The sequence below is a fragment of the Meles meles genome, chromosome 8, assembly GCF_922984935.1.
Source record: "Meles meles chromosome 8, mMelMel3.1 paternal haplotype, whole genome shotgun sequence".
Lineage (NCBI taxonomy): Eukaryota > Metazoa > Chordata > Mammalia > Carnivora > Mustelidae > Meles > Meles meles.
The window spans coordinates 99,240,218-99,379,148 of NC_060073.1; the positions used below are offsets into that span (position 1 = coordinate 99,240,218).

Consider the following 138,931-nt stretch of genomic DNA (forward strand, 5'->3'; position numbering starts at 1 on the left):
CCGAGAACGTTCCTCCACCGCTCAAAGCCCTGGTTTCAATTTCCTCCCAAGTCCCGGGGCTTAGCTGCGAAGTGCTGGAGGCTGGAGTGGTTTGGCGCGGGAGTCCGGGGCGGGTGGGGAATAACTGCACGGCGCGTCCACCCGTCACCCCGCTGTAGCCCGTTTTACAGCGGAGAGACATGGGACAGGGTCCTGTGTCTTGACCCGGAGTCCTGCTCCACACGCTCTAATCTAGCAGTACGCGCAGGAGACTCACCAAGGATAAAACTGGAGGGGGCAGGCCCAAGGGAACCCGGGCACTTAGCATCTATATGCATACCTCGGGCCATCCATTTGCATACTTTTACAGTACTGTGCTCTGACGTGGTTCATTAAATTGTTTTACCTTCTTGAGGAGACTGAAGGCAGATAGTCCAGGACAGACAAAGAGAGCAATATTTTCTGTAAAGGCAAGTGCAAGAGAAGAGAAGGGCCTGATGCAAAACTAGTGCAAAACCGTTCGAACCCGATACAGGTTGTCCTTTCAATGCGGAGCAGTGGGGAGAAACTCTCTTCTCCATCCAGCCTGCTTCTGAGTTTTCTGCAGTTCTTTTTACCTGAAAATTTCCTCGTCCCCACCACCCACCCACTCACTCGCTCACTTTCCTAGGTTGGAGATAGCGTTGGGGTGTCAGGGAGAGCGAGAGACCTGGGCCTATCTATCTGGGGCAAAGCCATGTTGATGGCTGAGTGGTGGGGTTCTAGCCCAGTCTTCAGGCTCTGGATGATGAGACCACCATCCTGGGGTGGCTGCTTCTGACCCCGGAGGGGCTGGTGAACAAGCCTAGATCCAGAGAGGTAGATGACACCGGGTCACAGAGCCCACAGTAAACACATTCCCGAGGTTCAAAGTATCAGGCAGGCAGTGCTCAAGTGAAGCAGACGCTTTGTCAAACAAAGGGCGGGAGGCTTGTCCCAGAACTCCACCCCCAATCCAAACGCACGGGCTCTGCGCTGAACTGAGTTCCCAAAGCCGGAAACAAACGTGCTAGGGGGCTGGGGGTGCACAGACGGTCCTGTGGGAGGCAGCGCCCTGGGAGCTGTTCTTTCAGCACCTCGTCTGCCTGTGCTGAACTTGGGGTCTGGTGCCCCACAAACGGCTTAAATCCGACCTGACCTTGAGGCTGAGATGAGTCGGTGTAGACAGGGGCTAGTAACACATTTTCTCTAATGCACCAGGGTCCTAAAATATGGGATTTGACCCTGTCCCTTGCTCCAGGGCCAGTAAGCATACAGTTAAGGGATAGGTGTCCCTCACCAGAAAATCAATCAGTTCAGGAATGATGTGCCCAGAAGGGCGTTCCAATCCCATATTTGCCAATTGGAAGACATCCCCTCTGTGGACTTCAATTTCCTCTTCTGATAAGGAGACATTGTACTGCCTTCTCTGCTCTGATGCTTCAGATTTCTGGTTCTGGGACCCTGTGTTTTGCCTCCTGCTGACAGGGGTCACCCAGCTTCCATCACACCAGAGGCTAAGCCTGGACAGAAATCCAGGGTCCTGGCACCTGGCCCTGCTGCAGGGCATGGAGAGCTGTGGCAGACAGGAAACTGCATCCCACCATGTGGCTCCTGCCCCATCTTAATCCCCTGATTTGCTCCCAATCGGCCTCTCAGCAAACACAGGGCCTGCCAGCGTCTAGGGGCTTGTCACCCTGTTAGCGGATTTGTTCCCAGAGACGGCGCAGTTAATTGGCCCTTTATGTGGGGATCAGGGCGTATTTGCTCAGGGTTCCCTGAGCGGAGGCTGCAATTCAGCCCACGGGCAAGGCTGCTTCCGAATCCCTCTCATCCTGGTTTGGAGGTCGGACAAATAGTGGGGCCACTCTCCTTCCCTGGACTCTCCTGGTCTGAATTTCTTGTTCCTCCTCTACACCTCTCCCCTTCTTGGCATGTTCTTTTTCCTATCCCTACCTTTCTTCTTGTTTCTCTCTGCTCTTTCCTTCTTTGTACTCCTCTGTTTCTCTGGAATACTCTCCCTTTAAACCTACTCAGACCAAATGCCAAAAGAGGGTGTGTACTCAATTGGGGGTACACTGGGAAATAAACATCTCCCAAGTTCCCTTCCCCTGCCCTAGTGTTCCTAGAGCCCTGGGACTAGGAGACGGCGGGACAGAGAGAAGACAGAGGGGTCACGCCTTCCAGTTCTTCCGCAGCCCTCTCTTTCCCTTCCTTTCTTAAGGTCAGATGGGCAGCCTGCAAGTTGGCCCTGTACCTTTTCAAGTCCAGCCTCTCTCTGGACTGTTTCCATAAACCGTTCTAGAAGGAGTCTGCCTCCTATTTGTCTCCTCACTACCTGTGCCTCCCCTCCCACAGAATAACAACTCTGGAGTCTCTCTCTTGCATAGACAGAGTAAGTAACTCCCTGCATCTACCTCTGCTTTCTTACCTGTAGACGGTAGGTGCTCCTGTAACACACACAACACTCTGAGTGTGCACTGAAATTGGGGAGCCCTTGTCGGGGGGTCCATTCAATTGATTTATAAGTTTCCACTTTGGGCTGAAGGAAGAATCAGAGTTGAGTTCAGGGCCCCACCCTTCTACTAGCTCAGGAGACCACTTCTTTTCCAGAGTCTCATCAATAGTACCGTCTGCGCTTTAAAAAGGGTAAGGAAGGGGCACCTGGGTGGCTCAGTGGGTTATGCCTCTGCCTTCAGCTTGGTCATGATCTCAGGGTCCTCAGCAGGGAGCCTGCTTCCCCCTCTCTCTGCCTGCCTCTCTGCCTACTTGTGATCTCTCTCTCTGTGTCAAATAAATAAAATCTTTTTAAAAAATAAAAAGGGCGGGGCTCCTGTGTGGCTCAGTGGGTTAACCCTCTGCCTTTGGCTCAGGTCATGATCCTAGGGTCCTGGGATCAAGCCCCTGCATTGGGCTCTCTGCTCAGCAGGGAGCCTGCTCCCCTCCCCACCTGCCTCTCTGCCTACTTGTGATCTCTCTCTGTCAGATAAATAAATAAAATCTTTTAAAAAATAAGAATAAAAAATAAATAAAAAGGGTAAGGAAGAGAAGAGGAGGTTGGGAAGTTGGCAGAAAGTAGCAGCAGGCAGGGAGGATGGGGATAGTTTGTTCTGAGAGGGTTATGGCATCTAGGGGGAAGAAGTCTGTGTGTGTGTGTGTGTGTGTTGAGGGAGAGAATAGTTACCCCAGGCCGACTTCCTTGGCCTAGTGCCAGCACACAGGCTGGAGAATGTGGTGGGGAGTTTTCAGGGACTAAGCTGGGGCTATATGGGAGGTCTTGGTGGTCCCGAGCCTGAGTGCCAGCTGGTGGATGAAGTTGCTGGCATGTAATTGCCCAGGAGGGCAGTCTGAGGACAAACCCCCCATCTCACACTGATTACTGCCACTGTCTGTCTCCCCAGTGTGCATGCATGAACACACATACCCCCCCACCCCACCCCCACACACCGTCCAGCCCATTTACATCCCCCTAGAGCCTGCAGCCTCCCATTACTCTCTCTGCCTGGACCCCTTCCCAGGGCAGTGGTACACATTGAGCATATGTGTGTGTTTTGGGGGTGGGGGGGGCAAGGAACTAACATCTGTCCCCCACCCCCACTAGGCTATGCCTGTGAATGGCCCAGCAGGGTTGCTGGCTTCAGAGTGATGATGCCAGGGGGCCAGTGACCCAGCCGGCAGGGGCCAGAGGGCCAAACGGGAGGGGGGATCTGAGAGCAAAGAGCAGACACCCGGCTGGAAGGCAGACAGCAGGAGCCTGCCCCCGGCAGGAGCCAGGGTTTGTTGGCGCAAGCCCTAGAGCTGCTGAGATAATAAGCCAGGCCCCTGCCCAAGAGTACCCCTTGCCCCACAGGGTTCCAGTGGAGGAACCTGCAGGGAGACACTTTGCAACACACTCCACCAAGTCTGGAAATCCGGAGGCAACTGGGCAGAAATATCCAGACCCCAGTACAGATGGAACAAGGGCTGGAAGAGAAAGAGCTTTCCTGGGTCCCTTTATGAATGGTACACAGCAAGCACTGCATAAAGATCAGACTTGTGAATACATCTGATGAACTAGACAGACCTCACAAGTGCCCCTGAGAGCCAACTAGCTTCTCTGCCTTCCCCTCTCCCCTCCTTCTTCTATTTGTTTCCTAGGGCTGCTATTACAAAGCACCACAAACTAGCTGGCCTCACACAGCAGAAATATATTCCCTCCCAGATCCGGAGGCTAGAAGTCTGAAGCCAGTGTGTCGGCAGGGCCCTGCGCTGTCGGAAGGCTTAGGGGAAATCCTTCTTTGCCTTTTCCAGCCTCTGGTGGGTGCTGGCCCTCCTTGACATTGCTTGGTTTCTCATGCAACACTCTAATCCCTGCTTCTGTCCTCAGGAGGCATTTTTCTCTGTGAGTGTGTGTGTGTGGGGGCGGGGTGGGTGGGTGGGTGGGTGGGTGTGGGTGTCTTATAAGGACAGAGGTCACTGGGTTAGGACTCGTACCAATATGGTGTGATCTCTTCTTAACTAATTCTCTCTCCAAAGATCCTATTTCCTTTTTTCTTTTTTTAATATTTTATTTATTCATTTGAGACACAGAGAGAGCACAAGCTGGGGAGGGACAATAGGAGAGGCAGAGAGAGAATCTCAAATCAGCTTTGCACCAAGCATGGAGCCTGACGCCAGATTCGATCCCACAATCCCGAGATCATGATCGGAGCCAAAATCCAGAGTAGGCTCCTCAATCAAAGCGTCCTCTGAAGCCACCCAGGTGTTCCAGAAGTCCCCACCATTAAGTCCTTCGTCCTATAGACCCATTTGCCTGGGGGTAGCTACTGAAGGTTTCCCGTGTATACTTCCAGACTGAAAAAGCATACATATCTCTATCCTTCTTTTTTTTTTTTAAGATTTTATTTGCTTATTTGACAGACAGAGATCACAAGTAGGCAGAGAAGCAGGCAGAGAGAGAGGGGAAAGCAGGATCCCTGCTGAGCAGAAAGCCCAATGAGAGGCTCGATCCCAGGACCCTGAGACCATGATCTGAGCCAAAGGCAGAGGCTTAACCCACTGAGCCACCCAGGCGCCCCGTATCTCTATCCTTTTAAAAACACAAATATGATCATACTATGTATACTGCTTTGAACCTTGTTTTTTTTTTAACTTATCAATATTTTCAGGGCATGGATTCATATCAGTATATATATCTCCATCTTTTTAACTTTAATGACTGCTTAATATTCCATATGTATGTATATATGTATGTATATATGTATGTATCATACACTTGTAATCAGTCCCCTATTTATGGAAATTTGGATTGTATCTTTTTTGAAAATAAACAGTGTTACAAATAAACATACAGGGGGGCGCCTGGGTGGCTAAGTGGGTTAAAGCCTCTGCCTTCGGCTCAGGTCATGATATCAGGGTCCTGGGATTGAGCCCCGCATCGGGCTCTCTGCTCAGCGGGGAACCTGCTTCCCTTCCTCTCTCTCTGCCTTCCTCTCTGCCTACGTGTGATCTCTGTCTGTCAAATAAATAAATAAAATCTTTTTAAAAAGACAAATAAACATACATATGTCTTTGTGCACATGCATACTGCAGGATGAGGTCTTAGAAGTGAAACTGTAGAGGCAAATAATAGCTGAGAACAGCTAATGTTTATTGAGAGGTTCTATTCATTCAACCAGTCAGCAGACGTTCATCAGGTACCAACTGTGCGCCAGACACAGTTCGGCAGGTAGGGGCTAACTGTCTGAGAAAGACAGACAAGGAATCTGGTGTGAGCACTCTGAAGATGTAATCTTGTGTACTTCCCACATGAGCCCTATGACGTAGTACTGCTATCTCCGTTTTTCAAATGAGAAAATTGGGCATAAGAAAGGATAGTAAGTGAAGTAATTTTACTTAAGTAAACTCCCCAAAATCACACAGCAAGACTTTTGAGCAGAGGAGTGACATAACATGACTTATTTTTATTTTTTTAAAGATTTTATTTATTTATTTGATGGACAGAGATCACAAGTAGGCAGAGAGGTAGGCAGAGAGAAAGGAGGAAGCAGGCTCCCTGCTGAGCCAGGACCTTGAGATCATGACCTGAGCCTAAGGCAGAGGCTTTAACCCACTGAACCACCGAGGTGCCCCCCGACTTATTTTTAATAGGATTTCTCTGGCTGCTGTGATGGGAACAGGCAGAAGATAAGGCAAGGGTAGAGAAGGGGAAACGGCTGGAAACTTTCTGCAATAACACAGGCAAGTGATGATGGTGATAGGACCAGGGAGGTACCAGTAGGAAGAGTGACAGCCAGATTCTGGATATACTTTGCAATTAGAGCTGACAAGATTTTACTGAGATGGGGAAGCTTAGATTCGATGAATAATATTAAGAAATTAGGTTTGGGGCATGTTAAGTTTGAGATGATTATTAGAAATCTTGGTGGTGTCATCACACGGACAGTTGGATGATCTAGTCTGAAGTTCGAAGGAACAGTCTAGGCTAAAGCTATAAATTTGAGAGTCCTCATCATATAAATGGTACATAAAGCCACAGAAGTCAATGAGATCATCAAGGAGATGGGATAAAATGGACAGACCCAAGGACTGGGCCTTTAGGTACTCTACATTTAGAATTGAGGAAGCTGAGGATGAAGCAAAAGAAAACTAAGAAGGGGCCAGAGAGATGAGAGGGAATCTGGGAGAGCGTGATGTCCTGGAACCCAATTTAAGAAAGGAAATACCAAGTGACAGAGGAGGGGGTCCACGATAAATGTAGTAAGATCAATTAGGATTAGGATGAAGACAAAGATTAACACTGGATTTAGCCATGTAGATGCCAGTGTGGGCCATGCGGAAAGCAGTTTTGGTGGACTGGCGGAGGCAAAATCTGATTGGAGAGGGTCCAAGAGTAAATGGAAGGAAAGGAATTAGCTTTGCCAAAATGGGAAGATTTGTAGGGACACAGTTAAAAACATATGTTAATATATATTTATAAACAAATGGGAGAAATATGTTTATGTGCTGTCTGAAATTATCTAATAGAAAAAGGAAATCCATGATTCAAAGAAGAGAGGGGGAGAGTGCTGGCGCAATGTCCTTACGGGAGAGACAGGATGCAGTCTGGCGCATAAGTGAACCGGTTCACTTAGAAACCCAGTAACAGCCACAGTGACAGACAAAGGGTAGGGTGTCTGGGCACATACAAGTAGGTGATAAGAGCCAGTGAGCATTCTCTTCTGATCGTTCCTCGATTTCCCATGAAATAGGAAGCAAAAAATATCAGCTAGAACGGAGATGGGGGAAGAGGTGTTGATAGTTTGAGGAGAGAGGAGAGTGTGTAACAGTCGTGTGGGACAGCAGAAGACGTAACACACAAGGAAACACAACGTAATTGCTAGGCAGCATTAGAGGACTGCTTGAGGTTAGCAGCCATGAATTAAAAGTGAGACAACTGGGGCACCAGGGTGGCTCAGTCGGCTCGGTTAAGTGTCCAACTCTTGATTTCAGCTCAGGTCATGATCTCAGGACCCTGAGATTGAACTCCCACTGTGGGCTCCATGCTGGGGGCGGAGCCTGCTTGAGATTCTCTCTCTCCCTCTGCCCTTCCCCCATTCGCTCTTTCTCTGTCAAAAAATAAAATACAAATAAAAGTGAGACAGTGGTGCATGGTTTTGCCTTTTTTTCCCATGTCCATTCAGCTGCTTGGGTGCAGGCACAGAAGAGGTAGAGAGTTGAATTTTCCCATTTTTGTGGGTTAGCCAGAAAAGCTTAAAGAAATGAGGGTCAGGTAGGGAAGTTGAGAATGTATGCCAGAAACTGATTCTGATGACTGAGTTAAAAGAGAAATAGAGCCATGAGTCGATAAATTGAAAAAAGTGACATTGAAAAGAAGCTGAGATCAATGGAAGGAATTGATCAAGGGATTGTCCTCATGGGATCTAAAGTTGGTGGGAATTAGAATATCAGAAGAGGTAATAAATAGGGGGAAAAAACAGGAGATGGTGGTTGGAAATGAGAATGCCTGAAATTAAGAGCAAGAAGTGGTTCGGTTATTGGTTATGACAAGGTCTGCAGGGTATGAGCACAGGAACAAAGAGCTAGGGTAGAGCGGACAAGATTGTGGTAAGAAAGGTAAATAAACTGAGTGTGAAGGATACTGGATGGACCATCTAAGTGGTCATTAAAACCACCAAGAATTAGAGCAGGGGAAGAGTGGGTGAGAGATGGCTACCCAGCAGCTAAAACCCTCCAGGAACAAGGTGACATGACCCAGGAGTAGCTAGTGGGTGGTCCTTAGATGGTGGTCAGTAGAGTCTTATGACAGACTGAAAGTTGGGGAGTATTTTTGGGAGGTGGCAGGGACTGTGGTTCAGATTCAACAATAAGGAGGAAGGTCCCCCTTTAGGACCAGTGGTACAGGTTTGTGGAGGAAAATCCAGCCTCATTTTTAGGTCCTCTAGTAATTTTAAAGTTTTCATCATGTAGATCACAAATGCTCCTTGTTTGTTGATTCCAATGTTTATTATCATCCTGTTAAAAATGTACACAGGGTCTTTCTTTTGGACCCCTCCCATCTCCATATCCCCCTTGAACTCTGAGCTGGGTGTGCCCCTCCTGTGAGTTTCTGAGAGGTCTAGCCTCAGCTCTGTACCTCCTGCCCCGCTGGCGCGCCACTACCTTACCATCTCTCATTCTGACAACGGCAAACTAATTCCTGCATCCAGTCTTGCACTGAGAATCCATTCTCCACACTGCTGCTCTGGGGCGTTGTCCTATGGTTGTTCAATCTCCATTTAATAAGCACCTACAAAGTACTGAGTTACATGCTCAGCTCTAATGTTCAAATCTGATCATGTCCCTCACTCACTTGCGGATTATAATGGCCCCTCAATTCCTACAGGATAGATCCCACACAAGTGGCACTGAGGTATGGCCATAGACTGGATGCTGTCTGCCTTTCCAAGATCTTCTCCATCACCCCAACACTTACCCCCTCCCTGCTGGCCATCCATATCCCACCACCAACTTACCTTACTTCTGTCAAGTGTTGTGTTTCCCATCGCCTATTCCTGAAAAGGCCTCTCCCCTCCATTCTCCACCTGCTGGGTTCCTTTCATCCCAGCCATCCAGCTTTAGTCACCAGATTAATGAGTCTTCTCGGCTCTCCCATATAGATTGCAGTGTCCTCCCAAACCACTTGGTTTATTCCCCTACTGTATCACTTAACCTACAATGTTTTAATTATTTGCTTATATTCCCACAAGGTCCAAGTTCCCCTTAGAGAGAAGAGACTCTGTCTTATTTATTTTTGTATCGCTGGTGTCTAACTTAATGGGCAGTGTGTAGTCAGTGCTCATCTAACGTTAAGGAAAACATGAATTACGGTAGATAGCATTTACTGTAAACTTACCATCGCCAGGGCTATTCTAAGTGCTTTACTCATGCAATTCTTCTAAAACTCTATGAACAGGTACTGTTGTTACCCTCATTTTACAGATGGGGAGACTTAGGCACCGAGTGATCAAATAACTTGCCTAAAGTTACTTGGTTAGTAGAGGACCCAGTATTCCAACTTGGGCCAAACGTATACTTGCCTGCTTAGTCCTTTACATTTCTACAAAAGACCTGCATCTGGGGTGCCTGGGTTAAAGCCTCTGCCTTCAGCTCAGGTCATGATCCCAAGGTCCTGGGATCGAGCCCTGCGTCGGGCTCTCTGCTGGGCAGGGAGCCTGCTTCCCCCCTCTCTGCCTGCCTCTCTGCCTGCTTGTGAGCTCTGTCTGTCAAATAAATAAAGTCTTAAAAAAAAAAAAAAGACCTGCCTCTGAGGACAGCAGAAGGAAGACTTCCCCTGTTCCTCCCCCAGAATTCTCCTCTTCTATATAACTCTAGTAACAGAATAACTTCTACAATCACGTTGTTGAGTATAACCCATTAAGACATCCAGGTCTTTTTCTCCCATTCTGTTTTTAGTTCCTAAATTCCGTAGTCCCTGGTACGTACCATGATCAAACCTACCACTCTTTATATTTGCTCACTTCTGTAATTCCTTTTTTAAAAAAATTATTTATTTGAGAGAGAGAAGGAGAGCACAGAGGGAGAGGGAGAAGCAGGCTCCCCGCTGAGCAGAGAGCCTGCCCTGGGGCTCAATCCCAGGACCCTGAGATCAAGACTGGAGCTGAAGGCTGACGCTGAACCACTTAACAGACTGAGCCACTCAGGAGTTCCTCATTTCTCTATTCCTGATACTTCTACAATTTCAGGGAAGTCAGAAATGGACTCTGTTCTTTCTCTTTCAATCTGTACATGAACATTAAATTCATAAAGGAAGAGACTAATTAAGGTCTTCAAATCCCTTACACCCAACAGAGGATGTTCCATTTTTCAATTAAAGAGGACTGTTCCCTTGCCTCTAATGATTTACCTTCGGAGGGAAATAGTTTTGCGTTAAATATATATGTGAACAGTTTTCCACCTTACTTTACCGAGTCTTTATTTTTCATGTTTCTTTGGTTGCCTGTGTGTATTCATAGACTTGTCTAAGTTTACCTTGAATACTAGATGCATCTCCTTCACTTGCAGGGATCCCTCTGCTCTGGAGTCCTTCCTTCCACAGTTCTATACTGATCCTTGGTTTTCCATACCATAAGGGGCGCCTTTTCATGACATATCCTGGAGCTCAATTCCTTGGAGGGGAATGACTCCAAGATCTCTTTGGGCTCCCACAGAAGGACAGTCTGACCTAGAAAAGTTCAGCCTCATCGTGACCTCATTCCCCATCTAGATGATGAGTAGAGATTTGACTAGATTTTAAGAAGCAGCAGAGAAGTCACTATTCTTTCTTTTTTTAAAAGATTTTATTTATTTATTTGACGGACAGAGATCATAAGTAGACAGAGAGGCAGGCAGAGAGAGAGAGAGGAGGAAGCAGGCTCTAGGCAGAGCAAAGAGCCCTATGCGGGGCTCTATCCCAGGACCCTGGGACCATGACCTGAGCCAAAGGCAGAGACTTTAACCCACTGAGCCACCCAGGTGCCCCGAGAAGTGACTATTCTGACCAGTAATGGGAACCGAGGCTGCCTTTCCTTCCTTCCTTTCATGTGGCCCTCTCCTTTTCCCATGTTTCTCTCCCCTTCCGTCCTCCCTACCCCCCTCCTACTGCCTGTTTATTTTTAAACCTTACCTCCTAGGTCCTGATTGCATGGCTCATAAATATTCAACATTTCTTAGAAGCAATCTCTGAATATTTCACTGCTCAGTGTTATTCCTTCATCTAATCAGAAATGGGGCTAGACTTTTCTCAGGGTCACTTGCCTCCACCCCTGAGCCCTGCACTTATCAGCATGGGGGGCCTTATTTTCCTCTCCACGATCTTAATCATAAAGGGATTACCCACTGTAACTTCGGAGCCCCTCATGTGCTCCAACCTTGATAGGCCATGAGACTCCTGCGTCTAAATGTGAGAATTCTCAGATATTCCATGATGAGAAGTTTTGCCTGTTCTAGGGCAATAGAAGAGGAGAACATATCTGGATTTATGACCAGGGTAGACAAATTAAAAGCACTGTGCTTGGCAAATATTTTCATTGTGTCGAATGATTTCCTATATGCATATAAAAGTGGAAAGAAAAATAAGCCAAAATATAAGGAATGTTTGGTTAGGTGTGAAGGGCATGTATATGATTTTTCCATCTTTTCTCCATTTAAAAATATTTTGTTCACTAACAGTGGAAAATATAAAATTATTATTTCAAAGGTGCTAAGTAGAGGAAGGAGGCAGGCAGATTATGGGTCCAGGACTGTCCTCAGGACAAAAACTCCCACTTCAGGAGCAGCCCAAGCCCAAGGCAGCAGCCAGTCTCAACTTTCCTCCACTGGTTTGGAAAAAGCATCAGCAAAGCCACCACCTTTTGCACTGGGGGGAAGGAGGGAACAGAGACAAGGGAATAGGAAATAAATGCAGAGAATCAAAGAATGGTAGGTCCTTTTGCAAATATCCTCCCCCAAACCTCCCTTTATGACATTTTAAACAGACCTCATCCAGTCCTGGCTTGAATCCTTCCAGAGACACAGGGCTCAAAACCTGGTGGGGAAGCTGAGTCCGAGTAGAAACAGCTCCAACAAAGAAAAGAGGTCTTGTCTGTGGGTATCTGCCACAGTTCTAGCTCCCAAAATAATTGGTTGGGAAGTGGTTCAGAAGACAAATAGGATGGAGAAACAGATGGAATCAACCCAAGAATCAAGGAAAAGAAATCTCTAGCTAAGGTTCTAATATTAGTTGAGACATTGGAGACTCAGGGCCAATCTCACCCTTTTTTTATTCCTCCAAAGATTTTATTTATCTATTCGACAGAGATCACAAGTAGGCAGAGAGAGGGGGAAGCAGGGTCCCTGCTGAGCAGAGACCCCAAAGTGGGGGCTCGATCCCAGGACCCCAAGATCATGACTGGAGCCGAAGGCAGAGTCTTAACACACTGAGCCACCCAGCCTCATCCAAGCCTACCTTTTAATGCTCTGCCCAAAACACACAAGAGGACCTATGTTGGCAGAGGTTGGGGCTAGCGCGGACAGCACTGGCTTGGCCCAGTGTCCAAAGAAGCAGCTTCAGGACCCCCACTTGGGTCCTATTTTGGCACAACTCAGGTTGGAGAAGGGAGTGGGAAATATTCTAGGGCTATTTCAAAAGGCTAGGGCTGCTGTCAGAGGAGAGCTGTAAAAAAAGTGTGTGTGTGTGTGAGGGGGGAGGGTCGGTGTGGGGACAGGGCCCATGTGTTTGGGGCTCTATTAACTAACTCCCTCCCATCCATCACAGCCTCCCCCCGGGGCCGTTGCAGCCCTGGCAGCTGGGTCACCCCGGGGAGGCTGGGCTGGGGGTCCCTAAAGGGAGCCAGGCTTCAGGCAGAGCAGCGGAGACACATGTGTGCCTGGCTGGGTTGGGGCTGGCGCCTCATTGAGAAGGGGGCTCTCCAAGCTGGGCTTCATTAGGGCAGTGGCACTAATAGGGGAGGGGGTGCAGGGGGCTGGGCTGACAGCCAATTACTTGCTCGTCTGCATTATGGATTAACCCATCTGGGCCTGGGAGATTGGCTCTGAAAGGGGCACAAAAGGGGGGGCGTGACCACAATCACACACTGAATTATCCCGTCTGAGCGCAATTGTCCACCAACAAACGGGGCCTCAGGATGGGTGACCCCCTTGGGTTCTCTCCATCCCCCATCCCTCACCCCACAGGAAGAGCCAGAGATAAACCGCTGCCTGGTTAAAAGGCAGGGTCTGGGACCAGGAGAAAAGGGATGCCATTCCAGAGAACCAGGGGATTTAGGGGAGGAGGCTGGGCTTGAGAGGAAGTCAGAGAAGCCAGGAGCCAAGCAAAAGTTCCCTCAACAGACTTTTCTACTTCACTCCTCTGCCTCAGAGGGAAAGCCTGACAGAAGAAACTCACCTATCTGAAATACTGAGCAGAATCAGAGGGCCTCAGCAGAGGCTAGAGGCCAGGGATGAAAGCAAGGACCCTCAGAATCAGGTGTCTTTTACTCACCCGTCACCCCTTCTAAGGCTAATTGATTCCAGACATAAGGGGCCCTCAAATGGGGTCTTGGAGGACCCCTGCCCTGCTCTGGCATCTCTGATGCTCTCCCAGTGGGAGTGCCCGCACCCTCCCTCACACCCCCTTTTTCCAGGAATAAGCATGCTTGCTGGGTGATGGAGAGAAGAATGGGAGGGGGCAGCAGGCAGGGGGGCTCTCTCTGGCTAATCCCCTCATTACCATCTCATAATCAGAATCACGCTTTCAATGTAAATGGGGATGTTAAATATTGGTTTCTCTAGACACAAGCTCCTTTGGAGAAAATTACTGATGCTCCCCCTTTTGCCAGTGCTGGCCCACTCCCACCGTGAGGGGGGTGGTGTGAAGTATGAGTGAGGGCTGGGGGCTTAAGAGTCCAGGGGTTGGTGGGGAAGGTGGAGGGGCCTGACAAGAGGGGACAGACTGGTTGTTTTTAGTTGGCCTGGCCAGCCTCCATTTTCCCAACTCTGCAGAAGAAACTCATCCAGAGGAAACCGCTTGTTTCAAACTCACCAAGACTTTGTTGGAGCTGACTGGCTTCTGGTCTCAAATCACCCTTGACTGGAGATCAGTATGGAGTTGTAGAGCCCAAAGTCAGATTACTGGGGCAAGGGAGGGGTATTCATTAGGGAGCTCAGGCGCTGTTGTCCGTTGCTGGAAACTCCTGGCAAACCCCTGGGAAGGGACCTGGAGTTTCCTTCCAACCATTTCCAGATACAGACCACATCAAGTTACAAGGGCTCTTCAAGGCAGAGCTTCGTGCCTGTCCTTTCCCATCAGCCCCATGAAATAGGTATGGCAGTTATCATTCCCAGTGGGCAGGCCTGGAGTCTTCGAGCAACCCAGCCAGGTCCACAGGCTGGTCAAGGGCAAATCCATGCTGGAATATGGTTCTTCTGAGTCCAACCCCTCCCTTTGCTCTGTGCTCTACCCTTGAAAACTGAGACTACTCCTCTATGCCACCCGTGGGGACACAGAACACTTGGGGTGGGGACACAGAGAACACTTCTGGTGACCACAGAAGGGTGTGCATGGAGGATAGGTTTGGGGGGTTCAGAGGTCATTTTCTGCTCTTCTCTATCGGCATATGTTAGGACACAAGGCCACAGACTGCTGGGGAGACCATCATACTGTCTGTTCTCTCTCTGTGTGTCAGGGGCTCCATCCCTCACTGCTTCCTCTCCACCCTGGGTTCAAAACTGGGAACGAAAAAATTCATATCAATCATAGTGGCTTCTTCTCAGTTTCGCTTAGCATTTTACAGTTTTCAAAGTCCTTCCCGGAGTCAGAGGATTAGATCCTTACAACCACCCTGTGAACTTGCACCATCACTTCGTGCTTCAGGACACGGGTTCCCGAGTCCCACCGTAGACTTACTTGCCAGCCCTACTGTTCAGTGTTGTATTTCCTGCCTTGCTGTCCTGATCTGTGCAACACAGATGATTATAACAGAGCCTACTTCCTAGAGTTGCTGGGAACCATAAACGGGATTAGACATGCCAAACGCTTAGACTAGGGTCTGGCATATACGAAGTTCTCAATCGAGGTTAGCCATTTGGGGGAGGGGGGTAAGGAACGTGACCCAATTTGACAGACAGAGCAACTGAGGCCCAAATGACTAGGAATTGGTTTACGGTCCCTCGGTTGGTAAGGGCAGAGCTGGCTCTTCCTGCCGGGTGGGAACGACGTCTGCAGGTGGTCTGGGACTTCTGCCCCTCGACGTTCCTCAAGGTGAAAAGAAAAGGTTGATCTTCCGAGGTCCTCTGTTGTGCTGTAGACGGCGAGGGCAGGCTCTCTTTCTGTTTAGCCAGGTTAGGCCCACGCAGAGGAAGGAGAAGCGAGCTCCCCACTGCGGCCAGCACTCGGCGGAGGCGGCGGCGACCCCTCCTCTCCCCGGGCCGGAGGCGCTGGCTGGAGTCAGGGGCACCATGTGGCTTGCGCTAAGCCTCTCCCGAAAAGAGAGGGCGGGAGATGCCTTCGGAGAGCCCCCTCCAGGGCCTCCGAGACGGCTTCCGCTGCTCCGCTCTCTCCGTTTAGCTTTCTCCTCATTAACTCCCCGGCCTCATTAATCAGCCCCGATGAAATGCGCCCCCGGGAACGCTGCCCGCCAGCTCCACCGTTTGGCGCTTTAATTATCCTCCCAGCGGGAGGAGGCGGGGTGGGCGACGTGCGCGCGGAAGCACGCGCGCTCTCGCACACACACTGCCCCGCGGTGTGCGCACACTCTCAAGTGGGCGCGCGCACACACACACACCAGCCCCAGGATGGCCAAGCCCAGGCAGGTCCTGGGTCGTGACCCAGCCAGGGCAGCAGACACCGGGCTCGGTGCCCAGGATGCTGCATCGGCCCCAGCTAGCGGCCAGCGTCTCCGCGGCATCTGTCCAGTGAGTCTACGACGGACCTATCATTTGCATGAAGTCCCCTCCCTACGAGGGAAGAGGGAACTTCTGTCCCCCAAACCCCACTAACCTTCATCTCTCTCTGAGCGCCCGCAGTGTGCTGTGGTTTGGGACGTTGGACAGATAGATGCACTGACTTCAGGGATTTCCCAAACCATCCAGGAGGGACAAAAGAAAAAAATCCAGTCCAACTTGAAAAAGCAACACCAAAAAGCCACCATGGCAAGGGGAGGTTCTTAAAGGGAGCACAGGACACCGCATTAGAGCAGAGCGGGACAATGGAATGCAGCTGTGGCCTGCCTGGAAAGGGTTTCCTAAGAGGATCAAAGCTTGAATCGGGACTTCAACTCTAAGTGGGAATTAGCTGGTGAAGGAGTGGTGCCTAAAGAAGCAAACAGCAAATACAGAGGACAAAAGCTAGACTGCACTGTGTGTGTGCAGAGCTCTGCGTTTGAGTAATTTGATCCGGCTGAAGGACAGGGTTCAGACCAGGGGACAGCAGGAGGAAAGGAGGCAGATGTGGTAAGACCCAGGTGAAGAGAGGCCTTGTATGCTATGGAGAGAAGGTAGATTTGTTCTAACCTAAAGGCAATGAGGAGTTACAGAAGCGTTTTAAAGCCAGACAGGGACATGGTTAGACTCCTGTTTTGGAAAACCTCTTTTCCAGTGAGGAAGATGATTTGGAGGGAGACAGGAATGGAGGCAGGAAGGCCAATTAGCAAGCAAGGTGACTGAGTGGGTGTGGGAGGAGAAATGGGGGGCGGTGTTTCAAATATTTCCCAAGTTCCTTCTGCAAAGGTTTTGGAAGGAAGATGATACTGAGGTATTCCAAGGTGTCTGACTCATTTCAGATTGGAGGGAAGTCGGAGTCCGGATACTTTTCCCCTCATGGGAAGCTTATCTGCTAGTCCCAGGTAAATAATTTACTTCACCAGTTCTCTCATCTGTAAGATGAAACATGGGTTTAATCAGGCTTACAAACTCATACCTACAGGGTCCAGGAAGATTAAAAAAAAAAAATCTAAGCAGACCAGGGCGAGAACAAATGCCCACTGAGGGCAGTCCCCTTCAACCACAGGCTACTCCAGCCAGGCTGGAAGGGGGCTCAGGCTGGACAGATCATCTACAGGATGGGTCTAGGCAATGATCATTGCTGGTTGTTAATATAACAACAACAGGGTGCCTGGGTGGCTCAGTGGGTTAAGCCACTGCCTTCGGCTCAGGTCATGATCTCAGGGTCCTGGGATCCAGTCCCGCATCAGGCTCTCTGCTCTGCAGGGAGCCTGCTTCCCTCTCACTCTCTCTGCCTGCCTCTCTGCCTACTTGTGATCTCTCTCTGTCGAATAAATAAATAAAAGCTTTAAAAAATATATAACAACAACACGACAGACAAGGAGCCATTTACTCTGGGGACAAACAGTATTACCTATGAAGAATTCGTGCAAAAAAAAAAATCAGACATTAATTGATTTAGCTTCTATATCTAGCAACCAATTTACAGAAAATATAGAGGCAGAAGAACATGTTAAATGGCACCATGGGGATACATTCAACAAAATCCAGACTGTGGAAAATTCTACAGAACAAATGACCCAGTTTTTCAACACACAAATTGCAAGGTGGAAAAAGAGATTAAGCAGAGAACATCAGGTTAAAAGAGTCATTGCCCTGGACAGATTCATTTGGATTCTAATCTGAAAAACAATACCAAGAAGACAAATAATTGAGACAATTGAGGAAGTTTGAACATTGATTATATATAATGATACATAGTTGGTTGATAATGGTATTGTCATTACATTATTAAATGAGTCCTTAATTTTTAGAACTATATTGAAATATTTACAGAAGAAATATGATTTCCAAGATTTGCTTCCAAATCCTGAGTGGAGAATGGGGGTATAAATGACAGGAGATTGCCTTTGAATGTTAAGTGCTCAGTCTGGGTGATGGATATACAGGACTTCATTCTATTACTCTCTCTAATTTTGGATGCATTTATTATCCACAATATACTCTTATCCACAATAGAATGTTACATATCTATAAAATAGACTATATATATGCATATATATATACATATACATACACACACACATACATGCATACATATACATACACACTGTTTTAAAAATACTTTCTAGGGGCGCCTGGGTGGCTCAGCGGGTTAAAGCCTCTGCCTTCAGCTCAGGTCATGATCCCAGGGTCCTGGGATCGAGCCCCGCATCGGGCTCTCTGCTTAGCGGGGAGCCTGCTTCCTCCTCTCTCTCTCTCTCTGCCTGCCTCTCTGCCTACTTGTGATCTCTATCTGTCAAATAAATAAATCTTAAAAAAAAAAATACTTTCTAGGCCAAAAGGTGTCTGTTGCCTCCCCTGGGTTCGTGGGCAGCCAGGTTGTGGTTCCATTCACCTGTAAATTGCCCACGATCCAAACCATCAGTGGTGAGAACCTTTATTACTAGACCTCATTTTCCCAACCTTTTTCTGGTCCCTTTTCAGCTCCTTTCCCAGAGGTGCCCATCTCCGGGAGAAGACGTGATGGTGTGTAGAGAGGAACATTAAAGAGAGCCATAAACGCTAGGACGAGTTCCCTGGGACGGAAGACACACGGGATGAGGGTGTGTGGAGCTGGAAATTAGGAGCTGTCACACCCTAGCAGGCTTCCTTAAAACCCCTGCCTGCGCCCTTCTATCCTCGCGGCTTCCCACTCTTTCACCTCAACCTTAAAGGTGCACACAACATCTGGCCGACCTCCCACCTTCTACCTCTGCGTTCCAGAACCCAGACAAAGGCATCCACTGCCCAGGAAAAAATAAAAATAAAAGGCGGGAGTCTCCCCGGAGCAGTTCGGGTTAGGGAAGAGGGCTGTCAATGCGGGGAATGAGGGAAAGACCCCTCATCCACCGACAAGCGTGAGGGCCAGTGTTGGACCCAGGCTGTGTGTGTGTGTGTGTGTGTGTGTGTGTGCGTGTGTGCAGTCTCTTCTGGCTGCAACCCCTCCTGCTTCCACCCCCACTTCTCCCTCCGCAGTGGACGACCCTCCCCCCGGCACGTGTGTGCGGCGCTAACTGCTCTTTTAGAGCCGAAGGGGCGGGCTGGGAGAATGAATTACGCAAGCCGGGAGCACAGGGAGGCTGCGGGATCCGGGACGCTGGGCGCCAGGCGGGGGCGGAGGGGAGACGGACAATAGGCAATCAGCGGACCCTTGCTCGGCGGGTTGGGGGTCGGGGGGAAGATGCCTACTGGGAGCGTGCTCCCTGGAAGAGTCCCGGCCTTCCCCAGCCCGCAGGCCTCTTTTTGTCTCTTGGCTCCTCCTCCCGCCCGGGGGGCCCAGCTTGGCACCCTCTGTAGGCGTTCCGCGAGGGTCGCTCCAGGCCGCGGCTGGACCAGCGTCCTCGGTGCAGACCTCGCCCCTCCGCCCTCGCGAGCGCGCAGGGGTCTGCGCGCAGTGGTCGGGCGGCCGTCCTCCCCCGCTCCCACCTCTTTCATCAGCCGCTCCCCGGCCGGTCCCGGTAATGAGCTCCTGGCCCCCGCGCCATTGTGTGCACTTTAGAGTGAGGTCGGGCCTCCGCGGTGCGGTGGAGGGTGACCGCGCGCGCGGCTGCGACCCCCGCTTCACACCTGCTCCCCGCCCCCAGCCCGGGGCCGGCGCGGGTGTGTCCTATCCCTCCCCGCGGGAGGGGTCTCAGCTGGGGCTGCACTTGGTAAAGAGGCCGTGGAGAGGACGGCGGCGGCCGGAGGAGCAGCTATAAATTTGGAGCAGATGTGGCCTGACAGTCACCCAGCCTGGGGAGGGGGGCGGGGCGGGGGGGGCTCCGTGCCCCTCCCAGGCCCCATCTTCCAGTGTGCATCTGAGTTACCAGCACCCGGCCCCAGGTGACCCGGGACTGCGGACATACGGAGCCTGTCCCCCGACTCAAAACGGCGCTTGGGCTCTTTGTGTGCCCACGTGTGGGGAGGAATGGAGGTCAGGGAGATGCCCGAATCAGCTTATTCCTTATTCCCTTTAAAAAAGTGTTTTTGGGGGCGCCTGGGTGGCTCAGTGGGTTAAGCCTCTGCCTTCGGCTCAGGTCATGATCTCAGGGTCCTGGGATCGAGCCCCACATCGGGCTCCTTGGCGGGGAGCCTGCTTCCTCCTCTCCTTCTCTCTCTGCCTGCCTCTCTGCCTACTTGTGATCTCTGTCAAATAAATAAAAATAAACCTTTAAAAAAATAAAAAAGTGTTTTTGTTTTGTTTTCAGAAGAGACAGGCAAAGTCTGCACCCCTGGCTCTGAGCTGCCACTTTTCTGCCAGCAGCTCCAGGAAAATGAGGAAAAATAGCAGAAGCAGGGTTCAGTTCTTTCTACTCTTTTTAATCAGGTGCCCATTTTGTGCAGGAAATGCCAGGTCGGGAGGCACAGGCAGACAGGATGGTGGGGCGGGGGGAGAGTGGGAAAGGATAGCAACACACACACACACACACACACACACACACACACACACACACACACAGTTAAAGACCAACGCCTGCCCCGAGTACTATATGTACAGCAATACTGTACCTTTAAATAGCACTTCCTTTAGTAGGTAGTATTCTCTCCATTCAACATAGGGATCAGCCTGCAGAGAGTCCCCAGGAGTGTGGCAGAGTTAGCATTCAATGCAGGGATCCCCACACTAGTGTGTCTGTGTGTTGGGGTGGGAGGAATTGCCGGAGAGGGCTTACCACTATACCACACTGCCACGGAGCTACCCAATGGGCCTTCCGTGGACCTGGAAGAGTGAAGAGAGTTGGAGCTGAGCCTGGGTAGGGTGGGCACAGCCTCGGGTCAGCCTACCTGGCCAGACACTGTTTGGGCTCCCTCTCTAAAGCAGCATGAATTGAAGGAGGAGTCCATGCAATTTCTAGCAGGAAGATCATGGTACCATAACCAATCTGACATAGAGTAAATTTGGGGGTTAGTGTCCACAACACAGACTCCAACCTGAGTTGGCAGAAACCTCTACAATGACTCTGTGGTCCCTCCTTGTGGCTGCCCCTCTGCCTCCTCTAACACTGTGGGGCTCACTCTGTGTGGCTTGTAGGATCCATTGCTCCTTCCCCTCCTTTCCACTCTCACTAGTCTCCCTGGTCCACACCCAGATGGTTTACTAGACAGGTGGTTCTCAGACTTTAACTTGCATCAGGATGCCCAGAGGGCTCGTTAAAACACTCCCAGCTTCTGATTCAGTGGGTCTGTGGTAGGGTATGAGAATCTGCATTTCTAGAAGTTTCCCAGGTGATTACTATGCTGATGCTTGGGGCCACACTAGACCAGACAAGAAGACGGGAAGCAAAAGTAGGGGCTGAATACTGAAGTATTGTACGTGTGGTACTGGAAATGGTTACTGGCAGTTCAAGCTTCCAAGGATACTGGGGTCTCCTCTCTCTGTAAGGGAGAGATAGGCTAAGTCCCCAAGGAATTGTGGGCATGGTTCAGAATTAGCCCAGTGCCTGTGACTTTCCTGGGGACTTAGCACTCCCCCTAATGGACTGGAACAATTCTGCGCTTTCTTCCACCTTAAAAGTGGAAGCAAGAATGACCCTAATTTATTTTCCCAACCTAGTTTGGTCATCTGGTCATGTCTTTGTCATTAGAGGAGCAGGGGTGCTGTCATATACATTTCTGTTCGCAAACTAATTAGCACAGGTTTTTGGTACTCAGTAGTGAATCAATGAATGTGTATGAATAAATCAATTATGCGTTTTTTTCTCTCTTTAGGAGAAACTTAACACTTATAAGTCCCTTCCTCTTCACTCTGCTCCTCCCAGCTGTTCTGAAACAATTTTTTAAAGATTTTATTTATTTATTTGACAGACAGAGATCACAAGCAGGCAGAGAGGCAGACAGAGGAGGTGGGGGAAGAAGGCTCCCTGCTGAGCAGAGAGCCCGATATGGGGCTCGATCCCAGGACCCTGAGATCACAACCTGAGCCGAAGGCAGAGGCTTTAACCCACTGAGCCACCCAGGTGCCCCTGTTCTGAAACAATTTAAAGGTGATTTAAGGTGGCCCAATTCCAGATATTTGCCCAAAAAATTCTCTTTGAGGTGTCAGTATCTTTATCATCGGTTAGAAACCTTTGGCACGTGGCAAGCTAGTAAGGCTTAAGCCAGAAACTGAGCATGGATTTACAAAAATTGAATTGACAGAGAAAGGGAGGGAAGGATGGACAGAGTGGGGGGAGGGAGGGAAACAGGGAGGGAAGAAGGGAGTGGAGAGGAAAGGGGAGAAGGAAAGAGGGAGGGAAGGAGGGAAGAGAGGGAGATTGGAGGAGTCGAGCAAGTGGCATTTCACTTCTTACCGCCAGGTGGCAGACCTTTCCTCAGGAATGTGAATAACCCTACATTTATTTGAAGCCTGGCCTAAACAATTTGTTTCAAATCAGAGCTAGGACAAAAAGGCTGTTTCTCTACTTAGAAGACTTGGGCATTGAGGCGGGAGAGCAGTTGCTTGTAAATACCTTTGTAACTGCTGCCAGGGTACTCGAGCGATTCCCTGAGCTTCCTTAACAGTCAGAAAGGGATCAATGAGACGGTCCAGTTTTTCCTTCTGGGAAGGATGTACACCCTGTTGCAGATGTAAGAAAATGGGTTACTTAACTAAGAAAAATACAAAGAAAGTATTTTTTTTTTTTAGAGGAAATGAGGTTTTTTAGAAGAATGACACCACTTTATAGGCACATTGTTTGGCTTCCTTCTCCTGGCCATTGTTGGGGAGGTACCCCTCTATTTCCTACCATCCGAGAGTGCTTTATTCTGTTGCTCATACTGAACGTGTTTCAAACAAACAAACAAGCAAAAAAAAAAAAAAAAAAGAAAAGTTTTATTCTAACCCTAGAATCTGCTCAGGGGCCTTCTTATGTAATTCCAGCTTGCAATCTAATGGACACTTGCATGGTCTCTCTTACACCCCAAGTGATCGTGAGCTTCAGATGATACTCAACAGTCAACAAAACCTAAATCCTACAATAACTAAAGCAGAGATACACACTTACAACAAGAATATATGTGTGTGGGGAGCCTGGGTGGTTCAGTGGATTAAATGTCTACCTTTGCCTCAGGTCATGAACCCAGGGTCTTGGGTTGGAGCCCCTCATAGGGCTCGCTGCTCAGTGGGGAGCCTGCTTCTCTCTCTCCCTCTGCCCCTCCCCCTGCTTGTGCTCTCTTTTGCTCTCTCAAATAAATAAATAAAATCTTTTAAAAAAAAAAAGGATATGTGTATGTATCTCTTACAGCAGAACCTAAAGAAAGTTTTGGGAGAAAGGAAGGTGAAGATTTCTGTTTTATACATCTCATCTCCGGTGCGGGAACAGCAGATACTGAGAATATAGTAGTATCCACCCCAATGCCAAGGTCAGAGCAGATCTACTCCTTACATAGAAAACAGGAAACTGTATATACCAGTATCAGGCTCTCTGACACAGGTGGGATATTATCCTGTTAGCCTGCAGGGGTCCTTAAGTCTCTCAGTTGATCAGCATGAGGCCTTCTCCCTCATTTGGGAGTGCTCAGATCCCAGGTGCACACTGAAGTGTCTCAAACTAAGCAAAGCTCTCCTGCCCAGAGTCCTTCACTAGTCAGTTCTCTGCCGCGGGGTCAGCTCCCTTGTTTGCCTTCAATATTTATGTATATGGGTGGTAAATACAGAGACTATGGAGAAAAAGTATTATTTAAATAGTACACATTTGTTGTGTGTGTGTGTGTGTGTGTGTGTGTGTGTGTGTGTGTGTGTTTTCTGTGTGGGTGAACAGAGCCACTCAAAACATATTTATGGAATGCCTTCGGGGCACATTGCATGGCACTTCACCCTTCATTGAAAATCCATTAAAACAATTACCAGGTCATGCTTGGAAACTTTTTTCCACAGAGGAATTTGCTTTAGTTGCTCAGTTAGCAGGAACTAATTTGAGATGCAAATTTAACAACCCTGTTTGCACTAGGAAGGCCTTACATAAACCATCACACAGTGAAATAATATATGTGAATTTATTCACACCTGTATCTGAGTATATGGACTTAAAAGCTACAAATCAGGGGCGCCTGGGTGGCTCAGTGGGTTAAGCTTTTGCCTTCGGCTCTGGTCATGATCTCAGGGTCCTGGGATTGAGCCCTGCATCGGGCTCTCTGCTCAGAAGGGAGCCTGCTTCCCCCACTCTCTTTGCCTGCTTCTCTGCCTACTTGTGATCTCTCTGTCAAATAAATAAATAAATAAATCTTTTTAAAAAAGTGCTACAAATCTAATAGGATAGTGTTCGTGTGAGGGAAGAATAACTTTAGAAGTTAGCAAAGCATCTTCTACTAATTCTCCAAAGTTAAATGTTTACCTGGAAGGTTATGCCCTGGTTATAGACCATCTAAGGCCACCAATAAACGGAAGTGGGTTCACATCTGTAACACTTATGGAATGTCCTATCTTCTTGACTCTCATACCAGGAAACTAGACTCAAAAAACAAAACAGACCAAACCCCCTAATTTTTACTGAGCTAGTGTTGATCAAGGTAGATATCTAGACTCATTCAAACCAACATTTGGTCTTTGAAATTAATTTATAATTGTTTTTTCCCATTGCTCCCTTTAACAACCTTTACTAGCATGTGTATGTACACCAACTTGGTTCTGTCTTCTTTCAATTACTCATTTAAAGGAATTTCCATTGCCTACATAAGGGACGAAAATGGAGCTTTCCCCCACATCTTGAAAAGCCCAAGTTATCTAGCAGAGAGATACAGTTTGAAGGAGTTGTGGGAACTTGTTAACGGTTCCCAGTTGCAGTAGGACCTCCTGCCATTCTACTCCTGTCCCTTGTTTCTTGTCCCAAATCTCTGCAACCAGTGCCTAATCCAGTGTCTAATCCACCTCCACTGGAGGTGGGCAGAGGGTCTTACTCTGCCTTGAAAAGATACATTTTCTAGCAAATGGCAGAACTGACATAAGGGAACTGAAATAAGGAAAACAGTATAGGCATAAACTGGCATCAGACGGTCTCCAGGCTAGGGTGGAGATCCACCACTTACCAGTGATAAGATCTGGGGCAAGGAACTTGTCTGAGCGTAGGCTAACTTCATTGTAAAGCCAGGCTGAAAAAAGATAATGCATAGGAAATGCTTCATATTCTGTCTACTAGAAAGCATCAGTGAATGAAAGCTCTTCGTATCTCCAGACCCGAAGCTCCATGACGATAGAAGCCTATCTAGTTCACTCTGTGGCTTCAGGTGGGTTCCGGCAAAGCTTCACCTGACAGAGTGCGAATGGACCAGCAAAACAGCAGAAAGCCCGCTGAACCATCAGTAAACCAGGGTCCTGCATCTAGGAACTTTCTATTCTGGAAAAAAGCTCTGTTTCGAGAAAGAGTCAAAGATGTTCTAAATTGTTGTTCCGTTAGGTGGGGTCCTTCCAGAGGTAGATACTGAGACAAAGATTAAGAGGGCAAGAAGCTAATTTCAGAGATAGAATTACCAGCAGGAAACCAGAAGTGTGGGAGAGAAAGGAAGGAAGTCAGTAAACGGTGGGCTGTGGGCAACGGGGTGTCATCGCGTCAGGGAGCTCTGGGAGATGGCACAGGACACATCTCAGAGTTATACCATGTGAGGAGCGAGGAAGCCAGGATATTTATTTACCAATTCTCTATCCAGCATTGGTTAAGATCTGCTTCTGGGAACATTAAAAAGAATGGACGTGCAGCAGAGCCCTTAAAGGTCTATATAGCAGATTTCCTAATGGAGCTTGCCAGACACTGTGGGCATGGACATGGGTGACCAACAGAACCAGCACCCTGGAACCTACGTCCTGTGACCCAAGCAGCAAGGCCACTTACACTGCAACCAGAACCTGTTGCAGCATCTACTCTTTTCTCTGGCTCCCCCTCAAAACTTGTTACTTTATAGACCGATGGGAGCAGTATTCCTCAATGTGTATCATGAAAGTCTGAAGAGGCCTACCCAGTACTGGATCTCTGAGTGGTAGAAAAAGCCAGGTACTTGTCCCCAAACGTGGTGTGGATGTCTTGGGATTCTTCAGACAACTGGTCTCCTAAAACCTTCACTGATATAGTAGACTTCCACGCCCCCCCCCCCCACCACAATCATTTAGGATTTATTTGTTCCCCTCTGGTATTCCAGTGATCCAATTAATATAATGCCATCAAAATAGGGGAGCTTCATGGTGTTCTGTGTTATATATATGGTCTTTTGGGCAACGATTTGAGGCTGCTGTGGGAAAATATCCTTAAGATCTCAAAAGCTCTACTTGAAACAGTCCTTTAGGCATTACCTTAAATCATTCAGGGATCTGAAAAAGGGTTCTTACAGCCATATCCCTGGTTTGATTTTTTGCTTCGAGAAGTTTTTACCAGATGGGAGAAGTGGGGCAAGAGTTATATTTCCCAAACCAGCAAATCCTTGGGCTTCTAGATGTCCTCTAGATTCTTCTTGTAAGTTTCATAGTTCCTTCTGTTGCTCATCTCTCTTTTCCTGTCCATTGTCATGCAGCTAGAAGAAGCCAAAATGGCACTTTTAACATTCTGTCTGGAAATCTCCTGAATCATATTTTAAAAAAGGCTATGAGGTACATTTTCTAGCTTTCAAGTTTTCACAGGTGACATTTTGCCAACAATTGCATCACTCCATAACATGAGTCGTCTCCCCCTTTGGCCTCTGATAATGATTTTCTCACTGCATTCCCAGCCTCCAGCAACTATTTGTCCACCATTCCTCCAGTCTTTGCTAACAGCCTTTTTGGGGTTTTTCCAGCCTCTAACCACCAACTGGTCCAAGGGCAGAATTCCAAGAGCATGAGAGTGGAAGTTACAAGCCTCTTGAGGTCAGGCTCTGGAACAGCATCACTTCTGCTACATTTTACTGCAGCCAGCCACAGGACCATCCCAGATGTGAGGAGTTCAGGAAAGACTCATCTTTTAATGGAAAGAGTTATGAAATATTGTGACAATGCTTTTCAGTCTACAGCAGACATCTTCACAGTTAACACGTGGATACATCTTTAGAATTCCTAAAAGTGAACTTGCTGAGTCAAATGCAAATACCTATTGGTGAAATATTGCCAAGTCACCCTTCGCAGAGGTGAAACAAATTTTTAATCTCACCAGCAGTGTATGATGCCAGATGAGGGTTCTCCAGATTGTACAACACAACGTATTTTCCAAATTATTTTTTCTGCCAACCTGACAGGTAAAAATGAAATCTTCTTGTAGTTTTAATTTGTATTTGGTGTATGATGAGTGAGATTGGACATATTTTCCTGAGAGCCAATTGTATTTTCTTGAAAGCAGCTAGTCATATGTTTGCCATTTGGTTTGTAGGCATGACTTATCATCTTTCAAAGCCTTTGAGAACTTGCATATGTTAGTAGTTGGAGACTTGGATGCCAGCTCTGGGACAGGTTCTCTTAAGTCTCTGAAATAAAAGATTCCTTACATACACAATTTGGGTCTTTCTGACGGTAACAAATTTTCTCTCTTGGGGAGGGCCATTAGTAGGAGCAAATCAATATGTCGTTGTCTAACTGGAGAAAACCCAGGTTTCTAGATATTTTCTCCTAAATCTCACTGTCCCCAAAGGAGAAGATCACATAGGTGGGAGAGAATCCTGAGTCCTAAGTCTGGAGGGACCCAGTTGCCTTCAGTTTCCTATAAGGTGTTAAAGGGGAACTGATCATAAAGATACCCCCCTGTGCAAGTGATGTAACCCACTTCTGCAGTTTGTGGGTCCTGGTGTGAAGAGCTCTGCAATGAAGCAGTAACACCCGTGTTTGAGCCTAATGACTTTGGGCGAGTATTTTCCCCTTCACTTTAGTTTCGTCACCTGTAAAAGGAGGGTGACACTACCTGTTTTGAAGCTCGAATATGAAAGCAATTTGCAAAGGTAAGATATAGAAATACATGGTGTTATGATGTTTACCTAGAGGTTCTAGATGCCATCCAGGATCTAACGCAGGATGTGGAAACTCAGTAAACTAAACCACGGTTGCCTGTAGGACACCACTATCTTTCTCAAGCCGAGATACTGATACTCCTGCCTAACCTCTTCTAACACCACCATGAGTAGCCAAACTTGAGGTTAAGGGTACAGTCCTCCAAGCTGCCAAGTGCGTCCAAGACTCCAGGTACTTGCTGCAAGTTTGGGGACCCCTAGGTCCACCTTTACTTCAGATCGGCTGGCTACAAATTAGGGGGCTCTCATGACCATCATCAGGTTCAATAATTTGCTAGAATGATTCCCAGAACTCAAGACTTATGATTGTAGTTTTATTATAATGAAAGGATACAAATTAGAGCCAGTCAGAGGAAGAGATGCATATGGCAGACTCTGGAAGTGAGAGGGTTCCAGATACAACCTTTAGTGTCTTCAAGAATGTGTTTCGCTCCTGGCATTAATGTGTGGTAATAGGCAAGCTACTGCCAACCCCAGACACTCACCCACATGCTTTGTATATTCTAGAAACAGCAAGGAAGCCAGTGTGACTGGAGTTGGAGGCTGCAAAAAGAGATGAAGTCAGAGAGGTAATGGAATGGAAGCAGGAAGACCACACAAACAGTTCTTGAAATCATCTAGGCAATAAATACTGTGGCTTGGAACAGTGGTGGAAGCTGCCAGAAGTCATATTTTGAATGATTTTGAAGGTAGACCTAATAAGACTGGCGGATAGCTTGGACACAGAGTGAGAAAGAGTCAATGACAGTACCATCCTTTTGAGGCTGAGGAACTGGGATGATGAGGAAGACTGGAAGGAACAGGTTTGGAGGAGAAGATCAGGAGCTGTTTTGTACACACAGTGTGAGAAGCCCATTAGGTGACCGCATGGAAATGCCAGGTAGGCAGCGTATTACATGAGTGTGCAGTTTGGAAGAGAGGCCTGGCCTGGAGATGCTGCTTTTGAGAGCCATCAGCCTATGGAGAATTACTGAAAACTGTGAGACTGAAGGAGCTCACGAAGGAAATGAGTGCAGCTAAGAAGGACAAGCAGTCCAAGGACTGGTTCTGAGACGCCAGCAAAGGAGACGGAGGAGGAACAGTGAAGGTGGTGGGAGGAAAACCGGGAAGCAGGAGAGTGTAGTGTTCTGAACGCAGTGATGAAAACATCCGAAGGTGGGAGATGGGATTGAGTGCTGGCAGGTCAGGTAGGATGAAAATGAGACTCCACCTACAGGATATAGCAACAAGGAGGGCAACCACTCTTGAAAAGAGTGGTTTCATTGAGTCCGTGGAGCATCAGAGCCTGCTTAGAGTTGGTTCAAGAAAGAGGCTGGCAGGGAGCAGGAGGAAGGAGACAGGAATTGAACAGGAAGTACTGACAACACTTTTGAGAAACTTTGTGTAAGAGGGAAGGAGAGAGAGGATGGCTTCTGGAATGGTAGTGTGAGGAGCTCTGGGGATCTTCTCTCCCACGAAATAGCCATAACCGGTGAAAATTTTTTCTTAAAAAAACCTGTCAGTTTCTGGAAATTGTCCTCAGGGCAAACAGCAAATGAAGAAATACTTATTCAAGAACAATTTATTAGATCTGTTTGAACAATAGAGTCTGTGGCACCTCAGCCACAACCCCCACCTCTCTTACCACTTTCCCATCTCAGCTTGACAGAAACTCAGCATGGCAGCAGTGGCCTTGAAGACAAGGCCCAAACCCCCCAAACCCCAGCTCCCCGTGACAGACTGTGTTATTTCCCTGTGCATGGAGGCCACCAGAAGCTTCCAGACCTCCCAACTCTGTGTTGCAGACATTAAAAGCCAGGGATATGTTGCCAAGAGGTTGGAATCTCTCTTCTTTCCCTAAGCCCCCATTCATAGGTCAGAGGCTTTACCCAGGCATGACAGGCCTAGAATACTGGGAGCCCAATCTCTCTCAGCTCAGTTCACTCATAGAACAGAGGCTCCACATGGCCAGAGGCAAGCCAAGAAGACCAGATGGTTATGACCCTGACCCTGTGCCCTGGAGAGGCAGGTCACTCTGAGACACTTGGACCACTGTCCCTACCACCAGCTCTAACGCATTAAGTGCAAAGATTTGGCCAGGGAGAGAGGCAAGCCACAAGAGTGCCAAGGCCTTTACCAAGTGAACTGACTTTATATGGAACAGAGTGCGGGAAGTTCAAGCCTAAAGGCACTCTTGAAAACAATGGAGGTTTAGGTGGGGAGCAATTAAAAAGTTGGTAGCTCCATGAGGACAAGAAGCGAAACTGTAGGCTGATAAGTTTACCAGAGAGAAGTGGGGAAAGAGTCAGCTAAGAATGGCACTCCTGGGGGGAGGACAAACCTCCAAAGCTTACCTCAGAAATACCCCTGCAGGGGTGCCCAGCTGTAGAGGCGCCTGGGTATAGAGATTACTCAATAAAATCTTAAAAAACAAAACAAACAAACAAAAACCATAAAAAACCAACTATGCCTGCAAAGAGGACCAGACTTAACTGGTTTCCACTGTGGGGCAATTTGGGCCTCACTTCATAATAGAAAACAGAGAGAAATCAGCTGGCGATCAGTGAAGCCTATCTGTCCAGTGTGAATATAGATGTAAAAATCCTAAAACAAACAAACAAACAAAAAAAACCCTTATAAACTGAATCCAACAACATATAGAAGGAACTACAACTCATAACTAAGGGATTTATTCCCCCAAAGGCAAAGTTGTTCAAACACCTGAAAGTCAATTAACATAATTCACTATATCATTAGAAAAAAGACAAAAATCACATACATGATCATCTCAATAGAGACTGAAAAAGTACTTTGACAATATTCAACACTCCAGCATTCTTTCATGATAAAAACACTCAACAAACTAGGAATAGTACAGAATGTCCTTAACTCGATAAAGGACATCTACCAAAAACTCAGAACTAACATCATTATTAATGGTGGAAGACTGAGTGCTTTCCTCCTTATGATCACAAATGAGACAAGGATAGCCACTCTTGCCCCTTCCACACTGTACTGGAGGTTCTAGCCAAAGTAATTTGGTGAGAAAATTAAGTAAAAGACATTCAGATTAGAAAGGAAAAAGTGAAAACATCTCTATTTTTTTAAGTGATTTTTAAGATTTTATTTATTTATTTGCCAGACAGAGATCACAGGTAGGCGGAGAGGCAGACAGAGAGAGAGAGAGGAGGAAGCAGGCTCCCCGCCCAGCAGAGAGCCCAATGCGCGGTTCAATCCCAGGACCCCAAGACCATGACCCGAGGCAAAGGCAAAGGCCTTAACCCACTGAGCCACCCAGGTGCCCTTTTAAAAGATTTTATTTATGTACTTGACAGAGTGACAGAGAGAGAGTCCAAGCAGGCAGAGTAGCAGGCAGAGAGAGAGGGAGAAGCAGGCTCTCCACTGAGCAGACAGCCTGATGTGGGGCTTGATTCAGGTTCCTGGGATCATGACCTGAGCTGAAGGCAGCTGCTTAACCGACTGAGCCACCCAGGCACCCCTAAATATTTTTTTAAAACAATCTCCACATCCAATGTGGGACTCGAACTCACAACCTAAAGATCAAGAGTTGCATGTTCCAGTGACTGAGCCAGCCGTGTACCGCCAAATATCTGTTTTTAGATGACATGATCTTGTTTGTGGAAAACATAAAGAATTCACTAAAAAACTATCAGACTAAACAAGTTCAACAAGGTTGCCAGCTACAAAATCAATCACATATATCAATAGAATTTCTAGACACTAGCAATGAACAATTTGAAAATGAAATTAAGAAAACAATCCTATTTGGAGTAGCATCAAAAAGAATAAACTACTAGGGTATATTTAACCCCAAAAGTGTATAAAACTTATACTCTGAAAACCACAAAAATTGTTGAAAGGAATTAAAGAAGACTTCGATAAATGGAAAGATATTCTTTATTCATTGATTGGAAGATTTAATATTGCTAAGATGGCAAACTGATGTACAGACCAATGCAATCCCTATCAAATCTTTGCTGGCTTTTGGGGGGGGGGGGCGGGGAGCACAAATTAACAAGCTGATGCTAAAATTCATATGGACACAAGGGTAACCCAGAGTAACCAAAACAATCTCAAATGAGACTAAAATTGGAAGACTCACTCTTCATAATTTCAAAACTTATTATAAAGCTACAATAATGAAGACAGAGTGCTTATGTCAAAGTGATTGATATGTAGATCAGTGGAGTAGAATTGAGAAACTAGAAATAAATCTCACATTTATAGTCAATTGAATTCAACAGGGGGTAGGCAAGATAATTCAATTGGGAGCAAATAGTAGTTCCCACAAAAAGAGCTGAGACAAATGGATATCCAGATGCAAAAAAAAAAAAAAAAAAAAAAAAGGGAGGGAATTGGATCCCTTCCTCACAAATATTTAATATGAGATAAAGACATTGAATAATGTAGTCATACAGGAGAGTGAGAGAATGAATGAGAGAAATGAAATGATTGCTCAAGCCTATCAAGGGGCCACTTGAGGTCAGCAATCAGCATTTGATTGAGAAGCAAACCAGTCAGCCTGATTAGTGCATTTCTCCAACCACCGGCAGTGGTTATGTTATATGGTGCAAGGTGCATAGGCAGATAGGTGGATTTAAACAGGATTGTGATTTTGACAATGCGTACTATAAAGACAGAAAGTAACAAGTGAATGGAAGGGAACAGCTCTCATTTAAAGGGCTGAAGTGGGAAGCTGTGGACAGCCAAGGTTGAGTTAGAGCAAGAAGGTATAAAGAAGGCTCAGAGAAGAAACCAAGGATATTAGGGAGTTTTTCTTACCACTGATCACAAACACAAGAGGACACAGGAGTTTGAAGGGGTGGGTAACAAAATCAGAGAAGAGAATTTATAGAATCCCAGTGTTATTAATTTCGAATGCATTTAAGATGCCCTTGTATTCCTGGGCTTCCCATGTGGAGTGACTTCAACAGGGAAAAGGGCATGAGGTTAGTCCTGATAGTCTCCAGTCAGATAGAAATGGCAAGGCTGTCCCTGCTGGTCTGGGTCAGGGCTGGGGACTGGGAGACCTTTCTTAGCAGCTATCTTTCATTAAGGAAACTTCATCATTATCTTACCTATGCTCCAGAATTTCCTAACAGCTAGGCCTTCTGTCCCCATTTGGAAACAAACTGACACAGTCCGCCTTCAGGGTCACAGTGTCCCACAAGTGCTATAGCAATGGGAGAGAGGGAAAATTGTTGCATTACTTCTTCAAATACTTCTTTTTAAAATAACTGGGTCTTAAAAGGAAGAAAGAACAAAGAACAGCTTGATCATTACCAGAGGGGAGGAGGGGTAGAAGGATGGGCAAAATGAGGGAAGGGAGTGGGGAATACAGGCTTCTAGGTACGGAATGCTAAGTTATGGGAATAAGAGACACAGCATAAGGAATATAGTCAATTGTATTGTAACAGTGTTGTTTGGCAACAGATGGTAGCTACACTTGTGGTGAGCAGAGCCTAATGCTTAAGCTTGCGGAATCCCTCCTTTGTACCTCTGAAACTAATGTAACATTGTGTGTCAACCACACTCAAATAAACAAATTCATTAAAAAATAACAAAGATAAAATAACTGAATTTTTTTTGTTTTCTCAAATATCACAAAACCATCATTTCTTTTTGAGAAGGCAAAGATCAACAACAAAATGAAAACCAGAATTAGATATTACCAGTATTAAAACCTGTTGCATATTATTTCAGCCCTTTTAAAAATTAATATATTGCAATGGAAGCTTATTTTTCAATAAATTACTAAGAAAACTTTTTTCTTAGAGCAGCTTTAGGTTCATAGAAAAATTGAACAGAAAGTATGGAGAGACCTTCCCACCCTGCAGCTGCTCCTATTACTAACATCTTATTTTCCTGTGGTATATTTGTTACAACCGAGGAACTGCTCTTGATACATTATTATATTATTGAAGATGTTATTTATTTACTTGAGAGAGAGAGAGAAAGTGAAAGCACAGAGGGAGAGTGAGAAGCATACTCCCCGCACCACAGCAGGAAATCTGCTGGGGGGGGAGGCGGCTCAATCCCAGGACCCTGAGATCATGACCTGAGCCGAAGGTAGACGCTTAATGGACTAAGTAAGCCACCCAGGCATCCTTGATACGTTATTATTAATTAAAGTCCATAGTTCACATTAGCATCTGCTCTTTTTGTTGTCAAGCTGTCGGGGTTTTGACAAATGAGTAAGGTCAGTATCTATCTACTGTATGTCAGTATCATACAGAGTATTTTCATGGCTCTAAAAATCTGTGCTCCACCTCTCTCTTCCTCCCTCCCTCCCTCCCTCCTTCCTGCCCAGCCCATGGCAACCACTGTTCTTTCTGTATGTCTCCATAGCTTTGCCTTTTCCAAAACATCATATAGTTGGAATCATGTAGCTTTTTAGACTGGCTTCTCTCACTTAGCAATACACATTCCTCTGTGTCTTTCCATGGCTTGATAGCTCATTTCCTTTATTCGCTGTGTGGATGTACTGCAGTTTGTTTTTCCATTCACCCGTTGAAGGACTTCTTGGTTGCTTCCTGATTTGGGCAATTATGACTAAAGCTGTCATAAGCATTCATATGATGATTTTTGTTAGATTTGTAAGTGGTTGGACCATTGTCTTGAAATCCATTATTTCATATATTTTGTCTAGCTTTCGAGTTATTTAAGATAGGAGGGTATTAGTCTCTGTTACTCCATCTTCACTGATGGTAAAAGCCTGCCTGGCACCATTCTATGTACTGGCTCTATTAGAAGCAAATAAATTGGACACTACTTGGATTCAAACAGCTTACATTTGGGGGCGGGACAGATGATAAATACATAAAAGAAAAACGTGCATACATAAATGATTTTGGAAAATGTGTATTGATAAAATAAAATGGTAATGTCATAGAGAGGCACTAATGGCTCCTCTGGGGAGGTGACATCTGAGGAGATGGATTATGAGAAGGAGGCTGTCACTTGAAGAGTTAAAATTGTTCTAAGACAAGGATCTATGATAACTCTAAAGGCCCCCAAACAGAAATAAGCTTGACTTGTTTGATAGCACACATACAAGGCCGGTGTGGCTGGAATGTGTCTGAGGTGGGAGATGAGGTTGGTGCAGAAGGTAGGCTGAGCTTCGAGTAAAAAGGGCCTTGGAGACCATTGTTCTCATTACCTATCACTGCTTAACAAAACACCCTAAAAATCAATGGCACAGACCAACAACAATCATGAATTTTGCCCATGAATCTGGGCATGCTGGGGCCAGCAAGGCAGCTCTGGCTAAGGTTCTCACATGTGCACAGTCAGATGGTGGCTGAGACGAGGATTATTTCAAAGCTTCTTCATTCACACATCTGGCTACTGGACAATCAACTGGAGGCTGGAACATTTCTGGCCCCTTGGCTCTCTATAGAAACATGGTCTCTACATGGGTGTAGGGTAGCCAATTTCTTACAAGGTGGCTACAGGTTTTCAGAGCAAGGATATCCAGAGAAACTGGCAGAAGCATCAGGGTATCTTGAAACCTTGAAAAGCCTTGAAAAATCATATTGTGTCACTTCCACCATGTCTGATTCATTGAGGGGGTCACAAAGATTCATCCAGGTCAAAGGGAGGGAACAGAGACTCAACTTCTTGTTGGACGATGTCAAAAAATGTGCGAATATGTTTTAAAGTCAACACGGTCGCTGCAATGAGTTTGGATTATATTTCTACAATAGGAAGCCATTGGTGAGTTTTTTAGCAAAGAAATGATGTGTAGTCATTTACAATTTTAAAAGATTGTTCCAGCAAGATTACTAGATACAAAATAAACAGGCAAGAATCAGTTGTATTTTTTTATACCAGCAAAAACAATTAGAAAATAAAATGTATGAGATGACACCATTTACAAGAGTGTTAAAAAAATACACCAACTACCTATGGGTAAGTGCAATAAAATGCGTAAGATCTTTTTGTAGAAGACTATAAAACCTTAAAGAGAAACTAAAGACTAACGAAGGGGTACCATCCCGAGGAAATATTCCAAGAGATACCATTTCCAAGGACTGTAAGACTTATAAAGATGTCAGTTTTTCTCATGGTGGCCCACAGATTCAGTGCAATACCAATCAAAATACCCACAGCTTTTTCTGTAGAACCTGACAAGCTAATTCTAAAATATATATGGAAATATTAAGGATCAAGAATAGCAAGTCACTCTTGAAAAAGGAGGAGGAGGAGGAAAAGGAAGAGGAGGAGGAAGGACTTTCTCTACTTGACATAAGACTTATTATAAAGCCAGGGTGACTCATTATTGTGCTGCAAGGAACACAGAAAAATAGACAAATGGACCAATGTAACTAAAGAGCCCAGAAACAGACCCATGCACATATGGACACTTGCTTTATGTCAAAGATAGCATTGCAAGAGAAGGAGGGAAAGGATGGTCTTTTCAGAAAATGGAGTTGGAATAATTGGGTATCCACATGGAAAGAAGGAAGACAAGAAGGGAAGGAGGGAGGGAGCTGGAGAGAGGGAGGAAGGCATATACTCTTGCACATATGCGCTGGGAGACATGTAGAAGAATGTTTGTAGCAGCATTATTCATAATATCCTAAATTAGAGACAGCCCAAAAATTCAACAGGAGGATGGATAAATAAAATGTGACATAGTCATAAAATAAGAGTATTTTACAACAACAAAGATGAATAAACTGTAGCTTCATATGGAATAGATGAATCTTAATTAAAAACATAATATTGAATGAAAGAAGGGAGATACAGACTACATGCGATTTCACTTACCAAAAAAAATCAAAACCAGGGAAAACTTTTAGGAAAGTATGATACTGTGATAACATGTGATAAAGAAAGACAGTAGAGTGGTTATCATTAAAAGGGAAATAGAGATTAACACAGGGCAGGGATTATGGGGCAGAGCTTCTGGAGTGTTTCTATTTCTCTGACCTGGAGGGTGACTATGTAGTATTTGCTTTCTAAATAAACCATATAATAATAAACCGTACAATAAATAAACCATATAGTAATTGTACATTATAATAAGCCATATAATAGTTGTACACATATGTCTCATGTATTCCTCTATATTCATGTTATATTTCATAAGCAAAAGGTTGTATAAAACCAAATTTACCTTGTCTACTGTGTCAGCAGGAAAGTATGCAAGCAGGAAGTCCAGTTGTCCGGTAAAGACACGATGGAGGCTTGGACTAGAGCTGAGAAAGAGTCAGATTTAGGAAATATTTCGGAGGTGGAGGTAACAGACCTTGATGTGGAACGTGAAGGGGAAAAAACGCTGAAGCAACAAACACACCGACAGTCATAAAAAACAGCAAGAGAGTGTACAACAGAATTAATGAAGCTTTGGAAACAGAACACATTAAAGTAGAGCGCTAAATTGTAGGAGTGGGTATTAGACAGAGGGCTTCTGTCCAGCTGGTTAAGAGACGCTTCCTAGAAAAGCTGGCAAGACAAGCACTGGACACAGAAGATATGCACAGTCTCTTCAACAAATGGTGCTGGGAAAACAGGACAGCCACATGCAAAAGACAGAAATGGGACCACTTTCTTTCACCATACACAAAAATAAACTCAAAATGGATGAAGGACCTAAATGTGAGACCATCAAACTCCTAGTATAGAACACAGGCAGTAATCTCTTTGACATCAGCTATAACACTTTTCTAGATATATCTCCAAAAGTAAGGGAAACAAAAGCAAAAATAAACTCCTGGGACTACACCAAAATAAAAAGCTTTTGCACAGTGAAGGAAACCATCAATAAAATCAAAAGGCAACCTACCCAGTGGGAGAAGATATTTGCAAATGATATATCCGATAGTTAATATCAAGACCATATAAAGAACTTCTACAACTCAACACCAAAAAAACAAAAATAACCCCATTAAAAAATGGGCAGAGGAAGGGCTCCTGGGTGGCTCAGTCAATTGAGTCTCTGACTCTTGATTTTGGCTCAGTCATGATCTCGGGGTTGTGAGATTGAACCCTGCTACAGGCTCTGTGTTCAGCAGGTGGTCTGCTTGGGATTCTCTCCCTTCTACTCCCTCTGCCCCACCCCCTGCTCTGGTATGCTCTCTCTCTCCCTCAAATAAATATATTTTTTTAATTGTGCAAAGAACCTGAACAGACATTTTCCCAAAGAAGACATACAGATGGCCAACAGACACATGAAAGGATGCTTAACATCACTCAGCATCAGGGAAATGGAAATCAAAACCATGATGAGATAATACCTTACACCTGCCTGGAGGGCTAAACCAAAAAAGACAAGAAGTAAGTGTTGGTGGATGTGGAGAAAAAGGAACCGTCATACACTATTGGTGGAACATAAATTGGAATAACCACTGTGAAAAACAGTGTGGAGTTTCCTTAAATAATTAAAAATAGAAATACCATATTATCTAGTAATTCTACATGGGATGTTTACCCAAAGAGAAAAGGAAACACTAATTCGAAGGATATACACCTCTGTGTTTATTGAAGCATTATTTACAATAGCCAAGATATATGGAAGCAACCTGAGTGACCATCAACAGATGAATGGATAAAGAAGAGGTGGTAAGTATATATAAAATGGACATTACTCAGACAAAAAAAAAAAAAAAAAAGAGAGAGAGAGATCTTGATCTTTGTGACAACATGGATGGACCTAGACAGTCTCATGCTAAGTGAAATAAGTCAGACAGAGAAAGACAAATGGCATATGATTTCATATGTATGTGGAATCCAAGAAACAAAGCAAACAAACAAACAAAAAGCAGAAACACACTTGTAAATACAGAAAACAAAGTGATGGTTGCCAGAGGGGAGGGAGGTGGGGAAATGGGCAAAACAGGTGAAGGTGGAGTGGAAGAGGCTTCCAGTTATGGGATGAATAATTCATGGGAATAAAAGATACAGCATGGGGAAGAAAATCAATGAAGGAAAAAAAGGAGAGAAAAGCTGAGAAATTCTGGGCACAGATTGTGGAGGAAGTGGAAAGGGAGGTACACAATTAAAGGGACTTGACAGTTTATAGGTCGATTACCATGTATTGCTCTGTATTCCTTTGCACATTATTTTGAGACATTGTGCACATTATCTCTCAAATAGGTTTTAATCTACTTATGCTATCATTTGAATCCACAAAAAAGGTACAGTACTTCAAACACATTCCATACATTCTGATTGAACTATGAAGCCTTGAACAAGCCCATCACACAGCCCCCAGAATCCAGGATCAGCCATGGTAAGCCAACGAGACAAGCACGTGATGCAGGTTGCCTATACAGCAATGTCTCCACACTGTGTAGTATGTATTAATAGCTTTTATGTTATTGAATTAATTTTAACCTCAGGATGTTACTGGAAATTTTATTTTTGATACTTTATCTCATTGGATAGACTGATGAGTGTGGGAATAAGGGGGGGTATAGAGAAATAATGTCTAGAAACAGAAGTTTGTGGGAAGGGAGACTTCCCAGTCAACCCACTTTATCTAGGAAAGTTTCCTGGATGAGTCAGAGTTGATTTGAGAATCATCCAGAATTAACAATAGGAGGAGGGAGGATCTTTTTCAGGCTTGTGGGAAAATGAGAGCAGGATAAGCAGAGATATTAAAACTCTTCAGAGTCTCTGATCTTATTTAAAAAAAAAACAACTTACGGTTGGGCTGAATGAGAGTGAATTGTGCTTTGACAGGTGTTTGAGATGCCACCAGAGCCCTTAAAAAAACTGACAGTGAAGACACTGGAAAGTAGTGATGGAAAGCGACAAAGGAAAGATTCTCTATTAAATAAAAGTGCAATAGTCCTCCTGATCCATAGGGAATTGTTCCAAGACCCCCGCAGATGCCTGAGAGTGCACACAGTCCCCAACTCTACATGTACTATGCTCTGCCCTATGCATACATAGATATGATAAAGTTTAATTTATAAATTAGGTGTGTTTAGAGATTAATGACAATAATAATAGACCACTTACAGCAATGTGTTGTAATGAAAGTTATGTGAATGTGGCTCCTCTGTACCAAAATATATTATTTTACTGTACTCACCCTTCTTGGGATGACATGGGATGATAAATTGCCTACATGATGAGATGATGAGAGCCGAATGACAGAGGCATGGTGAAGTAGACTCAGGCTACTGTTGACCTTCTGGACCGTAGATCAGAGAATTATTTGCTTTCGCGACTGTCTTTGGCACTGGTAATTGAAATTCTGAAAGTGAAACCGCACAGAAGATGGGACTACTGCATAGCCAAAATGAGGTAATAGCTCATACAGTGTTTACTATGAAACAGACACCATTCTAAGAGAATTAACTGTATTAACCCATTTACTCACAACAATGCTGTCAGGTCATCCTCATTTTATAAATGAAGAAACCAAGGCACTGAGAGATTGCTTAAGTAAATTGGCTGAGGTTGCTGATCTGGAATTTGAAGCCAGGCATTGACTCTGGAATCCATATATTTCTTTTTTTTTTCTTTTTAAGATTTTATTCATTTATTTGAGAGAGAGTGGAGAGCAGGAGAGGCAGGGAGGGGCAGAGGCTGAAGGAGAAGCAGACTCCTGCTGAGCAGGGAGCCAGATGTGGGACTTCATCCCAGGACTCCATCCAGGACTCTGAGGCCATTGAGCTGAGCTGAAGGCAGCTGAGTAACCCACTGAGCCACCCAGGCAACCCTAGAATCCATACTTTTAACTAAGGTGGGGACTGTATCTTTTTCTTAAAAAAAGAGGAAAAGATGGCATAAATTCTGGAACTTCTTTGATTCCTCGTACTGGTAATTTAAAACTATGGTGGCATTGTAATGTGAAATACAGACTCCCCTACTTCATCCCTATTGCTTATTCTTTTTGGCTTTCTAACCATCTCTCTCTCTCTCTCTCTCTCTCTCTCTCTCTCTCTCTCGGGTGACTCCGAGTTTAAATGTAGCTGACCTCAGGTCTATTAAAAAAAAAAACAACAAGCTAACGTATATTTGCTTTTTAAAAATCACATGGTTTATTCATATTTGAAAGAAGGTCCACTGAGGCTTTTAAGGATCCAAGATAAACAATTAGAGTTTTGGCTTTCAAGAGTATTGAAATACCTTTCAGCTATGTATTGGATTTGGCGTGCTAATGTTGATTGAATTGCAGTACTTGGAGTAGTATTCAGTAACGCTTAATAAATTACTAGAGGTCACAAGAGTTGCCATAGACAGTCTTTTTTTTTCAATCTCCTTACACTCCAGAGTGTGAAATACTGTAGGAAAATGATGCAACTTCCAAATTAGGAGGATGGGGAATGGTACCGGAAAGTAACTTTTCTGCCAGGCTCCAGAGTTTGTAACATATTTAAGCTACAAATTACAAACCCGATAATGACATCTCATTCTTCTACAGACCGTCAGAGTTACCCAGGCTAACTGGAAAACAGATCTTAACTGGAGTCAGAGTTGCTGTTCTTCAAATAATACGCATGGGTTTCTTGAAAAGCCACAGCTACCAACTCTAACCCCGGTCCACAACTGCTTTTTTAAAGCCTCCCCCAGAAATGCACTCCTTCAGCCTTGGCCCTTCCGGGATATACCCTCCGCAGCTTTCCCCAGTCTCCGCCCTGGACGCCAGTCTCTGCACCCCCAGGCCAGCTTGGAGGGAGGAGACGCAGAGAGGAGGGAGAGAGGATAGCGAGCGAGCGAGTGTAATGGTCAAGTCCTCCTTAACTCCGTGCCCCCTCGCGGGCCTCACCCCTCCTCCCGGGGGCTGAGATTGGAGAGGAAGTGGGAAGGCTCCAATCTGTTCCTCACACCAGCGCCCTCATGCCCCCACCCTTCTCCTCCGCTCGGGGCTTCGGCGCGCCTCACCCCCGCCCCTCGCCCCGGGAGAGGAGCGCGCGGCGCGGTAGGGCTCGCGGGGAGAGGCCTGGGGGAGCCGACAGCGCCCGCTCGACAGCAGGAGCCCGGAGCCGCCCGCCCACAGGCGAGCCAGGCCCGAGGGCAGCCCCGGAGACCGCGGCAGCCGGATGCGCGGACGCGTCACTTCCGGGCGGTGCAGCGGCGGCCGCTTGGAAGATGGCTGCGCCCTGTGGCTCGGAGCTGCCCGCCAACTCGCCGCTAAAAATCCCGAAGATGGAGGTGCTCTCCCCGGCTTCTCCTGGTGGCCTGAGCGACGGAAATCCATCGCTGTCCGACCCTTCCACGCCTCGGGGTGCCTCCCCGCTCGGGCCGGGCAGTGCAGCGGGCTCGGGGGCAGCGGCGTCCGGGGGTCTCGGGCTGGGGCTGGGGGGCCGCAGCGCCGCCTCGTCCTCGGTCTCCTTCTCCCCTGGTGGCGGCGGTGGCGGGGCTGCGGCAGCCGCCGCCGCCGCCTGCCGGGGCATGTCGTGGACGCCGGCCGAGACGAACGCGCTCATCGCAGTATGGGGCAACGAGCGGCTGGTGGAGGCGCGGTACCAGCAGCTGGAGGGAGCCGGCACGGTGTTCGGCAGCAAGGCCCCTGGGCCAGCCATGTACGAGCGCGTGTCCCGGGCCCTGGCCGAGCTGGGCTACGAGCGGACCCCGTCCCAGTGCCGGGAGCGCATCAAGGTAACCGGCCGCCCGGCCTGGGGCAGCGAACCAGAGGCAGAGAGAAGGCGGGGAAGCGGGCCTCGGGGGCGGGGACCGGTCTGAGCGCAGGGCTCCCCTCCGGGGCCCGGTGGGCGATTCGCATCTCCTCCGCCTTTTTCTTCTCTCCCTGGGAAGGGGGCTTTTTTCCAGATGGCCGCCAGCCCGTAGGTTTCCTGAGTTTGAAGTTGGGCGTGCCTGCCGCCGCCCCTCTTTCTTGCCAATTGAGGATGTTCCTGCGCTCTGAAGTTGGTAGTTTCTCATTGTGCGCTGTGCGGCAGTCCCCATGTCGCTGGCGCCTCTCGCCCCCACCGCCGGGGCCCCTCGCTTTGTTCCAGGCCGAGGGGCTCCCAGGCAGAGGCTTACCAGCCGGGGCGGGATTGAGGAAGGGTAGAAGAGGGGGGCCGGTGAGCCCCCAGTTTAGGAATTTTCAAATGAGTGACAGTGCAGAGCCATGCAAAAAGCGCCTTTGGACGACTGGCCTTTGTGTCAGTCGCCTTGCTTCTAACTTGAGCTTCGAAGGACGAATAAGACTTGAGATGCTTTGGAGAATTGGAAAGGCTTGATTGCAGCCAGATAGTGTATTGTTATCGTGGAGTTAGGGGCGCAATTAAAGTTAGCCTGGCTGAGAGTTGGTCTGGAATTTGTGGAGTGTCGATGCCTCCAGAGTTAGATTGGCTTGAGGCCCTGCTATGTTTCTGACTAAGCTCCTTCACGAAAGCCAGTTTTTCCCTGCTTTAGTTATTTTGCCGGATGTGGTGACAAGTACAGCTCTCATTGTGCATCTGGCTATCTTTGTGTATCTGAATGTTTAACTACAGAGGCTTAATTTGGGCTAGAAATTTCTATCACCAGCCAGGTTATCTTTTCGCTGTTTCTACTGACTTTTAATCTAGGTTTTCAGATTTGTATTATTGGCAGCTAGGGAGTGGTTTTATAGGTAAGCTAGTTCCCTCATCATAGTGTCTGCTAAAACATTCTGTTAGGATTCTTTCTCCCAGTTTTCACTGAACTACTTCTTGTTAAAAGTCAAAGTTATGTGTGTACTTCTTTTCTGACAGGGATGACACTTTTTCAGAGCTCTTTGGGGGTAAAAATCCAGTGAGAACAATCGCAATCATACTAAAATCAAAGATTGCTCCCAAGTTGAGGAGATCTTGGCTCAAGTAGTGTTCATCCTGGGGTAATGTTTCTTAGAAAATTTGGGTCAGAAACAGTTATTTCAAATGTACTGACTATTGTTCAAGGAATTTGGCACCCATTTCTCAATTACAAAATTGAATTGGTTTACTTGATAACATGTACCTTTAGGTCTTCTTTTGTCCCCTCTTCCCTGCCCCTCCTCCCCGCTTAATAAGATGTCATTAAAATAATTGTTTACAGACAGGACTAAAATAGTACCTAATAGTAGCCACTATTTTATTTTTCTATTAAAGAATAGTTATAAGTTCAATTTCAAGGTCATCAAGGTTAAATTTCTGGGAGAGTTATTGCACTGTTCTGGTTAGCATCCACCCATCAGCTTTTCTTGACTTTAGAAGTGTACTTAGGCATTTGTAACAGTTTCAGCTTGATCAATTTTGCTCATAGAAATTTCCCAAATGGAAAAAGTGTTGTGCTGTCAAAACCTCACTGAATAGAAATCCCTCCATAAAATTGTTTCTCAAGTAACCAGGAAATATCCAGTTGGGTTGCATCTTTGCCTCGTTATGAGAAGCATAACCTAAAGCAAGAACAGGAGATTAGGCTTCTCTGAAGAATTTTTAAAAGAGGTCAGTTGCCTGTTTTCAAACAGTAAGACCAAATTGACCTCAGCCTCTTAGAATATTTGGAAAATATGTTGATGATAATGGATTCTCTGATCAACAGTTGTAGTTGATGAAGGGGACAGATAACTGTGTGTGTGTGTGTGTTTTCTCTACTTGTTAAGTGATTTCAACCAAGGAACCAGATTACTTCATTATAAGAATGTTGGTCTTCCTGCCAGAATTATAAGCACCATAAGGCAAGTTCTGGTTTCTCTTATTCAGTAATGTATCTCCAGGGTCTAGCACATAATAGTCACTGGATACGTATTTTTTTTTTTTTTTTAAGATTTTATTTATTTATTTGACCAGAGAGAAATCACAAGAGAGGCAGGCAGAGAGAGAGGAAGGGAAGCAGGCTCTCCGCTGAGCAGAGAGCCCGATGTGGGACTCGATCCCAGGACCCTGAGATCATGACCTGAGCCGAAGGCAGCGGCTTAACCCACTGAGCCACCCAGGCGCCCCACTGGATACGTATTTATTAAATTTACCAAACAAAGTCCAAAAGGAGAATTTTGGAACGTATAGAAATCTAGATTAGTGTTACTCAAGCTTTAATCCAAAGGCATAGACTTTGAAACCCCGTTTGAAAAATTTTGCATTTAAAACTAAGCTCTGTCCCTCCAGAAGACTTAGGATGAATGTAATGTTAAGCACAGAAGCAAATGTTGTCACTGAAATCATAGCCTTACCCAGTTATGAGGTGGATGTCCAAGTAATCCAGAAGATGTTTATGAAAATAACACAACCTTAAAAATATCGTCAGGGAATCTCAAATCCCTGAAAACAAATCTTTAGATCCCAGTTTCAAAAATGCCATGTGTGGTTCAGAAATCTCTTCTTTAACTTTATTGTCTTGATGAGAGCTGCAAAAAGAAATTCAACCATCCTTTTTGCTTTAGATTTTGTAAAATAGAAAAGAAGTAGTACAGGAAGATACGGACCATAAGAAACTTACTCAACAGACTAATGTGCTCACTTAAATGTGAGCTCATGTCAAAGGTTCTCAGGGAAGGAATATCATTTGTGTCAATTAAATTTCTGGCTGAATGTATCTGGAATATTTATTAAAACTCAATTATGAAAACTCCATAAATGATTTCTTGTAAATTTGAAAGGAGGGAAGAGATATACAGTAACTTCGGTTTTTCCATGAAACTTTGCTTTAATCCTAGTTTCAGCGTGTTAATGTAGCAGCCTTCCATCTTATCACAAGAAGGCATCAGAAAGCTGAGTGGTAGCCCAGCCTCTTCCCTGGCCATCTTCCTGAATAAACTGAAAGCATATCACTTCCCTTTTCTGGACTGTGTTTTAGATTTCCTGTCTATTAAAATTGTAAATTTTGAAATTAAGAACTCTTGGATTTTGCTACCAGAGTACTATTTTTGAATACCATCCAAGTGAGAATGTGTATTTCTAAGTGCACAGGATTTTAGCTTAAAGTCATGTAGAAACATTGTTTATTGCTGTAAAGGGCTTCATTTTGAAGTCTGACGTGGCCAGTTACTGGTATTTGTTCAGTTCTTTAGATGAAATGGGTGTGTTTGAGACTGCCTTACTCCACAGACTGTTTGGTTCTGAAGTTTTGTTGCTTTTTTTGTTTGCCAGAGGGAAATTTGTCCGCTAACAATTCCATTGTCCACTCTAATTTTAGAGTCAGATAAACACATAATAAGGTGGTTTTCTTTCTGGTCCTTGCATGATTTTTCTCTTCCTCTAGAGTACTTTTCTCCCTCTCTCAATCCACAAATACTTGAGTGCTTTCTATGTGCAGGGCTGTATGCTAGATGTTAGGATAAATTTTTAAAAATTGTAATATACAGTCCAAGAGCTTCCAGTGCAGCTGAAGTCTGTGTACACGCAACAAAGAGTTAAAAAGCTCTACAACACAAGGGCTGGTATGTGATGCAGTATTTGATTAAGTGTCATATGACTAAAGCAGACAATAAATGTGATGACTTCAAAGGAGGGAGAGATCTCATCACAGTCCATACTGTAGTAGTTGAAAGATCTATCTAGACTTGGCATTCATGAAAGCATTCACTTCAGGGCCAGATGCTGTATTCACACTTCAGTCAGTTAATCTGATGCACTGCAAAACTCATTCTCAAGTCCCATATTTTTGGGTGTTCTCCAAAAATTTGCCTCTTGAGAGTTGGCTTTATGTCTTTGAAACAGATGTGTACTTCTAGCTCTGCCTCAAGATGAAATGCAAGGTGTTGTATGACCTAAAAAGCTTTTTTTTTGCTGGATCAGTATGGGTTGCTCATAAGACAAATTTAAAAGTGGTCGGGAGTCTTCTGCCTAGCCAACAAAATGATCAGTTTCTTTAGGGATATTTCTTAGATTTACTCATCAGTCATTGTCATAACCTTTAGAACAAATTTCGTACTTTAGCAGACAAATAACATATATTACATTTGGTCTTTCACTTTTGACTCTCAAGCCTTGTCATTATTTGTTTGCGAGAACCACTAGGGTAAAGTGACATGGAGCCAGAAGATATCTTTGTCCCTGTATAAGCATTTTAATAGCCTCCACCCATCTCTGAGGACTTTCCTCTCGTGTTTGCAGCCAAGATGGTACCTTTGTACTATCACTGAAGGATTTCCAAGAAATACAGAATATGGCTCAAATAGTTCGTAAGAAGGATTTAGTCAGATTTGTTTGCTTCCATTTTTTGACATATTCCTTTTTTGTTGTTCCCTTGCCACTGTCACCCAGAAGCTATGTGTTCCAGAATGCTTGTCTGCATGTGAATCTGATACAGGCTTGATGTGTATCTTTAGAGAATAGACCATCTTAGACTACCAACCGTACTCTTAACAGTCTTTCCGTTTAGGAGGTAAGCATCGAACAAGCACATGTTAAAACTTAGGAAGAAGAGGTTTCCAAGCTTATTTCTTGGCATTTTGGGAAATCTGGTGAAGACTGGAGTGAAATTATTATGGATCCTTCATTAAGAGGATGTGTAAAAGGAAAAAAGAACTTTGAAAGCACATGGTACAGTGCTGCTTAATAAAACTTTCCGTGATGATGGAAATGTTCTATGTCTAATGCAGTTCACTGTGATAGCCACCAGTCACTTGTGGCTCTTGAGACATTGGAATGTGGTTAGTGTGCCTGAGGAACCGAATTTAAAGTTATATTTTGTTTTAAATAATTTAATCTTTTAAAAAATATTTTATTCATTTTAGCGATCGAGCGAGTGGGGCAGGAACAGAAGGGGATGGACAAACAGGCTCCACGCTGAGTGCAGAGCTTGACATGGCCCTCGATCTCACGACCTTGAGATCACGACCTGAGCCGAAATTAAGAGTCAGACGCTTAACCTACTGAACCATCCAGGCACCCCTTAAATTGTTTTAATTTTAAATTATAAATGCCACATGTGGTTAGTGGCTACCATATTGAACAGTGTAGGTAAAAAGTTGTTATTTGGAGTCTAAAGAAGTCTATTTTATGAAACAGTTCTCTTAGCTACATACTCAGACTTTTAGGGGAAGCACAGAGTTCCTTTTTCTTGTCCTCCCTGTTACTTTACTTCTCAGTAGAAGTAAAGTAACTTCTATCAAGAAGTCAAGAAAAATGGTCCACTGTACTAGGAAGGAAAAGCTTTTAGTGCAAGGAATAATGTGTTTTAACCTCAGGTGGCTTAGGCAAAGTTTGTCCTATTCTTGGTTCTCTAGGATGATACCATCTGATACAACTTTCTGTGATATGAGTGTCTTATTGTTTGCACTGTCCATCAGTCACTATGCAGTAGCCACTACCCACAGCTGGTTATGGAATACTTGAAATGTGGCTACTGTGACTGAATTTTAAATTTTATTTAATTATTAATTAATTTAATTTTAATTAATTTAAATAGCCATATGTGTGTAGCCACTGGCTATTGTATTGGCCAGAACAGCTTTGGAACAATGGTATTTAAATTTTTTGTTTATGTACTCCCAAGAATTTTAAAGCTGACATTAAAATTTCTTCATTCTATATGAAAGTCTACAGAAGTTAATAGGATATAAGAAATAGGAAATCTAGTATGAGGTGAATAAGATGAAGATTTGCTATAAATTTACTCAGTAATGTACTCTGAATCAGAAAAATCCACACAAAATTCATATCTAGATTTTTATCAAATGCATCTTGAAAATGTTGATGATCAGACAATATTTCACTTACATTTAAAGATGTAAAGATAGAGTATCACTAACCTATTTTGCTTTGGTTATTCTAAATTAAGGGGCCAAGCTTTACACCTAAGAAATATGGACCTAGACTGGGAATGCCAGGAATCCCTAAGGTTTTAAGGGGCCTTCATTAATCATTTAAGAAAGAGTAGAAGATACCCCAGTGGGAGGCCATTGCTTTAGAACTCTGAGCATCCTTTTGATATCTTTCTTGGCAGATATAGTGGGACTGGGCCCTTGGAGTCCACTGCCCTTAGGAAATGGGAGAAACTTTTGGAGCTTAACTCTTGGCTAGAATGCAAGAATCCATGGGAAGATTTGGAGATCTTGCCCATTCCCTTTCATCAGACTCAACTGACAGATCACAGGGTTTCTTCAAATACTAAAGTCTGAACTAGGCATTAACTTTTTTTTTTATTATTCACTCACAAATATTTGAGTACCTTGCATGGAAGGTTCTAGACGTGCAGCAGGGTACTATCCATCATCAAGTGTCACCTTTCAGGAGTCAGACGACGAAAGCACCAGTGACGGTGTTGTAAGGTCTATGCAGCACATTGGCATTGTGTTCACGGTGCTGTGGACGCACACAGGAAAGGCATGTCATCACAGACTCTTAGGAGGTGGCTCTTGGAGGTAAAGTGGGACCAGACTGAGCAGAAGAAAGTAGAGAGAGAGATGAGCGGTTGGGGTAAAAGGCCAGAAACAACAGAACCTAGGACAGTGCAAACTGCAAATACAGTAAAATATATTTTGTTCATGAATCCTAAGCTGGAAACATCTAAATACTGTAGTTCCAAAAACTTTTTAAGTGACAAGTTGTTAAGAAAAAATACATGGCTTTCAGGTGCCTCGTTAGCGCAGTGGATGGTGCGTCAGTCTCAGAAAAAGTCATGCCGTTCAGTTGAGGAACAGTTTGCCATAGGGCATGGTATTGGTGAAGGTAGGAGTTAGAATGTACAAATGACTAGTTGGTGGTATCCTAAAGAACCAAGAAAAGTGCAGAGCAGGTAGTTTTGGAATAACAGTAGTTTGCACATACCAATTCTAGACAATTTTATGTGTTGATAAGTAACCTTTTTATAGTGTTGGATTATAGTTGTGCAAACATCCGTTATATATCTCATTCTTTTTTTTTTTTAAGATTTTATTTATTTATTTGACTGAGAGAGATCACAAGTAGGCAGAGAGGCAGGCAGAGGGGGAGGGGGAAGCAGGCTCCCTGTGGAGCAGAGAGCCCTATGCGGGGCTCGATCCCAGGACCCTGCGATCATGACCTGAGCCGAAGGCAGAGGCTTTAACCCACTGAGCCACCCAGGCGCTCCCAAAGCAGTACATCTTCTGAACATACAATAAGAAGGCAAATATTTTACCCTGTGGCTTAATATTCCCATGATACATATGTGTAACTGAAACACTTTCACAAAATTATAATGATTATAGCTAAGATTTGTCTAACATTTGCCACGTGCTATTCACTGTTGAAAGTGTTTCACATTCCTTTATTTAATCCACAAAATGACTCTCTAGTTAACCATGTACAGTACACTCTGGTACGTTCTGTTAAATGTGAGCACAAGTAACCTAGCTCCGAAACCACTAGGCCTTATGTCTTCTTGAGTGTCACAAGTATTCAGTATCTGAAAGCACCCAACACGTTGTGGTCTGGTAGGCTCCCTTTCTGCAGTCCACTCCCTGCATTGTCCTCCTCCTCCTCTACCACCACGCCTTTGCAGCACGGCCTCCCTTTTCACCCCAGTCCCTCTGGTGCCTCTCATCTTTCCCTCCCCCAGCCACAGTCTCAAGTTCCCTTACCTAAAACTGGAGCAGAGAAAACCTGGGCGGATGGGGGTGCCTGCTCCTACTGGTTCTGGGCAGCTGGCTTACTCCTCGGGGACTGGCAGTTCAGGGTCACATTGGTCCCCACATGGGGCACACCCAGGAGACCACAGGATGGAGGAGCTGGAGGAACTGAAGCAGGGAGACAGGTTAAAAGCTCAACGCCAGGGGACAAACAGATCCCTCCCACCCCCCCTAATCCCCCCACCCCCACCCCACCTTCTCTCACTCTGCCCTCCTCTAATGTTTACACTCAGCCTTTTGGGAGACAGACCTGCCTGGGCTACCATGGGGCTGGGGAAGGTGTTGCCGTGTGTGCTTCTCACTCACCCAGCACACTGAGTTCTAAAGTTTTGCTGCTGTGACTCCTTTTGATGCCTTGGTGGTCTTTTTTTTTTTTTTTTTAAAGATTGATTGATTGATTTGACAGACAGATCACAAGTAGGCAGAGAAGCAGGCAGAGAGAGGAAGGGAAGCAGGCTCCCTGCTGAGCAGAGAGTCTGATGCGGGGCTCAATCCTAGGACCCTGGGATCATGACCTGAGCCGAAGGCAGAGGCTTTAACCCACTGAGCCACCCAGGCACCCTGATGCCTTGGTGGTCTTGCCCGTTCAGAGAGCAGCGGTAGGACCCAGAGTCTTTCTCCTGGAGGTCCTGTAGCTGCAGTGACACGTTCTGGGAAGGCATGGAGTAGACCAGGGATACCCCACTTTTGCTTGACGTGGCCCCACTGATGTATGCCAGCACCTGGTGTGGGACACAATGCCTCCCCGTTATTCTACGTGTGCCCTGTGCTCACAGGTTCATCTAATCCCCCCTCCCCCAAACTGGCAATCTTCAAGTGCTCCTCCCCTGCAGTCACCCCCTCTGACCTGTCTCTCTCCCTCCCTCTCCCTGTCCCTGGGTTCTCTTCCCCAGGACAGTTCTTGATCCCCTGTGCTTTGTCTCTTCATTTCCCACTTGGGGTGTTTAGAAAGGTGATCACAACCTACAGAAATTCGATTTCCCAATCCAGCCCACTAATGGGCTATAACCTGCAGTTAGATAAAAGATGAGAAGATACTGAGATGAGATCAAGGTATTTCCAGTCATTGTGCTCTTAGATTAAAGGTATCAGAACTTCAGAAACATCATAACTTGGAACAGGTCACATCCCAGATATTCTGGTGAAATGTTTTATGCTGTATAGTTCTAGATAGCTGGAGCCTAGGGTTGTTGGAAAGAGGGTGGAAGGAGATGGGCAGTGATAAGAAATGAGAATAGAGACATAAACCAGAAGCACAGATCATTCAGAGGCTTTTTGCAGTAAGCTGGACAAGAAGTGCAATAAAACAGTGGTTATGAAAACAGAGAAGACAGTACATTTCAGATACACCCAAGTCAGCAGGGCTTGTTTGGGAAATCTGAAAATTCTAATCTCTAGGGTTTGATAGATCTTAACCCCACACACAGCTTCTACCAGCTTACACGGGATCTTTGTCGTAGCCTCAGAGATCATCACAGTGCCTCAGAGTTGGTTCTAGAACCAATGAGATCCAACTAAAATACCATTTTAGCATAGCTCTATGTTACCTTGAGGATATATTCTAGACTCTTTTGGATTCTCATCTCCCTGAGCTTCAGAACTGATGATCCTGCCCCCTTTTTCCCCCTCCTTTTTCTAACATTGCCAGAGGGCAACAACTAAAAGTCCCATCTCCAATTTCAGATGTTAATTGTCATACAGGCCCTCTGAAGTATGCTCATATCAGGTAGAATAGCAGCCCCCCCTCCTTTTCGAAGGTTATATCTCTCTAATGTTTAAAAAGGTTTAAATATGGGAGGAAAAATGTCTTGACTTTGAAAAACAAAGACCAGTACCACAAAGCTGTAGATTTGAAACAATTGATTGTTAGGATTGCTATGATTATTATGGTGGGTTCATGCAGTTTGGTCGTCTTCCTGCTAATGACCATTGCAAAAACTTCATTCAGTGTTCTGGAATGAATGCAGATCTGTGCCTCGTATGCATATGTTACAAATTATCTGGAGTTTGTAATCTATGCGGAATCTTGCCCCTGCTGTTCTGAATCACTGGAAAATGGGTATTGGAATAAGGCATGTATTTAAATGTTTTAATTCTTACCTGTTGTGGCTGAGAGAGTCCTTGGGAGCCAATGGAAATCCTTTTTTTTTTTTTCTTGGCACTAAACAAGCGAGTGTTATCTTGTCACTTAGTGGGATGTATTGTTATTCCTTAGTAAAATACAAATCTGTGTTTATTCTCAGATATTTTAGGAATAACAGCCATTATTTTATTTTTATATATGTGTTCTTGGCTGTATTCATAAATTACATATTTTGAGCTACCAAGTAATACTTCATTCAATATGAATTGATACAATAGAATGGAAGTTATTTACTTAGATTTGTTTTCTAGTTGCATTTTCTCAGCCTATGTAAGACTATTTTGTTGTAATAGCCTGAATTTTTGAAACTCACAATATTGTTTCTCTAATATCTACCTTCAGATTTCATTTATTCGAATAAGTCAATTATGTTTGTAATCGATATTAATAAAATCAGAATAAAGTTCATATCTATCAAAAACTGCTTTTATTATTATTATTTTAAATTTACAGATACTTTCTCTAAATGGAGAGAGCTGGTTTATGATTTAGAAAGAAGAGTGTGTGATAGGTCAAAGAGAACCTCACCTTATATTTGATCTCTCAGTCACCATATCACATCTTAAGGAAGTTTTGTTCATTCATTCATTCATTCATTCAGCAAAAAATCTGAGGTGCTTCCGCATGCCAGGCATTGATTTAGGTGCTGGAAATGTATCAGTGGACAAAATTGAAGAAAACCCCTTTCAAAGACTTACATTCTGATAGAAACCAATACGATATTTAAAATAATGCAATTCAAAACAATTAGTACAATAGAAAGAAGGCCGATCAAATATATTACTAGATATCAAGCTTATTGACCTTACAATGTTTGGGCTTTTTTTCTTTTTCTTTCTTTCTTTTTTTTTAAGTAGGCTCCATGCCTGACTGGGGCTTGAACTCCCTGAGATCTAGAGTCGCATGCTCTGTTGACTGAGCCAGCCAGGTGCCTTGGAATGTTTGACTCTTATCTTTCATTGTATGTTAGTCATAGAGATTCAGTTTGCCTTTTCTGTATTAAGAATGAGTATATGGTTTTATATTAGACCTTTTTATTGTGATATGTCCAGTTGTCACTGAAGTTTGCCCCATGAAGCAGCAAACTACAACATTGTTCATATTCATTCAGTCATTAGATAATGAACACCCTTACTCAGTCTTTTGCATAACCAGGTAATGTCCCTTCTCTCTTTTGCAAATTAGGAGACATGGGTAATAGTTGGACTTTGAGGGATCAGAGTTGTGCCTGTTTTTGAACAGTATAAAAGAGTATTTCTCCTTTATATGGTAATATACAACCACAGTATAAAATTAAGAAAAAATCAGTGGAGATACTTTAACTTCATGGTAGCATAATTATGTATCTGTGAAATGTTATTTTGCAAAAAGTGGTGAATCTAATTAAAAAAAAAAGATTCACTTATTTGAGAGGCGGGGGTGGGGGGTGGGCGGGGAAGGCACAGAGGGAGAGAATATCCAAGCAGACTCCCACTGAGCACAGACCCTGAAGCCTGAAGCAGGGCTCAATCTCACAAGCCATGAGATCAAGACCTAGCCAAATCTAAGAGTCGGATGCTTAACCGACTTGAGCCACCCAGGTGCTCCGTGATTTTAATTCCAGTAAGTTTTCATGCACCAAAAAAGGAATGAGAGATCCACATGCTTTTTGTTCTGTTAAACTCCAAGAAAATATATGGGTCATTCATACTTATTTGATTCATGCTGTTCTGCCTACTGCTTCTTGTAAGCAGGTTGCTCGATGAGTAAGGCCTATTCCTGTAGTTAGTTAGGGTTCTTTTTCTCCCCTTTATATGTCCGTGTTAGTCACCATATTCTTGCCAAGACTACAGACCTTTTAAAATAGTTAGATGATTGGTTTATATATATAAAGAGGAAAGACGAGCAAAAAGTTAAAGAAGCTATGCTAGTATAGCCTGGTGTTTCTGAAACTTGAATAAAGCGTGTTTGTGCAACAATGTTACTTAATATGTAACAAACCTAAATCTAGGTATAACACTTGCAGATCTCACATGTTATCAAACAAAAATAACTTTAAAATACTTCTACATAAAACTAAGCATCAGAAAATCAAGCTAGCATTCCTTTAACCTTAGGTGATGTGGTTTAGCTGAAACTTGCTTTCCAGACAAGATTCTGATACAGATGGCTACAGTTTGTTATTCTTGCCATGTGCTTTGTGATAGAACTTTGGAGCTGTCTTTTTCTATTTGAACTAACCTTTATTTATAAGTGGTCTCCATGTGGTGTGACTATCATTTTTGTTAGAATGGCTAACATTTATTGAGGACAAACTATTCAGTAGATACTATTTTAAGTGCTCTGTATTTTTTCATTGAACACTCACAACAAATCTGTGATAGAGGTACTATTATTAGCCCCACCTAACAGATGGAGAAATTGAGGCACAGTGAGATGAATTCACCTAAAGTCACAAAGCTAGCAGGTGGTGAAGTTAGACTGAGCGGTCTGTATCCATGCTCTTAACCACTCATTTATGTTAACCCCTTTATGAATTATCAGCCCACCTTTTAAAAAATGTTGACAGTTGCACTAAGTTTCTGGCAACAGTGTGATCATAAACAAATGCAATAGCAAAGACACATAGCAACACGGATATTATTATGTTCATATATGTTACTTAACATGGAAGGAAAACACACATTTTAAAAATTCTTGCAGGTAATTCATGGTGTCCTAAGATTATAAGCACAGTGAAAAATATTTGACTTGGAAGACCCAAGGAAGAGTTTACAACAGGTGTTGAAACAGAAATAGTCTTGTTGTCAAAGACTCAGTTCACTCAAATCTTTATATAAATGATGGTATTTATTGAACTACCAACTCCTTTTAAAGGAAGTTAAGTTTGAACTGCAGAAGGAATTTACAAAGTAGAATTACTTTTTGGCAGTGAAAGCAGGTAAGGATGTGGGTTACCAAAAGGAGGCCATGGAGTGTTCATTACCTAAGCCTGCCGTCATTCACCTAATGTGTAAATGGTTTAGGTACTCTTCTTAGAGATGATGAGGATGAGATGGGCTGTTTGTAATATATAATGTAAATGGGTCAAAGAAAGTAAATATGCAAAGAAGAAAGTTAAAAATAGAAAATAAGAAATCAGTGCAGGGAGTATCCCAAGTAAATACGGTCACTTCCGCTAAATATTAAAATGAGCTCTGTTATAAACTTCTGGCAACTATGGCAGAAAGGTAAATACAGTGATTTTCTCTACTTTTCAATGTCTGCTGAAGAGAGGAATACCGGGTCCTAGTTTTGACTCCTAAATCTGCGTGAACAAGGCTCTGATAGAGACCTTGGATAAGCTCTTACCTTGCCCTTAGTTCTCTATTCAGTTAAATAGGGATGTATCACGTGTCTTTCATATACTTGTGATATACTCCCCAGACCCTCCTCCAGGAGTGAGACACTAGTCACTCTACCCATTCCCCCACCCCCCCACAGGCTGCTTAGAGCAATGACTGGCCATGGCTTCCTGGTGAATTCCTGGAAGGAAGTTCTCTTTGCCCAAGGGAGCTGTCTCTCCCAAGATTAGGCTCCCTCTCCAGGGGCAGCCTGAATCCAGTGGCAGGCCAGTGCTGAAATACAAAGTTACAGCCTCCTTGCCCCAGTTCAGGACAACTCTGAAGGCTCATCCCAGTTCCTTCACCTCACTTTAGGTTAGCTGAGGCCTCTGTTACAACCTCTTTGTCTCCCCAACCCTGTTCGGTCAGTCTCTCACAGACATTCTCAAGAGCTCTCCTCCATAAGACTGCTGTCCTGCCTGGCTCCTCAGACTGTTTCCTGGGACCTTCTCTTTTAGCATTAAAGTAAACATTAAGAATAATAAATATAAACTGCTTAGCCCAAATCTCAGCATACAGTAGGCACTGAGAAAAATAGTAGTTAGTGGTTTTTACCTTCATTGCAAGGGACATTGAGCCACATATGGAAAATGTTTGATTTTTGTAGACTACATTTTTCATATGGCTATTGCTTTTTGCAAGCCTCATAAAGGTAACAGTAAAATATAAAAATGCTACCAAATGAGCTATAGAAAGTGTTAGGATTGCTTGAATGTCTTTCTAACAACTTCCTAAATAAGTTCAGGTTGCCAAAGGACAAATGCATAAGCTTAAAACATGCTTATTTTCAGGGCTTTCATTGAAAAGGTATTTGTCAGCTTATGAAGATGTGTTCTGTGCATGTGTTTATGATCTGTAGTTTATGCCATGGAAATGCAAAAGAAAAACCCCACTTTTTGAAGTACAGTTGACCCCTGAACAACATGGGGCTAGAGACACCAACCCCTTGTGCAGTCAGAAGTCTGGGTGTAACTTTTGACTCCCCAAAAACCCAACTACTAATAACTTACTGTTGACCAGAAGACTTGCTGATAATATGAAGAGTCGACTGACATATTTTGTGTATGTATTATGTACTGTATTCTTACAATAAAATAAGCTAAAGAAAAATACTAAGACAATCATAAGAAAGAAAAAATACATTTACAGTCATGTATTTGTCAAAAAAAATTCATGTATAAGTGAACCCTTGTAGTTCAAATCCGTGTTACTCAAAGGTCAACTTTAATTCAATATTTACCCTTTTAAAAACAATTGAATCTTGTTCCAGATTCAGTCAAGACTAACACTTGTACCCAGATACCATGATGGAGGATTTCTAATAACCTTGCTTTTTAGATGATTTTGTCTAGATGTCACAACCAAATATGCCAAATTTACTAAGGGAAAGAATATGTAGTATAGATTATCTTTGCATAATAGATGGTAGTTTTTGGTAAGAAAATATGTACAAAACTTCCATGGTTCACATGAAAGGAGTAAGGTGGCCTACTGTATTTTTGGTGGGGGGAGAATTGCTCTGCACCATTTTCCTTTTAAACACTGGTCTCATTACTAGCAGAAAGTACCCTGTGTTTGGGAAGCAGTACAACATTGTAATGGTAAAGCTGTGTGAGGTGTTTTTGTAATGTGTGTGTGTATGTGTATGTGTGTGTAGTTCTTAATTATGGACAAATTAGTGTGCAATGAAGGATGTTTGTGTGGGAGGCCTTTACAGATGAATGCTATCCTAGAAATATTTTAGATAACTCTCTTGAATATGTTTTTTGGTTTTGTTTTGGTTTTTTGTTTTTTTTTTTAGTTCTCACATATTCACAAAAGTTAACATGTTAAATATCATCCGACTATTCCTTTGAGGTTCTGCCCCAGGGTGTGAAGTACTGAGAAAAAGATTTAACAGAGATGCTTATACAGCAGCTTCAGAAGTGATGGAGGAGGGCAGGTGATAATAACCTAATCCAGGTGAATTCTTTACCAAACAACTGATTTTCCCCATTAAGATGGGGAGGAAGTTCTAGACAAAGAGTGGTATGTCTTTGATGACTGTAACTCTCTGTGGCTGCTTATGTCCGAAAGAGTTCAGTAGTTCAGGAAGCCCTAATTTTTTGACCTGTCTTGTTCTCAATAGAGCAGCACTTGAGGATTTCATGCCTAGAAGGATTCTCGTATCCCAAAGAAGCCCTTAAACATGACCACACTTCCTAGGTCCTCTTGTACGGTGCTGCTGCCAAGACGAGATACTGTATGAACACCCACATGACTTACCTACAGTATAGGATTGAAAATGGATAGTCCTGTGAACATAGTTCCTTGAGCAATGGAAGATGTGTTTTCAGCAGTTACTATTGCCCTCCTTGAGGGTTTTTCTTCTTCATAACCTGAATGGACAAGACCCTCACCTGCTAGCACGGAGAAACCTAGAAAATGTAGGGGAGCTGATGCTCACTGAGGATTAAAATCTCCTGAAGAGTCTCTCCTTCCTGAAGCCAGGACTGACCAGTTATAGACACAAAAGTGAGTCACTCGTAGCCAGAGTTGGAATGTGGCGCAAGCTGAAAAAAAATCCAATCCTGGCCAGTTCCCCACAAAGACTGGGGCTCCAGAGAGGTAAGATCTCTTGGTTTCTGGTGGTCCTTCTTCTGTCTGGCCCTATCAGAATCCAGGAAACAATTGAGTCTTTTTTCCTTTTCTATCTTTGACAGAACTGTACTTTATATCCTTGAATATTTTATTTAATGTGTAAGGCATAAGAAATAATCAAATTTGGACAGAGCGACAGAGTCCTATTTGGTGGGTGACCCTTCCCCCACCCAAAGGAAACCGTAATAGCAAGCACGGTAGATATTGTTAAAATAGCCCTTGCCCTCTGCAGCTATTCCCTTTGTTACGAAGGGAATTTGCTTTGCTAATTATAGCTGTATGTGTCATACCCTTTTCTGCTCCCACTTTTTTCAAGGTGGAGCCTTAGCTACCTTGGATTTATTGATTCTACACATATAATACAAAACCGTGGTTATACAATGAGTTTCCTGATTTTCTCTGCTAAGAAAAAAAATTGCTCTTCTTGCAAGTGATTTACAATGTGAAAATTACCTTAATTCATTTACTTAATAAATATATTTATTGAACCTTATGTGATAGGCACTATTCTGTGCTCACGGAAACCGTGAACTAGGCAGACATAATTTCTACCTCCCAGAGTTTATGATCTAAGGGAATAGTTCTCTTAGGGAACATTCGTATTTGCATTTGGTATCTCCCCCCCCCCCCCCCCAAATCCCTTTTGAAGGAATACTTACTTGTCTTGGGTCCTTGTCTCCTCATTTGGTAAGTGAGGAAGGTGGACTACATGATTTCCGAGGTTCTTTTCCATTCAAAACATCCATAATATTTTGGAAGATGGAACCTGGTTTGCTCTTAGAGCCTTGGGCAGTTCCCCCCACCTGCTGTCAATCAGTGTATTATAGAAGGTTTTACCAAAGAGATTATCTGGCAAGGATAGTGATATAGACAGGTGATACAAAGTTATCATGTGTTCAGATGACTTAAGGACAAAGTTTGAGGGTCATTCTTCTTAGTAATTAAGACACTGCCAACCATGATATGAACAATTCCAGCAGAATAATAGATCAGACTTAGTCCCATCAGGTTAAGGACTAATTAGTGTAGACATTGCCAATTTCTTTGAGACCCTTTGGTCTTTAGGCAGTATTAAAATGGGAGGATGCTAGAGCTTAGCCATTGTGACTACCAAGGAAAGTAGTCAAGACTTACTACACTTGTTTCTAGATCTGTGAACTTCCCTGTTGTAAGTTGTTACCTTAGGTAATTTATCTAGCATCTGTATTGATAAGTGAATCAGATAATGAATAATCACATATTATGTGATTCAATTAATAATCAGTATAATTTATGAATCATTTACTATTGCCTAATTACCACCTTGGAAAAAGATTTCTTCTCTAGCAGGTGGGAGAAAAGTCCTATGTTTTTTGATATGCTTGTATGTTTTTACTGCTAGGAATTGCTTCTTTCAAAAAGCAGGGGAATTTGGCTAATTTATCTCTTAAAGGAAATATTAATGCTACTTTATCTAAAGGAGCAGGATATGGAGCAAATTGGTTAAATTGTACTTTAACTGGTTGTCCCAATCTTTTCTTGTAAACCTAATACACAAATTAAGCCTAGTTTAGAGCTTCTGACTAATACCTCTTCTATTCTTTGATGGAAGAAACAACACTGTGGTATAGAGCAGCTTTTTACCCAAGATTCTTGTATGGGCTTTCAGAGTCCATGTTCCCCTTGAAATTATATGGAACAGTTTCATATGTGCGTTTTTCTGGGGAGGGGATCCATGACCCAAAAAGTTAAGAACCTCTGTTCTGGAGAGGAAAAGGAAAAGAGAAATTTAAGAATAGAAAGATCTTTCACTTGCCAAAACCTCCTCTGTAGCACTAAGAAGTGGGAGAGTGTGAAAGTGTTGTATTTTTGGTCTTGGTTTTGATCTGTTGGGGTTTGGGGTTGATTTTAAAGGGTTTGGGTGATTGGCAAATGCACTTGCCAGATTTTGATGGAAAACCTAAGAAAATCTAAGGCCCCCAGATGGATTTCACCTTGAGTGACTTCCTAATCATTAGTTACAGTTCTGTGTAATAGACATGCATTTGTAGTAAGATATGCTATACTTATAATATCTCTCTTATTGTATGCAGAAATGTGTTTATTTGCTTGTGTCTCCTGTTTTGGGTATGTTTTTGTTTTTTTTTTCCCTGCCACCTTTTGTGCTCCCAGTAAACAACTAAAACAAATTAAAGAAATTTTGAGTTTCTCTAAAAGATACTGGAAGAAACTCAGTGGTTTTGTTGTTGCCTCATTAACTAAGAGCAGCTTGCTGTAACAGTTACACCACAGCAATAACTTTTTAAAAAAGATTTTATTTATTTGAGAGAGAGAGTGAGCACAAGGGGGGCGGGGGTGGGGAGGAGGCGCAAGGGACAAGCAGACTCCCCGCTGAGCAGGGAGCCCAATGTGGGGCTCGATCCCAGGACCCCCTCAGGTCATGACTTGAGCCAAAGGCAGACACTTAACCCACTGAGCCACCCAGGTGCCCTAAAGCAGTAATTAAAGGAAGAAGATAGATGTATTTCACTAAGACCTTTTTGCTTCAAACTCATGTGTGCTTAGGCTGAGATATGGTTTTTAACACTTTTATAAACGATTAGTTTGGCGATTTGCCCCCAGGATGATTTCCCCTATCTTTTGTGGAATAGAACATGCGATTTTTAAGACTCTGACTGCAAATAAATATGTTCTTTATGTAACCATTTGGGTTTAAAATATCTCAAATTTATCCTATTTAGTTGCCAGAGGGTTAAGATCAACTATGTAATCCATTTCTAGTGTTCCCAGTTCCACAACTACATTTGAAAATCTGTTTCACTGCTTGTGTTTTCTTATAACATTGTTTCCTGCTATTTCAACTAAGCTGTCCTGCCTCGCAGTTTGACTTTGTTTTTCATCCGACATCTTAGATGGATCATGCCAGTGTTTCCTAAACAACACATTTATGTGGCTGTTATGCCTTATTTCCATTCCTCCTTATTACAGACCCTGTCCTACCTGTAGTCAGTTTGGTTAGAACAGTAGTTTTGTCATGGTGATTATTTTATGATTGTATGAAATGGGACAAATTTTGAGACAATGATTGAGCCAGTAGCAGAATTGGTTGGCATATGTCCATATGATTATTTAGTTTGCTTCCTGCTTTGCCATAGCAGGGAAGAATTCAATTCCCCCGCTTCCTGAAAGTCAAAGGAGGAATTGGAGGACACAGAAGTGAAAGACACCTTATTTTTTACCCCCAAAGTAGCTCATGTGATGTCAGGAAGGGCTTTGATGAAACCACTGGCCCTACTTATAGATCTTATTTTCCAAGCCTTTCATTATTTTATTTGCCCTTTTCTGAACTCTACAATTTCCCTCTCTTGTAGCTGGTTCGATGCCCAGAACTGAATGCTGTGCTCCAGCTGTGGCCTCACCGGTGCTGAATAGAGAGGAAGAGCCACCTTCATAGCTTACATGTGATTCCTCTGCTTATACAACCCAATACTGGATTTACTTACTTTGGCAAGATAGCTGCATTGTGCACTGTATTTAATGTTACGTGTACTGTAACCCTGGGTCTTTCTCTGCATTGCTGCCGTTAAACCCCCAATCCTGCCAATCTAGAACTCCTGCCTTTGTTTACCCGCACCCCCTCCCCCCGTAGACCCTTCTTACATTCATCCACAATGAATGTCATCTTTATTCTCTCATTTCCTTTCACTCCAGTCTTAAACTTTGGCGAAACTTTCCCTCTGTCTATAAATTATCAGTTGTCAGCCATCTTACTTTCCTCCCTGCTTTGGTAATGGGACAATCTTTCAAGCCTTTTCTCTGGCTCTTTTCCTTTTGGAGTCATTAACCACTTGGCGTTTCTTCCAAACCGAATACCTCCAGACTCTTCTGATTTGAGCACCTGATCAAGTTGTTACCTCTCCTTTAGTTCTTCTTTCCAGATTTTCTTGACTCCTCCTGACCTCTATCCCTCTGACTTCGTTCAACATACAGTATTATCTCACTCCTCTTCCCCAGAGGGGAGATTGTATATTGATTTACCAGGAAATTTCTAGTAATAAGGAAAGTGTTACTCTTTTCCATTGTGAATAGACTGGTCTTTAATAATTTTAAGTAAATTCTTTCCCTGCCCCCACCCCCTCCCCCAGATCATAATTTAAAAAAAAAATGTTAGAGGTTAATTTCCCATACATTTCTAAGACTAGTGAGCTAAAGAAAGAAGGTAGGGCATTGAGGTGGGTATTTGTGTTGGGTAGGAAATGGCCTTCCAAGAAAGCTAAACTGAGATTCTTGTTGGCATGGCTGTCTGAAATGGGAGGTGAGATTTTGTTTTTCCTAGATTCTGGAGCATTCTCTTAATCTCAGATTTAGAGTAGGTTTTTAAGTTGGCTTATTTAGGACTGTTGACACAGACACACAGTTATTTAATTGCCTGCTTTGGTTCATCATTTAGAGTGTGGGAAGTGTAACTTTTTCTGATTGGAAGGTCTCCATATGCTCCTTTTATCCATTTCTAAAGTCCCTGCAGTTCCACTGAATTCCAGTGTCTCCTGTAGTGGTGGTCAAGTTCATGTTTGAGTTCTCACCTTTTTTTTTTTCTATCTTAGTTGATGTGTCCCTATTCAAACAGCCTCTCCTTGGATCTGTGGATCTTTTAACTGAACTCAGAAGGTACCTCTTGTGTGTACTTATGTCTTGAGAGTTAAAGTCAATCTGGAAATCTTTTTAACATTATTTCAACGTATCAAATTCCTATCGTATGGATTTAGGAATTACCAAACATTTTCCCTGCAGGCCCCTGATAGATATTTTACATATCAGCGCATTACACTATTAAAGTGTATTACAGAAGTACAATATGAAGAAAGAGGTGGCAAGCTCTCTTAGCCTTTTTTGATGAAATATAGAATGTATCCTGACCATTCTTCGGTCTCTAAAATCATTAGATATTACTAGTTTCCTTATTCACAGTTACATAAGCCAAGTAAAATTGTAAGCTCAATTTGGTGGTTTCAGAGAAAGCCAATCTTTTCTGTGGTTTCCCGTCATGTATATAGTCAATGATTGGTGGCTTTGCTTTATGCCCGTATCACATCCTGAGAAGGCTAGAACCTTTCTTCAAAGGAACATCAGTTTTATTCCTTGACTTCTGAAATAACCCTCCATGACAGATCCTACTGGGCTCATCTGTGTGCTGAAAGCTTTTCTCTAGGCAGCCAGTAAGGAGTGAGTGGTGGCATCTCCATTTATGGCCTTGGAAGGGTGAAAGGGACATGGCCGGGACTCTCCATGTACGGTCCTTGGAGGAGTTGAAAAGAGTGGTTGGGGTGTTCTTGGAGGCAGAAACTAGACATTGTGAGATAAAAATAAATTGGCAGGAGATGTTTGCAATTCAAATTCCAATCCCTGCAAGGAGGGCAGAGGCCACTGGGAAAGGGGAGTATATAGAAAGTCAAATGAGATCTGCTGCAGGCATTTGTCTCCTTCCATTGGAAGGGTTGCCCTGTGACACATTTCCCAAGTTCCTGCCTGATTTTTTTCTAGAAAGTTCTGTGTTATGTAGTTGTGACTATCTTTTACAAAGAGAAAGAGAGGGAACACTTTTTTAAGGAGTGTATCAATCAGAAACCTCAGTTCTTTAAGGCATCGTTGGAGGGCACCAGAAGAGATCTCTAGAAAGAGGCGGGGAGAGGCAGGTGCTTATGCAGGGGGTAGGCTGGCTGGTTTTCTGATGGGGAGACTGCTCACTGCTCTGTTTATGTCTGAGGAAGATCATCCTGTGTGTCCTGCTTTGATTATTCCTTTTGCCCATCTGGATTTCTGGTCTCAAAGGACAGATCTGCAAAGCATTTGACGGTGTCTTGTAGTTTGTCAGCTGTGATTTAAAGATGCAGAACTTTCATGGAGGTTTTGTAAAGATTATTAAGAGTTGTTTCAGTTTGGTGAGAATATGTGATATATTGGCTTATGGAAAGTAATCTCACATTTAGAAGAAACCTACAGTCTGGCTAACATGTATACATTAAGCCTGAGGTGAACGGGTTTTGTAGAGTTGAGTTAGAAAGTATTTGAGAGCCATCAGGGAAAAAGGGTCTTGTCTCTCTCAAGAAAATTCCGAGTGAAATCCAGTCAAGGAGAAGGGAGGTTCGAAGGAACAAAAGCAGATAGACACTAGATAGCACTGAACTAAATGTGGATGCTGGGACTAAGTCCTTGATTTATCCTTTAAAACATCGTGTAAGACAGAGTTACGGAAGCAGGGCTAATGATTGGAAGTATGCATTGGAGGACCATGAAGAAAATGGAAGTATTGTGCAAGATAATAAAATCGTCCAGGTTTTCTCTGTGGACTCAACGTAGTGATTTTTATTTGCTGTGTGGCACAAGGCAGAGAACGAAGTAAAATGATACCCTGTCCACCTCATTTTCCCCCCCCGCCCCCCCAAAAGAAAATTATTGGCCTCCTTTGTTGGTTTTAGCTGACAGTTTGTGTTGGTTGAATTGATGTGTACTGGCTAATCTTTCAATGTAGGAATAAGTGTATTGTTTCTGGATGGCTGGTGTTTGAGACTGGGGATCTGTAGCATAATCAGTTTGACCTCTTTCAAATTTTAGCAACCTCCCCAAAGATAGAGTAAGTTAGTTAAGGACTATGGACTTCGTAAGTAATATGTTTTACTAGCTGATTCATTTAGACAATTGTTTTGACCCTGTTTTCCTTCTTAGGAGTAAGGAAGGTTATACTCTTTGCTTTGGGAAATTCTTCTTTCTGTCCTCCCTTCCCTCACTTTTTCCAAATTCTGGGCACAATAGCAGCTCTTTTCTCTTCTGTGGCAGGTGTGCATCCTATTGGCTGGCTGGTATTTCTTGTTTTCTTTTTTTTTTTTTTCATATTCTTTTTAAAGGGGGGGTGGGGGTATAAAAATATATGTATGGGGTACATGCAATAATGTTGTAATGTTTCTTGTTGTTTAATGGATGATTAATTGCAAAATAATTGTTTGAATTATAACATGTTTGAGTAAATGCTAAATTAGTTTTTTTTTCTAATATAATAATGAATTTGAAATCTAGCATTCCTGTAACAATGTGTCTATGTTTGTCTGTCTGTGTCTGTCTAATAGTAATTAATATCTGTGGTCCGTACCTGGAAGAGGAAGTACAGCTTTAAAGGAATAACAAAAGACTTTGTGTCTTAGACCCTTCGCAGGTGTTACAGTCGGGTGAAAGAACATGGTGTTGGGAAAAGAAAGAGCAGTTACACATTTGAACAGTTGGAACAGGTGTTTGGTCAGGGAGGATGGGATGCTCAGCCCTGCCAGCCTGTACTTATTAACAGTAGTGGCTTGTACCAGGAGCTGGAGTCAGATGGCAGCACTATGGAGGAGTATTCACAGGAGGACTGGGGAAACCACAGTCAGGATCTCCATGGCTATCCAACAGATCAGGAATTGGGTAAGAAAGCCAATACATATGATATTTAATGTGTGTGCGTGCGCGTGCGTGTCTGTGTGTGTGTGTGTGTGTGTGTGTGTGTATGTACCCCTTCATATGTGCACCCACTCTTAGTCGCTGTCCTAGCCTCTGGTGCTGCTCCCACTGTCCACACGAGGCACACGGCCAGCCTCCTTGGGGCAACGCGGGCATCGTTGTTTTGGCCCTACATTGCCAGCTAGAGCTTGGTGTGAGTCATTTGGATGCGGCTACGAACAAAATTCCTAAAGATGCAGAATTCCTAATCAGGGACAAGTGAAATCCTATGCAATTTCAAATATCCTGCACCTCCTGAGTTCTAAGACAGCTGCCGGGAGTGTTAACTCTTGGTGCAACTTCTCTGGACGTGACTATCTTTTCCTTGCTTTATCCCCAATACTTTTCTGTTTATGAATTGGAAAAGGTCCCCAGCCAGTCTTTAGTCTGAGCAACAACAACAGAAAAAGAAGTCTCAGTTTACATTGAAAAGAGCTGATGTTGAATTTTATCAGTGATCATACTCCTTCAAAACTCATTAAGGATCCCATCCGAGCAGTAGCTGGAATGATTTAGATTAGCATTAAAAATGGAAAGCAAAACTCTTGGCCATCGATTTCAAACTGGGATGGCCTAATTCAAAAAGAGGTCTATGTAGTTGTTTTTGTTTGTTTTTGCAACAATTGCTCCAGTTTGGGGCTTTCATAATTTGGAAGTCCGAACCCAGTTTCTGGTGCAGGCAGTGTGCTTCAGTAACAAGTTATGTGATGAGTGTTCACTTCTAAGTAAATGTTCTGACTCCCCAGTGAGCTGCTCAGGCAGCCTCCAAGGAAGCATAAGTAGGATTGGCACTGTAAATGTGCTTCCTTAGCTCACAATAAAAGTCCACAGGCCCAGTGTTACAGAATTCCTGATGATAGAGAAGTGCTAATTTCAAAAGAAAAAGGATGAAATGCTAATATCTCTTACAAATGCTATTTTTTTAAATATCTCAAATATTGGAAGGGAAAAGGAGAGAAGAAAGAGGCTATAAAACTATAAGATTAACACAATGTGAGAAGCTTAAAGATTGGGAGACTAAAAAGGGCCGATGCCAAGTGATCGCTACCCTTTAATTTCTAAACGGTAATAAGGTCTAAATGGCTTTGGCATCCCATTACTCGGGTTTTGCCCTAGAGAGTTAAGTTCCTCCCAAACCTTTGGGAAAAAATAACATGCAGAGTATATTGATCATGATATCGGGGGAATAATTGCTCTGTAAAACCTACATAGAAAATCTGAGTAGGAGAGAATCATTTTTCATTCTCGTTCCTTTAAAAATCATGTTTGCCGTGAAATTAAGCTTTAAGCTCCTAGCTGGAAATCCACTGGTGACCTTGAAGAATTTTATACTTGTAGAGCTGGTTTCTGATCTTGCATATAAATGTATGCATCTCATTATATAAGAGTTATATTTATAAATCTGGCATTGGACAGTGTTTGACACTAGAATTACAGCCTTGCATTCAAAGTACGAAATGAACAGTAAACACAGTTGCTTCTCTACCTAAATGTATGCTACTTAGAAAAATATAATTTGTTTCAAAAACCTTGCTTTTCAGATGAAATACCTGTCACAAAGAGAACATTAAAAATAAAACAAGAGTCTTCTGAAGAGGCACAGTAAGTAGATGCTTCTTTCTACAAAGTCTATTAACCTAAATTTAGTGATCCTTGGGAAGACAGAAAAAAGTCACTGCTGTCATTAGACACGTATGGAAAATACAGCCATACCATTGATGGAGCAGTTGTATTCACAGTGTCTCATCTGTTTAGCTTATGTCTGCCAGTAGTTAATCTACATTGAGAATTTTGTATACGACATTAAGAAATAAATGTGTTAACACAAAAACAAGTGTGTTGATGGTGTTTGCCTGTACTCAAATGTGGCTATGTAGGGGTTTCGTTACGGTACAGGGATGACTCGAAGGGCCCTGAGTTAATCTGGGGTTGGCTGCGATGCCAGAAAGGCCAGAGGAACACTTGCATGCCTTATGATATTACACTGTGGGGATCAAGAAGCAAGCTCCTAGGTGGCCTTTTTATCCATTTGGAAAAGAAAGACATTGACAGACGAAAGATGGAATCCCGGGCTGGGATCCTTCTGCTGGCTACGTCACCTGAGTTCAGTTCTCTCTTCTGTAAGGAGACCACAGGACTCTGAGTTTCAGTGATGCTATGTTTGTAGTTCTTTTACTTATTTATTTTTAAAGATTTTATTTATTTATTTGGCAGAGAGAGAGAGACAGCAAGAAAGGGAACACAAGCAGGGGGAGTGGGAGAGGGAGAAGCAGGCTCCCTGCTGAGCAAGCAGCCCGATGTGGGGCTCGATCCCAGGACCCTGAGATCATGACTGAGCCGAAGGCAGCGGCTTAATCCACTGAGCCACCCAGGCGCCCGTCTGTGGCTCTTTTAATTAACTTTAAGGAAGTCCCTCACTAAGTCTATGAAATAAATATATTAAAAGATCAATTTAGGGGGAAAGTAGAGGAATGGCATTTTTTTTTTTCGCAATCTGGTCATCCGAAAGCCCTGATAGCACCCATTTTTTTCCTTCTGTACTTCACTGTGCGCATGCGAGCTTGATGTTTGAGGGGATGGTGGACAAAGGGGGAACAGGTGAGATGAAAGAGCTGTGATAAGCAACAAGCAATATAAAAAGGAACCTTGTTTTCCCTGAGCCAGCCACCACTACCACCACCCACTTTGCAAATGCTCCTGTCTTTTTCAGAGTATCTGTAGAACAAAACAGTTCCCAGTATCAGCTGCTCCCGTCTCTGGGAGAGGGTGAAAGTTTAGGGATCAAGAATTATTTCTCAAAATTATAACCACTCCCCATGCCTCAACAAAGAAATTTATGACGCAAGTCAGTAAGCTTGAGGCTGTTTCTTGTTGGGAAGTGGGGTCTGTTTTCCAATTGAGACATCAGAATGTCCCAAAGGAAGGGAAACTCTGATGATGAATATTTTAAAAAAATGCATTATTACTGGTCCATCCCTTCAGGCCCCAAGTCTCCAAAAAGGCCATTGTCTCTCCTTTACTAAAATGTCCCGTCTCTCCCTTTCAACTGCTTGGGACCTTGAGGAGATGCCCAGGTGACCTAACTGGAGATGAACTCAGACTTCACAGAATGGGTGTCCCTACCATCTGTACTTTTCCCGTGGTTGGAATTTCAGAAATCAGGAACTAAAATAGACCCTTCTCTGGAGCCATTTAAATAACTGGGTCTCATTTTTACTGTGCTCCGTAGTTTTGAAAACGTGATGAGTCTTAGGCCCAGGGATCTCCAGGCTGACACCAGATCAGCAGGTTTCATAGAAACGGACCACTTTGCTGCCTCTTCTCCAAGTTTTAGCTCACACAGTGAGAAGCTTTAAAGTGGCTCCTAATAGGCCATTTATTTTCCACTGCAAGTTTCCTCAGAACTATTCCTTATGGATGATTTAAGGCTAAGACAATGCTGAATAAAATAACTTCATCTGGGCATTGGATATGTTTTTCTCCCTCTAAGTATAAGTGGATGAGCCTAAGATAGCGGACATAGAGTGTAGTTAAAACGTACCAACCTTCGGGGCGCCTGGGTGGCTCAATTGGTTAAGCAACTACCTTCGGCTCAGGTCATGATCCTGGGTTCCTGGGCTTGAGCCCCATGTCAGGCTCCCTGATCCTTGGGGAGCCTACTTCTCCCTCTCCCTGTGCCTGCTGCTCCCCTTGCTTGGGCTTTTTCTCTCTTTCTCTCTCTGTGTCAAATAAATAAATAAATAATCTTTGAAAAAAAAAAAAAAACAACCGAGCTCTCTTAAAATAAATAAATATATATATATATACACACACCATCCTTCATCCAAAGTAGAGTCACCTAACCTGCTCATTTAGTTGACAGTTACTTGCCAAGTGCCTACTTCATGTCAGGCACTGGGGTGTTGATCAGTGAGCAGAATCGATGAAAATGTCTGCCCTCCACCATCCCAATTCCTTGGCCTGGTCCTTGAGATCATTGTAGCATTTCAAAAGAGGACAAGGAAGGATGGTGGCTGTATAAGAGAGCTTTTCTTTCAGCATTCATGTAGAAACACGGTCCTATATCTCTACCTCCTGAGCACCAAGCTGAATATGAATGATCACTGAGTGCCTTTGTGTACTCTGAGAAGGAACAGTTCTCTAGCAATGTAGTGATTTTATCGAGATGGCCACTCCAATACTTGAGAATTTCCGTGACTAACTAAAGAGTGGAAGATCAGTCTAGGGCAGTCTCTGGCTTCGAGAAGCAGCAGGTGACCAAATCTTAGCATTTTGTCATCTTGCAGAGAAAGCCAAAGAGAGTAAGAGGACAGACTGAGAATGAGTACGTGGGAGGTTCCCCAGTTTGTTCCCCAAACTCTTCCCCTAGAAGATACAAGGATTTAATAGGAAACTTTCAAGCATTGTCTCCTCCCAAGAAGCTGTACACCCTCTTCTCTTTGCCTGCGTTTGACCGTACATAAGGGTGGTCATTGAGTATTTTTGTAGCTTAAACCTATGACCGATGTAGGGGCGCCTGGGTGGCTCAGTGGGTTAAAGCCTCTGCCTTCGACTCAGGTCATGATCCCAGAGTCCTGGGATCGAGCCCCACATTGGGCTCTCTGCTCAGCAGGGAGCCTGCTTCCTCCTCCTCTGTCTCTGCCTCCCTCTCTACCTACTTGTGATCTTTGTCTGTCAAATAAATAAATAAAACCTTTAAAAAACAAAACAAAACAAACCTATGACCAATGTGGACTGTAATAGGTTGTTGCTAAGTTAACATTTAACAAACTTCCATCTTTCAATGTCAAAGTCTTTGCCATACCTGAGAAACAAACTTGTAATTACATATGCTCATATATAGTGCATGAATTGTCGTAAAGTATCAGTTACAGTTTTAGGAGTTAAGCAGCATTTGAAACAAAAACTTCCCAGCACGTTCAGCCTTACTCTGTTAACTCTCCAAATCCAAATTGAAATAATTTCTATACTTTTGCTCCCCTTTAGAAAATGTTTTCTAAAATAGTCCCCATTCATTCATTTTTCCCTTCAAGCTTGATGTAGACTTTTTCCATCTGAATTCTCAGATCTTAATTCTGTGCTTAACTGACAATTCTTCAACATTTGGGAGTAGTATGAGTTTCAGACAACTGGAAGAAAATATCATTTTGTTTCTGCATCAGGCCATTAGACATAATTGGTTGTGCATTTCCTACAGCAACCACGTATGGGCCAAAATTACTGAACTCTAAGAACTTCCAGGTTAGAAATTAAGCTCTTCATTATTTTAAGTGGTGCAGGATGCCATTTTGAATAGAGCACCCTTCACCTGCCTTTGGTACTTAGATTGGAAAGCCATTCTGTGCATTATAATAGCCACTTTATAAACCAGCCAGAGAAAGACAGATACCATATGATTTCACTCATTTGTGGAATTTAAGAATCAAAACAAGCAAAGGGAAAAGAGAGAGACAAAGCAAGAAACAGACTCTTTAACTATAGAGAACAAACTGATGATTCCCAGAGGGGGAAATGGGAGCCAGGGATGACGGAGTGCACCTGTCGTGAGGAGCACTAGGTATTGTGTGGAGGTGTTGAGTCCCAGGATTGTACGTCTGAAACCAATATAACACTGTGTGTTCCCTATACTGGAATTAATTAATAAATTTTAAAATTTTAAATTCTTGATTTGGGTTTCTGAAACCCCAGAGGCTTACATATCAATAGTTACTAAGTTTAATATAGCCAGACTATAGAAGTAATGGAAAGCACTTTATCATTAATTGCTAGAAGTTTCCTAGGAAAGCGTGTTTCTCAGATTTTAATACTATGTTCATCTTGGCCTGCACTGTCCAGTATGGTAGCCACTAGTCACATGTGGCTATTTATTTATTTATTTTTAAGATTTTATTTATTTATTTGACAGAGAAAGAGACCGCCATAGAGGGAGCACCAGAAGGGGGAGTGGGCAGGGAGAGAAGCAGGTTTCCTGCTGAGCAGGGAGCCCAATACGGGGCTCGATCCCAGAACTCTGGGATCATGACCTGAGCCGAAGGCAGATGCTTAATGCCTGAGCCACCCAGGCACCCCAACGTGGCTATTTAAACATAATTTCAAATTATGACTAAAAATTTCGTATGTCACTCATACTGATCACATCTTAGGTACTAATGGCCACCATACTGGGCAGCACAGATTAGAACATTGGCATCATTGCAGAAAGTGCTGGTGCACCGTGCTGAGCTAGACACCTGAAGAATTTGACTTTGTATTTCCCTTTCTAGGAAGAGAGACATCATGCAAAATATCGTACAGATTTTGGAATCAGTACAATTGAAATGGGAACTGTTTCAGAGCTGGACGGACTTTTCAAGGCTTCATCTTTCTAACAAACTGGCCATTTTTGGAATTGGTTATAACACTCGTTGGAAAGAGGATATTCGTTACCATTATGCTGAGATCAGCTCCCAGGTGCCCCTTGGCAAGCGACTGCGGGAATACTTCAACTCGGAGAAGCCGGAGGGACGGATCATTATGACCCGTGTGCAGAAAATGAACTGGAAAAATGTTTACTACAAGTTTTTAGAGATCACCATTAGTGAAGCCCGGTGCCTGGAGCTACACATGGAAATTGACTGGATACCCATTGCCCACTCCAAACCAACTGGGGGGAACGTGGTTCAGTATTTATTACCGGGAGGCATTCCCAAAAGTCCAGGCCTTTATGCCATTGGCTACGAAGAATGTATGGAGAGGCCCCCCTCGCCACACCTGGAGCGACATTCTCTGGACCCAGGAAAGGAGGGCCGGGTTGACTTGGAGACCCTCTCGGCACAAGCCTCATTACAGGTGGAAATCGAACCCACCCGAATAATCTATTGCTACCTCGGGATTGCTGAGGTCAGGACTCTCCAGCAATGCTTATTTTTACATTTCCAAGCAAATACCAAAACCTTCAGCAAAGATTGGGTTGGTATTAATGGGTTTTTGTCCCAGAACTGTATTGTGGATCCTGGAGTCTCCCCCAAATCTATCTATATCAAATTCGTAGAAGTAGAGAGGGATTTTCTTTCCGCCGGCTCTTTAGTTGAGTGCCTGGAAAAAGCCATTGGATACCCCTTAAAATTTAACAACTGAACATCATCCTTCATAAGGATTTGGGCTCTTACCTCCCTTCTCTACTCACTGCATTCCCGAGACTGCCCCCTTATCCAGATGCTGCCATCAGACTCCTCACGGAAACTCTTTCCACAGTCAGGCCAGTACAACTTCAACCGAATTATACCAGACTTTGGGCAGAAAAAACAGACCTCACCTGAAAATGCTCATTTTGAGCAAACAAGATACACAGTGAACTTGCATGGTGGGTCAGCTGTTCTTTTTTTAAAAACAAAAAGACAATTTTTAAATGGATTTTAGAGCCCTAATATAAACAAATGTAGGTACATTCCATATTGGACAAAACTTATACTTTGAGTTTCATATGAAATTGAAAAATTGTATTTTTTTCACAATGTTTCATTTTTACACATCTCTATGTCTCTATATAAGTATTATTTACAACCCTGAATAAATAAGCAATAGATAATGGCAAGTTAAATCGCGAGTCACAGTAAATAAGACTGTTTTTCAATATTACCCTTAGCTACTATTGTATATAATTTAGAGTTTCATTTTTTTCACCAGCCAAGTGTTTTGCTATTCCCAATCAGTGTTGCCTGCAAAGACCTTTGTTTCTGTGATGTACCAACTTTATGGTTGTGTTGCCATTTAAACTTTTTAAAAAAAAATTATTAAAGTAATTCTTGGCCTCTTGGAGCACTGTTTGAGCTTTTTTTGTAGCAGGGCATAGGCACACCGGTGGTATGACCTATGCAGACTTCGCTGCTCACAACGTACAGAACAAAGGGAGTAGGATATCTTCACTGTCTGCACCCCGCTGACCAATGTCATTATTTGTCATAGCACCAAATCACTGGATGTTGCATTTTGTATTTCTTTTTGAAAAATGGGATATTCCTTCTGACCCTACGTACGTGAATTTGCAAGAGATTCTCCTTCTTCATGTTAATGCTCACTCGGCAGGGGCCACTCTCTCAAAGAGTGTAAGTGGGGAATTACTGTCATCATGCTCTTTATAAAACAGAAAATATAACAGAAACATCCAAAAACTTTTTTTTTAAGTGATCCACAATAAAGCTTCCTATCTGTCCCTTAGGAAGGCAGCTATTCCATTTAGACTTTTCAGGGATTTCTTGGCATCAACTAATGAACACTCCACTTAGAGGTTAGCGCTTTTGGCTAACAACTAGTTTACTGGAAGGGCAGGCAAAGATCACTTTGGTCTCATGGCTGGGACTTGTTAGCTTGATGGTGTATCTTCAATGAGTCCCCCAACACGTCTCAGGTGCTCTCCTTTAGATGGACTGCAAATCCAGGTAAGAGCTATAATTTCCCCCACTTTTTTTATACTATTGAAGATAAAATTGCATATTGATTTAAAAAAAAAAAGTAGTCTTCTTCCTACAATCTGAATGGCCTCAAATCAGTGATTTTCTCATCTTGATACCTCTTGGTTGATTGATGCTTATTTTTCGATGGCTAGAGAGCTCATAATCAATGGGATGACTTTTATTCATGTCTTATTTAATGTATTTTAGTCTAAGTTTAAGGAGTTGGCTGTTTTCTGATATGAGCTGCTAAAAATGGATGCTAGTCGGGGCCCCTGGCTGGATCAGTTGGTAGAGCATATGACTCTCGATCTCAGGGTTGTGAGTTCATGCTCCACGCTGGGTGTAGAGCTTACTCAATCAAACAAACAAAATAAGTGGATGCTAGTTCAGGGAGGGTGTAAATATTCTTGGAATTTAAGTGTAGCACCTCTTCTCTCTGGGCACAGTTGACAGGTATGGGCCTTAGGAAATTCTCATGACTTTGCTCCTCTTTCGAACTTGGAATTACAGACCTAAAGGCGGAGGCTCCATTGACCATCTTTTAGCAGTCATTTCCTAACATTCAGTGCTATGTGCTGCAGGAAAAAGCATTACCAGGAGTAGCATATAGCACCCCCAAACTTTGCCGCCAACCAATCCCAAAACCAACATGCTTCATGCATTTTTTTTCTATCCCGCTTTCTGTTGCTGTTGAGTTACTTAAGCTGGGGGACAATTTATTGAGGGTATTTCAGATCTACCCAACATTACTGAGAAGGGGGCCTTACTAGAGCACCGTGGGCAGCATGGAGAAGAGGACCAAGGCTGGCTAGATCCAAGAACCTGTGTGTTTTTACCACTCAGCTTGGGATGAGTGAGCGATGGGGGCAAGAGACAAAATAGCACTGGGAAATGGACGCTTGGAAAGGAAAGAAAGCAGCTTGCTGATAACTGAATATCCAGTTTCTCTGGCCAGAACAATCTTGAAGAGAGGGTAGCAGGGTATCATGTAACTCATTTGAGCATTATTAAAGATAAAACATGGACCTTAATGAAGCCTTAGAACGGAGTCAAGGGGGATGGAGACACTATGTTCATGCTTTGAGAAATGAGATGAAGTACGATTGGAAGAAACACTAGTGACCTGCATGTCTCCTAACATAGGAAACCATGAACTTAGCTCTCTCATTCAACCCGTTTATGGAAGCAGTCTCCAGGCCACTCACAGGTTATCTGCGAACATTCTCATTTTACACAAGAGTAGACAGCAGTGTTCATCCTAAAAGGCATCCTGGCAAAAACTCAGAAAGGAACGGAGACGCTCTGCTAATTTCTGTCACTGACTGACCCGGGGTCAGTGGAAAGAAGTGGTTGGAATAGGAGTTAGAATGGGAGAACTTTTGGTTGGGGCGAGGGCAGTGAAAGAGTCCTAATGGGATGGCCCCTGTGTTACATGGAGAAGATATTATTTGGGATCTACATTCCAAAGAAGTTAGCTACAGAGAGTGAGAAAATGTGTGTGTGTGTGCGCGCGCACGCACGTGTACAGAGAGTGAATATATAGCACTTGGTAGGAGTGAGCACAGCCCGTGTAATTAGATGCTTCGGCTTTCCTGGGATACAACCAAGAGACTTTGTACTACCTTTCTTGGAAGGAGTTACCAATTTGGGGTAACTTAACCCTAGTCTGGAAATGAAGGAGGGATGTTTACAGGAGGTGGTTTGCAGCATAAACTAAAGGAAAATTTGAGTGTGACAGAATAGAAAAACTAAACCAACAGCACTAAACCAAGTACACACACACACACACCCTCTCTCTCTCCTTGACAATCTAAGTTTGCAGGTCCTTGCATAAGGGTATGAGATTAGCAGTTATCTGTTTCTGTTGCCTTTGCTGCCTCTCAGCTGCCCAGTATTGGATTCCAGGGTTGCATGAGCGGTCTAGTGTTTGCATAGGCATTTCTCAATGCCACTGCATGGCAGGTATTTGAAGAGCAGTCAGGCAAGTCACACTAGGCAGAGGCATCCGAAGGGGTGTGTGTAGAAAAAGACGTTCCACGCAGGCACCCAGCCCACACTCGGTGTTAAAACAGAGCAGGACTGTGTGGAATAAATGGAATCGGAGGCCTGTCTGCCTTTCTTCCCAGTCGCTGCCTTTTTTCCCAGTCAACTGCCACCCAGAGCAGGCAGCGCCAAGAATTTGTTGTTATGCTTTCTGCCTCCGGTGACCTTTGCTCGGTGGTTAAGCTGTGCCCCAGTGCTTGAAGCATCTGTATTTGGGCCGTTGGACTGAGAAGCAGGAACAGGTGCGAGCCCGGCTGTGGGGGAGCTGCGGCCGCCAGAGGGCGCAGAGGTGCCTTTGGACCAACTGGAAGTGGTGAGGGGGTGGGGAGGGGGACGGTTAAATTAAATTCACAGCGAACGAGAGCTGGTCCCGGGAATTAAAGGATCAGAGCCGGCCTGACGAAGGATGGGGTGGGGGGAGGGAGGCAGCGAAGATGGGGGAATAAAGAAACGGGGGGGCTTTGTCGGGTCTTCCTTCCCACAGCCGCCCCCACCTCCCCAGTCAGCATAAGGCCCATAAGCCATTCTTTTCGCTGGGAGCCGGGCTCCTGTTGCCTCAGTTTCCTGCTTAGCTCCTGGGGCTTCCTTGAGCCGGTCCCCTCCCTGTTCGGGAGCTGAGGCATAGGACCCAGTGACCTGGGGCCTGGGTTTTAGGGAGTTTCCGAGGACGTGCTGAGAGCCCTTCTCCGCCGCCCGCAGGTGCAGACGGTCCCCGCACGCCCCCGCCGGCGCGGCTCTGGGCCTTCCCCGGAGCAGACAGTGGGGGCCCCTGCGGGGCTGGGCGGAGGCGGGCCGGGCCGCATCTCTTCCCCGTCCGGTTCCGGAGAACCGGGCCCCCTCCCGCCGCTCCGCCCCACAGCCCGCGGAAGCCTAGGGGCTCCGGGACAACGCAGCCCCCCTTTTCCTCCATCAGGAAGGCCGCCCCGCTTAGGCGGAGGGCGCGGTACCCAAGCTCGGAGCGGAGGCCAGAGTCTCGGCCGGCTCAGGTGTCAGGGGTGCGGGCGGCTCCTGGACGTCGGAGAGTCCCCCAAACGACACTCAGTTCTCCGTCTTCCCCCGACCCCGGCGGCGGAGGGGGAAGGGTTTGGCCCCAGTGTGGGAGTTCAGGTCCCTTCCCTTTTCCCCTGGCACCCCGGCCGGCTGTGGGGGCACCGAGACTTACCCCACCCCACCCTGCGTCCTGCCAGGGTGGAGGCCGCGAGATCCGGCCGTCGGAGCGCGGGAGCCGCCCCGCCCCCCCCCCCCCCCCCCCCCCCGCTCAACGGTGGCGGGTCACCCGCACGCCCCGCCCGGGAAGACCGCGACCTCTCCGCCCCCCTCGAACGCCCCGCCCCCCCCGTCCCCGTCGGTCCCCACCCCGCCGGCGGGACACACGCGCACAGATTCTGGCTAGAGCCGCCCTCGGTGTCAGTGGCCCGGCTCCTGCGTCCGCCCCAGCTGCCTACCCGCCTCAGCACCTGTCGCTCGGTGTGTCCCGGAGCCGGCGCCCCTTACTCCGTCGGGGCCAGGGAGTGCCATGGTTTCCCTGCCCAGGCCTCCTGCGACCAGCTTGCTGCGGTTTTTGGTCCTGGGGCTGAGTACCCTCGGTGAGTGAAACGTGCCCCGGGAGGGAACTTGAGACGGGTAATGGGATGACTCCGACCCCGAGGGAGGTGGTCTTGGGCACTGATGAAGGAACTGGGTGGATGGGGCCACCCCCCTCTGACTCTTGCCCTCCTGCCCCCACTTTCCCTCCCCGCTCTACCCTCCCAGGGCATCCCTGGCTGGGATTGACTTCTATCTTTGCTCTGTCGGGACAGCTACTGCCTGGTTGGAGAGAGGGTCAGGGCATCTGTGTGCGTAGACCACTCTGTGAGTTGTGCGAACCATTCCTCACCAGCACTCCCCACCTCCACCCAGCAGGGCCAGATGAGCTGAGCGGCTAGATGAGACACAGGCTAAAGAGCTTAAGGACTTAACTCCAGCCCCCTCATGTCCCCCACCCCACACAGGAGCTGATATGTAAGAACCCCAGGAATCCCCTGGATCCCAGCCTTGGCAAATGCACTTCACATCAATTCCCCAGCCCAGATCCTCCCTCTACCCCCCTCCAGCTTCCTGCCCTGGGAATAAAGGGAGGTGCCCCAAAAGTTTGACCGTGAGGTCACTTGGGACACAGGAAATGGGGGAGGGGTTTGAATGCCTAAAGGAGCAGAATTGTGACCCCCCCCCATGAGGTCCACCACCCCCATTGGTTCCCAGAGCCAAACGGACAAAGGAAATAGAAGTTTCCTCAAAGAGTCAGAGAAGGGTGCTTCCTTGGAGCAAGTGCTCAAGGAGTGTTGAAGGCTTCCAGGAGCTCTCAGGAGCTGGGGATTGTCCATTGTGATATCTGGAGAGTAAAGGCCCAGCAAGAACTAAACCCATTATAAGCATCTTCCTCTGGGGCTGTCTTGCCATCTCTTTCAAGGATCTCCAGAAGGGTGAAGGGTGAGTTTGTCAAGGTCAAATTTAACTTATTTCACTCAGGTTGGAAATCACAGATACAGAGAGACAGAGTGAAATTCATCCACAGTGATGGGGACAGAGACTGGGACCAACTAACTCTTGCCCATGCCCCCTTTAGCCTGATTTGTGTTGCAAGGGTGTTGGGACATAAAGTGATCAGGGTCCCTAGACAAAGAGGACTCTGAGCAGCCCACCTGACACACCAAAGCCTGGACAGATTTCTGTCCCTGTAGGCTTGGTGGGCCTGCTCAGGATCCCTTCACTTCTAGGCGGTCTTCTCCCAACGGCAACCTCAGCACCCCTTTCCCTTCTGCAGTCTATCCCCAACTCCGCCATCTCTCTGCTGGGGCTTTTGTCAAGCAAGGGAGAAAAGTCCCGGTTCCTTGCTTGGGCAGCGTCTGCACCTCTCCTGCAACGTCTCCTTTTCCTATCCTAACTCTGGCCTTCGGTTTTCACAAGGACAGCCCAGGCTCAACCTCCCTACCAGGCGGCCCAGGGGGTTGCTGACCTCCACCAGCCACTCAAGAGTTAACTGGCACTGGGGCCCAGGGTGCTGGGGACAGGCACCAGCTCTGCTGGACTCCGCTCCTCCGTGGCTCTGCGCTGCTGCCCCTGGGGCGTGAGAAGCCCGCGGGGGGAGTTTCTCAGAGAAAAGGAGACTAAAAATAGTAGCCTGGGGAGCAGGCCTATTTTTCCTGCTCCTTTGGGTCTTGCCGGCTCCATCACTCTGGTCTCGGAGTGGGCCAGAAGGGTCCCTTTCTTGGGCTGTTCCTGTGTCCTTCACTCGGATCCAACCACTCGGTTGTCCTCTGCCTGTGGTATCACCGACCCTGCCAGCGAAAAGGAGCTTCTGCCCCCGCAGACACCCAGGCTTGAGAGTGTCCCAGTTTCAGCTCTTAGTTTCCCACTGGGGCGGAGGACAGGAAGCATTTGCCCAGACCCCAGCGTGTCCATCACTAGCTCTTTTACCGCCGCCACCTTTCGCAGTGAAAAAGGTCAATGCAGGACCTGGGGAAGGTCACCGGGGGCACCTGCGGCGAAGGAAGCTCGCGCGTCTCCCGGGCCCCAGGCAGGTTTCCCGACGGGAACTGTTTGCGGCCTCTTGGGAGTGCGCGGCAGAAAGGCCGGGGGAGATCCGGCACCGCCCGCAGGCCTCCTGCCGTCCCGGCCTCCCGAGACCCGCGTGCGGGCCAGGTCCGCCCCGGTCCCCAGGGGGAGTCGGGCTCCTTGAGGCAGATTTTGTTTTCTCCTGTAGAGCCTCCGGTCCAGCGGCGCCCCGGTCATTGTCTTCTGGCTTATCACCGGGCACAAGTTTCCTGCCCGGCCCGCAGGGACCTGCCAGGAAATGGATAGGGGGGTGCCGCGAAGGCCAAGGAATAGGGGTGGGGGTTCTGGAAAGACACGCAGGCGGAAAGCCGTGGGGGTGGCTCGCATCCTGGCCGGATCCGCGCTGGGGCCCTTAGGGGCCTGCAGCCCGGCTCCAGGAGGGCGGAAAGCCCGGCCTGCGTGCGGCGTCTGTCCGCGCCTTGGCCGCCTGGTCATCACGCGGAGATGGCGTCTCAGACTCAGAGTGCGGAGGCCAGGGGCTACGGTGGCTGGCCTCCCGGGGCCTGGCCGGTCCAAGCCCAAGGTTATTCCTCCCAAGGACTTAGGATTCCGCTGCTGGGTTGCCTCTCTGAAGGGCAAAAAGTGAATGTTTCTGGACGTCATCAGCAAGCACTGGTTCCACTGTCCTCTCCTTGAAACCGACACCCCAGTCCACCTCCTGAACGCCAAACTCACGCGGATTTGTACTTGATTGTCAGGGGGCCTTCGTTCGTGTTCCAGTTCTGCCCGTGATTTCCTGCGACCTCATAGGACCCTCCCAGATCGCCTGGAGCCCCCAAAGGGCCTCCACTCTCCGCTTTCCCAGAGCTGGCCCTGGGTCGGGACGGAGCGGGAGGCGGGGGAGCGCGGCCGTCAGTCGGTCAGCTGGAGCCCCCGGCGGCTCCGGTCTCTCGCTCAGAGCTGGTAGTTCAGAAGGAGCCGCGGGTTAATCGCTAATCCGGCGGCCTCCGAACCCCCTCCGCCCGTCGGGTTGAGAAGCAGGAGCGGGGAACGCTGGCGATCCTGACCAGCGTCGCTAAGCCCTCTTGGCCCCCTCCGGGGAAACTGGGGGAGCAAGTGGGCTACGTAGAGTGCAGATTAAAAGTATTCAACACGCCCTTACTCTTAGAGATCTTCCTCTCCCCTCGCCCTGGAAATCAGCCCCCTCTTCTTGGTGCTCTGAAATCTGCTCGTCTGGATACAAATAAATGCACAGAAATGGGTCCCTACCCCTGTTAGGAACCCACGGGCAGGCCGAGATTACGGAGAATACGTTCTGATGAAAGCAGGACACTAGGTCAGCAGTCCCTTGGGCAATGCTCGAGACCTACAGAGGTGGGACCCTGCCGGGGTCGTCCTCACCTCCCGCCTCCCGCTGGGCTGGGCAAGATCCGCAAGCGGAGGAGCCCGGAGCCTGTCCTCCGAGCTCATGCCTCCTTGCTCTTGTCCTCAGCGTCCCCCTCACAGGCCCAGGTGGAGCTCCACGTGCCCTCTGGCCTCACCAGGTTGAAGGCAGTGGAAGGATCAGAAGTGGTGCTCCCAGCGTGGTACACCGTGCAAGGACAGGTACCTTCGTCCCAGCGGTGGGAGTTGCTCACGGTGATGTGGTTCTTGGAGCAAGAAGGGAAGGATCTGAACCAGGTGAGGGAGGGCAGCATCTCAGCCGGAGGCTACACGCTGTGGCTGAGCGTGGGGAAGAGGTGGCGGGAGTGGGAGGGTTGGCTGGGGGTGGGGAATGGGGAAGGAATATTCAGGAAAAAGTAAGGTCCTCCTCACCAGCTCAATTTTTGTTTTGACCTTGGAGGCCCCCAAAGAATTTTCTTTTCCCCAACTTACCCTAGAAATCCAGGACACAAAACAAAGGAAAGTGGAAAAGCATTTTGCTTTGCTTTGGGGGAGGGGCAGCGAGGATTGGCCTTTGAGGGCCAGGGAAGGGTTAAGGCCAAGTTTCTCACAACTTGAAAAAGCTGAGCATCTTCCTGTTTTCACCTTCTTTGTGCTTTTGGGCGCTGTCACAGGCCACTTCTCTTCCGAATCCATCCCACTGCCCCTTTACACAGGGGCAGTCTCCTTTCCCAACCTCACATCTACCCTCCTTCCTGATATCAGACTTCTCAGAGGCTATTTACCCGGAAGCCGATGAAACTTCATTTTCAGAGCCCCTTATTTGCTTGGGCTCCTCCCAAGGCTCTGGAAAGTATTTTCTAGAGGTCATTTGATAAATAGGAGTACATATGAGAGAAACCTAAATTGCAGGGGTACATCCAGAGTTTCACAGAGTCTGAATTTATACATGGGGAAGGGGGGACATCTTCAAGAAAAAGATTATAAAAAGATTTAAAAAAAAATCTTTGACCTACCTCCAGTAATCTAAGTTTCTTTCATAAATACCTTCTGTTTACATTATCCCTCACGCCTCATACCACCTTTCTAAACACCCCAAGAGGGAGATGAAGAGACAAAGCATATGGGATCAAGAACTGTCCTGGGGAAGAGGACCCAGGGGCAGGGAGAGAGAGGGGAGGGAGACGGCGGAATGGGGAGCTGGGACAGGTCAGAGGGGGTGACTGCAGGAGAGAACCATTTGAAGACTGCCAGTTTGGGGGAGGGGGAATTAGCTGAATCTATGGGCACTGGGCACACATGGAATAACGGGGAAGCATTGTGTCCCACACCAGGTGCTGGCATACATCAGTGGGGCCACGTCAAGCAAAAGTGGGGTATCCCTGGTCTACTCCATGCCTTCCCAGAATGTGTCACTGCGGCTGCAGGACCTCCAGGAGAAAGACTCTGGGTGCTACCGCTGCTCTGTGAACGTGCAAGACCACCAAGGCATCAAAAGGAGCCACAGCAGCAAAACTTTAGAACTCAGTGTGCTGGGTGAGTGAGAAGCACACACGGCAACACCTTCCCCAGCCCCACAGGAGCCCAGGCAGGTCTGTCTCCCAAAGGGCTGAGTGTAAACATTAGAGGAGGGCAGACAGAGTGGCAGAAGGTTGGGGGGGGGGTTGGGGGGGGATCTGTTTGTCCCCTGGGGTTGAGCTTTTAACCTGTCTCCCTGCTTCAGTTCCTCCAGCTCCTCCATCCTGTGGTCTCCTGGGCGTGCCCCGTGTGGGGACCAATGTGACCCTGAGCTGCCAGTCCCCGAGGAGTAAGCCAGCTGCCCAGTACCAGTGGGAGCGGGCACCCCCATCCGCCCAGGTTTTCTTTGCACCAGTTTTAGGTGAGGGAACTTGAGACTGTGGCTGGGGGAGGGAAAGATAAGAGGCACCAGAGGGACTGGTGTGAAAGGGGAGGTCATGCTGCAAAATTCTGGGGTGAAGGAGGGAGTGGGGAGAAGGGATGGAAAAAGAGGGCCCAGCAGGTGCAAGCTCTGTGTTGGGGGCTTTCACGTGCTGTGTACTTATGTTACTGAAGAGGCTCTTGAGCTAGATAATCTGCATTCAAATTCCAGCTCTGTCGTGTACTAGCTGTACTTGGCTCTGTGCTTCCATTTGTAAAACGGGATGTCATAGCCCTGATTTGAACCCACTAATTATAAAAAATGTTTTGGGACAACTGGGACATTTTCAATATGGATAATTAGATAATTATTATTAGGTATTAGATAATTCTGTTAGAGGATTATTAACTTAGCAGATGTGGCCGTGGTATTATAGTTATGTAGTCGATGCCCTTATTTTTTGGAGACTCATGGTGAGCATTTATTTTTAAGTGTCTCACAAAAAGAGGAAAATGAAGTATAGCAAAATGTTAGCAAACTACATGAGTATGTGGATTTTCATTTTGTCCCTCTTTCTACCTTTCATTTGACCATTTTTTAAAAAAGATTTTATTTATTTATTTGACAGACAGAAATCACAGGTAGACAGAGGGGCAGGCAGAGAGAGAGGGAGAAGCAGACTCCCTGCTAAGCAGGGAGCCCCATGCGGGACTAGATCCCAGGCCCTTGGGATCATGGCCTGAGCCAAAGGCAGCTGCTTGACCGACTGAGCCACCCAGGCGCCACAAAAATCATCTGTATTTTTTTTTTAAGATTTTATTTATTTATTTGACAGAGAGAGATCACAAGTAGGCAGAGAGGCAGGCAGAGAGAGAGAGAGGGAGGGAAGCAGGCTCCCTGCTGAGTAGAGAGCCCGATGCGGGACTTGATCCCAGGACCCCGAGATCATGACCTGAGCCGAAGGCAGCGGCCTAACCCACTGAGCCACCCAGGCGCCCCCCATCTGTATTTTTTAAATAGTGCTCAAGCTCATAGGTTTGTTGTGAAATTTTCGCAAGTTAGTTCAGGTAAGGAACTTAGTCTCTGGCATAGAGTAAGCGGCCAATAAACTTTAACTATAATAATGATTATTTCATATAATCCTTTCAACGCCATCAAGAAGGTCATATTACCCCTTTTACAGATCAAAAAGTTGGGGCCCAGGGATAGCAAGTAACCTGTTTAAAGTCACATGTCCTATTCTGGACGTCAGGTTTTCTGATTCCTAGCCTACTGTGTTCTTTCTCACCAAACCAACAATCGGAAATAAAAGCAAACATGGTGCTTGGGTTTTTTTGGGGAACCAGTTCCTCTTGGAATCTTTTTAGATCTCAATCAGGGACACTGACCTGTGGAAATGGGGAGGGTCATCGAGTTAGCATCATGGTGGCTGTCACAACTTTTACCACTGTGAGGGAACAGACAGATGAGTCTCCTAGAGAGTCAAAGTTCCAGAAGGGACAGAATTTTTTTCAGTGGGGAAAAGGGTCCCTGGACTGATGTCCCAATTGTGTCCGCAGATGCCATCCATGGATCCTTAAGCCTCACAAACCTTTCCAGTCCCATGTCTGGAGTCTATATCTGCAGGGCCCACAACGAGGTGGGCAGTGCCCAGTGCAATGTGACCTTGGAAGTGAGCACAGGTCAGTCAGGGGTAAGTGTGGTAAAGGAGAAGTTTGGACACTGGTTGGGGGGGGGGGATGTTGCAAGAGGAGACAAGGCCTGCTGCTGCGGCCTCTCACTGCTAACAGGACAAAGAGCTTGTTCCAGTCAATGTTCCTACAAATGTCTGGTCACTGCATTTTCTGCTTGACAGGAAGAAGAAAAAAATGTTGATGGTGGCAGTGGGGTAGAGGGATTGGAGATGGTGGGAATCAGTGTCTCCCCTGGATGTCTGCCCCTGACACCAAGGCTTTTCCAGGGCCAGGGCCAACGGTCGTTGCTGGAGCTGTTGTGGGCACTCTGGTTGGACTAGGGCTGCTGGCTGGGCTGGTCCTCTTGTACCAACGCCGAAGCAAGGCCCTAGAGGAGCCGGCCAATGATATCAAGTAAGTGTGTCTGGTCTCTGCCCCAGTGGGGTTCTTCTAGCTTCCCTTGGCTGGGAGTCCAGGCTGCCGTCATCTCAGGGAAAGGTGGGCAGTGACTGAAACATCATTCCACCGGGGGGGGGGGGGGGGATTTTAAAGGAGGGGAGAGTGATACGGTGTCTGAGCAGGGAATAAGACAAAGGGCGCAGAAATCCTCCCTTCTTCCCTCTCCAGCTTCTGACCTCTTATCACTTCTTTGATCACTAGGGAGGACGCCACTGCTCCCCGGACCCTGCCTTGGCCCAAGGGCTCAGACACAATCTCCAAGAACGGGACCCTTTCTTCTGTCACCTCAGCACGAGCCCTCCGGCACCCCCAAGGTCCTCCCAGGCCTGGTGCACTGACCCCCACGCTCAGCCTCTCCAGTCAGGTCCTGCCTTCACCCAGGTTGCACAGGACAGATGGGGCCCGACCTCAGCCAATATCCCCCAGCCCTGGTGGAGTGTCTTCCTCCACTCTGAACCGCATGGGTGCTGTCCCTGTGATGGTGCCCGCCCAGAGTCAGGCCGGCTCTCTGGTGTGAGGGTCCAGCCACTTATTAAGCAAGCCATCTGGTTTCTCTCCTTCCTATAAGGGCCAACCCTAGCTCAGAGGCCTGAGTCTTGGGGAACCACCTTCCAGACCTCCAGTCCTCCACCCACATCTTTCTCTTCTATGGGAAAACTGAGTCTCAGTTAAGATCCAAACATTCAGGAGGCAGAAGAAGAGGAAGTGGACCTCAGATTAGGAAGAGCGCGCACCCCCTTCCCCAGTCCTCCCTATGACTGCAGGGAGTGCTGGTCTGGGTGAGGACTGCTGGTCAGTGAGTCCTCCAGGCCCCTTGATCTGTACTTCCTTATCTAACAGCACCGTCACTCCCACTTCAGCTCCCTGCATTCATATGACCTGTCCTGCTGTCTTGGTTGGGTTTTGTTGGGACCAGGGATAGGGAAGGTATTTTTTAAACTAACTTGAAATGTGTGTTTTTGTTTTTATTTTGCAAATTTCAATAAAGATGCATTGTGTTTGTATGGAAAGTACGAGTCATATTGCCTTTTCAAACCCTGGAGGGCTTTCCACACAGTTTCCTGGAACAGCTCTTCTAGAGTCATTAAAAGGGTCATTTGTGGGGGCGCCTGGGTGGTGCCGCTGGTTGAGGCTCAGATCCTGATCTCAGGGTCCTGAGATCGAGCTCCAGAGTCTGCTAGGGATTTTCTCTTCCTCTCTCTCTGCCCCTCCTGCTCGTTCTCTCTCTTTTTCTAAAATAAATTAATCTTTTTTTTTAAACTTTTTTTTTTTAAGATTTTATTTATTTATTTGACAGAGAGAGATCACAAGTAGACAGAGAGGCAGGCAGAGAGAGAGAGAGGGAAGCAGGCTCCTGCTGAGCAGAGAGCCCGATGCGGGACTCGATCCCAGGACCCTGAGATCATGACCTGAGCCGAAGGCAGCGGCTTAACCCACTGAGCCACCCAGGCGCCCCTAAAATAAATTAATCTTAAAAATAAATAAAAATGTCATTAGCTCTCAGGTATCATGGCGAGGACACAAAAAGTCTGAGGCCGGGAAGACCCTGACCCACTCGGAGTGGGAAAGGGTTGAAACCTGGTGCCCTTTCTGCTAAGGGTGCTCACAGACTTGGGGTGTGGGTCTCAATCGCCAGCTTCCTCTTAAGGGCAGGAGGGAGAAACCTGACTTGTTCCTCCCTCTCCCAGACCACTGAGTCCTTAACAAACACATCTTCTTGCCCTCCAGTGCAGTGAGGGAAAGCTGGACATAGGGCAGGGTGCAGGCCTGTACTCCAATTCTGCCACCCCTGTCCTATCAAGGTGGGGTCTCCTCCAAGACTCAGTTTCTCTGCTGAGACAAGGAGTGGCTCCGGGAGTGGGGAGGTGGCTGTGGTTTCCATGGAGACTCCTACCTCAGCAAGCCTGATACAGGTGCCCAAGAAGGGATCTCAGACAAAAGAAGGGCTAGGAAGGATAAGAATCTCTGAAGGGGTCAGAAAGGGTCTTCTGCCTGGGCTCACAAAAGTTTTGGACCCCAAAATAGTGATGTCCATTTGCCAACTCAGGTTATTAAAATGCCTCCCTCTTCTTCTGGAGCCACTCTTTGTTTACAGATCACTCCAGATCTGATCCCTTCCCGTGAGGTGCCCGCCCAAGCCCTGCTCTTTTCCCCAGGTGGGACCTGACAGTTTCAGAAACTGGGGGGAAGAGGAAGGAAGAAGGGAGTGAGGCTAGGATGATTCCAGTATTGGGGCTGGAGGAGGGAGGAGCATTTCCTTACCTGAGGGCAGTGGCCTCTCCCCTTGTTTGCTCTGAGATAGCCAGTCTCGCTGCTACCCTGCACAAGGAGGCTACCCTTTGGGCGCTGCCTTCCCTCGCCCAGACCCAGACACCCAGACGGACCTCCAGACAGCTGGACTCGGTCATGGCCCGGCTTCAGGGGCCCATCCTCTGCGGGGCCCTGCTGGGCTTCGTTTGCCTAGGAGGTGAGGAGGTTGGGCTGAACTGGGGGCAGAGGCCTGGCCTCCCGGCTGTGGGGGGCCGGCTCAGTCCCGTGGGGCGGGCTGGGGGTGCTGCCGGCGGGGATGGGGAGAGGGCATCGAAGGCGGCGGAAGGCCTGGCAGATGAAGGACACAGTCACGCAAGCCGGGCGGGCAAATCCGGCCTCCCCGGGAGGGTTTAACCACCACCGGACTATTGTTTTCCTTTCCCTGACAAACACACCCTCATACCTGGCCCAGTCTCCGTCCTTTAACCCACAAAAACCCAGCCGAGATGTGTGCTCCTCCCTCCGGAAACCTCAGGTTTCGAGAGGGGAGTGATTGAGGACCAGGAGCTGAGCTCCGGAGGAGGGAGGGAGGCCCCCAACCAAACCCCGGGCCTTGGGAGCCGCGTGTTGGGCCGGACCCCCACACCCCCCACCGGGATTTGGGGCCGGGCCTCCACTCCACCCCAGCCCGGGGCCTGGAGCCATGCGAGCGCTTCTTCCACCAGCCTCCCCTCCCTCTTCGTCCTGCAGGCCCCGGGCTAGCTGTGGAGGTGAAGGTCCCCGCGGAACCCCTGAGCACCCCCGCGGGCAAGACCGCAGAGCTGACCTGCAGCTACAGCACGTCAGTGGGAGACAACTTCGCCCTGGAGTGGAGCTTTGTGCAGCCTGGGAAGCCCATGTCTGAGTCCCATCCCGTGAGCTGAGAGCTGTTGGCTGGAGTGGGGTTGGCTGGGAGAGGCTGAAACAGAGGGCCCACCCAGGATGAGGGTGCTGGTCAGGGAGGCTGGGTTTGGGGATCAGCACACCCAGGATGCTTGGATGAAAAAATGAGTGGTCTCTTTCTAGATGTTCTTAGGACCACAGTCTGCATGACTCCGAATCCCATATATGGCTCTGTATATCCAACCTCTCTCCCTCTCTCCCCTAACTCCTATAAGCAACTCTCCTATCCCTGTTTCAGTTAATAAGCCAAATGACGCTCAGCTTTGGTGATTGTTAGTAAGATCAAATGATGTCCCTTCCAGGAATATTTGCATTAATCCGCTCCCCCACCCCACCCCAATCCCTGCAAATTTGGAGCCATACTTAGCTGAAAGCAGTAAAACTAGTTCATTTAGCACTTGGGAAGGGATGGTATTTGGGGACAGAGAGACCTTGCTTGTTCTGGCTTCAGAGCATTAGCTTCCCTGTCTGGTATAAAGGAGGAGCCTCTAATACCTTCTTATACCTGCTTTCGAAGGACTGTACAGTTGACACCAGGCAGAAAAAGACACGTATGTGTGTCTTCTGCTTCTCCCCAGATTCTGTACTTCACCAATGGCCATCTCTATCCAACTGGTTCTAAGGCAAAGAGGGCCAGCCTGCTTCAGAACCCCCCCACAGGAGGGGTGGCCACCCTGAAACTGACTGATGTCGACCCCACAGACACCGGAACCTACATCTGCCAAGTTAACAACCCTCCAGATTTCTACACCAATGGGGTGGGGCTAATCAACCTTACTGTGCTTGGTAAGGCAGGCTGGGGACCCAGCAGCCACCCGTGTACCCTGAAAGATTGCACTGACCTGGCTAAGTCCTCCCTGCCCCCCAGACCCCTGATTTCTACCCCAAGCACACACTGCACTGGGGACCCCAAGGGGGAAATACCTCCTTCCCAAAGTCCTCCATTCCTCCACAAAGATAGAGGGAGAGGTCTCCTCCCTCAGTCCCTAGTCACAAAAGATTCAAGAGAGAGAAAGCCTTTCCCATATACAGATCTGAGTTATGCCCCCCCAACAACCCTATCTTTGAGGGGACATCCCATTTGCAGCTCAGATTCTGTCTCTCCTCAGGTCAGTGGCAGAGAAAGGGAGTGTGCATGAAAGGAACAAGGGCCCCTGTTACTAGGCACCAACCTTCTGTGCAGTTTCCAGCTCACTCCAACCCAGAACCTGCTCAGAGATGAGCAGACAGGAACTATTAAAGAGACTGGGGATGTCTAGATGGAAAAGTGAGGACTTAGGAGGTGTGTTACAACTGCTTTCAAATATCTGAAGGCTTGTCCTGTGGAGGAGAGATTTTTCATTTCTCTTTGTGAGCAGAAATCGGGACCAAATGGGTAGATATTATATTAACACAGATTCTGGCTCAACATGAGGAAGACTTTTCTAACAATCAGAATTTCCAGTAGTGGCGATCATTTCCTGGGGATGCAGTGGAATGTGGACAGAAGTGGGCTACCGTTTGGTGGGAATGCCAGAGCAGGAAATCTAGCACTTAATGGGGAGGTGGGGTGGAGCTAAAAGATGGCTGAGGTACTTTCTTTGATTTTTGCAGTGCCCCCTAGTAGTCCCTTGTGCAGTAAGAGTGGTCAGACCTCTGTGGGGGGCTCTGCTGCACTGAAATGCAGCTCTTCCCAGGGAGCCCCCCGGCCAGTGTACAACTGGGTACGCCTTGGATCTTCCTCTACACCTTCTCCTGGCGGTATGGTGCAAGGTAAGGGCCCAGGGCACTGGGGAAGACTGGACTGAGGACGTGGGCAAATCTGATCTCTAAACTCCAAGTCCCCTCACTTCTCAGTTCTGTGCCTGTGGGTCTGAGACAGGGGGCTGTACCTTTCCCTCTTCTTTCCTGGTGCCTGTATTGTTCCCTCCTATCTGTCTTCCTGCCATCTGTAGCTCTGTGCTCCTGGAAGCATTTCTCAAGTTACATGGACTCCTGGGATCTTGGAAGACAATGGAAGGTGGGGGGTCTTTTATGATTCCCACTTTTGAGGATTTCTTAAGGGTCGTGGATCACTTCCAAGCTTCCCAGAGAGGAAGCTGAGGCAGAGTAGCAAGGACTGGCCTGAAGCATTTAGTCAGTGTCTTGGATAAATGGGTAAAAGCCTTGGCTTCTCAGCCTTCTCATGCTTGTTCCAGTGCTCTGTCCCTTACCCCAGCCCTAGCACACCCTTTATCAATACAGAGAGCCCCCCAGATCATCTGGTGTGGGTTCTGCCTTCTAAAGGGAGGGTAAGAAGCTTAGTGAAACATTTGGGGGAGCTTTGGGCCACCCCAGAAGATACTGTTTCTAGCAATCAAGCCTTCCCTCCATCCCAGTCAGGAACCTGCCATCAGCCAGTAAGCATATCATTCCAATTCCATGAGTGTGCCCTCTCCCCCTCGCCTTTCAGGCGGCTTTGCAGGGTGGAAAGAGCACAGAAGTGGCAGTGGCTTTGGCACTTCCTTTCGGGGTCGCCTCAAATGATTACTTTCCTTCTCGGAGCCACCGTCCCCCCTAATAAAGGAGATTAGTCCCTTCCTGACAGGATTGTGGTAAGGATGTAATGAAATATGCTTTCATCATAGTAGGCGCTCCCTGTGAGTTGAATGAATGATGGAACCCTTCCTCTTTACCCTCTAGATGAGGTGTCTGGCCAGCTCATTCTCACCAATCTCTCCCTGACCAATTCTGGAACCTACCGCTGTGTGGCCACCAACCAGATGGGCAGTGCGTCCTGTGAGCTGACCCTCTCTGTGACTGGTAGGGGATGCTGGGTAGAGGTCTAGCTGGCAGGCCCAGGCTGGGAAGGCTGCATGAGACATCTGAGCAGGGGCAAGCAAGATCTGCTCCTCTGAGTTCCTTGTGTCCCCTTTAGACCCATCCAAAGGCCGAATGGCTGGGGCTGTGATTGGGGTGCTCCTGGGTGTGCTGTTCCTGTCAGTCGCTGTGTTCTGCCTGATAAAGTTCCAGAAAGAGAGGAGGAAGAAGCCCAAGGAGACATATGGGGGTAGTGACATTCGGTGAGCAGGAGGGTTGGGCGGGGGAGGGGTGTCACAGAAAAGGGGAAAAGGAGAAAAGGGCTTGGGTTATGAGTAGGTGACTTCAGCCCTCAAACTCTGACATCTTTCAGGTTGTTTGGGGGTAAGGAGTGCTGCTCAGCTCTGGGATTTGGTGGTGGGGGTGGCAGGTACAGCAAGTGCACTTGCCTGTGAGCAAGACATAGGGCGGAGGACTTGGTTCACGGCTTCCCTCACCCTCCTCATACTTAAAAGAATTTTCAGCTTTTAAGGCCTTTTCATATACATATACAAGAGTTGCATTTGTCCTGAGACTTCAACCAAGTTTAGTTCTGTGTGGGAAAAGCTGCCTTGGTCACCCACGTGAGCGGTCAGTCATGGGGTCCAGAAGAGGGCTCAGAGCAATATTTCACCACGTGTGGTCTTCAGATTATCTGGACAAAAAAAACCCAGGAGCTTCTTAAACATTCAGATTCTGGCTCCTTCCTATCCCTCCTGAAGCTCTGTGTGTGTGTGTGTGTGTGTGTGTGTGTGTGTGTTTATGGGGCATGGAATCTTCATTTCAGCCCAAATTCCACAGATGATTTTTCATGCAAGGTAAAAATTTCAAGTCTTTAGTTTAGAGAATTGGTGGGGGGTCCCTTGAGGGATACCCCCAGCCTTCACTATAAAATTTTCTTCTATCAGGGAGGATGCCACTGCACCTGGGATTTCTGAGCAAACATCCGTGAGAGTTGATTCTAGCAAAGGGCTCCTGGAGAGGCCGCCCTCTGCCAACAGTGTGACGACCACCAAGTCCAAGCTCCCTATGGTTGTCTGATTCCCCCGCCCCATCCTTGCGGGGGAGTATCAAGAATTAAAGCCTTTGGGCACTATATTGTCTCGCTCTTCTTTCAGCCGGCATAGCAAATTCCTCGAGGCGGCACAAAGAGTATCACCAGTAGAAGAAGGAATGGATTTGGAGTCCTAGAGGAGGTGCTGTAGGTGGGAAGTTTGGTTGGCTCCATGAAAGTAGGTTTTAACAAGGTCCTCTTCCCCTATTCCCCCCTCCTCGCCTCTACTTCTTGGTTTGATCAAGTGAAATTTGCTCAAGCTTCAGGCGATGGCCTTGTGCACCCAAACTCCCTTCCCTCCGGCACCCTCTTAATACTTGGACATTCCTCTTTATTGTTCACATTCCAACCCAGCACGGTCACATGCACACACGGAGATAAAAATCCTTCGGGCCACAGCCCCAGGAGCCCGGCGGGGGGCGGGGCTAGCAGGGCGGGGGCGGGGCCGCGGCAGACTCCTCCTACCGAGCCTCCCAGGCGGTCGGCGTTTGCATAAACAACAGGAGAGCTGGAGAGGGGAAGCAGATTACAGGCAGGCGTGGGCTGGGGTGCGAAATAGGTACTTGGTACTTTCCCTCACGATCGAAGCAGGAGGTATTCAACACCATAAAAACCCTCTTTCCCTCTCTCCTCACCCCAGAGCCAAAGTTCTGGGGCTAGGCTGGGGCGCGAACAGCACGGACACGCAGAGCGCCCCCTTTATCTGAGTACAGAACGAAAGGACTTTTCTTTCTTTCTTTCTTTTTTAAGTGAGTGTACTTGGGCGACGCTTAGGGCGCCCTCCGCAGTGCGCGCAGGGAAGTGCACGGAGGCTGCGGAGGCAGAGCTGCATGCGGGGTGCGGTCAGAGGTGGGCGAGAAGCAAAAGAAGGAAGATGTGAGAGCGCGGGGTTTGGGGTTAGGGTGGGAAGGACGGGCGAATGGGGACCATATTAGACTGGAGGGCTAACTAAAAGGGCACGGACTCAGCGACTCCTCGACGGAGCCTGCCTGGGAGAGGGGGTCTCTGGGGACGCAGGGAGGGCTCCTGAAGCTGGCAGGCTGGTGGGAAGGAGAGGATCACAAACACTGCAGGGAAGTCTCGTCACTGCGAAGGGGACGCGGCATCCATCTCTCCTCGGCAACTGAGGACAGAGAAGGTCTGAGCACCTGCCCTCCCCGGTACTTCCTCTCCCCCTTCCTTCTCCCTTCCTGAACCAGGACACTGGGGCGGGGAGCGCCAGGAGGCCCTGGTCACCCAGAACCCCCACGCGAGCCACTGGGCCGAAACAAGCCCGCGGCCAGCGCGTGTGTGCGCCGCACTGTGTTTATAGCCTCGGGCCGGGTTTGTGCAGCCAAACGCGGGTGGCTGCGTTTCTGTGTTGGTCCAGGTGTGTCCCTGTCGCAGCCTCGGGCGTCCTGATGTATCAGAAAACCCGCAGGCTGGGAGGGGGTGAGGGCGGACAGAGGGAAGGGTGGGGGATTTGGTCCTTTCCTCTCCCCCCCAACCTCAGGCCTCCCACCCGCTTCCGAGTCGTATTCATTACCTTTGAAAATGCTCAGTTCTTCGTCCAGGGCGGGGCAGAAGGAAGGGAGGAGAGAGAGGAACAGGTGAGCTCTGGGGACCCGAAGCGCCCTCAGCCTCCTCCTGGCCACCCACTCCAGGTCTCGGACGTGAGTCCCCCACCCTCAGCTCCCTCTCCACCCCGCAGCCCGCCCGGAGTCTTCGGGCTCCTTCGTGGGGGGAGCGGGGCCGCTCTGAGCAGGCCCCAGGTTTGGGAAGGGGGGAACCTGCCGCCCACCGCGCCCCGCCCGCCTCACCTGGTCTAGTCTCCGCTGGGGCCGCCGCCCGCGCCTCCCCGGGCGCCCCCAGCTCCGCCCGTTCCCCCGTGGCCCGGGCCCTTCCGGCCGCGCTCTCCACTCTTTATCTTCTTCCGCGCCATGTGGCCCCGGAAACTCGCCTGGATTTTGGCAGCGGCTGCGTTGGCGCCAGGATCGTCCAGCGGGATGTCTAGGATGTCGTCGTCCGGCTTGGAGCACGCGCTCTCCTGGGGGCGGGGCAGGGGGTACTCGTGGGGTGACTGGGCTGAGACCCCGCGAGGGTGGGGTAGGAGTAGAGCCGTGGGGGGCCGGGGATGAGGGCGACGCGCGAGTGGGAAGCGCAGAGAGGGGAGCTGCGGGCGTGGAGAAATAGCTGAGCAAGGGCTGTGCACGCTGCTGTGTGTGTGTGTGTGTGTGTGTGTGTGTGTGTGTCCCTTCTGGAGAGAGGTAAGCAAAAAGTTAGGGTCAGGGTCAGCTGAGCAGCTGGGTTTCCAACTCAGGAAAGAGTCGTGCACGGTGGAATGGGGATACAAGGCAGCCAAATAGCCCTAAGTGAGGGAAGGGTCCATCACCATCCGCTAAGCTGGAGAGCTGCAGAGCTGATGGAGGGTGGGCTGGGAGGAGCAAAGTAAACAGCGGCAGGGACTCCTGGACGTGGCTGCTCCTCCCACGTCCTCAGAGGGTGCCTCCAGCTCAGAAGGGCCCCTTCTGAGTCCAGGATTCCCTGGGACAGGGTGTAGAAGGATCAGGCCAGTCCCTTCCGTAGGCAAGATCACATCAGGGCTCAAAGCTGGAATTAGGGTGTAGGTGGGCTAACCATGAGTCAGCCTCCCTCCACCTAGGGCTAGAGGCCCAGAGACTGCTTTGCCAGTGATTCTTCCTTTTCCAGTGTTCCCCTGGAGGTACTCAAACACAGCAGAGAGGAGGTGGTCTGGAAGAAGCTACAGAGAAAAGGCTTCACTCCAAAAAAGGACAAAGGAAAGATAAGGAGGAGCAAGAAGCCCTTGGTGTTGTGTGCTCTAAAAGAAAGGCGTTATGACAATAGCTACCCATTAAGTACTTCTCTTGTTCCAGGCACAGTAACACAATGTTTTACAGACATTATTTTATTTAGTCCCGGCAAAGCTATGACGCACCTTTTATTGTCATCCTAGCTTACCTCTAATAAAACTGATGATTCAAGTGTTTATAAACCTGCATGAAGTCGTACAGATAGTTACTGGTGGACCTAAGATTCAGACCCTTGCATGTCAGTTCAGAGTATATCTTCAACCCCTATGCCGTAGGATAAGCAAAGGCAGTCAAGAAAATGAGCCAAGCTCTTCCTCTCGTTACCTAATGCTTTCTTGTCTCAGCTCCTTCACCTGCAATCCAAATCATCGTATCTACTCTGTGGGTTGTGAGAAAGAATAAACAGCATGATATACATCCACTCTCTGGCACAATCTAGTTGCTCAATAAATGGTAGCGATTATGATGATTCTTTTAATTAATAAGTTGATATGAAATAGTTGTTTCTGTTGGCCAAAAAACCCCCAAAATTCAATTTCTTATGGTTCAGCCTATAATAATCACATCCACCCCCAGGCTTCAGGTTTCTGTCTCCCACAGCCTACCCTAGCTGAGACAAGCAAAGGTTAGGGACTTGATGGTATTGATTTTAGCAGTAAGGCTCTGGAATGGAGAGGGCCTCAGTCTCTGAGCCCCTTTCTTGCTTAAAATTATGCACAGCACTGAGGCGAACCATGAGAGACTATGGACTCTGAGAAACAACCTGGGGGTTTTGAAGGGGCAGGGGTGGGAGGTTGGGGGAACCAGGTGGTGGGTAATAGGGAGGGCACGTGTTGCATGGAGCACTGGGTGTTGTGCAAAAACAATGAATACTGTTACGCTGAAAAATAAATAAATAAATAAATAAATAGAAAAAAATTATGCACAGCACTAATGTGGGTTGCGATGCAGAGGGTTACTATGGAGTTAAAAAGGCATTTCTCTTTTGATCTGACCCTCTGGCTTCTGGGCATTGTCTTTATGCCCCCCACCCCCACCCAAGGACTTCTACTGCTTTAAAAATCATACTTCACAATGCTGAACTTCACAGTCCTGCCATTTGTGCTCAAGATGCACACAACTGATTTAAATGCAGTTGAACAGAATTATTAAGAGCCAATATGGTTGTGGACGGGATTGGCATTCTTTTTGTCTTCTGCAGGTCTAGCACTCTCTCTCTCTGACCTCTTATTCTCCACCTGTAATCAGAAACAACTCTTTCAGGTTCCTTGATTCTCAAAGCTCACTCCTCTCTTGGGATATCCTTAGGGAACAGTGATTTAAAACAAACCAACCAACCCATCCCTGACCCACCTATCCTTGGCCAGCAACTATGGAGGAAGGGGTCTCTTTCCCAGCCACGCTGTGGCTGACCTGCTGTCTCTACCCACCTCAGCCAGATCCAGAATGGAAACCTGGAACAACAGGCAGAGCTACCCAACACACTGCTCCTCCCCCAGGACAGCTCCTTCTCCCTCCAGCTGAATTCTCAGGGCAGAGCTGCTAAATGGTCTGTCCACAGGCAGAACCAGAGAGAGAATAAATGGAATCCAGGAAGGGTCACGGCTTTGGGTTGGTGCCTTCCAAAGCCTGAGAGCTCCGTATGAAACAGAGGTGAAAACGTGCTCTAGAGGGTCAAACAGGAACCATGACTTCTGGTCCCAAGTGGGCATACCACTTCACCTGGGGCGGGGGGGGGGGGGGGGTCTTAGTTTCTTCAGCTGCAATGGAACTTGGCCTAGAGGGATAAATCCTTTAGGTCCCCAATCCTAAAGGCCTGGGCGCCTGGGTGGCTCGGTCAGTTAAGCATCTGCCTTTGGCTTAGGTCATGATCCTGGAGTCCCAGGACTGAGTCCTGCACAGGGCTCATTGCTCAGTGGGGAGTCTGCTTCTCCCTCTGCTCCTCACCCCATTCTTGCATTATCTCTCTCTCAAATAAATAAATAAATAAAATTTTTTATGAAAATTATCCCTGCCTATTGCTTACTATATGCTAGGCCTCGTGCTTTGCACACATTACCTCACTTAATCCCCACTTTAGAGATCAAAAACAGCCTCAGAGACATTTTGTAACTTAACCAAGGCCACAGAGCTAACAAATTGGGATGGGATTCAGAAGCCTCAGGGCAGGTAATTATTTCTATGAGTTCAGCCTAGACCAAGTCAACCAGACTAAGTAAAAGAAAGGAGTGGGATCCAAAAAAATGTCTCTTTGCTCTTCATATTAAGTGAATGGAGGGAAGTCATATATATGTGACTGTGTAAATCAGCAACTGGTACATTTGAATCAGCAGCTCTGTGTCTTAAAAAAAAACAAAACAAAAACTGTTTTCTTCTCATTTTTGTTTGAGCTTCCTTACCAAGGGGCAAGAAGGATAAGGTAGGAGTAAGTGTTTAGCATACACCAGGTCAGATGGTCAGCAAGGAGAGCCCCAGAAAGAAAGATAAAGAGGGCTCTGCCTTGGGGTAACTGGCTGGCTCATGCAAGAGGGGGTTGACATCGAGGGGGTTGGGCATAGAGCTTTCTTAAAAAAAAAAAAAAAAGACAGTCCTGCCTCTAGACCCCAGATGCACTCTGTTCTCTGCGTGTCCCAGGTCCCTTCCAGCTCTGTCCACCTCCACAGAATGGGGATGGGGTAGGAAGATGCTCAGTCCCAGCCTTGTACCAGCTCTCTGCCCCAGCCATCAGCCCCTGTCACCTCTTCTCTTTTTTCTTATCTCCCCCGCCCCACACAATCTGACCATGGTGCTGTCTCTCGCTTAGTCTTTTAGCCCTGCAGATCTGGGACAGAGCCTCACAGGGTTGTTTTGATGATTAAATATAAAGTCAGACACATGGTAAACAATCACAAATTGACCAATATTATTGATGTTAATGAATCCAAATCATAATAACAACCACAATGGTTTACCTCTAAGTTCTTTCTGCCTCTTGGTACCCAGACATAGGGAAGTTTCACCTCTTATAAACTGGGTTATTCTTTCCTTCCAAAACCTCACTTTTTTTTTCTTTTGTAAGCCATAAGGTGGAGGGTAGGGAGCAGGTAAAGTCATTATACCTCGTATCATTAGCTGGGCTGACTGAATGACAAAGAATGCACGGACTTTGGAATAGCCTTTCTCCATATATAGGGGCTAAAAATAAATAGCAATTAAAAATTAAAAATAAACACATTTGATATATGTATGATCACTGTACTCCTCTAGTGTGCAAAGAGCCAGGTCCTGGGCCAGGCGCTCTCATACCCAAGTCACCTTAACAGCAACCTACTTTGGCATCAGGCACTCGCAGCATCCAGGTCTCCGTGTGGGCGCTGACAAATTGCAGACACTTCCTTGCCTCGCCAGCAGGGCTCTCTCGCGGTCACTTCACCCAGCCCCCTCCGGGGCTAGAAGGCTTTGGGGGACGGGCCAACCCCTCCCCAGAACCACACTGACTAGGCTCTCTGCTGCCCATCATCAGTCCTAAGCTAACCAATATGAACTGACTGTCCCCCCTACCCCCCGCCTTGCGCTGTACAGTGCGCGAGGGTCACGGAGATCATCCTGTCTGCCCACCCACGGCGGCGGCAGTGGGATGGGGAATAGGGTGAAGGCGAAAGCTAGGGGAAAGGAGACCGAAAGGAGTCGCCGCAGCTTCGCTACAGTTTACAGCGTCTCTCTGGGGGAAGTTCCTCTTCTCGTCTAACCTGCAGCTTCGCTGCTGCGGAGCCCTGCAGAGTCCCGGGTCCAACCTGGACTGCCTGGCGGACACGCGTCCAGACGCCCCCGCGAGTTAGGGAGCATTTTTCCTAGGGCTTCCAAGTCAGGCGGGTACCTTCCACCACCCACCACCCACGTCTCAGCAGGCACCTCTTATTGCTTCTGGGTCTTCTGCACCCTCAAATGCACTTCCATCCCTTACTCTCCCTCCGGGGGTTCTTGGGAGCCCCTTGCCCCAGATCAAGCTGAGCGCCGGTCCCCCCGGCCCTCTAACTTACGGTGCAGCAGTCCATGCTGGTGTTGGGGGTCCTTGGCTGGGGTACAGGCTGGCGCAGGGCGGGGGTGGGGTCTGTGTGGTGCAGGGTGGGGACTCTGGGGCCTTGGGGTGCCCGCTGACCAGCGCCGAAGCAGCCGCTCTGCTCTCGGGTCCTCTCTCCCGCGCTCCGCTCCGCTCGCGAATGTAACCTGAGCCCTTCGGTGGAGAAGCCAATCAGGAGAAGCCTCGGGCAGGGCGGGCGGGGATTTTGCAGGGAGGACCACGCCCCCTCCCTGCTCCCTCCGCCTCGCTCCCGCTCCTGCCCCAACCCCTCCGCCTACACACTTCCATCCATTCCTCCTACACACCCCAGCCTCCCAAATTCAACCCCCTTGTTTGCTGAGGCGGCAGACTGCCAGGCAGATGTACGCCGCCGCAGGCAGAAGGAGGCCCCGACATCCCGGGCACAAACACACTCACATCTGGGCACAACACCCCTCCCACCCGTATGTGGAAAAACCACGCACCCCTCACCCACCTCCCCACACTTCCACAACTTAGAGTCCCAAATATGGCTCCCTCTAACTCCTCCCCCCCTCACCAGTCCTCAAAGAAAAGCCCCCTAAGACGTGCGTTTAAGAAGTCCCATCCTCGCTCTGCTAGGGAACCAAGAAAGCTGTCAGTACAGAACCTGAGGGTGAGCACACATTAAACACAAAAGCTCACAAGCCCCACATGGGCATAGGTGGCCTGCCCGGCTGGCTAAACCGCGCACTGCTACATGCAGACTCTACAGACACAACCTGAAAAAAATAACTATACAGACCTTGTACACACGCTGTGCAGATAAATGCAGACAGTGCGCCGCCTACACAGGTGGGTAATGACCCTACCGGCGATGTCCCCATTACCTATTATCTATCTATCTATCTATCTATCTACCGTCTATCTAATGTATGTATTTATGCATAGATACTTAGGAGAGATACCCTTCCCTCCCACTCCGCAGACCATAATCTCCCTAATGTCTTTTAAAAAATTAATTTATTTTAGAAATAGAGAGAGATGGGGGCGGGGGGGGGGAGAGAGAGCAAGGGTGGGGAGGAGCAGAGGGAGAGGGACAAGCCTACTCCTTGCTAAGGGGGGGTGGGGCCCGGATGTGGGGCTGATCCCACCACCCGGAGTTCGGAGTTCGTGACCTGAGCCAAAACCAAGAGTCCCTTGCTCTATCTGCTGAGCCACCCAGGCAACCCTCCCTAACCTTGACCCATTGCTTCAAAATAAAACATAAAACTGGCCACTCTCACCTTGTCCCTGGGAAGAAGAAAAATACCCGAAGCCCTAGTATTGGGAAATACAAAAAAATCATTGTCTTTTGGGGTCCATGGTGGAGGAAGGATGTGGGCTTTGTGAGAGGCTGGAAAAGGGAGATAAGGGAGGGGCACCGTGGAGCAGCAGCATCTGTGGCGACCAGGGCCCCCCAGCCTGTGAGGGTGTGAGAGCTGGCTGCATGGTGTGTTAAGTGGATAGAGTAGGCCACGTCTGAGGAAAATAGAGAGTCTCTCAGCTAAGGTCTCAGAGGAGGGAAGGGGGCTCAGGCAGGCTGAGCAAGGAGGAACAGAGCAGAAACAGAGCAAGGAGGGGACAGTGTCCTGTGGCTCTGCTTGGGACAGGGAATCCTGAAAGAGCACTGCAGTGAAGCCACAGCCCCTGGCCAGTCCCAGCATGGCTGTTGTGTGCTTCCTTCCTACCTGACTGGGCTACAGGCTTTGCTTGGCAAAGGGAAAATGAGTGGGAGGGAAATTCTGGTGGCCACTCACGGTGGGAACAGGGTTAGTCAGCTTGGTCGCCCAAACTGAGCTGGATGCTGGCCAGGATTCCAGGGCTTGGGGTATCGGGGTGTCTCTCCCAGCATGTTTGGGACCCACCCACCCTTGTAACTGAAAATCTGTTCCCCAATCTGTCTCTGGCACATGCTCTATCCCCCCACCTCCTCCAAATGGCAGGATGTCCTGGGAACTCAGCCCCTTGCCTAGATGATGGGCACATCTGGGGCCTTAGCTTATGCCAGTTCCTGTTGGACTTCAAATCTAGAATCCAGAGGAGAAAAGAAAGGAGGAAATTGGGGACAGAATGGATATCAGGCCTGGACTCTGCTTTTCTCTTCCCAAATTAGAGCTGAGGAATTCGGGATTTAGCGAGTTTGCAATAAAGTCTCCCAAGTTGCTAGGCAACATCCCTCTGCAGGCTGTGCTGCCTCTGGGCCCTTCTTCCTGCTGGTCAGAGCTGAAGGGGGGGGTTCTCTTTACAACATGCACCCCTAAACTCCCACACTGGCAGCACAGCCCTTCCCTCTTCCTAAAAGCCGCCCTTGTGTGGGGTGAGGGTGTCTCTGAACACTGGCGGGCCCATGGGAGAGCAGAAATGGCAACTGTCAGTTCTATCCTCAAAACAAGCATTTCAGCAACAGCCCACTTGAGGCGCCCACGCAGAACTGGCCACTGAGCTTGCCATGGAGGATGGGCAGTCTCCAAGGTAAGCAAAAGGTAGACAGAGAGGAAGACAGAGACGGGAATCAGAGACAGACACAAACTCAAATAATCCAGAGGAAGGAGCAGCTACATGTACAGCCTCATTTAAATGACACACGCACGGACCCAGAGGCACAGAAACAAGCCCTGCTCACACATCCACAGAGACACATACTGTGGGCCCATTGCCACCCACTGATATCCAAAGATATGCATGACAGTGGACCCCTTCACCATCATGTACCAAGGGCATGCTTGATGCTTCCTTGGTGAGGACTTCCTCTTTTGGACTAGGTGCTGAGGGTTCGCCAGGAAGTTGGGCTGGGTGGAATTCCGAGCCCCTGCTCAAATAGATGAGCGAGGAGAAGGGACAGGAGCTGTGTGGAATGTCTGGGTCTGGTTGCTTTAAGGAACAGGCTGCCTCTCTCTGCAAAGCTCAGAAGCTTGGCAGAGGAGTACCAGATGACACTCCCCTTGAGGGACTATCTGCCTGGTTGAGGACCTGGGTGCCAAGGTCATCTTTTGGAGGGTCACCTTTAACCAGCTGGACTTGAGCCCTGTAGCTGTCTTCCGTGCTTCTTCGAATTTCATAAACTCTGCGGCCCCCATGGCTACTGAAGGAGAGGAACTGGCAGCCTGGAAAGGAGGTGAACTCTAGAGGACCAGGTTAGAGAGGGAACCTGGGCATGTAGGGGAGGGGGGCTGCATCCATCAGGGAGCCTGGCAGGGGAGGGGCACAAAGTCAAAGCCAAGGCCTGCAGAGGAAGAGATTTGAGACAAAAGAAAAGATAAGGGATGGATTAGTGGGAAGCTTCTGGGGTCCAATACGATTCCATCTGGGGACAGATGGTGGGAGATTTGGAGAGAGTTGGTCCTCGTAAGCAGAGAGAAAAGCCAAGGCACATGGCAAGCTATTTGCCAATACTTGCGGCTTCCCTTCCTTGGAGTGGGCATTTTCTGAACATAACATCCCAGCTCAAGCCCACAGAGGGACTCCATGATAAGATGGGGGTGGAATGTAGGAGGCCAATGCCTCTGGTGGAGCTGATCTGGGGGTTTCTTAGGTCAGGATTTCACCCATTTGAATGGAGGGGGTGGGGGGTAGCAGGAAATTCAGTTTTCTCTGCAAATATTTCAGCTTTTGCTGTAGTAGTATTTTTAGCAACTTGGTTGGCAGAGGAGGAGCCCGGGTACATTTTTAAAGGGGCCTCTGCCAGACTGGAGGCCTCCTCCCACCGTTACCCCACCCATCCTAAAGGAGAGGGGAAGAAAGCACATGGATGGCTCAAGGGGTGCATTCAAATCTGGGTTGCTGGGCATTCGCTGACCCTTGAGTGCTCTTCACCTAGAGTTGGTAGCAATCATCAGCAGTATTACTATCATTAGGAGCATTACCCAGAAGAGGAAATACTTCTTGAACTTCTGTTGTGTGCGGGGGACTCCTAGGGACACAACAGAGAAGGTTTAAGATACTTGGAAAGACGGCGGAAGGAACCAGCACTCCTGAATGTCATGTATTGTGCTCACCACATCAGCTCTGCGCTTCCATTTCATTCTTACAACAAACTTGTGACTTCGGCCTTATGTTTCCTATTTACAGATGGAGGAGCAAAAAGGCTGAAGAACTTGCCCAAGTTTATATGGTCATTCAAGGGAAAACTCTTGATCAAAACTCAGAGCAGAATAATAACATTATTCTACATTGGGATAGAGCTTTCCAAAGTGCTACCAAATTCATGATTTAATTTGGTACTCATGAGAATTGCATGGGAAGGTATTGGTATTTTTAACCCCTTTCCCTGAGGACAAAGTAAGGCCTAGAAAGGTTAAATGACTCGTCTAGAATTAGCCCTCAGGCGAATTGCAGAACCAGGGCTAAAACACAGGAGTTCTAACTGAATTCGGTGTTTTCACCTCTAAGCTGCTCTGTGCAACACCTAGGCCTTGCAGTGGGCTCCTGGGAGTGGGCATTATAGTGGTTAGCAAATCAGACATAGTCTCTTCTCTCTTGGCTCCAACAGTCTGATGATGAAAGTACATATGTATATGTGTGCGTGTATATGTAGATATATGTGTAAATATAGATGTGTATATGTATCTACTTGTATATATATATGAGATAAATTTAAGTAATAAATAATAGATGCCAAATGAATGATGCAGAGTAAGCGTTAAGTAAGTCGAGGTGTGGGAGAAATGATTGAAAATTGGGATGATCCAGGAAGGCTTCCTGGATGAGGGGGCTAGAGATGGGCAGAAGAACATCTTAGGTGGGAGCAAATGTGAGCCATGCATTGCATTTAGTGTCTCTGTGCTTAAGCTACCCTGATCCAGAAAGACCCTGAGGACAGCAATCCCAATCTCCTCCCTGCCACTTACAAGGATGTTTTTTGTTTTGTTTTTAGTAGGATCAACACCCTATGTGGGCTTGAACTCAGGATTCTGAGATTAAGACCTGAGCTGAGATCAGGAACCGGAGGCTTAACTGACTGAGCCACCCAGGGACCCCTGCCCCAACAAGGTTTTATGTTTGAAGCTCAGCATCCTGATTTTACCTATGGCAACATCTTGAAACCCTCCAGGACTTGTAGGTATGCTGTAAGTGTGTGCTTGTTCCTGCCCGAGGCCCTGCTCCTCCTGCTGTGGCGGGAGGCTGCTTTCTTCATCTCCACCCCCTTGTTCTCTGGGCCGGTGTGGTTCAAAGTCCCGGTGTGGTTTACTCCCTGTTCCTCAATTGCCCCAATTGTCTACTTGTTTTGTTCCACTCCACTTCCCTTTCCTCAGTTTGCTTCCCCACCTTTCCTTATGAATCACAGCTAGTGATGGTGTGTGTACCTTCTGGGCCTACACATGCCATCTGTAAACATTGGACCAACACAACCATTCTTATAACAAGGGAACAACCATTTTGATAATATTTTAATGACAAACTCCAGCATAAACCTAATAACAACCCCAATTTGGGTCCAGGTAAATGTCTGTTTGAATTAGTTTTTATAAAAAGACTTAGATGAGGTGTAATTCTTACCTGATTCCTTAGTCCATTTATGGACCCTTATTTTTGTGGTTCAGCCAGACATTCAGATAAAAGATATTCTTGATTCTACCAGCAATATGCCTCAACCGAGGCTGAGGCCATTCTCCTTGTCATCGTCTACCTCATGGCAGAAAGAATAAACTCTCATCCAGGAGACGGAGACCCTCTTACAATCATTCAGAATGCACATCTCTTCGAGCCTGTGCATGAGGCCAGGATCTCAGCCTTCCCCTTCTTCATGTTCACATGGTCTAATCTGAGAGCCTGGAGGGCTGGTTTGATCTGGATCCGCTGACCAGGGCTCTCATTCATTTGGTATCTAGCAATGCACTCTTTTTTTTTTTTTTAACCCTTTGTCTTATTTTAGGAACTTGAAACTCTTGCAAAAATTAACTAATATATAGTGAACCCTACTGTACCCATTACCCAAGTTCAATAATTCCCACATGTCACTGAACTCATATAACCTGTATTTCCCTTTATGAAACCTTATATTTCCCCTATTATCATTTCATTTATAAACATTTAAGTATGTGTCCTTGAAACATACAAACTCTTTAATACTTATTTTTAAAGTGTATGTCCATTAGCCTGGAAGCCTCCTAAGGAAAGGGATGAAACTGTTTTCTTTACCACTGTAGCCTTAATGCAGTGTCTGGGACATAGTGGATACTCAGTAAATATTGTTTGAATGATTGAGTGAGGAAGGGGTAAATGAATAATACCATCACAGGGAAACAAGGTGGGGAGGGCTGGGTGGCTCAGTTGCTTGGATGTCTACTTTTGGCCCAGGTCGTGATCCCGGGGTCCTGGGATCCAGCCCTGCATCAGGCTCCCTCCTCGGCAGGGAGCCTGCTTCTCCCTCTCCCTCTGCGCCTCTCCCTGCCATGCTCTCACTCTCTCTCAAATGAATAAATAAAATTAAAAAAAAAAAAAAAGGAAATAAGGGGTAAAGAAAAAAGTGCATATTTCTGTGATCAGGCATGATCTAATTTCTTAGCAGCCAGGTGTGTTTTCAGCAAGCACTCAGTGGATGGGCCTTAAAGAAGGAGGAAACTCTTCACCTCTCTGGGATTCAGTGTTAGGCCTTCCATTCTGAGAAGCTGAGACATAGACCCCTGGGCTCCTTGGAAGTCCATGCTGAGGGAGCCCTTTTATGGGAACAGCATGGGAGATGGAGCATGAGAAGGGCCTAAGAGCTTGGGAAGGAGCCATGCCTGTCAACCAGTTTATTGAGTTCAGTGTTTCTATTTCTGTTGTATTTTTTCTTTCCTTTATCTTGGTTAAGCATTTCAACCTTGTCTGAGCTATGAAAGGGGATATTTAAGGAAGAGGTCTATCCACAGCCTCAGGGGAGACCAAGGTGGAAGAGCCAACTTGGCGGCAGCTGCTGTTTGTGGGGCATCTTACGAGGAAATGTCCCTCAGCAGGTGAGAGTCCAACTGTGTGGTCTTGTTGCCCTGTTCCATGGAGAGATTCTCTTCCCATTGATAACCTTCGAGAGTTTTGTTATTTTTTTTTTTAAGGGGGAAGTTTCTTTCATTGAGTGATCTGACCATGGTTGATCCCAATTCTCTTGAATAAGTCTATATGTTAATGTTTTCTGCCTCCCAGGCCAATCCAGGGGTCTGATAGGTAGAAGAAGACCAGCCAGCCACTCCCATTTATATGGAATTAAGGGCCTACCACCTTTCACTTTCCTTAAACCAGTACAGATCAGCCACGTGGCTAGAGATGGTGTTACCAAAGATCATCTTCTACTGAATTTCCATTTGAGCTTCTGTGAGAAAAATAAGTGTTAGTATGGAAAGGTCTCTTAACCATAAACTTCCAAAGGAAGGAGACATTGACAGAATTTCCGTTGGGGCCAAGATATGGGGGAGCAGATACTAGAATTCAGCCATTGTAAAGCCTGGGTGGCAGACCATCTGCAGGAGAAAGCTTCCTCAAAGGCATCACCCAACATGAAAGACATGTCACACACCCCTGAAATTAGATGACACAGGAATTTAGTCATTGGTTCAAATGTCTTTCCTAATGTAAAAATGAGAGTAGCTCTACTTAGCTTAACCCTGCATCTAACCTTGGACGGTGATGTTGCTTTGCTTGAATTTTTTTTCCCTCTTTGGCCAGATCGAAGCATTGAAAGTGAAGGATTATTAACTACAAGCTTTTGTTATTCTGTAATTTGGGCGGAGCATTTAAGTTTAACGAGGTAAGCACTAGTAGTTATTTGGGGTTGGTACACTTTTGTTATTTTTGCTTTGCCTGCCGTGGGATTGTGTGTTGGAGTGGGGTGAGTGGGGAGTGCTGGAACATGAGCTGTTTTGGGACTGGGTTGTTAGTGGAAATGTTCCTGTTGCTTAGATAGAAGGCATGCCAGGTAACACCATCCTGTCCTTTTGACCCTGAAGCCTTAAGGTCTTTAAGTAGTCTTTCTGCAGGTGTTCAGTGTTCACAAATACCTCGAAGACGGAGTCCAAGTTCTATACCGTAGACACAATCCGATGGCGTAGCTATTCCTCAGAAGCAAAAGAGTATAAAGCCTAGTCCTTAAAAAAGAGAGAGGGCTTTTTTTTCTACTGGGAAGAGCGTCACGGAGCTATGCTATGTTATGATTTGCTAAACATATGTCAGATCATAACAGTAGGAAAGTTCCACATTTGGGATACTATGTGAGGATGTGTATAGATCTTACTAAAACCATCATGGCAGACGCTGTTGGTTTCCTAGCCAATATCTACGCATTTCCCCTTCTTGCTTGCTAACAGAACGGCAGTTTTGTTGGGAGCAGTCATGGGTCCGGACCTGACATTGTGCCATAATCAGTCTCAGCCTGTTTCTACTTCAGTTTTTATGACAGCTAGGGCTGGTCACAAGAGGCAGATATGGCCAATGAGATATAAGCAAATTTCTGCTGAGAAATCTTCTGGGAAAGCTTTTGCTTTCCCGAGAGGAGGAGGCAGATGCAGCCAGCACCACCAGCCCCCTGCTTTCTGCCTTAAATACAGACCTTAAATACAGAGCGGTATCCGCTAGCTTTCGACCATGCAGCAAGTCAAATACTGAGATCATGAGGAAAAGTACTTCCTTTATATTTAAGCCATTGTCATTCAAACTGTCTGTGATTTACACAAATGAATCCCTAATATGACATCATAATAAAGAGAGGTTCAAGTGCAGATCAGGGCACCTGTCGTTGACAAGACGAAGACTGCATGCGCAGGTTATTTCCAGGGATTCTTTGATGACAGACCTGAAAATTCTAAGTTAAAATAGCTAGTAATTCAGGCACAAGTGTACGTGATCTTGTGCAGCTTGACTTCCTAATCAGTTGTCCTGGATTGGCTCTGCTTAATTAAAGGAACCATTGTAGGATCCTAAGTGACCATTTATAGTTCCTGTAGTCACGCTCAAAGCCTTTGTCCCTGGCCTCACAGCATCGCTACCACATCAAACCTCTCAGTTGTCCCATGACTGGTGTGTGGGTTTGCTATAATTAGAATTACTGACAATTAAGGAAAATTCCTTTAAGACAGAGACGAGAACCCAGAGACAGATGAGGACTGGATGGGTTCAGGCATTTTATCTCTAGCGAGATGGCTGATCTGTGCTGGTTTTTAAAAAGTTCCAGGTTTTAGACCCTTGTTTCCTCATAAATGACAGCAACAGGCTGGCCTTCGTCCACCCAACAGGCCACTGGTTTGGTTTGGTAGGGAGAAGTCATCAACATATGAGCTTATTCAAGGGACTTGGGATTAACCTTATCAGACTGTACAGCGAAGTGAGGTCCCCCCGCTTTCGGTAAAAATAAAACCTTCCAAGGTTAGCGCTGGAAAGAGAAAGATTCAAGGCAGAGCACATATTCATCCAGAATCTCTGTTTGTGCAGCCTTCAGAGCTCTTTCAGAGCACACTTCTCTCCTCTCTTCTTCTCCATCCTCGCTACAGACAATACGTGCCGTCCACGTGGAGGGGCCTGTCCAGTCGAGCTGATATTCTGAAGGGTTAATTAGATATCTGAGGACGAAGGTTCTCTACCAGTTCTCCGGCTAACGAAGGCATGCCTCCTTTAAAGTGGGCATTACTTTTGGGCGCCTGGGTGGCTCAGTGGGTTGAGCCACTGCCTTCGGCTCAGGTCATGGTCTCAGGGTCCTGGGATCGAGTCCCACATCGGGCTCTCTGCTCGGCAGGGAGCCTGCTTCCCTCTCTCTCTCTCTCTGCCTGCTTCTCTGTCTACTTGTGATCTCTCTCTGTCAAATAACTAAATAAAATCTTTAAAAAAAAAAAAAAAGTGGGCATTACTTTTAACCACTACAAGGGAATGCTTTGCCCCTGTAAGCAGAAACCTTGGGGACACTGGGAGGGCACTTATGATTATTGTAAACCAGTACCTATATGCAAGAACTTTTGAATTTGCCTGAAAGCAAAGTAGACATGTCAGTAAGTCTGAAAGGTCTCTAATCATTTTCCTGGAGCATTTTCTGTGCCAAATACTTATTTTGAGCGTTTATTATGTGTCATCTGCTTTATACCAAGGGCATCCCATATTGTATTGATCAAGATTCTTTTGGTTGTAAGGGATAGAAACCCAGTTTCCATTAGCACGAGCGTAAGTTCACCACAAGGACAAAGGGGGAGCTTCAGGAACACCAATTCCAGGAATATAAAATATTAATAGGATTCTCCTCTTGCCTTTTAATTTCTTGTCTTTGCTTCATTCTGCATAATGCTGCCCTTCTCATCCTACTGGAATTATGGCTGCTGGCAGCTCTGAACTTAAGCCATTACAGTCTTGAAATTAAAGAGGAAATATCATTCTTCAATCCCAATTTCATTAATAATACTTAAAAATTCCTAGGAGAGGTCTCTGATAAACCAGACTCGGGCCGCGTGCCCATCCCTACACCAATCCCTGTGGCTGGGAGGAGGAAGAACTAAAATTAACCCAACCTGTTGCACAATCAGGTGGCCAGCTAGATTCTATGATTGATGGTACCCTCCAGAACCATTTGGTTAGAGTGGGAAAGAGCGTTTCCACAAAGGAAAAGGAGTTGTTCGTGACCAGGCTGACCGAGGAGTGTAGGCCCAATTCAGTACATGAAGTCAGGCAGTGCTAGTAAAACTCCAGCGAAGCAATTACTGTTATCCGTGTTTTATAGTCAAGGAACTTGTGGGGAAAGAGGTGAAGCAACGGGAACAAGGTCACGTAGCTGGTGGGCAGAAGAGCTACGATTCCACTGGAGTTCACCTAACTCCAAAGCTACGCCATTGCCTGGCCACCCCTCTTCCCTAGATGAGTTTCTCCTCCATATGCTAGAGTCATGGAGCCGTCAGGAAAAATTACCCCAAATCTGCATACTGGGCAACGACCTTCTACCCCTCAACCCCACTCCAGGAGATACCATCTTTGTACTGCGGGCTCTTTTCAGGCTTCTGCTTCCTCTGGAGTTCCTAGCTGAAACAAAAGTAAGGAATTAGTGGGCCACTTGACTGGATTGTCGTGTCTGGACCCAGGGGCTTGGAATCCTATTGTAGGTTACTGCATCCTTTCCATTTTCCAACCATGGTTCCCTCAGAGTCCCTCTGTGTTAACTTTACGCTCAGATTGGTGAGAAGGCTGCAGACAGGTCAGAAACGACAAAAGGAAGGAGAACTTCTCCTCTGCATCCGTATAGCAAATTTTGTGCAGGTGTTCTGCACAGCCCTTCTTGGGTACGTGCCCATGTTGCTGACCAATACTTGTGGACAACACAGACTCAGCCGACCTTTGGCCGGGGCATTGGCAGTCACAAGCATGGTCACACCAAAGCCTAACAAGGTGTAATCATAGACAGCAAAGAATTGTGGTCAGTCCCTCCTTCTCTATGCCCGGGGGATATGTAATGGTTTTTTTAGTGGCTGCCACATAGCCTGGTAATAGCTCATGTTTTATCTTCCTCACTAGGCTGCAAACGCCTGTAGAGCCAGAATACGGCCTTTCGTTTTGACATCTCAGGATCTAGCACGGTGCCTGAAATACAGCAGGAACTCGGTCAGTGTTTGTGGGTTGAATGATTATAAGACAATGCTGTGGTTTGCACTGCTACGGTTAAAAAAGCAAGCATTCTCCAGGGGTCTGACACACACAACAACACTAAAAGCTATGACTTAGATGCCACTGGGTAATTTACAAAGCAAAGGATAACTCCTTGGCCAAAAAAATGTTATATATGCATCTCATTTAGACCTAAACCACAATGAAAATGTATGTGCCGCTTCTTAGGAGCTTTGGACTTGGCTGGGTGCAGAGAAGGGAGAAGGAGGTTCCAGAAGGAAAGGGTGAAACCTGTAAGCGGGGTTTGGTCTTGTGGAGAGGCACGATAACGAGGACAATCAGACAACTTCTCGGAGACAGTATGCGCTAAGTTCTTCCATTGAAGTTGACCTTCGGGTGCTCCCTGGCGAAGGCCCAGCCTCTATTCAGGTTCCAAGGAGGAAGCTGGATATGTAACCAGAGCAGGGTTAGAAGAGTGACTAGGAGATCAGCGAAAAAACATGACATGTGCGGAAAGGTTAAAGGCGCTGGAGATGACTCAGGTTGGAGAGGAGAAGGCCGAGAGGAAACTGAATCATTTTCTTCAAGACAAAGAAGGGCTCCCTGGCTGGGGGATGGCGACCAGCTGTCCTCCTTTGCCTCTGCATGCAGAGCAAGGGGAAATGGGCTTAGACCGAAGGCAGGGCTAAGATTAGAGAGAAGGAAGAACTTGGCAGTGAGGGATGTTGTATAACCTAGTTTTCGAGACACTTGAGGACTGAGGAGACTCCCACACTCCTGGTCCTGGCCCAGTGGACGCGTATTTGGGGATGGTCTGGCAGGCTGGCTGGAGACGGAGGAGGGGGTCCTGTGGGCCCTTCTGTGTGGAGCCTGATCTCTCTGGGTGTCCTCAATTTCCCGTTGGAAGTAAAGTTCCCAAATTTTGGAGCTGGCAAGGCAGCACCTCCCCCACCCACCACGCACTGCACCAGTGTTCTGGGCTGGGTAATAATGCCTGTCATTTCCTCTCCCCGGGGGAGTGGGGCTGCAACCGCCCTGACAGCCCCGAGGGATTGAAGGCAACTAAAAATAGTGCATTAAATATAATCTGTTGAGGGGCACATTTGCATTGCTTTTCTTTCCCCCTTGCCTGTCTCTTCATCCTTCTGGGCAGGCCACGCCTGGGTCTACCTCCGGGCACCGGTAGCGGTTCTGAGTTCCAGCTGCTCCCATTTTGTCGCAGAAGTGTTGTTTGGATGGGAGATCCGAGGGAGCAAATCCATAAAATACCATCGAGGGTATCCTCCGGGGGTGTCCACGGGTGCGCCTCATCCTCACTTCCTGTTGGACCCTCGGGGCCCTGAGGTGCGGGGAGTGAGGCTGGGAGTCGGGAGGCAGTGCTGAGAGGGAGAGCCAGCCCGAGCTGTGTTCTCCTGCCACTTCCGTCTGCGGCACAGTCGCGGAGGTTAAATATTAACTAAAAGCAGAATGACAGGGAGAGCGGAGCAGTGTCACTTTTTATCCCAACACAAACGCTAATTTCCTTGCAGATATACGGAGAATTTGCGGTGGGATTGGGAGCCCAGGCAGAATAGGTGGGGAGGGGGAATGAGGGGAGAAGAGGAGCAATGGCGGGGGTACCTGCCTAAGAGCTGGTAAGAGGAATGAGGCAGCCAAGGTGTTGGTGCTGGAATAGGAGAAGGAAGTAGAGGGCTTGCAAGTTACAGAGGACGTGGTCACAACACCCTTCTAGGCTCCCCCTACTTTAACAGTCATGATCTAACAACTGTGGTAGAGCTGGCTCTCCCCGGGAGTCTAAAGCAAGGTTCTTCTCACCTGGGGTCCATGCATTGGTTACAGGGTTCACAAAACCCTGAAGATGCAGGTGTTTTGCATGGTTGCAGAACTATGTACGTGTGCACGCATAAAAGGCTTTTGCGGGGCAGTAGTGAATTTCCATCAGGGCTGGTGTGATGTTCAACAGAGGCATCCTCAGCGTGTGGCATCCACCTTTGAGGTCACCTCATAGCCCAAGATGGCTACTAGAGCCTTAGCTGAGCATCTGTCTGCTGGATAGGGAGCAAGAGAAAGCTGGGGTGGCCAGAGGGGGCAGAAAAGATTCACTCCAGTCTTATGTCCTCATTATTAGTAAGCTAACCCAGAAATTCACCTCCAACTTACTGTCCACACCCACCTGCAGGAAAGGCTGGGAAATACGGTCTTTTAACTGACCGTGTTGCAGCTCCATATAAAATCAGTGTTTCTGTTAATAAGAAAAAGGAGAGAGTGGCAGACCCCTAGAAATTTCTGCAGCAGTCTCTGTCTCGCTAAAGGTCAAGAATCTCAGATTTGGGGGAGGAGATGTTGCCATCTGGCCAAGGGTTCCATGCCCACTGCCCAGACAAAGATGCTTATAGAAAGAGACCGAAAATCCAGGTGCCTCCTTTGCTCAGATGGAGTCCCGTCAGCCACTTCGGAGTTGACAGCTGGGTCTTCAGCGGCTGGTGGTCCCACGTGAGGTGGGCAGGGTCAGCCTCTGATAACGATGGCTATTTGAAAGGAAGCTAACTACCTGGGTTCTTGTTCCCCTGAGAAATGTGGCTCACAGGAAGCTTTGTGGTATGTGTCTAGGAACAGCTTTGTTTGGTCTCTCATAATTATCTTCTTTCTGGCAGCACTTTGTTCCCCACAACCTGGAATAGGTGGCTGAGGAGAAGGAAGACATTGTTACTTTTCTTTTCTTTAAGACTCTTTATTTGACAGACAGAGATCACAAGTAGGCAGAGAGGCAGGCAGAAAGAGAGGGGCACGCAGGCTCCCCGCCGAGCAGAGAGCCCGATGTGGGGCTTGATCCCAGGACCCCGAGACCATGACCTGAGCTGAAGGCAGAGGCTTAACCCACTGAGCCACGCAGGCGCCCCAACATTGTTACTTTTTGAGGGAAGACGCTAATGGGGATGAGTCTGGAACGTGGGTGTCAGAGAAGTGAACTGGGCCAGTGAGAAATTCCATTTGTTGAGTACCTGAGTACCTATTTATTTATTTTATTTTAGCCTTTGAACCTTTGTACATGCTCTTCCTAACGGAAGTGGTCTTCCCATGATGGACGTTGATCCCTCTTCAAGAGTAAGTTCCCTGACTCCCCTTGCCCATATCCCATCCTCACCCCTGCAGTCCTGGACATATCTTTATTACAACATTCATCACCTTGTTCAAAATTGTTGACTTGTTTTCCTCCATTGGGCCAAGAGCTCCTAAATGATAGGGAATGTTTCATGATTACTTAGGGTGTGCAAGTCCTAGTAGGGCTTGATACCTGTTTGACGGGGATGAACACATTTTAAAAGTGTTAATGAGCATCTATTGTAAGCAGATAATCTAGAATTAAGAAGGGGATTAAACAAATTGCAAAGATACTGGCTTCTGGGACTTCAACAGTCTAGAGGGTAAGACAGGAGAATAGATTCCTGATCTGAAACAAAAGTGAGGGTGAGAAGATGCAGTTATTTTTAGAAGGGGGAGGGAGAGATTAATTAAACAACAGGGGATCTTGGAAGGTTCAATATAATTTATAAGATATATATATATATATATATATATATATATATACATATATATATATATATATATATAATTCAGATAACCAAAATGTATTCATCAGATATATTTGGTCTTCATGCACAGTTTCTGAAAACATTTCAGAGCCATGAAGGTAAAATGGGTATAATGGGTATCTCATTACTAATACAGGTGACTTTTGGACCCCACCCAAGTATGGGGGCTGGCTGCCAGAAGGACCAACCTTGTGATTAAAGGGTTGGAACTTTCAGCCTACCTTCCCACAACCTCTGGGGAGAGGGGATGGAGGTTGAATTGGACAATAGGCAATGCTTAGCCAATTATGACTGTGTAATAAAGCCTCCATTAAAAGCAAGAGGACAGTATTTGGGTTCTTTTTAGGGAAGCTTCCATGCTTGGGGAACCAGAATGCCCCTATATGCAGCCAAGTGGGGCCCTAAGCTCCAGGAGGACAGAGCTCCTTTGTTCAAGAGCTCACGCTATGCATCTCTTCATTTGGCTTCTGATTTACATCCTTTATCACACCCTTTTATACACTGGTAAATGTAAGTGAGCGTTTCCAGGAGTTCTGTGAGCTGTTCTAGCATATTCATTAAATCTAAGGAGGAGGTTGTTGGAGCCTCCAATCTGTAGCTGTTTGGTCAGAAGCAAAGGTGTCAGCCTTGGCTTGTGACTGGCATCTAAAGAGGGGGGATGGGGAGCATCTTGTAGGACTGAACCTTTAACCACAGGATAACCTGATGTTATCTCTGTAGTTGGTGTCAGAATTGAATTCTCAGACACCAGCAGGCTCTCTGAGAATTACTTGGTGCAGTGTGTGTGGGCCTGCTCCCCAACCCCTACCATTGGAATTGGGGTCGGGAACCCTAAAGGAGATGGGTAACACTGATTTCTGGGAGGCCTTGAAGGAAAAGCCAAGCCTCCGTCTTTAAGGCAGGCCTGGAGAGAAGGGGCAAGGGAAAGGAAGAAACGTGTGCCCTCTTTGGAGATGAGGTATTTTTGACAGAGTTGGAAAGCCCTATGGGAATCTAGAAGTGTTTTTACCTGTTGTTTAAAGATGGGGAGACCGGTGCTCTGTGTGCTTTCAGTTGAGTACACGGCTCAATCTTGTGCTGGAAGAAGGCTGTTGTTTTGTTCCTGTACAGCTGGCAGGTAGGTGCTTGTGATGGTGTCAGGACGGGGAGGTGGTGCTGTTCAGGGGAGAGGAAGCAAAAGGCCTGGCTGGGGCCAGGGTCTGGGATGGGTGTCCCCTTGGTCTGAGTGCCTCGGCCCCCTTAGGGAAGGAGGTCCCATGCTAGGTGCTCCCCTCACCCTTCCCTTTTCTGTCTTTCTTAAAATACCCTGTGTTCTTGCAGCAGTGCGGCTGCTAATCTAAAATAAAAACAGCAGGAAATGCAAATGGTCAGGTTCTCCTAGCAACAGGAGCCAACCCACGCAGGGCGTGTGGAGCAGAGCAAAGCTGTCCTGAAGCTGGGATGCGGGTGGCTGGGCAAGGAGAGAGTCTCCTCTTCCAGCTTGGCCCTCTAACTTCAGAGAGTGGCTGTCTGGTGGGCAGCCACCTGCTGTGCAGAAGAAACTCTCCAGGAAGTGGATGGGGGCAAAGGTCCTGGGGAGCAGGTGCCAGGGTGGGATGGGCAGCAGCTGAAGTGAAGACATCTGATGGCAGTGGTTGGAATGGTACTTCTCAGAACCTGACACTAGAGGACCAAGTAGGCACAAGACTGGCGAAGGGCCTGGATTTGTGGGCATGTTCCTGTGTGTCCATTTCGATCAACCCATGGAGTCTTGTCACTCCTAAGGTTATGAAATAAAAGGAAGTAGGGTTTCCCCTGCTACCCAAAAGTAGAGCGTTCCTCTGAAACCATTCCTAAATCAAAATGATATAAAGTGAAGAACCAATTACCATCAATTTATATGGAAAAATTGTTAACGGTTGAAGACCCCCCAAATAACCTTTCTCAGGCCATTCTGATATTTTAGGGTGCCTAAAATCCTATTTTAGGATGCATATTTTAGGGTGCATCCAAGAGGCACGAAATAAATCAAGATCAAGCACAGGTGCTCACAGTCACAGGTCCAAGCTCTGGGGGGGCCGTTCTCACTGTTTGGGGGAGCGGGTGTGCACATTGCCTCTTTGGGACAAACACACCCGGAACGCTATTTTCGCTTTTCACCTTCGGTCATAAAAGCAGAAATCCTCTTTGGATTTCTTTCAGTGAGCGAAAACAGGTGTCGTTATCGTAGGTCTTTCGTAAAAGCAGAGTGATGTAAGGCGAACTTTCAGGAAGTGGAGGATACCTGTGGAAGATGATTGCGATTCCTAGGTAAGGGATCAAGACCAGGAAACTGCCAAGACTCTCAGAGACAGCCAACTTGATCCTCTTCTGTTACAAATGAAGAAACTGAGTTGCAGACATGTAACTGACTTTCCCAAGACAGAGATCTCATTAGTGGCAGAACGGATGGTGAAAAAACAGGTATCCAGGCCGAGACTCATTCCATTTTAAGTTGAAACTGCTGTTGGTGTTTCTTGGCACACAGCTTGATCATTAGAAGCCGTGATCACCCTGACGGGGGCCCTGCGGGAGAAGGCATCTTAGGTACGTCAAATAAGTCTAAAGACATTTGAGAGACAATGGGGCCATCCCCGCTGGGTAGTACGGTGGGAAAGTTAGCATCTGGAGACAAGAGGCTTTGGCCGGGGGTTAGAAAGAAAAAGATGTCTCTCAAATTGCCACACAGCTCTCAGTGCTGCAGGAATTCCTGGGGACCTCTCAGTGGGAAATGGGAGGAAGAGCATTCGCCCCACCCACACACACACATCAAGGTTACATGGGGAAAAATGGGGGAAGGTGTGGGCAATTTGCTCAAGGGGACAGGTCCATGCTCAGTGGATCTTGGGACAGAACTCTGGAATTCGGGCTCCCTGACTCCCAGAGAGGTCCATGTGGCCCAGACTGAGTGGTTTCGTATTACATAAGCAACTCTTTCATTACTCAGTCTCTGGCTTCCTCCTGCCTGTCTTCAGCAGCATCCCCCTCAGAAAACACCGTGGAAGGAAAGGGTTCTTAGTTCCAGCTGAATCTTGGGAACTTGCGTATATCGCCAGTCTGGAGGATTCCAGGGTAGGTGGCTGGGCACATAACAGCGACAAGCCATGCCAGGGAAGGTGGCTGCTGTTGTCAGAACTTGATTTCGACAGAGAAACCATGTATACATCTGTACGCTCTACTTCCCCGTGGCCCCGTGGCCCACTGTGATCAGAGCCCTGGAAGGGTACCTTCAGTCCTCACCTTTCCAAGCTGCCCCACCTTTCTGGGCCAAAAGCCGAACTGAGGCAGTCAGTTGATGACCAGAAGAAGGAACATGGGCTTTGGTGGCAGCAGCCTGGGCTCAAATTCCAGCTTAGTCATAACTGTATGACCTTAAGCAACTTCACTTAGCTTCTGAGAGTTGGATGCTTTATCGGTAAAATGAGAGCAATTGTGTCTGTCTCAGAGAGCCATATCCCGTAGATGTATGTAAAGTGTTAGCGCAGCCAGACATACAGTCGGGACGCAGCACATACTGGCTTCTGCACTTCTTACTTACGGTTGTAGTTGCTTAGGGACCAGGTGGGAGTTCCAACTGCTATTGCCAAGGCAAGGAATGCTATTTTCCAGGTAGTCCAAGATGGAGCTCGGAATGTAGTTCTCCCACATGCAAAAATTAGTTTGCCTTTATTATGGATAGAACCAGTTTTTACAGATTGATCTGAGGTTGTGACTCTATGTCCCCATTGTGTCTCCAGCATCTGGTAGAGCAGGGACTCAGCAAACAGGTGTTGGGTGAGTGAACAAATATGCTGTTTATTTTAGAAAAGGCATTTTAAATGAAAGAGCATCAGCTTACAAAAGAATACTTGAAACATAAGGAGTGTGTGAGTCTGGTCTGCTTACAGAATCTTTTTGAGGCTGGGCCCAGAGAAGACAGGTCAGGGTCCAGGTTGGGCACCTAATTTGCTAGTGGGCCTGCGAAGCCATGACACGTAGCTCTGGACATCCCTGGCCAGCTTCCTCGCTCAGACAAGGCAACAAGTTGTAGGCATCCGTGTGAATGGGTTTTGAGGGAGAAGGTCTTCCCAGGAGGTGTCCGGGGGCTGTTGGGGCCAGTAGATGAACAGCCTTGGCTTTGACAACTCCATCCTCTATCCATTCTCGCAGCACACGAGGTGTCTGCTCTAAGGAATGGTTTGTTCTTCCCTCTTCCCCCAGCCCCACCCAACCATCTCATTCTCTCCATCTCTGTCTCTCTCTGCATCTCTGTCTGTCTGTCTCTCTCTGGCTGTCTTTCTCTGTCTCTTCACTGTTTCTCTCTCCCCCTCTCTCAAACACACGCACACATTATGTGTGTGTATATAATGTGTATATTATGTGTGTATATATATACAAACACACACATGCGCGCATATGAATCTGGATATTGATTTCACCATCTTAACTCCAAAAAGTGTTTTTTTCAAGTGAGGATAGTTCTGGCTTATTCACTTATTGCTGGAGTTGTCATAAAAATCAATTTCCCATTGCTGAAATTTACCACTGCTGTAATTTACCATCGCAGAAATGGTAGTTCCCTGTGGCTCCCGGGGACTCAGCAGGGAAGGTGGCCTCCCCATTGCACCTCTGGGAAATCACAGAGTTTGTTATAGCCGTGGGCTCAGCGTGTGAGGTCCCAAGGGGATGATAGCCCTCTCCTCCCGGGAAGGGTGCCCCTGCTGAGTTTATTTGCAATCTCCGTGAGTCCCCCACTCGTTTTAGTGTTCAGATCCTCTTCTTTATGCTTCCTACACGGAACACACTACAGACCTGCAAGAGGAATCAGAATTCCAGAACCTCTAAGTGACAGGCAAAGTGTTTGGCCTTAGCTTTTTCCTTTCTAAAATCAGGCTTTTCGCTCCCTGGAATCAGGCGGCCTGATATCCTTATCCGTGAGACTGGCCGAGAGTAAGAAAATCGTATTTCTCTTCATGGGTGGGAAATCAGGTCATCCCTGTCCTAAGGTATAGAATACTCCCCCAGGCTGTGGAGAACAGATTCTGGTTTCTACCAAGAAAAACTATAGAGGAAAACTGTGGCTGCCTACTACTGAGTATCAGGGGAAAAAGTGGAGATATTTTTAACATACGGAATATCAGTGAACAGAATGCTAAGGAACCAGAAAACTTATTCCAATAAATATGAAGCATATGTTCTGCCTAAAGCAAACCCAGCTTTTGCTATATACAAATTTCATGAAGAAAAAAAATGTCGGAAATTACAGAAATATCTGGCTACAACCATTTGTTGCAGCTGACCTGGAAGGCACACAGGTGGCACGCCAAAGTGACTGGGTGGGCCAGGGGTGCGTGGGGGGCTTGGCCATCTTGTCATGCAGGTCTGGGGACTTGTCCAGAGCCCTCTGGAGTCCCGGGAGCACAGGCTCCAGATGGACGTACCCCCCTACACACAACCTCAGTTTGTAATGTCAGGGTGTGCGTCACCAACAATCAGAACATCATCTCCAGCTTCACAACCCTGAATCCTCAGCCGGGGAGAAAGCCTGTCTCAATGGCAAGAGATTTCTGCAAGAGGGGTGGGGGGGGGGGAGAAGAAAGAAAAAAACCCAAAACCCCCGCACTCAGGGTTTTATGCGACAGGTTCTTCCTTTTGCAACTAGGAAAGGCAATTCGTATTCATCTCATTAGTGAAGTTCTAGTAATTGGGATATTAATTTCATTGCTAAGCCTGACAAATATTTTACTCTCTCCTGTAGTGGGTAATTGCATTCCCACAGCCTCTCCTTTTGTGCTGCCAGATGGGAAGGATGTGTATTTGCCATTTTCGTTAATACAATTAGTACCATAGCCTGAAGCCGGCCCCCTCCTCCGGGCACGCTCCTGGGGACAGAGACGGGCGCAGGGGATGCGGAGGGAGAGGAGGAGGAAGCAGGAGCCCAGCCAGGGCGGTCGAGGTCCCGGGGGCCTGAGAGCCCGCGAGCACCGCCGAGGGAGGCGAGGCGCTGCCTAGAGCTAAACCACGGCAATGAAAACACCACCGCTAACAACCGTGCGGTTGGGGAGCAACAAATCATGACGCCGCCCGCCACTCCCCCGGGAGCATCTCGGCTCCCCGCACCAAGGGCGCCGCCGCCCGAGTGGGCGCGCCGCCGCCGCCGCCGCCGCTGCCGCCCCCAGCTGTCCCCACGCCTCCGCGCTGCGCTCGTCCCGGGCGCCGGGCCCCCCGCGCGGGGCTGCACGCCTGCCGCGGGAGGAGGGAAGCTGCGCCGGCGGCAAGCAGGTGTTCGGCGGCCTGTTCCTTTCTCCCCGGGAGCAGGAGCGAGAACAATGCTCCGACCTGCCTGGGCCTCCATGATGCTCTTTGCATCCTTCGCTTCTCCATCCCCACTGGGGAAGCTGCTGGGGCTGCCAGATATTTACTACGCCCTGGCCCGCCTCCTCAGCCATCACAGGACTGAGTGGCAGACGCCTGCTTCTGACACAGTTTCTCTCCCCGAGAGACGGGGGCGTGGGCACATCGGTGCCGGGCATGGGCGGCAGCTGGGGTCTCAAGATTCCTTTTTGCTGGCCTCGCCGATGAGACCCATGATTCTCTGGCTTCTCCCTGGACTCCCCTGGAGTCTGAGGGGTCAGGGCGCTGGGGGCACGGTGCCGCTGATTTCCAACCCCGCCAACGCCAGAGGGAGCGCAGAAGCAGACAGGGCACCCATCCAGCTCCTCCCCTTTCCTCAGGCCTCATGGCAGATTTGGGGACCCTAAGGAAAAGTTCCAGAGAGAAACCACCTCTAAGACAGCCACGGTCTGGTTCCAGGAAGGACTCTGTCCTTCTAGGGACTGTGGTCGTTATAGAATGGAAAACAATTTTAAAAAATCATCCTTGAATAAATATATGGGGTAGGAGAGGCCGTAGCCGCTATCCTGGTGAAGATTTACCCAGGGGTATTGCATTCATTTTCCCCATTTTGGGTCACCTCCCGGTGCTGGGCATATCAACAGAGATGGTGTTGGTGGCAAAGACTTACTTTAAAACACTTATACAATTACACTGGGGTTTCAAGGAACTTGGGTAGAAGCAAGCCCATGATTCCTAATCCTGAGGGTGTCACCAGAGGATACGAAACTCTGAACTTCATGTGACCTCTCCAATGTAGAAATGATACTTCTTCCAGAGATTGGGCTTTCTGAAACAAAGCTAAATGGAAATACACAAGGCTTTTAGCTGTTTTCCCTGACTGAAATGGACTCATGCTTCTCCAACCTATGATCCCATACCTCTTCTTCCCCCAAGAAACCATCCTTGACCATAGCTGTGCGAAGTAATCCATGTGGAGGGTGCCCCATGGGCCCCATGCCCTTATGGGTAGTCAGCATTGCCCTATACAATTAAAAGTGTAAGTATTTTGTTCTGCAACCTGTTGCAAAGTCTTTCCTTGTTAAGACCTAGTTCAAAACTGACAGCCTTATTAGGAGTTTCCTGATCAATGAGTAGGAGAAACCCACTCATAGGTACTATAGGTTGCTGCTAAAATCCATAGTCCTGCCGAATATTGTGCCTCTTTTTAAAATTTCTTATTATTTTTGTTTTTTATTTTTTAAAGATTTTATCTTCTTATTTGACACAGAGAGAGACAGCAAGAGAGAGAACACAAGCAGGGGGAGCGGAAGAGGGAGAAGCAGGCTTCCTGCTGAGCAGGGAGCTAGATGCGGGGCTCCATCCCAGGATCCTGAGATCAGGACCTGAGCTGTAGGCAGATGCCTAATGACTAAGCCAACCAGGCACCCAGTGTGCCTCTTTTTTAATGGGTAAATGCAATCAATTGTCTTTTCCTTTAGACAGTATATCTTGACATGGGCTAGACCACTAGATCCTTAGGAACTTCACTGATGTGGTAAACCCTTGAACATGGTAAGAGTGTAAGGGACTACTATGATGTTAACTGGGGTGTCTCCAAGACTATATGACAAAGAGCAGAAACATTAACAGTGAAAGTATACTGTTGTCCTTGCCAGATGAAGACAAATTGCTTCTGATTAGTTTTGGTGATAGGAGTGGAGAGTGGGGGAGAATTTGCTAATTTAGTATCTTCATACCTGCTTCCAAAGACTCTGTTGTGTTGTTCCAACAAAGTAACCACATGCAGAGTTGTCTGTAAATGGCAGCACTGATTAAGTGTGTGATAATCTATAGCCATTCTCCAGGACCATCTGGCTTTTGCAAGAGCCAGTGAGGAAGTAAAATGGAAATGTGATTGGAATCACACCTCTGCCTCTTTCAAATTTTAATGGTAGCTCTAACTCTGTAATTCTTTCAGGATGCTGGGTTTGCTTTTGGATTACTGTTGTGGCGGGGGGGGGGGGGGGGGGGGGGGGGGGGTTGGGGGGGTGGGGGGGGGAGTAGGGTTGAGGTAGGGCAGTTCTAGGACCTTCTACTTGGTTTTCCTTTCTAGCCATAATAGACTTCACCCTGTAGGGGTCAGGGAACCACGATGAAGATTCTTCCAGTTACTGAGTATATCTTTTCAAAATATACCTTCTAAGACCTCGAACCTGACCTCGATCTATGGTCTCCCTGGACTTGGGCAAAAACTCCATTTTTTACCTGACTTTCATAAACACACTCTTGTTAATGATCTAAGAGGGTATTTCAGGTTTTAGGATGAATTTAATTCAGCTATTTCTTAATTCTCTGAAGAATAGAGTATCCTCTGGGGGAATAGGATAGGGGGTGGTGAGCAGGTTGCATAGAACATATTCATCTTAACATTCTCATATTCTGTAGCATTTAGACTTCTTCCTCCATCTGTATATGACAGGGAAGTTCTGACATTTTGATCTTACTGGCTGCAGCTTATAGTTGAGATTGGCCAACTTACTTGTCTAGTAATGCCACTTCCCAAGTGCTCAAACCATAATGCTAAATCTTCATTCCCAGTTGAGCATTCATTTTCAAAAATTTAGGTAATCAAGTTAAGATGTGTTCTCTTGGTCTAACAAACTTAGAATCCCCTTAAATACATGCTCCTCAGACTCCCGAAGTCCTGCAACTCTTTTAGCATATGGTCTCTCCCCTCAAGGCCTAGGGCTGGTACTTTACAGTCTGAACTATGCTGCTCTTTAACTTTCCTCAAGGATCTGGAAGGGATGAGGGTAGAGGAGGTGAGTCCTGAGGGGAATTGAATTTCCTTGGTGTGGTCATTGAAAAGTTTTTATTCAGTGGGAAAAGGACTGTAGGACATTCAGGGAGGTTTAGCGAGTTTTGAACAGTCAAGATCTTAGTCCCATCATGTCTACATAAATTTGTCCATCCCATGTCTTGGGGCTCCACATGCTTCCCATCAGCACCCTCAGCTTAGTCTAAGAGACTGAAACTGAAGGATTTGAGTATTTAATAGGGTTGCAACTCTGTAACCATTAAAATTATTTTCTAGACTTGGTCTTCACCCATATCAATTCAGAGATTACAAGAGATGGAGTCCTTTAAAGCTACCATACACACTTTCTGATCGTCTACCTGGTTCTGAGTTGGGTATTAAGAGGCTTTCAATATGTCCTTTTCACTGTTTACTCTCTGGGGAGCCATCAGAAGCAGCCAGCCAACACCACTGTTTTTATAATCACAATTGTCACCATGGAGACGAAGTGCCACAGTGACTTGATTTCCATTGTCCTCCACCTGCACTTCATTCCTTGCCACCTTGTAGGATAAGTTGAGTCACTGTGATGCCACTGAATGCCATTATTAGAATAGATTACCAGTATTCCATTTTCTCCTAGGAGGGAGGTTAGTTCTGTGCTTTTCAACCATGAGAGCAATAGGATATCAGAATTCTGGTTTGGGGAGATGTTTTCTGGGTCCTTCCTGATATCTATTCTTACATCAGTTTAGAGCCAAGCAGGAAACGTGTGGCACACTCACATGTCACTGAGGTGGGTTTAATAAAGTGACTATTAAAAAGCTTAGTGTGGGGATGCTAGATTGAGTACAGCTCAATTCTTCATCCCTAACTCTGTCCATACCCTTTTGGGTCCTCATTAGGGGTGGAGTGTACTTCCTTGCCTCCTGTCTTTGGACCTGATCATGTGACTTTTTGGGCAATGACATGTGAGTGGAAGTGAGAGGATGCCAGCTCCAAGCTTAGGCCTTAAGAGGAATCAAATGTTTTGGGGGTTTTTAAAAAAATATTTTTTATTTTTTTATTTGAGAGAGAGAGTGAGAAAGTGCATGCATGTGCATGAGGAGAGGGAGGAGCAGAGGGAGAGGGAGAAACCGATGTGGGGCTTGATCCCAGGACCCTGAGATCATGACCTGGGCTGAAAGCAGAGGCTTAACTGACTGAGCCACCCTGGCACCTCCCACTTGTTTTTGTATATATATATATATATATATATATATTTTTTTTTTTTTAAGATTTTATTTATGTATTTGACAGAGATAGAGATCACAAGTAGGCAGAGAGGGCAGGTCGCGGGGTGGGGGAGAAAGCAGACTCCCCACTGAGCAGAAGCCTGATGTGGGGCTTGATCCCAAGACCCTGAGATCATGACCTGAGCTGAAGGCAGAGGCTTAACCCACTGAGCCACCCAGGTGCCCCCGTTTTTGTATATTCTTATGAGCTTCTTTCATCACCATGACAGAAATATATATATACTAGCCCAAGGAGGATGAGAGACATGTGGAACAGAGTTGGTCCAACTATCCTATAGACCTACAGTGAGAATCAGCATAGCTGCTCTAGCTGCCAGAACTACCCTCCTCCCTTTTCCCCTAAATTTCTAATTTTCTCCTATTTTCCGTCTTTGTCTTTCTCAGAGATTTCCCCAAATTTTTCCTTCAATCCTTCTGTTGAATTTTATTTTAATACCATTTAAAATTGAGATCTGCCTCTCAAAATATACAATTCACTACTTTAAAGTGCATGGTTCAGTGATTCTTAGTATAAACACTATGTTGTATAACAATCACCACTATCAAATTCCAGGACATTTTTTTTTTTTAAAGATTTTATTTATTTATTTGACAGGCAGAGATCACAAGTAAGCAGAGAAGCAGGCAGAGAGAGAGAGAGGAGGAAGCAGGCTCCCTGCGGAGCAGAGAGCCCGATGTGGGTCTCAATCCCAGGACCCTGAGATCATGACCTGAGCCGAAGGCAGCGGCTTAATCCACTGAGCCACCCAGGTGCCCCAATTCCAGGACATTTCTAACATCCCAAGAAGCTCAGGACTTTTCTTTCTTTTTTTTTTTTTTTAAGATTTTATTTATTTATTTCACAGACAGAGATCACAAGTAGGCAGAGAGGCAGGCAGAGAGAGAGGGGGGGAAGCAGGCTCCCTGCTGAGCAGAGAGCCCAATGTGGGGCTCGATCCCAGGACCCTGAGATCATGACCTGAGCCAAAGGCAGAGGCTTTAACCCACTGAGCCACCCAGGCACCCGATCAGGACATTTCTAACATCTCTGTACCTATTAGCAGTTAATCCCAATTCCCTCCTACTGCCATCCCCTGGAAATCATTAACTATTCTCTATTTTTATAGATTTACATATTCTGGACATTTCATAGAAATGGAATCATACAACACATGGCCTTTTGTGTCTGGCTTCATTCAGTTAGCATAGTTATTTTCTTTTAAGGCTCATCCATGTTTTAGCATGTAGTAATACTTCATTCCTTTTTGTTTTAAAGATTTATTAGAGGAGAGAGAGAGAATGAGCAGGGGAGGGGTAGAGGGAGAGGGAGAGAATCTCAAGTAGACTCCCCCTGGAGCATAGAGCCTGATGCAGGGCTTGATCCCATGACCCCTGAGATCATGACCTGAGCTGAAATTAAGATTCAGACGCTTAACCAGCTGAGCGACTGAGGCGCCCTAATACTTCATTCCTTTTTATGATGGAATAATATTCTGTTGTATGGGTATACCACATCTTCTTTACCCACCAGTTGGTTGTTGGACATTTGGGTCATTTCCACTGTTGGGCTACTATGCATAATGCTGTGGACATTTATGTACAAGTTTTGGTGAAAACATATGTTTTTAATTCTTTTGGCTATGTACCTAGAGATGGAGTTGCTGGGTCATATGGCAATTCTATGTTTAGGTTTTTGAGGGACTGCCAAACTCCATTGAGTTTTGAAATTCTACCATCAAATTTGATATTTCTCTCTCTCTTTTTTTTAAAAGATTTTATTTATTTGACAGAGAGAGAGAGATCACAAGTAGGCAGAGAGGCAGGCAGGGAGAGAGAGGGGGAAGCAAGCTCCCCACTGAGCAGAGAGCCAGCATGGAGCTCGATCCCAGGACCCTGAGATCATGACCCGAGCCAAAGGCAGAGGCTTAACCCACTGAGCCACCCATGTGCCCCAAATTTGATATTTTAAAGCATCTCATTAAAATTATCTGAATGCTGCTGCTTTTTAAAAATGGTATGTAAAAATGGAATGTAATATCTTCCTCCCTGAGAGTATCAGGATATATCTATTTTTTGAGATTTCTTCTCCCTGTATAGTCTGTCTGAAAAGTTAATTTAATTTAATTTTAAAAGTCTGTTTCTGTGTTAGAGGCTTTGCCTATCCTCTATGTCTCATAATCCTTATCCGATCAAGAATGGTTTTAGTCAAGAATGAGGAACTGGAAAACTGGTTGGATCATGCTCTCTATCATGTGGGGAGTCTTGTTGGCTTTGAGTGTCAAAGTGATTTGATGGGCTGTTTGTTGAGAACGCCTAATGTCAATTATTTCAGTCAGATTCTTCAGAGAAGGACCTTCCAATCTCCTGTGGAAGGGTAGGATCTTTCTACCTGTTTTCTGGGATGGGGGTGGGGTGATTGGGAAAGAAGGCTGGAAGTCTCTGGATTCACAATTCAGTATGCACGTGGTCACCTTATAGCCCTCTTTGGGCGTAGTGTCTCTGTCCTCCAGTGGGCCTGGTAGCTTCTGGTCTGGAGGCTGTTCTATTCTCTCTGAACTGTAAACCTCTAGGTTTCGGCTAGAATGGGGTGGGGGTGGATTCCTAGTGCCATGGAGTGGGAAAAAGAACCTAAGGATCTAACTTCTTCTCAAACAGCTTTTACTCGGTTTTATTTAACCTTTTCCCTTTCACCTCTAGATCCTGTGCTAACTTAACTGATACTTCCAATTTCTGTGACTTTTATGAATTTTGCGGTGCAAATTGTCTTCATTCTCAGTCTTCCTCACATTGGGTTTGGGATTTGGCTCTTTTGGTTCTGCTGAATCTGGTTTCCAGTTTCCAAAACTTCTTAATTTTGTCTCAGTTCCCAATGCACTATGTTTTCATTTAAAAAAATTCATTTGCTGCTGTGAAGTGTGTAAACCTGGCGATTCACAGACCTATACCCCTGGGGCTAATAGTACATTATATGTTAATAAAAAATAAATAAAAAACAATAGCAATGCTATAAAACTCAAAAATAAAATTAGGAGGGCACCTGGGTGGCTCAGTTGTTGGGCATCTACTTTCAGCTCAGGTCATGATCCTGTGGTCCTGAGATCCAGACCCACATTGGGCTCCCTGCTCAGTGGGGAGCCTGCTTCTTCCTCTCCCACTCCCCCTGCTTGTGTTCCCTCTCTCCCTGTCTCTCTCTCTCTATGTCAAATAAATAAATAAAATCTTTTTAAAAAATTAGGAAAAACAAAACAAAACAAAAAATTCATTTGCTGTTGCTTTAATGAGTTTCTGGATGATATAGAATTGGATGCATGTGTTCAGTCTTCCATCTTAATCCAGAAGTCTCCAGTCCACCATTCTAAGTGCAAAAAAATCTGATATTTTTCTTCCCATCCGAATTAGTCACAATTTAATCAGGGGATTAAAGATGACTATTATATTATATTATACTTATTATATTATATAATATATAATGTTATATTATATATAATTAAATATATATTATATTATAGTATAGTATATTACATTATACTATTACTTATTTTAATAGAATTTAATATAAAGAATTGTTAATCAAGTATAAAGAATTGTTACCTAAAAAGCTAGAATGGAAAACTCAGCTGTTAGGGGATAGAAATTGTGGGAAGCAGCTACCGCTCCTAGGCTTGCAGAACAAAGGGAGGAAGTCGGAATGACTAAAAGTTAGAAACTTAATGAAAGGGCCTCCCGGAGCTGAAACTCAGACATCTGAGGAAGAACACTGGGCTAGAGCGCAAGTCTCTGAGCCCACACGGTGAGGCCAGCTAGGAGTCCTGGAAAGCTCCATTCAGTTGCTTCTGAACCTTTGCCCTGGGGGGAGGAAGCAGCAGCCTTGAAGGATAGCAACAGGCACAGAAACCAAGGAGAAGTTAAACAGAAAAGAACACATGCCAGGGCGCCTGGGTAGCTCAGTTGGTTAAGTATCTGCCTCTGGCTCAGGTCATGATCTTGGGGTCCAGGAATGGAGCTCGGTGTTGAGTTCCCTGCTCTGCGGGGAATCTGCTCTTCCTTCTCCCTCCGCCCCTCCCCCCACTTGTGCTTTGTGTCACTCTCCCAAATAAATCAATAATATCTTGAAAAAAGAAAGAAAAAGAAAGGAGACATGTGCCATCCTCCTCCACCAGCCTTGAAGTTTCTCCTGAATGGGCCTTATTGTCAGAGTTTAAAAGAGATCAGCTGGCAAAGGAGAAACATGGTGTATTAAATACCAACCTCCATAAACATTAACAAGTAGGCTTAGTGTCAACAAATTGATTTGCTAATGGTCCACTGTGCGTGCATTCCCAAAAGCAGGATGAGTTCAAGTGCTTGTACATCATTGACTTTTAAGTTTTGCCAACCTCCGAATGAGAAATTGCATGTCACCATCGTTTAATCTGAGTTTCCCTTAGTGTGGGGGAGGTGCATCTTTTTTTCATATGTTTACTGGAACTGGATTTCCTTTTCTGTTCATATATTTGCCCATTTCCCTAATTTTTTTCCTTAATGATTTGCAGGGACTCTTAACTTTTTTGGTAAATGTATCTGAAACATAGAGGTAAGAATAGAGGCTAATATAAAAAACATGCATGTTCCTACTACCGAGCTTTATTAAATTGTCTTCTTTGTATTCATTCATTTTCTTACTCTAAGTTTTGTTTTGTTTTGTTTTTGTTTTTGTTTTTAATTTTATTTATTTGACAGACAGAGATCTCAAGTAGTTGGAGAGGCAGGCAGGGAGAGAGAGAGGAGGAAGCAGGCTTCCTGCCGAGCAGAGAGCCCGAAGTGGGGCTTGATCCCAGGACCCTGGGACCATGACCTGAGCCGAAGGCAGAGGCTTAACCCACTGAGCCACCCAGGTGCCCCTTGTTTTGTTTTTTTAAGAAATAAGGCATGTATATACTTGAGATCCTTTTGGCCCCCTTCTTCAATCCTATCTCTTCCATTCTCCACAATAATCACTATCAGGAATTTAGTGTGCCATTCCCATGCAAAGTTTTTATACTGAGTACAAGTTATATTCTGGATACTAACCCTTTGTTAATTTTATGCATTTTGAATTGCAAATATCTCCTCTCATTCTGTGCTGTGTTTTTCACTTTGCTTATGGTGTTTTTTGATATATGAAAGTTTAAATTTTAATGTGATCATATTTATCAGATGTTTCTTTTATGGGGTGTGCTTTTTGTGTTACATTTTAAAAATCCTTCTTCTATCTTTCCTGTATTCTTTGTAGGTCTTATCTTTTTGATAATCTCTATGTTCCCCTGAGGAAAGGATCATGATTTATGTACTTTCATCCTCTACAATATTAATTCCAGTAAATCCCAACTGGTGGGTCAAAAGCCCTAACTGATGGACGGCAGCATATTGTCTTTCTCTGCCTATCTGGCTCTCGCAGCTGATCTCTTCAGTCCCTATCTTGAGTTCTTCGCTCTTTTTCCCTTTATCTTTATGTCTGCATTTCTCCTTCCTATTCTTTTAGGCAAGAGTGATGCCTTTAGAAGAATATCAGTTACAGCCAAAAACTATTAGAAATAAAGGGGTTTACTAAAAAGTTAAAAAAAATAAATAAAGGGGATTAATAGGATCATACAAGTGGAAAGCCTTGGACTTCAGCAGGTCATCGAGTAGGTCAGTGACCAGATACAGTGTCTTTCTGTCTTTTTGATCTATTTCTTACTACGTCAGCTTTATTCTTTTTTTTTTTAAGATTTTATTTATTTATTTGACAGACAGAGATCACAACTAGGCAGAGAGGCAGGCAGAGAGAGAGGGGGATGCAGGCTCCCTGCCGAGCAGAGAGCCCGATGAGGGACTCGATCCCAGGACCCTGAGACCATGACCTGAGCTGAAAGCAGAGGCTTTAACCCACTGAGCCACCCAGGCACCCCTGACAGCTTTATTCTAAAGCTTGTTCTCCCTTACAGCTACAGGACATTTTTATGCCTAACCCAGTGACATTTGGACTATAATTCTTTGTTGAGGAGGGTGTCTATCTTGAGCTTTATAGGATGTTAAGAAGCATCTCTGGCTTCTATCTGTTAGATACCAGTATCATTCCTCTCCACCTTGGATTGGGACAAGCAAGATGGGTCCAGACATTGCCAGTAGTCTCCTGGGGGGTGAGATCACCCCCAGTTGAGAGCTGCTTACCTAATGGACCTAAATCACATGTCTGGTCTGAAACAATAATAGAAGCTGCTACTTGGCTTAAGCCAATCTGGACTTATCTCTAGAGATGGTTCAACTTTTCTTCTGTGTTGGTGAAGGGTAGAAATCAAAGAGAAAAGGTGTTAATGGGACGGTAGAGGTGATACTTGAGAGTCAAGAGAAGGCTACCCCCAGAAAAATCTGATATGAGGCTCAAAGTGGCGGTTAAATGACCATTGCCATATTCTCCCATTTTTTTTTAATATTTTTTATTTATTTGACAGAGAGAAATCACAACTAGGCAGAGAGGCAGGCAGAGAGAGAGGAGGAAGCAGGCTCCCTGCAGAGCAGAGAGCCTGATGTGGGGCTCGATCCCAGGACTCTGGGATCATGACCTGAGCTGAAGGCAGAGGCTTTAACCCACTGAGCCACCCAGGCGCCCCATATTCTCCCATTTTAATACCTGATAATTAATCAATGAGTCCTAAGCCCTCACCATTATCTCTTCCATTATAATGGATAGAAGGTGGGGGTGCGGAGGGGAGAGAGAGAGATATCTCTGAGGTCTCCTCTTATTAGGGCACTCATTTCACCATGAAGACCCTGCTCTCATTACTTTATCTAAACCTAAGTATCTCCCAAAAGTCCCATATCCAAATACAATCACACTGATGGTTAGGGCCTCAACACACAAATTTTGGAGGAAACACAGTTCAGTACAGAGTATCATTATTTGGAATTTTGGTAATTATAATTCATTTAGAGAAGAAGTAGAGATGCATATTTTCCTGTTATAGATTAGCCCCTGATCAGCTAGTATGCCCATCATTGAATTTTCATACCGATGACAGCAGAGGAAGCCAAGAGTTTACACATGTACCAGTAGGTCAGAGACTTTCGAGTTAACTCTCCTAGGTCAGGTTCCTTGGAAATGGTTTCTGAGACTGATGCTTTTGAGAGTTTGAGCCGAGGTGCTTTACTGAACAATAGCTGTAAGGATGGTAGGGAAGCAGGACCAGATGGAGGAGGAAGTTAAACTGGGCTAAAGTTGCAACAGAGGCTCAGCCAATGGTACGGCTGAGAGCTGGGTGGGCCCTGCACAGAGGTCTCACTCTGAGGCAAGGGGCCATGTCCCTGGACCGCTGTAGTCATTAGATGCAAGCTGTCTCCAGGGAGGGTGCGACCAAGCGGGACACAGCTCCCTAATGCTGACAGTGTTTTCTAGAACGGAAGTAGCCTTTAGTCCTGAAAACCTGGGGTGAGGGAGGGGGAAGCGTGGGCAGCAAACCACAGCCTTCACTACAGGATTCCAACAATCTAAAAGCAGGTGCCTCTAAACTCGTCGTGGGGCTAGCACTGCAGTCACTGATCATGTTCCCCTTCTAATTGCTTACGTCTCCAGGCAAGCATGTTTTCAATTATCTCGAGGATTTCAAAAACAAGTCTTTCTGGCAGCTTCCAAAATTGGCTTAATGCCTGGTTTATCACACTGAGCCTTGCTTCTTAATACTATAATTTCAGTGGAATAAAATGCCTGAGTTTTGGGTCGATCCCTCTGAGACAGGTGTCTTCAGGGATAGAAGGACAGCAGACTTTTGTACCTTTTCCATGATCTCTTACCCCCCTGGGATAGCATATTCCTTCCTGTGGTGCTCTCTTGATTGTGGAGTGCTGACAGTCCTGTGCCAAGGTATTTGGTAACGAAGGTGGAAGCTTTTGTGATTTTTGTTACAATAACATCACCATCCAGCAGACTTTTATATTTTGTCTCTATACAACAGGGATTGTGTACTCCCAAGCATATTTTACTCACAAAAATATTTTTTACGTTCTAAAGTATCGCATTTTTCATGTCCACTCTCTTCTGAGAGCTTCACAGATGTAAGTGATTGTCAACCCCAGGAGCTATATTTGTAAAAAACTCTTCGGATTGGATAGAAGTTTATCCCCACCATAAATTCATACAAAATGGGTCATTATATGTTCATTACAGATATGTTCATTACAGATGGGAGGGGGAAAATAGGACTAAAAGCAAAGAGCCAAAGTCTTAGTCTTATATATATATTTTTTAATATTTTATTTATTTATTTGACAGAGATCACAAGTAGGCAGAGAGGCAGGCAGAGAGAGAGGAGGAAGCAGGCTCCCCACCGAGCAGAGAGCCTGATGCGGGGCTCGATTCCAGGACTCCGGGATCACAACCTGAGCTGAAGGCAGAGGCCTTAACCCACTGAGCCATCCAGGCACCCCCCTAGTCTTAACCTGCTCTTTAGAAATATCCTCAGGCCAAGAGAGCTGCATGTAGAAAATTAGTGCTTGGTTCTCATAACCTCCCTTCTCTCCCATAAAACAAGAACATGGAAATAATTTCATAGGACAAAACCCAGTTTGGAGAAAATATGATACCTGCTAAAATGCTTCCATATATTGGAAAACTCAAGTTAGCTTGAGGTATAGAGAAACTACTGGGTTACTTTTACTGAGAAATTAGGGAAGTCACTGTTGTTTGCTCTAAGACCAGCAACAAAAGTGGATGGTGTCCTGTCTAGAGACAGAATGGCAGCAACGATTCAGGCTCTTATCTTGGGCTCATCTCTCACTCACAGACACTGACTGAGCTCCATATCACGGTGCAACAGGGAGCCCGTCCCTCCAGAGTCTTGTGCTGGACTTATCTTTACTAAAACGGACTGGCTGATGATCTTGACAGAAACTCCTTTTATTTATTTATTTATTTAAAGATTTTATTTATTTATTTGACAGACAGAGATCACAAGTAGGCAGAGAGGCACGCAGAGAGAGGGGGAAGCAGGCTCCCTGCTGAGCAGAGAGCCCGATGTGGGGCTCCATCCAAGGACCCTGAGATCATGACCTGAGCCGAAGGCAGAGGCTTTAACCCACTGAGTCACCCAGGTGCCCCCAGAAACTCCTTTTAAATAGGTACAGTGTTCTGCTGGCTCAGTGCGTTAAGCCTCTGCCTTCGGCTCAGGTCATCTCAGGGTCCTGGGTTAGAGCGCATTGGCCTCTCTGCTCGGCAGGGAGCCTGCTTCTCTCTCTCTCTCTGCCTGCCTCTCTGCCTACTTGTGATCTCTCTCTCTGTTAAATAAATAAATAAAATCTTTAAAAAAATGTTTTATGAAAAACTCAGGGTCACAAACGCTCACACTTAGCCTCCCACAGAACAACATTTGGCATATATTTTAAAAAAACAGTTTCAGTTCTTTCTCTCTCACATGGTTTTTCATGTTCTCTTAGACTCCAAAGCTCTTTCTTTTAGGCGACTCTCCTGTCCTCATGGCATAAGTCCAAGGAGTACCATTACCATTGCAGTTTCTGTGGCAGGCGACTCAGATCTCTCCATGTTTGTTAGCCCCTCATCTGTTGTTTTTAAGTTTTTCCTGTCATTTTTGATACTTTCCTAGGGTTTTGGCAAATAACTGACTTTACAGCACAGTGTAATGTGAAGCCATGTGGTGATTAAGTCATTGTGGTGGCTATTTGTTGGTTGCTTGCCCAGCTTCCCCTATCCCTTCTTCCTCACAATATTACTCTATCTCCTAGAAGGCACTTCAAGCTTCCCTGAACTTCAACCAGGTTTTTTTGGGCAAAATTGACCCTCTACTCCCAGGAGTGGGTTCTGATGAGCCAATTAGCATATTCTTTTTCCCTGGTCTCAGTGATTTATCCAGGGATGGGTATATTACCCAACCAGAGCTAATTTGATAGAAGAAGATAAATATCTTTTCTTTCTCCTCCCATTTCTGCGTGAGCCACTAGAAACATTTCACTCTTTCCTGCTGCATGTAATGGAGGAACATGCAGCACTCGGTTGAGTGGTTTTCTTTGGTCAGTGGGATGTCAGGGGAAGTGATATGGGCAAAAGCTTGAAATATTCTATGTTGGCTTTTCCTGCTTGTGCTTCTGTGACTACCAGGAGAAGAGCATGTCTTTGGTAGCATTTTTAGTATGGGTTCTGAATAGGACGCATGAAGCAGAGGTACTGCACTTGACTCCTGTTCTTACAGCCTGAAGCAAACCTTCCCCAATCAACCCACAAACCGTCAGAGGCAGTGAACAAAATACCAAACCTCTGTCCTCATGGAACATCCATTTTAATAGGAGGAAGAGGGCAGTACACAAGATATATTCATTAGATGGTGTTCAGAAACATGGAGAAAAGTTGATAGGGGAAAGAAGTAGAGAGGTAATGGGTGGCAAGATCTGTGTAAAAATTTGTAGACTTGGGTGCCTGGGTGGCTCAGTGGGTTAAGCCTCTGCCTTCAGCTCAGGTCGTGATCTCAGTGTCCTGGGATAGAGCCCCGAATGGGGCTCTCTGCTCAGCAGGGAGCCTTCTTCCCCCTCTTTCTCTGCCTGCCTCTCTGCCTACTCGTGATCTCTCTCTCTCTGTCAAATAATAAATAAAATCTTAAAAAACAATAACAACAACAACTTCGTAGACTCTTATGGAGACTTTAGCTTTTACTCTGAGTGAGATGAGAAGTCATTGGAAATTTCAAGTGAAGGAGTGACAAGGTATGACTTAAACTACCAAAGGACATTCTGGCTGTTGTGTTGAAAAGGGGAAACAGTGGAAGCAGGGAGACTGATGGTTGTGACAGTTATGAGGCTTTAGTATATTGATATATTGTTTCCAATTCTGCACTCCTTTTAATATAATTAAATCTAGAAGGGGGAGGCATATCTTGAAAGAAATTATGGGTTCAGCTTTTGGCTTCTGAAGTTGATTAGAGTCAAGCACAAAAACTTGCAAAAAGTTTTTAAGAAAAGTCTTTTGGCAAAAGTATTTCCAACAACTAAAGGAGATAACGATGTGCAAGATGTGAACAGAAATTTGGGTTCTCAATTTTCTACAAACAGGAATCAGATTGAGAAATCCACTTATCCACCAAGAAAGATGTATTTGCCAATGCCCTTTACCAGTGACTAAGGAAGATGATGGAAAAAAGATAATTTTCTAGACTGAAGAACCAAGAGTTATGGTGAATAGACTGGAAAGTTATTCTTGAAGAGGAGAACCTGTGCTTAATCATGGAACATTATTCCCTTTTCCCAAATATAGGAACCTGACAATCTTCACTCAATGGGATTTCATAATTGTTATGGACCAGTGACTCCTCTTTGCTCCCATTGTTTTATTTTTTGAATAAGAGTATTTTTTTGTGGTTATATTGTCTCTGCCCATCATTTGTTGCATCCTGGGTGTATGAGGAGAAGAAACTTGCTTTTTTAATCCATAGTCTCAAGAACAGGCATATCTGGACCTGATATAGATCCAGAATTTCAAGAATTTGATGGATCTTTTAGAGGTCTTGGGATAGGAGTGAATTATTTTGTGTCTATTTGAAAAGGATATGAATAGTTATAACCAAGAGAGCAGACTGTGGTAGATTAAATTATTGGTTCTTCATAGTTCTTCATTACCCTGTAGTGCTCTTATGCATACATGAGGTCTTTGTTACGGTTGCGTGGTGAGCAGTGTATTTTCTCACCTCTTGACTTTGGGCTCGGTTGAGTGGTTTTCTTTGGTCAGTGGGATGTCAGGGGAAGTGATATGGGCAAAAGCTTGAAATATTCTATGTTGGCTTTTCCTGCTTGTGCTTCTGTGACTACCAGGAGAAGAGCATGTCTTTGGTAGCATTTTTAGTATGGGTTCTGAATAGGACGCATGAAGCAGAGGTACTGCACTTGACTCCTGTTCTTACAGCCTGAAGCAAACCTTCCCCAATCAACCCACAAACCGTCAGCATACCGCCGATCTGAATCTAATCTCCAGCCGAAGTCCAGCCTACCTCAACCAATGATCCACAGACTCATGAGAAATAAATAATTGTTTTAAATCTCTGACTTTGGGATGGGTTATGAGGCGTTAATGTGGTAATGGCTGAGCACTAAGGAGGTAATTGCAATAACTCACAAGAGAGAAAGAGAGGAAGGGAACTAGGACCAGGGTGGTCACAGTAAAAGTGGTCAGATTCTGGATGTATTTATACATAGAACCCACAGGTTTAGCTGATTATAAATGGAGTGTGAAAGAAAGACAGGAGTTGAGGATGAAGTCTAGGCTCTTGACTTGAGCAAACAGGAGAATGGAATGGTCATTTTCTGGGATGGGAAAAACAGAGGGACTTGAAGACTTGGCATAATATTAGGAGAGATTGTCAGGAGCAGTAACATGACATTGTCTGTGTTAAGTCTGAGTTGCCTCTAGACATCTATAGGGATGCTTAGCTGGCCATTGAATCAACAAGTCTGGAGTTGGAGAAAGTGTATACAGGTATACAGTGTATACAGGTGCACATCTGAGAGCAGCTAGTCTGTAGATGGCTTCTAAAGCCATGAGACTGGGTAAGATCAATAAGTGTGATCACTTGAAAAGGGGGCCAGTGACTGAGCCTGGGGACACTTTAGAGTTTCATGGTTGGGGAGTTGAAGTTACCAGCAAAGGAGTTTGAGAAGGATCAGGCATAGAGATAAGAGGAAAACCAATAAATGTTAGTAAAGTGTTATTAATGTGTGGTGTTATGATACTACATCTATTCCTCCCTACTCTCTTCTCTTTTCTTCCTTCTTCTTCCTTCACCAAAAATGTCACCACCACTAGATTTGTGTATGTGTGTGTACTCATATGTGGAAAGCACAGTGTTAATCACTTTATATATAGAACAGAATTATTAAAAAGTTAACAAGTATATTTTTTTCTTTTTTTCTTGCTATACACTCGCTAGGGGGGAAATAAAATCTTTTTCTCTTCTGCATTTCTTTCCAGGACGGAGAAGCTAAGTCTTTGTATTAATTCTGGGACCCCTTCATAATCCTGCAAGCAGGATGGCTTTGAAGAGCAAGTGGATTGGAGGCTGATGCTTTGAATGGAATAGGGGAATGAGCAGCTGGAATGCTGGAGGAGAGTTGATTAATTTTTTTCTCCCTAAGCCTGGGTGGGCAGGGGGGCGGGTTTCGGCTAGGAGGAAGAGGTCCAGTGTTTAGCAGTGTTTAGAGACTTGGTGTTTAGCAAGCATGCAGCTCCCTAGTGGCAGACCTTGGAAGGGGGGATGGCTCTCTGGAGGTGAGTGGAGATTTAGATTGAATGCCACAACCTTGAAATTGTTTTCACAAGTCAATTGATTTGAGTGGAGAAGATCACTTGGGTGAACTTCTGTTGTACAGCCTGATAAAGGCTCAGGGATGGTGGTGGGGAGAAATGGGGCACCTGAAATAAAAGTGCTTTGCAGAAAGAGAATGTCTGAGCTTGAGACAAGGATCTAAGTGTTTGCAGGTGTACTCTTGTTATGCATAACATGGGGCTGGTTTTAGAAGCTCCTCAAGACAGAGCCAGGCATGTTACTGAGCTTTGGGGAACAATGGCTGTGTGACTGTGAACTTAGAGAGGTGTAGTCCTAGAACCAAAGCTCGGGACACCCAGTGTGTGCAGACAGGAGTCCGAACCAGCCAGGACGTTACCATGTGTCGCATTGTTGCAGTAGAAGGTAACAGCATTGGTTAAACAAGACTCCACCTCCTCTCTGTTTTGTTCTGGGAAGGGAACTGCATCTTTTGGTCTAAGTCATGAACCTCATAGTGTCTTAAGATATTCAAGGATGAGAAGGTCTAAGACAGGAGAGACTAAACTTTCTAAAAGGGGGCTTGAATGATTCACTGGAAAAAAAAAAAGACATAAGTCCTCTGAGTTTATGACACAGGTATTTACCATTCATGCTTTGGGGAAAACTTGGGAAGTTTTAGTATTTATGGGAGATTGTTTATGATGTTATGATGGCTTCCTTTTTTTTTTTTTTCAAATATGTATTTGTCTTATTCTGTGTGGTTCTGGAGAGCAAGATAATTAAAAAGTGTTAGCGGCATGGGTGTAGGAACAGATAGTCCCTACCAAATC

At 46.2% G+C, this 138,931-nt stretch overlaps 4 protein-coding genes across 15 annotated transcripts; 3 read left to right on the plus strand and 1 right to left on the minus strand.

Annotated features, from left to right (window-relative positions):
• The first annotated feature begins 40,474 nt into the window (after window positions 1-40,474).
• MSANTD2 (Myb/SANT DNA binding domain containing 2) lies at window positions 40,475-73,771 on the plus strand. Of its 10 annotated transcripts, none has more exons than XR_006819942.1 (4): window positions 40,477-42,447; window positions 61,819-61,908; window positions 63,052-63,115; window positions 65,644-65,666. XR_006819942.1 is itself a non-coding variant. In XM_046014938.1 (4 exons), the coding sequence occupies exons 1-3, from the start codon at window positions 41,686-41,688 to the stop codon at window positions 67,578-67,580; spliced, it is 1,083 nt and encodes a 360-aa protein (XP_045870894.1). In that variant the 5' UTR covers window positions 40,477-41,685; the 3' UTR covers window positions 68,193-68,204. The 10 variants fall into 10 exon arrangements, 9 of the variants coding, with proteins under 9 accessions (XP_045870896.1, XP_045870900.1, XP_045870894.1 ...); XM_046014938.1 differs by lacking the exons at window positions 61,819-61,908; window positions 63,052-63,115 and adding exons at window positions 67,516-67,580; window positions 68,193-68,204 and having other exon boundaries at window positions 65,644-65,899; XM_046014936.1 differs by lacking the exons at window positions 61,819-61,908; window positions 63,052-63,115 and adding exons at window positions 67,516-67,576; window positions 72,238-73,771 and having other exon boundaries at window positions 40,490-42,447; window positions 65,644-65,899.
• Window positions 73,772-77,821: 4,050 nt separating this feature from the next.
• ESAM (endothelial cell adhesion molecule) lies at window positions 77,822-86,387 on the plus strand. Of its 2 annotated transcripts, none has more exons than XM_046014143.1 (7): window positions 77,822-78,035; window positions 81,476-81,663; window positions 82,701-82,902; window positions 83,090-83,245; window positions 84,805-84,927; window positions 85,206-85,332; window positions 85,579-86,387. In XM_046014143.1, exons 1-7 carry the CDS (start codon window positions 77,966-77,968, stop codon window positions 85,892-85,894), a joined length of 1,182 nt encoding a protein of 393 aa, XP_045870099.1. In that variant the 5' UTR covers window positions 77,822-77,965; the 3' UTR covers window positions 85,895-86,387. The 2 variants fall into 2 exon arrangements, with proteins under 2 accessions (XP_045870099.1, XP_045870100.1); XM_046014144.1 differs by lacking the exon at window positions 77,822-78,035 and adding an exon at window positions 78,804-78,918.
• A 468-nt stretch (window positions 86,388-86,855) lies between these two features.
• VSIG2 (V-set and immunoglobulin domain containing 2) lies at window positions 86,856-93,149 on the plus strand. 2 transcript variants are annotated; one of them, XM_046017084.1, is made up of 7 exons: window positions 86,856-87,844; window positions 88,378-88,541; window positions 89,148-89,355; window positions 90,163-90,321; window positions 91,231-91,350; window positions 91,466-91,610; window positions 92,295-93,149. In XM_046017084.1, the coding sequence occupies exons 1-7, from the start codon at window positions 87,595-87,597 to the stop codon at window positions 92,425-92,427; spliced, it is 1,179 nt and encodes a 392-aa protein (XP_045873040.1). In that variant the 5' UTR covers window positions 86,856-87,594; the 3' UTR covers window positions 92,428-93,149. The 2 variants fall into 2 exon arrangements, with proteins under 2 accessions (XP_045873040.1, XP_045873041.1); XM_046017085.1 differs by lacking the exon at window positions 91,466-91,610.
• NRGN (neurogranin) lies at window positions 92,755-99,452 on the minus strand. Its single transcript, XM_046017086.1, has 4 exons — window positions 99,270-99,452; window positions 94,240-94,466; window positions 93,966-93,983; window positions 92,755-93,563 (listed from the first exon to the last, which is right to left on the minus strand). The coding sequence occupies exons 1-2, from the start codon at window positions 99,282-99,284 to the stop codon at window positions 94,245-94,247; spliced, it is 237 nt and encodes a 78-aa protein (XP_045873042.1). The 5' UTR covers window positions 99,285-99,452; the 3' UTR covers window positions 92,755-93,563; window positions 93,966-93,983; window positions 94,240-94,244.
• Between the last annotated feature and the right edge of the window lie 39,479 nt (window positions 99,453-138,931).

What these genes read in the sequence shown, in the direction of transcription:
- VSIG2 (XM_046017084.1), top strand. Translation starts at nt 87,595, where the DNA reads ATGATTCCAGTATTGGGGCTGGAGGAGGGAGGAGCATTTCCTTACCTG. An exon ending in GCTGACCCTCTCTGTGACTG is followed by an intron (nt 91,351 to 91,465) that starts GTAGGGGATGCT and finishes TGTCCCCTTTAG; the next exon opens with ACCCATCCAAAGGCCGAATG. An exon ending in TATGGGGGTAGTGACATTCG is followed by an intron (nt 91,611 to 92,294) that starts GTGAGCAGGAGG and finishes TTCTTCTATCAG; the next exon opens with GGAGGATGCCACTGCACCTG.
- MSANTD2 (XM_046014936.1), top strand. Translation starts at nt 41,686, where the DNA reads ATGCCCCCACCCTTCTCCTCCGCTCGGGGCTTCGGCGCGCCTCACCCC. An exon ending in AGTGCCGGGAGCGCATCAAG is followed by an intron (nt 42,448 to 65,643) that starts GTAACCGGCCGC and finishes TTTGTGTCTTAG; the next exon opens with ACCCTTCGCAGGTGTTACAG. An exon ending in TCCAACAGATCAGGAATTGG is followed by an intron (nt 65,900 to 67,515) that starts GTAAGAAAGCCA and finishes CTTGCTTTTCAG; the next exon opens with ATGAAATACCTGTCACAAAG.
- ESAM (XM_046014143.1), top strand. Translation starts at nt 77,966, where the DNA reads ATGGTTTCCCTGCCCAGGCCTCCTGCGACCAGCTTGCTGCGGTTTTTG. An exon ending in TTTAGAACTCAGTGTGCTGG is followed by an intron (nt 82,903 to 83,089) that starts GTGAGTGAGAAG and finishes TCCCTGCTTCAG; the next exon opens with TTCCTCCAGCTCCTCCATCC. An exon ending in GACCTTGGAAGTGAGCACAG is followed by an intron (nt 84,928 to 85,205) that starts GTCAGTCAGGGG and finishes AGGCTTTTCCAG; the next exon opens with GGCCAGGGCCAACGGTCGTT.